Below are 126,455 nucleotides of genomic sequence, written 5' to 3'. Positions count from 1 at the left end.
CCCAGAGCCATGGTTCTCCAGCATCAGACTCGCCTGTAGGGCTGGGTGGAACTCAGACTGCTGGGCTCCACCACCAGAGTTTCTGATTCATGGGTCTGGGATGGGACATGAGAACCTGCATTTCTTCTAACAGGTGCCCAGGTGATGCTGACCCCACCACTAATCCTGGGACCACCAGTGGATCCTGAGCACCCCTGGCTTAGGCAACCACAGCCCCTCACCTCAGTGCTCACTCACCACGGGGACCTGGTTGGTTCTAATTTCATACAGTTTAGTAGGAAGGAACAGGTGAGAATTAGGAACACGTGACTCCTGCTCAGCCCTCCAGGGATCCCAGAGAGGGCAAGGGAGGGCAGAAGCGGGTCTCCGACTGATTATCCGTTCTGTCTCCATTTAAATAGTCCATCGACTCCATACTTATTGAAAGTCACTTCCCAAAAACATGTTTTGCAGCAGCAGCGGAGCACTAGGAATTTCCTGTGGCGAGGCAGCGCCAGCGCGGGGAGGGGAGAGGCCGTGCTGAGCGAGCGCCTTCCCTTGGCTCGGGCAGGGCCACGTGCCCCACCCCCTCGCTCGCACATGTCTGCGCCGCCACCGCCGCGGCAGCCGGGCTGTTTATGAGCGAGTTGTTGTGGTAGAAATGGAGCAGGCTGCACATGCCCGGGCCATGTGACCCCGGCAGCCCGCGTGAGCCTCGGGCCGGCACAGACACACTCGGCCCGGTCCTCCACCGACCGGAGAAGCAGGAGGAAAGATGGGGAAGAAGTGAAAAGGCATTGGGCTGCCTTCCCCCGTCTCCTGGCTCTTTACCCTGCTTGCGTCTCCTGCCTCTCGCTAGCCACCAGGGGAGAAAACACCCAGGAAAGCAACATGGTTTCCCCTGGGGCAGGTTCTCCTCCAAGGCAGCCCCTTGGCATTTACACAACCTAGAGCCCTAGGCCCCAAACGAACAAAAAGCCTCCCCAAGCCAAGAACACAGAATGCCAGCCTCAGCCCTCCAACTGATGTGCTAATGGCAGCCCAGAGCCAAGACTTGGTTTCCCTGCAGTCTGGGCTCCCCCAGTCAGGCTGCAGGGTCCCCTGTTTCTAGGAAGGAGGATGCCACCCAAAGATACAGTGAGTGCTCCGTCCAGGATTAGAACCTGGAGAGCTCAGGAATTTGTGGGGCTGGGGACTGGAAGCAAGGATTCTTTCTGCAGCAGTGATCTGCAGGGTGAGCAGACAGGAAAAGGAAAATCCCTCTGCCAACTGGGGATCGGGAGGAGCTGAGGGATGGGATGGGGGTGGGGGTGAGATCTGGAAGAACACTAACCCCATCCAGCTGGAGAACAAACTCTTCCTTGGGATGTGAGAGACAAGTTCAGCCTCCATCCCTCCATCCCTCCAGCCTCCCTTCTGCCCAGTCCTCCCAGCCCCATAGTATCCTGTCTCAGCACTCTAACCCCAGACCCCTGGTCCCAGCCCTGGGCTCTGGCCCCCACCCGTGACCCTGTTTCTGAACTGCAGTGCCTCTCGCTGGGATGTGAGACGATGCTGGAGTCAGGCGGACAGTAGGTTAGCAGGAACAAGCAAACGAACTGAGCACGACCCACATTTTCTCACCGCATCAAAACTTCGCAGATCCTGCATTGCAGAGCTAGCGCTTTTTTTTTTTTTTTTAATTCTCTGCTGGGCCCCTACACACGTCTGCATTTTTGCAACCAGCACAGATTTTTTTTTTCAGGGTGCAAACTGCGCATTCTAATGAGCCAAAGCTCCTTCCTGTGGCATTGAAAAATCTCTTTGGCAAATTGCTTCTTCCCACCCCGACCCCCAATTTAGAAAAAGGGGAGGGATCCCAAATTTGTGAAGTTGCATCCTCCCCCTCTCCTTCGCCTGCCCCCTCCCCCAAGATACTGCAGTCTTTCCAGACCAACTAACAGCTGCAAACCAGGGGAGAGAGATGGGAGGAGGGAAAACCAGCCTTGTTCCTTCTTTCCACTCAGATTGAGCTGGCTGTCCAGGGTTGCTTTTCTTCCCTGGGCTGCCCACTGCATCCCTCTTTCCCTCCTCATCCCAGCCAGTGTTTATGTAAGCCTCCCAGAAGCTACACTCAGCCCCTAATGCCTGCCCAGGCTGCAGCTCCTCCAAGGTCCATCCTGCTCACGAGGACTGTCATGAGCCTCTGGCCTCCCCCAGGCAGCTCTGAGGAGATCTGCAGAGACCCAAGGAATGAGGAGAGACGCTGGACACGGAGGTTTGAGACAGAGCTGGGGTAAACGATCGAAATAGGGGCAGGCACATGGGCATCCCCGCCCCCACCACTCCCCCTGCACATTCCCGTGTGTGTGCGTCCTACAGAGGCTCAAGGACAGCCAGTGGGCAGGTGCAGGAACCTGGAAGATGACACCAGCCCTGGGCTCCAGCAGAGCATACAAAGGTCGGACAGGATGGCCTTGGCATAGCCTGTGCTGGATGCCACCGCCCTTCAACCTGGCAGGGGGAACTCCATGCCCGAAGGAGGGCATTCAGGGGCTTAGTTTTCTACTGCCAAAGGCGGTCCATGTCACCTCTTTGATCCTGTGGTTTTGGTGGGATCCTGGGTTCAGAGAGGGGAATCCTCCATTGAATTCCCCAAATCATCTGCTGAAGAAGCACTGACCCAGGATGATGAGTGGCTCTCAGAGGACTGTTTTTAGAAGTACTCATCTCTTAAGCAGGTAAATGGGGAAGGAAGTTGTCGTTTCCTTATGGCATTTTATACAACTTCTGTCTGTCCTTGGTGGCCTTTCATACTCCTTTAACCAATCTATTCTTTTTTTTTTTTTTTTTAACTGAAGCTTATATTTGAACTGTTAGCAAGGAAAGAGAACTTTGTTTCACTGGAAAAGTCAATCAAACTCAGTGAATTATAAAGGTAACCAAATATGTAACAAGTCATTTCTGGCAATAGATCCATATCAATTGGTTTCTACCAAGGGATCCATGTAGATATGGTTACCACCAAAGGGTCTGCGTGTACAAGGCTCCTAAGGGAGGAGGGCATCCATGCAGTCTTCATTCATGGAGCCCCTGCCGAGGGTGCCTTCCAGCAAGATGGAGGTCATGCAACCCAAAAAATCCTTTTTTTGGGGGGGTGGCATCCCACACGTGGCTGGTGGGATCTTAATTTCCTGACCAGGAACCTGGTAGTGAAAGTGCCTAGTCCTAACCACTGGACCGCCAAACGATTCCCATTTCCCCCCTAACCAATCCATTCTTGATATACCCCTTAGAAGGAAGCAGGTTTCCTTGGTGGCTCAGATGGTAAAGAATCTGCCTGCAATGCAGGAGACCCAGGTTTGATCCCTGAGTCAGGAAGATCCCTGGGAGAAGGATGTGGCAACCCACTCTAGTATTCTTGCCTGGAGAATCTCATGGAAAGATGAGGCTGGCAGGCTACAGTCCATGGGGTCCCAAAGAGTCAGACACGACTGAGTGAGTAACAGTTTGGAAGGAAGTGCCATGGCCCTTTAAGGGGCCCAGACCTACATGTCAGTGTCCCTCTCCCCTCATCACCAACTAAAAAAGCTCAATGCCTGCTTCAGTTATCACCTCTGTAGCAGATAACATGGAACTCTGTCTTTTATTTATTTGGCTGCACCACATCTTAGTTGAGCTTTAGTTGTAGCACGTGGGAGGAAGTTCATCTTATTGTATGTTTGTTTGTTTGCACCTTATTCTTGCCCCCTTCTACCTCACCAGAAGAGGAGACTGGAGGAGGGAGGAAGGCAGGCGTTTAAGGGAAGAAGAAGAGTGGTTGGAGTGAGTGAGAGGTTCTAGATGGCTAAGGTACTTGTGGGGTCAGGAGCAAGGGGTGCTCAGGCTTCCCCTTCGTGGTGACACACCTCACTTGTAGCACCAGGATGAGCTTGCAGCTCAGACATTCCACTCGGTGTAATCCTTCTCTCCAGGATGGGCAGCTTGCTAGTGGAAAGAGTTTGATCCACAGGCTCGGGGTTGAATTTCCAACATCCCCATTTTCATTGTGTCTCTTGGTAGTTCCAAGAGACAGCTGGGGGAGTTTTAGCACCTCCAAAACCTCCATTAACTCCACTATTATTTTTTCCCACCATTATTTAACGTGACATCTCAGTTTTACACACTTCACTTCAAATACAGCTTCAAGGCAAATCGCCTAGTCTCTGAAGCATCCTGGGCAAGTGAATAAATATCTCTAGGTCTCAGACTGCCCACCTCTAAACTCAGAATGAGACCTACTGCACAGGGTAGTTGTGGATATTCAGTGAAATAATTTATGTAATACACTTAGCCAGTGCCTGGCATATAGTTGGTGTGCATGCTAAGTCGCTTCAGTTGTGTCCGACTCTTTGCGACTCCATGAACTGTAGCCCACCAGGCTCCTCTGTCCATGGGATTCTCCAGGCAAGAATATCGGAGTGGGTTGCCATGCTCTCCTTCAGGGGATCTTCCCGACCCAGGGATCGAACCCATGTCTCCAGGCCTTCTGCATTGGCAGGTGGATTCTTTACTACTAGCGCCACTGGGGAAGCCTACAGTTGGTACTCAGTACATATTTATTATTCCCTTTCCTTGGAAAAAGGAGTACTGAGGTAAAGATAGAATCTGAGGCAAAACACATCCATGTAACCCAGCTCTGGATCATACTTCACCCTCCTTTTTTCCATCTCCCTCAAAGAACAAATTAACTCAGACTTTAACCCTCCTACTTCATTCTCTTGAAATTCTCCCCAAGACATCAAAGCTCTGGGTGGGTTAGGGAAAGCTGGCTGGCCTTTCAGAGAGCAGGAAAAAAAGACCTAGGAGGGCTGGGAATGAGTATCTCCCAGCGCAGGGCTTGCTGCCTGAGTGTAGGGCATTCCCAGAGTTTCTGTCTTGGGGTTTGCATCACCTGGGCAGGTAGGTTATTTCCCAGGGGCAATGGTTCTCTCGGTGAGAGAGGGGCGGGGGAGGAAGACACTTACTGAAGCCTGACCTGGTTTCCAGCAAGGACCCACCCTCCTCAGTCAGTCAGTCAGTCAGTCAAGATTTAGGCCACCCAGGATTTGCACAAGGTGTTGTCCTGTTACCCACAGTGTCCTACTGATGAGAAGAAAAGGTCTTGGATCAAACACACACATCCATGCACACTCCTGCCATTCACGCTTATACACTCGGACATACGGTCTCTACGATCGCATACACACACACTCGGGCCAGAGCTTAGAGCTCTCACTCTTTTCCTTTCCTCTACCCTATCTCTGTTGTCTTCCCCATATCAAAGAAATCCAAGAGAATTTAAGACATAGTTGGAAACACACTCACATACAGGATCCCACCCTGTCCCTAAATGGTGAGGTCAGTCTGGAATCTCAGACTCTGAGGAATCTGTGCAGAAGTGTGGGCAATATGGAGCTAGATGTGCTTTGCTGTGCCAGGTCTTGGATTCTATCTGAGCACTATTTATTAAGGGTCCAAATTCTTGGGCTGAATTTGGCTATGGGAGATATGGTGCATGAGTGCACATGTGTATGTGTGTGTGTGTAAAAGAGAACTGGAATGTCCAGCTGGCAGGAGAGGGTCGGAGGCCATGTTGATATACACCTGTTGTCTTAGGTCAAGGCTGAAGTGAAAGAGAGGCCAAAGCTAGATTCTATTACAGGTCCCCAAAGGCCAGACAACCCAGCCTTTTCTCCCTCCCTTTGGTGGCTCTGAGTCCCATAGTCTCTGTCCTTTTCCCAGCAGCTGTTGACAGAGAGAGGAACAGGGTGGATAGATAGAAGCTTCTGGAACAAAGGGAGAATCCTGCCTCTTCATTATTCTGTATCCTTCTCTCCAGTTTTAGAAGGAAGATCCCAAAGTTACTTGTCAGGGAGAAAAGGAGGGGCCCTGTAAGAGGTTCAGAGGAAGGAGGACCCAGAAGGAACCCCCCTCCTTTGCCTCCTCCTTCCCAGCCTCCGCTTTCATACCTCACACAGACTGCAAAACAACCCAGCTTCTTGCCAAGAGTTAGGCTGACTGCATTTCAGCTCATGCAGTCTCTGCCTCCTCCTCCCTCTCACTGGCTGTAAACTCAGGGAGGGAATCTTGACCCCTGGCCCTCCCCCCATGGGAATAAACACCAGCAAGCAGAACAAGGGGTGGGCAGGGTCACCACAGCAGCAAACAGAGCTGTAGGTGCTAAACAGGGCAACTAAAGGGAGTGCAGAGGCTGGTGGGGAGCTAGAGGTCACGCCAAGGTCCCTGATTTTGAATCCAGCGGTGGCAGGTCCCTGGGCTTGGGTCCTGGCTCTGATGGAAACTCAGAAAGGGCACAGAGAGCGTGCAGTGCTGCATAAGGCAGATCACCTCCCAGGGTTCCCTCCAGAGCCCTGAAGGAGGAGGGAGAGGGGGTGGAGGCCAAGTTCAGAACCAAGTTTTCCTGAAAAGCCTCTTTCCTTGTTTGTCCTAGCCCCTCCCAGGCCCTCCCACGCTCTGCTGAAGATTCCCAGCTCTGGGCCAAGGGGCTCGGGCAGCCCAGGGAAGAGCCCACTGCCTTCTCTCTCCCACTGTTCTTGGGGGCAAGGGAACAAAGCTAAATCCCAGGCCGTTGTAGGGAGTCCATCTGTCTTCCCCAGGGAAGCAGAGGGTCAGTGAGTGGTCAGGCCAGCTGCCCAGCTGCCTCCCCTTCAGTCACCATCACAGTCCTCTCTGCTTACTCACTTCCTCACCACCCAGCCTACTCCTTCCCCGGGGTCCACACGCCTCCTTTTCTCTACCTCTTTGATGGCTGTGTCCAGGCATCCATCAATGCTGTCCCAGGAGTGGTCTGTGAACAAGTGGGGAAGGGCTTCCGTTGTGCAAAAAAACAAACAAAACCCTCCCTAGGAGCAGTGGGACTGAAGAGGGATTAGCAGGAAGCAGCAGGTGGCGCGGGTTCACTGGGCTGCTTCAAGAAGAGGTTCTCAGCTCTCCCCACACCCAAGTCCTCAAACAGAATAGACCCGGGAATTCCCTGGCAGTCCAGTTAGGACTGCGAGCTCTCTGCCAGGGATCTGGGCTCAATCCTTGGTCAGGGATCCCACAAGCTGCATGGTGAGGCCAAAAAAACCCAAAAACAAACAAACAAAAAAACCATGATAGACCTCCACTGGAGACCCGCTTTCACCAGTGGGGTAGAGTTGCTCCTCTGAAGGGAGATGCTGGCTGTTTTTAACCCCTGTTCAATGTTTCACTTTCATGTCAGCTCACTGCCTGATGGTAGGCAAATGAAACCAGCAATGGCTGTCTGACCTTGGGCCAGTCACTCCTTCTAAGCCTTTCTCATCAGTAAAGGATAGGGGTTAAGATGATCTCTGTGTTCCCATATGAAACCCATACTACCCTGAAGCACTGGGGGTGGAGCTGGGGGGGTGCCCCAAGCCCTGACTTACCTCTGGTCCTTTTATTTTAGGACCTCAAAACACTTTCACCACAGTTTCCTTCCCTTGTCCTTTTTATTTCCTAGACAAAGGGAAATGACTCACCCCCAAGTCACCTTGAGTGGGTGGGGTGGTGTCATATAAGCAAACAGGGAGTCCCCAGGGACATCCTCAACCCCTATGGCAACTCCTTTCCCAAAGGGGAGTAGAACGCAAAAGGGGTCACATTTCCTTTCCCTCTCAGGACTTGGCTCTGCAGGAGCTTAAGCTCCTGACGGTGGGGCTATCTCCCTCCCCTATCATCTCTCTCTCGTGTGGCCACTAACCTCAAGGCAGGGTCAGTCCCACAATCACGTGAAGCCCTCACGTTTGCAAGATTTGCAGAAAGGGGCTGTTAGCTTTGATCTCCCAGGGAGCCGCCAAGCTTGTCAGTCCCTCCCCAGGAATTCACATGCCTCTGCCATACAAGCTTTCCAAACACGCCACCCTGACTCTTCAACGCACTCCACCCCACAAGGCTCGCAGCTCCTCCCCGGTTCCAGCAAGAGCTTGTGCAAGGCAGAAATGGGGAAATAAACGCAGTCCGCCCACTTTGCCAACGGACTACATATCCCGACAGCCTCGGCTTTACGCAGGCGCACCGAGCTCAACGTGCCTGCTGCTGGAAAAGTGTGTCACTGGGGCACGAGGCGCTCCCTGGGATCACATGGTACCTGCTCCAGTGCCGCGTGCGGCCCGGGAACCCTGGGTTGCTGGCGCCTGCGCAGAGCCCTCTGTCCCAGGGAAAAAGGCTGGGGCAAAAGGCGGCTGAGATTGGCAGAGTGAAATATTGCTGCCGAGGGAACGTAGCAGGGCACACGTCTCGCTTCTTTGCGCCTGGGTGCCCTGTTTCTCCCCATCACCTACTTACTTCCTGACTGCAGCCTCTCTCCCTGTGGGACTTTTGCACAAGGAGCTCCAGATTCGATACCCTGCAGCGCTGCGGAGTCGTCAGGCAGTGGCACCCCGTGCACTGCAGAGACCCGACCCTCCTTGCTACCTTCTAGCCAGAAGTACTGCAGGCTGATTCCCTCCGCCCCCTTCCCCCACACTCTCTCTGCTCTTCCCATGCAAAACAGACCTCGGTGCCTCAGCGTTCTACCCTTCTTCAGGGCTGCAGTCCTGCCCCGCCAAGACCTTGCTGCAGAGTGCCTCGGATCCTGATCGTGAGCCGCGGGGATCCACTCCCCGCCCTCGGCCAGTGCCCAGGGGGCGACAGCTGCAACTGTAACCTCCAGTTGTGTCAAGGTCCAGTTTGAATGACCGCTGTCAGCCAGTGAAGACATGACGACCCTGGACTCTAACAACAACACAGGTACTAAGATTCCTTTGCTACCATCATTCTTTCTCTGTCACTGTCTCCTCTCCTCTACGTCTTGGAACAAGAGGAACTTTGAAAGGGACTGGGGACTCCCTTGGTCAGGGGATTTGCTAGTGATGGACATGGGGCTGGGATTTCCACAGCGGGTTGTTCGGCCTGGGAATGCGCCCGGAAACGCCCCACCGTCACCCTTCAGACTCCCAAAGCTCCCTTTAGCTAGAAGGACTCAGATCCCGGGGAAGGAAGGAATGGAGAGAGTGGGTACGTGTGGTGAGATGAACAGTTTAGAGTAACTAGGAGTTTTGGAGCAGTGCCCTGAAACGCCCCCATCTATCCTCCCGCTGCAGCTGTGGCATGCCTGGACTTTTCGGAAAGAGGACCCCCTCTTTACAATCTTCCTCTTCCCTTCTAGTCCGCAGGAACTTGAGAAGCAGAGGGGCGACCCGGGTTCCAGGCAGGAGGGACTGGGGAAATGGGTCGGATCTCATTGGGGAACCCTCAGTGACAGTAGGGAGTGGCACTTGAGGAGCCCCAAGAGTGGTGCTCTGCCCCAGGGAGGACACCCAGAGCGCCCAGGCAGCCGGGAGCGCTCACATGGCTGCAGAGCCGGGCCCACGTGCTGCGTTTGTTTTCATTCAGCAGAAGCCGTGGCCGCCACCCCATTGGTGGGTGCCTCCCGGCCCCGTTACATAATGAGCTCCGCCCCCCGGTTGCCCCGGCAACGCGTGATTTTTCCCCCCTCCGCCTCTTCTCCTCCCCTTGTAGTCCCGACCCAGCCGGTGTTAGAAGCTCAGCCCAAGACCCCGACCCGGGACTCCTAGGAGGGGCGGGACGGGGGCGGGGCTACTGCTCCCGATTGACGGAAGTGGAGAGGGCGGAGCCTCGGGTACTGGGGTTCCTCGTTGGGGAGCCACGTGCAAGAGTCACACGTGGAGCTGGGACGTGAGGCCGGCTGAGGGCCCGGCTCCCGCCCCGCCCCGCCGAGATCTGGGTGAAGCTGGGCTGACTCACCGCCCCCGCCTGCCTCCTTTTCCTGTCCGCTTGTCGGAGGGGGGCCCCCCTTCGCCATAACCGATGCAGAGTAAGACGGAGTCATCCCTGACCTCTCGTGGCTTCATGTTTACACTCTTCAAAGAGACCTCACATCTAGCTTTCTCCTCACTCCTTTTCAATTTATTGTCCTTGCACCTACTTCACCTTACCGCCTTTAGAGTCAGCTTCTCCACAATACAAATTCCTTCTGTTCCCCAGCATCTCTTCTCTTAGTCCTGCCAACACTCTTACCCCTTCCCCCACGAAACAAGAAGCAGCTTGCCTCCTAAGGACTTCCCTAGTCGGTAAAAAATCTCCCTGCAATGCAGGAGACCAGGGTTCAATCCCTGGGTGGTGAAGATACCCTGGAGAAGGAAATGGCAACTACTCCAGTATTCTTGCCTGGGAAATCCCATGGACAGAGGAGCGTGGTGGGGGACTTCAGTCCATGGGATCACACGACTTAGGGAATAAACCACCACCATGAAAACAACTAGATCTCAGAAACATAGCTGAAAGGATATAGTCTCTTTTCATCTTTCTTTTCTCTTCCCCACTGAAAGTAAAACTGGGGCTCTGAGAAGGGAGTTGATTTCCTCTAGATCACAAATCAAGTTGTTGGTGGTAGATCTAGATCTAAAACCAGACTCTTTTGAATGTGCCCCTCCTTCCAGGTTGGAAGTCTCTTTGGATGAAAGTCTTACTTCCTTTTGGGGGATGGCTGAACTAGGTCAGGTTCATTTACCACCAAATAAATATCCCATCCCCCCACCTCAACCCTGAAACTGTAGGAGCTGATCTGTTGTGCAACTGTTTTACAGGGAACTGGGTTCACCCTGACCAACCTTGAGCTATTTTAGGGCGGCCCTGCCCAACTTAGTGTGTGTCAGTGGGTGAGCAAGACATGCCTCTGTAGACACGGTGGCATGGCCTGTGTCGGCTCACCCGTGTCCTGGGATCCTCCCTTCTCCCACCCCACCGATGGCAAGCCAAGCGAGGTACTTGGCCAAAGGTGTGGCAGACAGGTCGCTTTTTTATCCTGCTAATGCAATGGGAACTCGGCCATCTGGTTGGCAATATAACTAGAGGGCCAAAGTCCCTGAATGGTTAGAGAGCCAAGGTCATTGTCACCAGGCGGAGAGATCTAGAAGGGGGAATTCCAAAGCTTTAGGCTGGACAGTTTGTTCTTCACTTCCACCTCCTGCAGCTCATACTGTTAAGCCCTTCCTGGATTCAGAGATAGAGCCTACTCTGACTCTTGATTTTGGAGGCCAGGGGAACAGTACCTTTGGAGATGATGTCTTTCAGTTTTGAGAGAATGTAATTGTTTTATTCTTCTAAGACCTCTGTTCTCACTGTTGGCTAGCTGCCCCTCCATGGTCTCATCCCTGGAATGGTGTTGGTATTAAAATCGGCAGCTGGGCTGTTTTTCTTGAAGCTTGTGCATTATGAATGGTTTTCAGCTGCTCTCCCATCCCCAGGTCAGCTGCTGACAATTAAGTCATTAGTTGCGTTTGATACTCTAAAGGAAGGCATCCAGGGCGGGGGTGGGGGGAGCGGTACATATGTGAGATGGCCACAGAGCATCACAGAGGTCATGCCTCTAGGGAGGTACCTCACACGCAAGGCAGATGCAGAATGTACCTGCCAAGAGTTGCAGGGGTTGGATGGCCATGTCTGGTTTATGTTGGGGAATTGCTTATTGTGGCTCTTCTGGGGACTCCAAGAGTAGGGGTGCCACATGGTTAACTTCTGAGTGCCCAACAGTTGACACCCCTTTCCCTTGTGTTCTCCTGCCAGGTGGCGTCATCACCTATATTGGCTCCAGTGGCTCCTCTCCAAACCGCACCAGCCCTGAATCCCTATACAGTGACAGCTCGAATGGCAGCTTCCAGTCCCTGACCCAAGGTTGCCCCACCTACTTCCCACCATCACCCACTGGCTCCCTCACCCAGGACCCAGCTCGCTCTTTTGGGAGCATTCCGCCCAGCTTGGGTGATGATGGTTCTCCTTCTTCTTCATCTTCCTCCTCGTCATCGTCGTCCTCTTCCTTCTATAATGGGAGCCCCCCAGGGGGTCTACAGGTGGCCCTGGAAGACAGTAACCGAGTGTCTCCCAGCAAGAGCACCAGCAACATCACCAGTGAGTCAGTTTCCAGCTGATTTGGGGGAAGGGAAGGTGTCCAGGTCTAGGTGGGGAGTTGATCTTCATGTGACAGTTATTCCAGGGCCTACTCAGGCCTCAGGGATTTCTCCTAGAGTTGCACCAGCTGCTGTTGGCCCCGTCTGGTCATCCAAATGCCCCCTAGATTCTGAAGTTCCTCCTCAGCTCTTCCCCCCACCCAGTCTCCAGCCCAGAAAACCTCCAGCTCTCTGGCCACTCAGAAACCCCCGTTTACCTGCCTCCCCTCTCTTCCATTCAGAGCTGAATGGCATGGTGTTGCTGTGTAAGGTGTGTGGGGACGTGGCTTCGGGCTTCCACTATGGCGTGCATGCCTGCGAGGGCTGCAAGGTGAGGCAAGGGGAGGGAAGGGCAGGGGCAGGTGACCCTCTCACACAGGACACATCTTGGCCTGGACCAAGATGCTCACTCGCTGCCCTGCTCCACAGGGCTTTTTCCGTCGGAGCATCCAGCAGAACATCCAGTACAAAAGGTGTCTGAAAAATGAGAACTGCTCCATCGTCCGCATCAATCGTAACCGCTGCCAGCAATGCCGCTTCAAGAAGTGTCTCTCCGTGGGCATGTCTCGAGATGGTGAGGCAGCACCATGGCCCCGCCAGCTTCCCCGCACCTTCCCCCTTTCTTCCACTCGAGGTTTCTGAATTAGTCCCTCCCTTAAAAAGTCCCAAGACTGTGCGTCTCGTTTGCGGAGGGGGTAGCCATATTTCATCAGGGCTTGGGTAAACACACACTTCTTTCCCAGTTAGTTTCTCTGGTCCCCTCCTACCACAAGCCCTACTTAGAAAACCCCCTCCATGGGTGTGGCCTTCTGGGTTTTAGTTTTGATATGGAACCCCAAGTCCTCGGGGGCTTGCCCTTTCAGGAGGAAGGAAGAGAAACATGTGAGTGCGCGTGAGAACTTCCTGACACTGCTCTCATCCTGTCACAGCTGTGCGTTTTGGGCGCATCCCCAAACGGGAGAAGCAGCGGATGCTGGCCGAGATGCAGAGTGCCATGAACCTGGCCAACAACCAGCTGAGCAGCCAGTGCCCACTGGAGACCCCACCCACCCAGCACCCCACCCCGGGCCCCATGGGCCCCTCACCGCCCCCAGCCCCTGCCCCCTCACCCCTGGTGGGCTTCTCCCAGTTCCCACAGCAGCTGACGCCTCCTCGATCCCCAAGTCCTGAGCCCACAGTGGAGGATGTGATATCCCAGGTAGCCCGGGCCCACCGCGAGATCTTCACCTACGCCCATGACAAACTGGGCACCTCACCTGGCAACTTCAATGCCAACCATGCCTCGGGCAACCGTCCGGCCACCACCCCACATCGCTGGGAAAGTCAGGGCTGCCCGCCTGCCAATGACAACATCATGGCCGCCCAGCGTCACAACGAGGCCCTGAACAGTTTACGCCAGGCTTCCTCCTCCTACCCTCCTCCTTGGCCCCCCGGCGCTGCCCACCACAGCTGCCACCAGCCCAACAGCAATGGGCACCGTCTGTGCCCCACCCACGTGTACCCAGCCCCCGAAGGCGAAGCCCCTGTCAACAGTCCGCGGCAGGGCAACTCCAAGAACGTTCTGCTGGTGAGGGCACTGGGGGTGAGGTGGGCAGGGGGCTGGGGAGAACGGATTGAGCACAGGGTCGCTGGGTGTGTATGGAGGCTAAGTGTAGAGAGGATGTTCAGTCCTGCAGGAGGGGCTCTGCCTGGGAAACCCTGATCTCCACCTGGCACTTGATTGCTGCTTTACCTGAAAGACCCATGCTCCAAGGCCACAAGGCTAACCCAGGCAGAATCTGGGGCCCAGCCCCGCTAGGGAAGCCCATCTGAGCTGGCCTGGCTCATACTCCCCTCCCCAAATCCTTCCCTTTTCCAGGCATGTCCCATGAACATGTACCCGCATGGACGCAGCGGGCGAACTGTGCAGGAGATCTGGGAGGACTTCTCCATGAGCTTCACACCCGCTGTGCGGGAGGTGGTAGAGTTTGCCAAGCACATCCCCGGTTTCCGTGATCTTTCTCAGCACGACCAGGTCACCCTGCTTAAGGCTGGCACCTTTGAGGTGAGTGACCATTTGGGCTCCCTGCTCTCAACCTTGGGAAGGATCCAGCAGAATGGGGGTCTGGGGTGGGCAGGGGCCACCTTACTCTTGAGTGATTAGGAAGGGGCAGAATCCCACCCAGTCCTGCCTGTGGATGGCCGGAACTTATGTCATCTCAAATGGGGTCTAATCACATCCTGCTACCGTAAAATAACACTTCAGAATACAGCGCTACCCCCCGTTCTAGGCATGAGCAGATTCACTTTGGCGAAGGGCCTTGCCCAGGGTCACAGGGAGTGACAAGACTGAGACTCAGATTCAGGCCCTCTGGATTCCAAAGCCAGTGGGATGTTCCCCATCCTTCCACCCGCTCCGCCTCACTGACCACTCAGAAACTAGCCCCGGTCTTGACTGAGAAATCCAAGGCAGCACCTGTAACCCCTTCAGAAAAGGGTAGGGGCGATTTGGCAAGTCTTCCGCCCCACCCAGGACGACTGTCCCCGCTTCAGGTGCTGATGGTGCGCTTTGCGTCGCTGTTCAACGTGAAGGACCAGACGGTGATGTTCCTGAGCCGCACCACCTATAGCCTGCAGGAGCTCGGCGCCATGGGCATGGGGGACCTGCTCAACGCCATGTTCGACTTCAGCGAGAAGCTCAACTCCCTGGCGCTTACCGAGGAGGAGCTGGGCCTCTTCACCGCGGTGGTGCTCGTCTCTGCAGGTAGGTCAGGCTCTCGCCTGAGCCTGACCGGGGAGGAGGCGGACGCAGTTCGATTCAACACACCTTTTATGGAGTACCTACTCTAGGCCAGGCCCTGCACCGGGCACTGGAGATACAGACATGATTCAGACACAGTCTAGCTCAGGAGACAGACTCATGCCCGACTAATTATAAAACAGTGAGATAAGTGTCACAGTAGAAGCATGAACCAAGGGCTTTGGGAGCACACACAACTATTTCTGCCTGGGGAGCTGGGGAAGGAGGTGACACTCGAGTGGGGCCTCAAAGGACAAGTAGAGATACTGCCAGGCAGAGGAGGGGGAAGGGCGTCCCAGGCAGAGGGAACCACAGAGCAGCGGGGGAGCCAGGGCCCTCTTGGGCCTGTTCAGGGGAGAGTGGCCAGGTGGGGCGGGAAGGGGGCCGGCCTTGCTGAGCCTGGGCTCCTGGTTTGCAGGCATCTCCTGCTTTCGGGTCAGGGCCTGGGAGAGGGCATTATGTTCCCCCTCCCGCCCCTTCCCCGTCGGCCCTCTGAGGGGCTTCAGGGGGAGGCTGCGTGGCCACCGCTGCATCCTCGCAGACCTCCGCGTCCTCCTCCTCCTCGTCAGAGTCGGAGGAGCTCAGGGAGTCTGCCTCACTGCTGTCGTCTTCCCCACAGACCGCTCGGGAATGGAGAATTCCGCTTCGGTGGAGCAGCTCCAGGAGACGCTGCTGCGGGCTCTTCGGGCTCTGGTGCTGAAGAACCGGCCCTCGGAGACTTCCCGCTTCACCAAGCTGCTGCTCAAGCTGCCGGACCTGCGGACCCTGAACAACATGCACTCCGAGAAGCTGCTGTCCTTCCGGGTGGACGCCCAGTGACCCGCCCGGCCGGCCTTCCGCCGCTGCCCCCTTGTACAGAATCGAACTCTGCACTTCTCTCTCCTTTACGAGACGAAAAGGAAAAGCAAACCAGAATCTTATTTATATTGTTATAAAATATTCCAAGATGAGCCTCTGGCCCCCCCGAGCCTTCTTGTAAATACCTGCCTCCCTCCCCCATCACTGCACCTCCCCAGCCTCCCCTATTTAAACCACTCTCCCCCAACCCCGCTCTTTCTCTCTAGCCCCCCGATCTGTTCTATTCCTGTCTCAAATCCAATAGTTCACAGCTGAGCTGGCTTCTGTGGTGTGTGCTCGTTCTGGGGGGAGGGGGAGGGGGTGGTGGAAATATGGCCAAGGCTGGGGGCACACCTCTCCATCTGGTCAGTTTGGGGGTGGGTACTCTGCCAGCAGATGGGAGGATACAGGGAAACAGCACGCAAGTCTAAGGGGGGGGGTGCCCAAGGGGGTTATTTTCATCATATATTTATTACATAAATATATAGTAAAATAGACGAGCAACAATTACCATAAAAATATCTTTCTTTAAAATCCTGACCCAAAACACAACGGGGTGAAAAATCGCACATAACAGACACACTGATTGTCAACGTGGGGCAGAAGTAGGAGCCCCCAGGTCACCCCTACTGGCCCCAACCCCTCCCTGGGGAAGGGACCTACCGCCTTCCCTGTTTCTGGCCACAGCCCCCCTCCCCCCACCCCAGCACCAGCTTCTCATACATTCAGTAGCGCCTGCAGGGAAGTGTCCCCCTCCTCCCACCCAGGAGCTCCCAGGGCAGGAGTTGCTGTCCCCCTTCTGGACGGTGTCTGTGTCACACGCCCCGCCCTCTCCCAGCCCTGTAGACCCGCCGCCAGGGGAAGGGGTAGGGGCTCCTCCACCCCCACCCTCCCCAGGTCTGAGCAGGGAGGAGGCTGGATGAGGTATGTGTGTTATGAGTGATGGGAGGGGGAATACTGAGATGGAGAGGCGGGTGGTGGGGGCGGGGTAGTGGTCATGGCTCTGGCACCCCCTTGTCCTGGCCTGGCCCCCTCCTCCTCGTCCCAGCAGCCCCTCCTCCCACCAATACTGCACCTGCTGCCCCCACTCTGCCTGCCCTAGCGCCCCGGGCCAATACTGGGGAAGGCAGGCTGAGCACCCACATCAAGGCCATCCCCCTCATTAGCACCAATGGCCCCCAGAAGAGGGCCCTGTCCCCCACTTCCAAAGCAGGGACTGGGACGGCTGGCTGCCCGTCTAGAGCAGGTGCGTGGCACTCCTGAGTCCCCCAGCTCCTCCCCCACCACGTGTACTTGCTCACACATTCACACAGAGAAAAACACACACACACACACCCCCCACCTCACTGAGAGTGGGGGGAGGGGTCAGGGGTTACGGGGAGGAGTGGGGGATCACAGCTCATATGACTGGGCAGGGGTGGGTGGGTAGGGAGGGTTTCCCAAGTGCCTGCAAGAGGCCAAGCCTCTTGGAGGCCTCTTCTCCACCATGTGCATGGCTGAGAACGGGAATGGAGACGTGGCGGTGGGGATGCAGGGAGCGGTGGGGATGCAGGGACGGGGAGACAGCAGACAGGTCAGGAATTCCACTGGGCCCCCAGGGGTGGGGGGGGGTATGAGAGGGCTTATCCATGGGACTGGAATAATACAGGAATCAGGACCCCAGAAGAGAGATGGGGACTGAGACAGACAAAGGCGGCACGGGCAGCCCAGGAGCCCGAGGGGGCGGGGCAGGCGCACGCACAGGTGACAGCACTGCTCTTCCAGGCCTCCACCCCCAGCGGAACACCTGAACGGGGAAAGGACATGGCCCGATGGGCAGCGTAGCATTGCCTTCCCGTGGGTGTGGGTGTGTGTGTGCGTGTGTGTGTCCACGCATGTGTGTGCATGTGTATAGGGGGCTGTGGCAGGCTGAGGGTCAGGGTGGGGTGGCAGGTTCCCCACTGCTTAAGACATTTTGCCCCAATAGTGCAAAGCGCAGGAAGCCCTGGCACCCCTCCCCCCGCCCCCTGCCCCATTCCCCATGGCTTCCGGGGGCATCTATGTCCACCCATCCATCCCTGCCGACATGCAGCCCTGAGCCCAGGGCCCTCCGGTCTGCTCTGTCCCTCCCCGCCCTCCCCTCCCCCACCCTCAGAGGGCTACCTCCTCCCTCCCTCTCTTCCCTGCGGAGTGGGCACTGGCAAAGAAGGGAGGAGGAGGGCAGCTCACCCAAGTGCAGACCAACAGAGCACTCCTCACCAGGAGGGTGGGAGGTGGCTCAAGCCAAAGTCCCTGAATTAGAGAAAAGAAGAGGGGGAAGGGGTCCCAGGGGCACAGGGGCGGCTGGCCTGAAGAGCTTCAAAGGAAAAAGGCGGAGCACCAACCGCCCTCTCCCCCAGGGCCTCGACTAAGTGCCACTGATCTAAGCACCCCATTCCGGGGCCCACCCGCCTGGAGTCTGGGGTAGTGCTAGTGGGAGCAGGAAAGAAGGAGGGCAGGGGTTAGAGAGAACCCAGCAGACGGATGGGAACAGGGGCCTGCGGGTGTGCAGGTTCTGGGAGAAGCTCACACACACCCCTTTCGCCTCCCTTATGCTGCCCCCCCACCCCCGTCCCAGGGCAGCAGCATCTGGATCGTAGCTAATACTGCAGGATGTGAGGAGGGCGGGAGCTTGAGCCACAGTTTTTCCTGTGTGGGTGCCAAGGTGCAGAAGAGGAGGGGGGTGACAGGGAGAGGCCCCCGGGGCTGGGCACTTGAAAGGGGAGCTGTGCGGGCAGCAGGGCAGGCTGGTGAGGGGCCAGCTGGCATCCAGAGTGAGAGGTAGATGGAACTCAGCGGGCACGAGTGGCAGAGAGCAGAGGGAGTATGGGGCGGGGGTGCCAAAGGGCACAGAGGGAGGGGCAAGGCAAGGGGGCGTGGCCAGGACCCTGCTGCATTAACTCACAGCTCTGATGGCAGCCCTACCCTTGGGGACCTGACGGTGGATGGGGGCAGTTCTCTCTGATTTGGGGGGAGGAGGGGCAGCTCTCAAAGTGCTCGGGGGTGGGAGGGGGGTCCTCCCCTCTGGCCAGCCTCAGTTAATAACTTAATATCATCTCTCTATCAGTCGCTCGCTCTTTTTTCCTCTGTCTAGTATTTCTTCATTTATCTTCTCCCCTTGCCTGGTTTCCAAAGTGCAGTTAGAATGACTGTAATTTTTAACCTCCAGGGGAGGAGCCAAGCCAAGCCTTTCTTTGCACCAGGCATCTGGGGAAGTAGAGAGGCCCTCAGCCTGGAGGGGGGACCTAGGCCAAGAGACTGGGCGAGGGGGCTCTCTCTTGTGTGTGTGTAGGGGGTGAGTGAGGGCCTTTGCCCCCACCCCACATTCCTCTATCCCCTACGGTCAAGATGGCTTGTCTGCACTTAGTTCTCCCTCCCTTCTCCTACCTTCTCCGAGGACAGGGTCCTGGGAACTGCAGGACACGGTCCCCCCGCCCCCCTCCCACACTGTCCTTTTCATGGCAAGTTCATTTGTTTGCCCTGTCCCAGGGCTGGAGGTTCTGAGGAGGGACAGGGCAGTGTGGGGGTGTGTGTGGGGAGCTGAATCTATCCAAGGATGAGACGGAGGAGAGAAGAGGTGTGGGGGTCTCCCTCAGCCCCCAGCTCTGCCCCTTCTCTCCAGGCTCCTCCCCACCAGCTCCGCACACCCTCTGGCCGCCTGAGGCTTTAGACTTCCTGATCCTCAAAGACCTCGAGGAAGAGTGGGGGGAAGAGTTCGGTGGGGCACTCGACTTTCATGTGGAGGAAGCGGCTGGCGTGGCAGGCCCCGATCATGCGGAGGTCAGTCACCTTCATCAGCAGCTTGGGCCAGAAGTGCGGAATGTTGTGTTTGCGGTGGTTGACGTAGTGCTCGAACGCCAGCAGGTACGCCTCCTGACTCTTCTCAATCTTGTCCACACACAGCAGGCCCGAGCGGTCTGCAGGGAAGGAGGGGCAGGAGGCTGAGAGGGTGGAGGGCGGGCAGAGGCCCAGAGGCTGGGGGAGAATGAAGAAAAACATGCATTCTGCGGGGGCGGGGGACAAGTGGGGGGCAAGTGTGGGGCAACCGCAGGGCAAAGCCGGTGGAGGGGCAGGTAAAGCAGACAGAGGAGTCAGAGGTGGGCCTGGGAAGAGAGGAGACTAGGAGACGAGGCAGGCCTAGGGGGTGGAGAGGTGGGTTGGGTGGAGGAGTAGGAGGAGGTTGGGGGCAGGGACGGGGGGTTCTGAGAACAGAGGAGGGAGGGGAAAAGAAGGTGGATGGGAACAGAGTCAGAAGTGGGGAACAAAGGAGACTATGAGAGACAGACAGCAGATGCGGGGCAGAGGTGAAAAATGAAACCAGGATAGGAGAAGAGGGCATGGGAAGCTAGAGATGGGCCTGGAGAGAAGAACAGAGGGGGATGGGTGACAGAGCAGGGGACAGTGGACAGAGGATGGGCCTGGGGACAGGGATAAGCTTGGGGGACAGAGAGGTGGGCTTGGGGAACAGAGAGACTGAGGGGTTAAAGAAGGACAAGCCTAGGGCCCAGTCAAGCTCTCAGTCCCTGGAAGCTCCAGAGCCCACCCAGCCAGGCTAGGTACCTGTTGACATTAGCAGCACAGCCTGCAGCAGAGCCACTTCCGTGTCATCCAGGTTAAAGGCAGAGAGTGACTTGCCCAGTTCAAAGATGGCGTCAGAGACGACACCCAGGCCGCCATTCTTGAGCTGCTCCCGCTTGACGGCCATCTCCCCGCTCAACGTCAGGGTGTCACTCTCGGGGTCATAGCGGACAGCCGCCCGCAGGGACATGATCTCCATGCAGCACCCCTTCAGGAGGATGATCTGGTCTTCGCAAGGCAGCTGCAGAGTCACAGGAACGCTCAGCATGACCCTCCCCATAAGTGTCCCCTGAAGGTGCCCCTGGGAACTTCGAGGCCACCACCAACCGGGAACGCGTGCTCTGGACAGCTACCCTTGCACTGGGTGGCAGACCTACCTTGCCTCACTAAGCCTCACAACTAGGTCTCTGAGTTAGGTCCTGTCATTACCTCCATGCCCACTGCAGATGAGCAAAGGGGGGTTTAGGGAGTTAGGCCACGTGGCCAAGGTCTCAAGCCAGTAGGGCAGCTGGTCCACAGAGTTAGTGCTCTTTAAAATAAGAATCTCCAGAGTCAGGATGGTCACGTAGACTTGCGGGGAGTTGGGCAGGGAGAGGCTGGGGGTGCAGGGCCGGGCCCAGAGAGCCTGTTAGTTCTTTAGGAACCAGCTCGCCCTGTGCATGCGTGTGTGCATGCATGTGTGTGTGTGTTGACCTATAGGAATTGCTCCCTGTCCAGAAAGCTTCAGATAAGGATGAGCTGGGACTGGGTGACCTGGGGACCAGCCCAAGGCTTCCCTCCAGTGTGACACCAGGTCTCTCCTCCCATCCATCACTCACCTCGGAGAACATGGGCAGTTTTTTGGCAAAGTCCACCACGCGGGTGATGGCCGGGGTGATGATCTTGGTAAACTCGCTGAAGGCCTCAAGGTCCACCTTGTCTCCGTCTGGCATGGAGACGATGGGTGACTGGCCGATGTCATCCGGCTAGAGGGAGAGATGGGGGTCAGTTGGGGCTGCAGACCCCTTTCAACTACTCACTGAGGCTCCCTGCCCACCAGGGGGAGCTCCAAGGCAGGTTGGGGAAGTGGGGCCACCGCACCTAGGGACTCTGTGTCCCAGGCCTAGGGCTTCTCCCACCTCGCGGCAGAGAACAGACTAGCACCAGAGCTTCGAGACGGCTAAGAAGAACAAGGATCGTAGCACCGGTAGCCGTAATGTCATGACAACAGAAGCTACATTTGACTAACACGTAGCTAGGAATTAGGCCGTGTGTTTTACACATATTATCTCATTTAATCCTCACCATGACTTATCACCATTAGTTGATGTTATGTTTATCACCATTTCACAGGTGAGGAAACTGAGACAGAGTGAAGCTAAGTAATAAGCCCAAGGTCGAGGGACTAGTAAGCGGTGGAAACAGGATTTGAACCCAGGCAGTTTGATCCCTGTTACACACACACACACACACACACACACACACACACACACACACACGTGCTTGGTTTCAGAGCTGGTGCTCCTTACAGAGTACTGTTTCACCCGCTGACGCACTCCATCCGTCAGGAGTTCTCTGCCTTCCCCCACCATACACAACCAACTGTCCATCTTCTCCCACGCTGACCATTTCCTTGGCATTCAGTTTTGCCAAGGCCCAAGACAACACGTGGCCCCCAGGAGGCTCCCCAAAATACTGTTCCATGACTGTGTCCGTGCCCCTGCCTCCCAGTCACTGTGGACAAGAAAAAGAGGAGAGATCCTCCCCCCTTCACTGGAAATCTGATGAGGCAAGGCCCTGCCCTCGTGGAACTCCCAATCAGATGGAAAAGGCAGTGACACACACACGGGTGTACAAATCAGAATGCCAAGTTGTGCAGACTAGCAGCTTTGGGGTGGACTAGTCCAAGAAGGCTTCCTGGAGGAGGCGAGACTCTGAATTCGCTCTCCTCTCCTGGCCACCAGGCTGCCACTCTCACTCATGCCCCTTCTCTCCTTACCAGGAATTTCCGCCTCTGCTTCCAATGGCTGCCCTGGGCATTCGTGCTGCGATGGGCCTCTGTGGCAACATGGATCAGGTCCCACTCTTCAGGAGTGGGCTCTGGTCGCTGCTGCAGTGATCGGATCATCTCCTCCTTCCGTCGCCGCTCTCGGTTCTGCTCAATCAGCTTGCGCTTGGCCACCCGCTTCGAATCATCTAGAACCACTGTCAACAACAGACACGATGCCCTTTGCATGGCACACTCTGTCACCTGCTCAGAAACTACTCTTCCCGGTGTTTAGGTTGGAGAAACTCAGGGGAAGGGCCAAGAGAGGCTAAAGGACTTCCCTAGCAGTCGGGTGGCACAACCTGGATCATGATAATCACTGGGACCACATCAACTCCGATTTCCGCTGACCCAGAGGATACAATGTTCTGGTCTAAGGGAGACAGTGGTTACTGGAAGACTGAGCCATCCAGTCCCTAGCTAACAAGATGCCCTCTCTCACCCCACAGAGAAGTGGAGTGCCTTCCTTGGTAGTCAGAGATACTGTGTAATGGTGGGGTACTCAGGACTTATTTCTACCCAACAACTCTCTGAAGACCCTTGACTGGTGAAAGGCAGGTAGGCACCAGGGCCCGTGCTCAGGGCCAATAGAGGAATCCTCTGTTTCCTTTTCTTCTGAGATGAGGGCAGCAGGGACTGCTGAATTCCCTGAAGATTCTGAATACTCATTCCATCACCAGCCTGACCCAGATGGTCACTCTGCCCTGTGGGTACCCTGGAAGGGAGCTGCCACATCGGAACACACCCCCACCTACAGCTGCCTGGCCCGGTTTCCCCCACCCATCCCCTTACAGTCCATGGCCATGCCCACAGCGATGCACTTCTTGAAACGGCACAGCTGGCACTGATTGCGGGTGATCTTGTCAATGACACAGCAGCTGTCATATTTGCACGAGTAGGTGGGATGCAGGTTCTTCTGGATTGTGCGGCGAAAGAAGCCCTGGGGTGGGGGCGTGGAGGGGAGAGACAGAGCATGGTGTGATCACGATCTTCTCTTCCTGAACCAACCATGCAGCTCTCTGGCAGGGGGTGGGGGGCTAGGGGAATTAGTGAGGGACCTGGCATCTTCTGGACAGAGCAAGCCCAGCATCACCTGGGCTCTGCCAGGACTTAGAAACACACATCTTCAGCCCCAACTGCCTACGGGGTACCTGGGGAGTGGTGGTGGTGGCAGAGGTAAGGATGGTGACCATGGAGAGGAGATTTGAGCCTGGGAGGGTGTGAAATATGACGAGGCCTGAAGGAACAGCCACTTTGGACATCCAATTAATACCTGATTTTCCATCTTGCTAAACAACTCTAAAAACAACAGTGGCCCCAAACCATTCTCATACACGCTGCCTGTTACCTGTGCAGGTGGGATTCATGAAATGGTGGAGGGCGGGGAGAATGTCAAAAAAATCAAGAAAAGACATTGGGTATGGACTTGTATTAGCTTGCAAATAAAATTTTCAATTTTATATACAGGGTTTAATCTTTGCTTTAAAGGAAAAAAACCTCAAGACTCAAGATGGCAGTAGTAATAAGAAGGGCTAATGTATGCTGCATACTTACTCTGAGCCAGGAGCTTCTAAACCTTTTCTTTCATGTATCATCACCTTTACTGCTGGTGTCAACCCCATGAGGTAGGAACTGTTACTATCTCCATGTTGCCGACTAAGAAACTGAAGCTTGGAGAGATTAAGCCATTTGCCCAAAGTTATATGGCTAAACGGTCAGAACTGGACCTGAGGTATGAGACGCAAGGTCTGAGCTCTCAGATTCTGGGGTGCAATTAAAATCCACCTAGAGTACCAATCAAAAATACGGATTCCTGGGCCTCACTCTAAACCTCTCCCATCGGACTCTCTAGGAGTGGGAAGACATCTCTGTCCTCTTGGGATGACCCACTGGGACTCAGAGGGCCTTGAGGGTGAGACCCCCTGTTCTGTGCTACACTGCTGGTGATGCTTCCAGGAACGCTGCCAGGGGACTCTCCATTCCTGGTGGTCTTGGCTTGACTGGCACCAAGAAAAGAGGATCTTGAAGCCTTGATGTATTCTTCATCTTTCTGTTTCTTGAAAGGTCTTATATTTTCAGGAGGTGATGACTTTAGACAAACCACGTAGGTTGAAATGCCCAAAGTGAGATCTAATTAAGTCTCCCCAAGTCTACGACCTTGTCCCCTCTGCCCAGGGAGACTCTGCCATCCTCTCCTCTGGGCTCCACCGTGCCCCTCCCAAGCAATGGTTCTCAACCTTTCGGGGGCAGCGGAAGCAACTGGGGAGCCTGTTGCAAGGCAGATGCCTGGCAGCCACCACAAAATGTTCTGGTAGAGTAGGGCTGGGATGAGGCCTGGGGACCTGCACTTAACAAGTACTATAGGCGGTCCAGGAACCAGATTTCAAAAACACTGATATTGCTTTCAGCTAACACCAGTCTTTCCCTGGTAGGCTGTGAGCAGCTTGAGGTCAAGGCAGATACTACACATCTGACACTTAATACACTGAGTGGATGGATGGAAGCAGACATTTGTTGAGTGCTTCTTTTCTGTTTGGCACTGTTTTAAATACTCGATGTGCATTATCTCATTCAATTCTCCCAACAATGCTATGTGGTAGGTATTATTATCCTAACCCATTTCACAGATGAAGAAACTGAGGCTCAGAGAGATGAGGCCTCTTGCCTAGGAGTGGGAGAGCAGGGATTATGAATGAACAAATGAATGAATGAATGAATACGGGAAATGACGATGAAACAGGTGGGCTTTAGGTTACACGTTTATAGAGCTGTCTATCGGGCCAAGTGCTGAAGGACTTACAGGGAATGAGACGGTAGGGGGGGGGGGGCCTCAGGTGGTGGGGGAGGGGCAGGAGCTGGCTGGTCCATACCTTGCAGCCCTCGCAAGTGATGCAGCGGTAGTGATAACCGGTTGCCTTGTCCCCACATACGACACACTGCTCGTCTTTGTCCAGGTAACTAGGGATATACCCTGGGAGGGAGGAAGGGAGGCAGGCAGGCAGGCATGGCTTGGGGCCCCAGCAGAGAGGCTTCGAGACTCTCTCCATCCCCCCACTTTTCCTTCCTTGCCCAGCCTCCCTGAAGGGTTCTCTGTCTCCAGACAGAGTCCTGGAGACATATCAGAGGTCATCTTGCTCATCCCCTTCCCTAAGAATATGGAGAATCCAGTTCTTCTGACTGACCCTTTAGGGCTTTTCTCTCTTGCTGCATCCCAGGGGCAGGGGGACACAGGAGAAGGAGAAGCAAATCTCGGCAGCAGCTCATCTCGGGGACCTCAGGTAAGGGCGTGATGGGAGAAGGGAGGGAAGAGGCCCTTTCTGACCTACTCCATCCTCAGTGGCTGGGGCATGCTCCACATCACACCTCTCACCCAGACAAGTCCATCCCAAGCTCTCCAGGAGGCTCTTCCCACAGGACACAGGAACTGCCGGTACAAGCCCAGGCCCCGGAAGAGCCCTTTGCTGGTTCGGTGGGGTTGAGGGTGGGGAGGAAGGGCACACGCAGCCAGGCTCACCTGACATGCTGGTTTTCAGGGAACATTGGCCGTTCTTTCTTTTTCGCTTTCCATCTGGTGACCTGGTACTGGACAGGGGCAAAGTGGGCAGAATCAGAGAGCAGACCTTGGGCAGCCCCTCTTTGCATCCAATAGGCTGATGTCATGCCTCAGGCCTGACTCCCTCCATCTACCTCCCACCTTCAGGTCAGCTGACAAAACTGAGAAGGGTCCAGCTATCTGAGCAAGAGATAAGGGGCTTGGCTGGGGCACAAGCATGTTCAAGGGTCCCAACACACACTGACACACACATTAGAGAACCGTAAACATCCATCGTCTATAAAACATCCACATATTTAAGCCTTCAGTACTTGACACATATGCAGAAGAATCTCAGGACATGAATCTTTAGGACATGCTTAAAACTATATAAGCTTTAGAATACACACAAATATATGCAGCATAAAACCAGCACATATGAACATATGAACAACTATGCTGCCTTCAGTATAAACCCAAGCATGGTATGTAAGCAGCAGTCTCTATTATCTATGTGGACATGACTTTCAGGGCTTTCTCAAATGTTATACGACCTCAAGGATATGCCCACGTGTTTCACAACCCTCTAGACAAGCACCTAATAATACCATGCCCCTCCCTGCAGCGAGCATGTCACTTGATTTTCAGCTCATGCACACACGCTAGATAACCACAGCGGACCACCAGAACCTAGACTCAAGGACATGAGAAAAGGATGGGACTCCCAAAGCCACCCTGTCCACGGCCCCCATTTAACAGAACAGCAAACTGAGGCCCCACCTGTGCCAGCCGACACAGTGGGCCGGGGTCAGAGCCAGAACAAAGACCCAGGGCCCCTCCACGTAAGGTATTATAGCAGCCCTCAGCCACTGCACACGCATGTGGCCAGCCTCTCCACATACGTGTTACATAACCTCGGCACACACAGGTTACATAAGCCTTCTACATGCATGCACGGATTGTATAACCTCTCACACACACCCCGTGTGTGGCATGTTGCAGAGCCTCCCTCCAGAGCCCGATGCAACTACCAACACACTGACACAGTGACCTTGGCCAGGGTCACAGTCACAGATAGCTGTGTCCCACACACCCTGGGGATTACCCCTGTCTAATTTCTAGAACGGTTCGAGGGTCAGATCTGCTTCCTGTCTCCGGAGGGGTGGGTATGGGAGAACGCCTAGCTACCGAGGCCCCAGCTGAGCTGGCGGTCTTCTGCAATTAATCAGACTTACAGCCTCTGGGTGCAGTACCAGGGCTAGCCACAAGGTGGCGCAAGGACATGGGGGAGGGGAGGCTACGGGGAGGGCCTGCAGTCCTGGGGGGACCAGGAACTGGCGTTCCCGCCTTTCTCTGCGTTAGGAGCAGACTCTCCCAGACCCACAGAAGAAGTCTGGGCAGCGAGGTACAGAGGCTGTAAGTGAAAGCTATGCAATGATAGGCTAAACCTTTTTCAGAGTTCCCGGGGGTGGGGACTGGGTAGGGGGATACCCCACTGCCCTTACCCAACCACCAGCCCCATCCACTTCCTCCACCCTTCCAGGGACCCAGTCTTGGGCCCCAGGGCTTTGCTGGGCCAGGACTCCAGCCTCCTGGCTCGGGATCTGGTCTCCTAGGCAACGGCCACACTGCTCCCCAGAGCACCCATCCCCCACCCTCTCCCTGGCCATAGGCACAGGCTGTACCCAGCTCCCAGGGCACCATGCCAACAGAGACGGAGCTCTGTGCTACTTGGAGCTGATGGGAGAGGCAGAGACCCTCTGGGCTCCTGAAAGGCACTGCAGATGGCAGGTAAGCCATCCCTAGCTGGGTGTGCAAGGCTGATGTCTGCTCCACGTGGGAGCAAAATCTTCATAGCTGGTATTCACTTCCACTTCCTGGGAGGAGCCCCATGGCAGTGCCCGCCCTTGCCCATGAACAAGGAAGAGCTTGTGAGGCTCCCAATAGGTTCCAAATATAAGCGTGAGCTGTGACCAACAGCTACTGGACCATGTGCCCTGAAATGTCATGTAACAGGCACCATGGCTTCTGGACCGCACACTGGCAGTCAGAAGTGAATGAGCTGGTAGGGAGAGGAGGAAAGGAGGCAAATGGCAAGGCTGTTTGGATTCCACAGATGCAGGTAAGGGTGGCCCAGGGGACCAGGGAGGGGGCAGGATTTGAGATGCCCAGCACCATCCAGGGAGGGGCCATGTGCCTGCCGCCTGTAATACTCTACATCACCTCCCCCTTTTAGAATGGGCATCTCTCCATCCAGGTGCCTAATTCCCTGCCACATGGGAACATGACCTCATCTCCTGGGCAAAGGTAGGCAGCAGGCTGGCTGGCCTCATGCCCCGACCCTGGCCCCCGCCACAGAGGTACTTAAAAGGCCCAAGCTCAGCTCTCTTGGGCCCAGCCAGGTGACCCTGCTTGCTGCCTAGGAGTTGGCACGACGTAGCTGCCGAACGCATTACCTGCTCTCCTCTGGGTCTGACCCACACTCCACCTTGCTTGGCTTCTGTTCCATTCACTTCAATTCCATCCAGGATGCCCTCCAGCACGCCGAGAGACTGGGGTGGGCACACTGGCCCCCCCGGCACACCCACAGGCCACCCACCCCCTGCCACCCAGGCCCTAGGGCACAGCACCCATGGTGCCCGCCTCAGCACTTGGCCTTTCACACCATGCCCTGAGCCCCAAGGGGGGCGGGCGGTGAAAGGGGCCAGGGAATGGCAGGTGGTAGGGCTGGGTGGGGGAGCAAGCCGGGTCTGTAAAGGGGTCCTGGGTGGGAAGAGTAACTTCTGAATCTTGTCCTGTCCAGAGGTCCCTGCAGAGAGAGGAGAGAGGCAGGGATAAGGCGGTGCCATGGTGGGGCTAGGCGAATAGGATTCCTTTGGTACCAACATTTTGGGGCTCATACTGAGATGATGGGGGGACTTCCCTGGTGCTCCAGTGGCTAAGACTCCACGCCCCCAATTCAGGGGGCCCAGGTTCAATACCTGGTCAGGGAGCTGGACCCCACAGGCTGCAATTAAGAGTTCACAAGCCACAACTGAAGTTCCTGCATACCGCAAGGAAGACCTGAGACCCAGTGTGCCACCACTAAGAGCTGGAGCACGCCAAATAAATAAATACTGTGAAAAAGAAAATAATGAGATAGTGGTAGTCATAGAGGGCAGGCACAGGAAGAGGACCAGGATAACCATTCAAATCAACAGAGAGCAGGCAAAAAAATAAATAACCACCACACAGCAGGCAAGACTGGAGATCCATAGACATGGAGATCATGCCTGATCTCCAGACATGAACAAGGATGAAGGGAAAGAATGAGGTCATCCATGTACCTTGTCTCAATCCTCACAATCAAGTGAGGCCCTTGTGTGTGTGTTAAGTCCTTGCAGTCGTGTCTGACCCTTTGCGACCCCATGGACTGTAGCCCGCCAGGCTCGTCTGTCCATGGGATTCTCCAGGCAAGAATCCCGGAGTGGGTTGCCATTTCCCTCTCCAGGGGAATCTTCCTGATCCAGAGATTGAACTTGCCTCTCTTGTGTCTCCTGCATTGGCGAGTTCTTTACCACTAGCACCACCTGGGAAGTGGTGCCCTTAATATGCATCTATTAAACATCAGCTGCTATTACCAACCCCCTCACCAAGTTTTCCTAAAACTCATCAGTACTGTAGGGCAAGACGCCACCAGAGACGGGCAGCTTTGAGCCCAGGCACAGGGCAGCAGGGGGCGGGGTGTACTGGGGAAGGAAGTGTGGTTTGTAGAGGTGGCATGCAGGAATCCTGAACACCCACCTGAGTGCCTCAATAAAGAAGGACGCTGAAAACAGTAGGGAGCTGCCCCCTCCCCCAGCTGCTGGCCCAGTTATGACTCCCCAACCCTGGCCCCACAAGGAGATTCCCATACAAGGTCCCACATCACACTTCCCAGTCTGAGGACCAGGCTTCCCCTTCCCCATTGGTTTAGCTGAGCTGCCACCCACCAGGAAGGCAAGGGAACAGGGAATGGAAAATAACCCCTGTTAATGGCACAGAGAGTATGTGCCCTCTGGTATCAGAACTTCGCAGGTGAGTAAACGAAGCCTCAGAAAGCTTGAACATTCACTCAAGTGGGCGCAGCTAGTCAGCAGCCTGCCTCCAACGCTGGCCTTGTTCTGCTACCAGGGGTCTAGGGCAGTGCCGACCTGGGCCAACCATTCCCTCCACGCCACATTGCTGACCCCAGGCTGCAGACCTGACGCTCCGTGTCTACCCAGACAGGCAGGTGTGGGCACGTGAAAGGGGACAAAAGGTGCAGCTCCCCGCACACACCCCTTCATCCCTCCACAGTACGACTGTTGCACCAGAGGCTTTGCCCCTCGGCCCCACCTCCAAGAACTGATAAGGAGTCAGGGTGGGAGGGGAAGGGAGAGATAAGTCAGGCCATTGGGCAGGGCAGGGCCGGCCATGGGACAGGGCACTGGGGTGAGTCCCCATCCTGGGGAGCAGGGCAGGAGGACAGAAGGGTGGCCCATTCTGTCTTTGATACCCCCACAGACCAGAACTGGGCACTGGGGGCTGGACAGGAGACACTGGGGAGGGGGGGACGGGTGAGAGCGGGGAGCCTTAGCTCAGGGAGCCATCAAGAAAGTAGGTCAAGTTTTTCTTGGCTTGCGGAGAAATTCCTGTTATAAATTTATAATGGCGTAGCCAGCCCTAAGGGGTGGAGGTGGGGGAGAAAAGGAGTGGGTGGGGTTGCCCAGAGCCTGGGCACAGGGGCCTGCCGCTCCAGCCAGAGCGCTGAGGGGTAGGGGGGCCAGGGTAGTCGTGGGGGTGGGGCTGACAATAGCGGGCTATTTTCTGTCGCCTCTGTTTCCACCTCTCTCTGCCCAGTGTAGCTTCCTCTGGTCTGTCTGTCTGTCTGCATCAGAATGTCTCTCTCTCTCTCTCTCCCCCCCGGGGGCGGGGTGTCTCCCTGTCTCCCCCTCCCCCCAAGTCTGTGCCTCGGTGCTTGGCACACCCTGGCTGCGGTGCTGCCCCCGCCTGTCTCCTGCCCACCTGGCATGCTGCCACCACTTGTTTACAGAAGCTGGAAAAATCCACTCGCCAGCCTGAGGCCTGGGCGCCCCCGGGGAGGGGAGGAGGCAGGCACAGGAGTGGGCACAGGGAGAGAGGGGCAGCCCCGGGGAGCAGGCCCTGGGGGCAGGTGAAGGCAGCCAGGGTGTGCAGGAATGGGTACCGACAGCTGTGGGCCAGGCAAGATGGGGAATCCTGGTGGCAGCGCGTGGCGTGGGCAGCTCCCTCCCAGGCCATAGAGCTGGAGGAACCCCCTCCCCGCTCACTCCTGCCCCAGCCCCTACAGGGCACACCTGGGGCAGCGCCAACCTAAGCCACCATGTTTATCTTCCCTTCCCCCTCCCAGGCCCAGTCTTAACTCCAAATGTGTCTGGGCACTGCCAAGGGCTTGCACGTGCCTGCTGGGAGGGGCGTTGAGCAGACCAGTGCCTGCTGCCTGTCGGTACCACCCAGGCTCCCCGGAGCCCCTGGCAGCGGGCAGCGGAGCAAGGTCCTGCCCTCGCCGCTCAGGGCACCCTCGCCTGGCACTTAGCTAGAGGCTGGAGCCCCTGAGGGCTCCTTGTCATCTCTCTGGGGACATACCTGGGCCTCTGAGGCGACAGAGTGGGCAGAGAGCCCAGCATGCAGGGAGGCACACGGCACGTGGGCCAGGCCTGCGTTGGCCGTGGGTAGATGAAAGTCCACAGGGAAGTGGGGCGGGGACACCCACCCTGAAGGGCAGCCTCTCGCCCCTCCTCCTGGAATCCTGTCAGTTCCCCAAGTGCCTGACGGGCACAGACCTGCAGAGGAAGAGGCTCAGGCCCCCAGAGGTGGAGGGGCTGGAGCCATGCTGCAGAGGAGGCTGGACAGCTGGGAGGCAAGGCCCACCTGTCGGAGGGCCTGGCCACCCTCTTCCTCTTTGTCAGATAAGAGCTGCCTGGTGGCAGTGTGGGCAAGGCGCCCGTGGAGGGGGAAACATTTCATTAAGCTTAAGTGCTTCTGGGATGGGGGGACAGAGACAAGAGGCCAATGCAGCATCCACAGGCACCATGCCAGGTCCCCGCTGCAGGGACTGTCCCACTCTGCAGTCCTGTGGACCCAAGGGACTCCCTGGAAGGATGCCTAGGGCTGCCAGAGGGGGGACTCTCTGCCCCCAGATCCAGCCCCCAGGTCTCCACGTCAGTCTCCTCTGGGTCTACTCTTGGCTTTGGCCCCACCTGTCAGGGCCCCTGAACTTTGTCCTTAATGCACTAAGGGAAGCCCAGCCCTCCTCCTTGCCAAGCAGAGGGAAGGACATAGAGAGAGGGGGGCTGAGAAAAGGGGAGAAAGAGGAGGAGGAGAAGGGTGAAAGGGATGAAGGGGGAGAGGAGAGGGAAGATGAGGAGGGGCAAAGACAAAGAGATGGGCCGAGACTGGGGTAGAGGCAGGGTTGACAATGAAGTAGATGGAGAAGAAGAAAGGCAGCAGGGAGGTGGGGGTGGGGAGAGAAGGGTGGGAGAGACAGAAGGACAGAGGAGGGGAGGAGACACAGAGAGAAAGGTAACAAAGGAAGATGGGTGGGGGGTGCTCGGTGCCCCGCCCGAGTTCCACCTCACGAAGGCTGGGGGGAGGGCAGAGCAGAAATGGTTTCCACGGTGACAGCTGGTTCTTGGTGGCCTGGCATGTGGGCTATTAATAGTGCTGTGGGGAGGTTCGCACCTCCCTCTCCCCTTCCCCTTTGCCTGCTGCTAGGGTGGGGGGTAGATTCTTCACCCCCACTCCCAATTATCTGGCACTGATGCCCTGACTGCACACCATGGGGGCTAACAAGGGCGATGCTAAGAGGCCCAGCTGGCCACTGCAGCCCACACACACACACACACACACCAGACACACGCGCGGGCATGCACAGGCAAACACAGGCATCTGTGTGCAGACATGACCGCCTGTGCCAACGTGGGCTCCCATGGGCAGCCACAGACACCAACAGCCCCCGGGGGTTCTGGTGACGGCGGAGGTTGCAGCAGCAACACCAGCCCCCAGGTTGAGGGCTGGGTGCCTCTCAGGGCTGGGATCTTTATCTCCTTTCCCAGATCCCCCTCTCTGCTACTCTCAGGTATGGACTTGGGGGGGGGCGGGGCTGCCCCACCCAACTCCCAGTTATCCCAGTGCTGGGAGGGAGAGGAGGGGTGAAGGCGGGAAGGGAGGTGCTATTTGGCAGGTGTGTGATGGCAGAGGAGTACACAGATGAAGACAGCAGCTTGGCAAGCAGGAGGGGCCAGGGGAAGGCAGCAGCCTTCGGTGGGCTCTCACAGGGCCCCCATGAGAAGGGATTCTGGAGCTCAAGGGCAGTGACCCCTGACGTCTGATCTCCTGAGCCACTCTAGGGCCTTGGAGGCTTAATGGGAGATGGGGGTGGGGGATATAAGGGGGAGATTGGTTACTTAAACAAAAGGATCCTCTCCCCCAAAAGAATATAACAGGAAATTCCCCCCTGCAGGTCAGAGACAGAAAGACATAAACAGTAGCCTTGACTTGGGCCAGATGCCCAGTAGGAACATCAAAGACTGTTGGGCTTCCGCCCACCCCCACCATAACCTCACCCACCTGCTGCTCTCCTGCCCCTCCTCCCACCCCCAGGCCAGCTCCCATCAGGCAGCAAGGTGGGCACCCAGGTGTGGGGCTCATCTCCACACCCCCCGCCACGCCTACTGACGATGGTGGGGCCCACAGCTCCTGCTCAAGAGCTCAGCCCCTTCCCTGCCAACCCACAGATCTCCATACCACCCCCACTCCCCACAAGGAATGGAGAGGGAGATCCAAATAGCCAAGAAGGCAGAGTTAGGAGCACCCCCAGGCTGAGCACACTCTCCCTGCCCCCACCCCCCCAGCAGCCAGTGGGTAATTGGAGCTGGGAGCTGGGGCAGCTGAAGGCTGGAGGCATGAATGTCACGGGGCCAAGGCGCTCACTGCAGATGGCATCATGGGCACAGGGCTGGGGTCCTCCTTTCCCCACTCCCCTCTTCCAGGGAGGAGGTGGCACAGAGGAGCCTGCGAGCCCTGGAGAGCTCTACCCAGGAGGGAAGGGAATGATCAAGGGGAAACGCAAAGCGGGGATGTTCTCCCAGGCACCCCCAGAGAGGCAGAGATAGCCCCCAGCCAAGCGGAACAGGCACAGGCAGGGTTGGTGGGGGAGGGACTGAGAGGGAAGCGGGGAGAGAGGAGCTGGGAGACGAGGGAGGGAATGAGGAAAGGGAGGAGAGATTGAAAATTGTGTGTGTGTGAGAGCGGGAGAGAGGGAAAGGGAGAGAGGGGGAGAGGGAGAGGGGAGGGAGAGAGAGAGAGCAGGAGAGAGCGAGCAAGTAAATGCAGCCGAGTCTGCCCGCACACACACGGACACGTGCAGACACACACACTCACCCCGCATGCGCAGAGCCGCGGGCTCCGGTACCCCATTCCAGCGGATAGTCAGAGCCCTCCCCGGCCCACACATGCACAAAATGCGCGCACATGGATGCGCGCACAACACACCCACTCACTGATGTGTACCAAGACGCCTGATAGCCACCAAAGCCTGGGTCCGCGCACTCCCCTTCCCTCGCCCACGCCCCTCGCGCCTGGGTAAAAGAGAAAATGAAACAGGCGGCTCTGGGAGCCAAGAGCTCATCTCCTCCTTACAAGAGGAAGCCAGGAGGAAGAAGAGGCTTGGGGGCTGGGTCCAGTCCCGCTGCTCTGGGCCAGTGCTAGAGGCGTGCTCTTGGCCCTAACCTTTAACCCCAGTCCCCGTGCCCAGACTGGGTGCCCGCCTCCAAAGCAGGGGAGCAAAGACAGCATTTTCTGGGCACCGGTGAGTTCCATCTTGCTCCCCTTGTCTGCCCAGAGAACTCCTGACACCTCCCTGTGGACCACCTCACAGCCTGGCATGCTACAGGGTGGCCCCCCTTTGGTGCCCCAGCCGTGGCCTGCCAGAGAGGAGGGCAAGCAACACCACATGCCTGAGAACCACGCAGTCTTCTCTCCACCAGCCCCAGCCGTCTCTGTGAGAGCCTGAGAACGGTCTCTGGTTCCAAGCGGCCTCTGTGTCCCCACCCACCCTGCAGCATCCCAGACCCTGGGAAGAGACGAGAATCCACAGGCCTTGTTGGCGGTGACAGCTCGCAACAGGGGCTGACTACAGGTGTCATCTCACGTTATGTTATTTGCCCTCACTCCGCACAAGGTGGGCATCCCTGTCTCCAGATTACGAAAACCTAAACCCAAAGTCAGCAACTGGCAAGTGGTGAAAACCCAGCCTCCAACTCCCAGGCAGTGGTCTTCCCACCACAGTCATGCATGCCTCCCTTCCCCATGAGGCAAAAAGTCCCCCAAGCACCTTTGCAGCCATGAGAACTAGGGTTGAGATTGGTGCCCCCACTCCGGAGGCTCCCCAGTGGCCCACCACAGGACATATCACTCCCATTGTCCTTGGGGAGCTGCATAAAAGGGATGGAGGGCGGAGAGAAGAGTTTTATCACCAGATTCACAGAGGATTAGAGGCAACCCAGGATACACCCTGGACCCCCAGGTGCTGCACCCAACACCCTTCTTATGCACTGCCCCCACCCCCCACACTAATGTCCCCTCTGTGCAGGGGCGGGGAATCTGTCAGCCAAGGGTGGGTCCTGAATGATAGATCAACGGTAGGTAGCTGAGATTTTGGGTCCCCAGGAGAGAGGAAGGGTGACTTACTCCACACATAAGAAGTGAGAGGGGTTGTGGAGAGGAGCCTGCTTTCCTTGTTTTTCCTCTCCCACACTCCCAGTGCTCAGACTTGTCCCAACAGAGATGCAGTGATGCCCAAACATTCGTGCATTTGTCCCTAACCGGGGAGGTGTGTCCCAGGCTGTGATACCAAGGGCTCCTTTAAGAAGCAGCTAAATAAGGTGAGGATCAGAGGAAAGCACAGTGGTGGCAGAGGGGCTCCAGGCTGCCCAAACTCCAGGCGGGAGAGAGAGAAGTGTCATGGAGAGGTGACAAGGAGGCTGGAGATTGGGGACCCACTATCCCTACCAACGCCACCTCATGCCTGTAATGTCCAGGAGATCCAAGTCTCCACCAAGCTTTTCCAAGAAATCCAGGGGCCCCAGACCCACAGATTTCCTTGCTGTAACAGCTAACACATACAGTGCTTGTGCACCAGGCAGTTTTTAAAAGCATTTTATATATTCTGACGGCTGTAATCCTCAAAAAACCAAATGAGGTCGGTATTACCATCCTCAATTTACAGATAAGGCAAGGGAGAGGTTAAATTGCTTGCCCAGGATTACACAACTGCCAGGGACAGAGCTGGGATTCAAACCCCGGCACTCTAGCTCCTACATATATATCCACACGTGTGTCTATGTATACGTATATATATGCACATGTATATCCCTGTTTTTAACCACTACAGCATGCCACCTTGTTCTTTCATCCAGCTATGTGTTCCCTGTGACCCAGCCTCAGTTTCCCTTTTTGTAGCAGCCATGGACTCTCCAGGGTGGAATCCGTGCCAGTACCTCCTCATCCATTGTCCAGACCACAGTTAGAGGGGAGCATGGCCAGAAATGGTAAGTGCCCCCTGCTCAGATTTCCTCTCTGGAAGAACTACCCGCCCTGCCAGCCCAAAGTGAAGGGCCAGCCCATGGGAGAGGGCCTCACACAGCCCCACACAAAGTCTGGGCAGCTGTACCCTCAGAACCAGGCTCAGAGGCTGGGCAAAGCAGACACAGCTGTTGGGCATCTCTGAGGTGGGTCTCAGCTGCCAGGGATGTGGAGAAAGGCCATTGTGAGTCCCGCTCAGCTGGGTCCTGCCAACTCCCGCCACGGCCCCTGGGCGGGGAGGGGGGTTGGCGATTATTTTCCAGTGGGTCATTGTGGAAGGAGCTTCCGATAACCATCCATGGCTTGCCCACCCAGACCTTCCACCCAGGCTGAACCCACCAGCCTGAGAAGTCAGCGTGGGCAGCGGTTGACCCCTTCTCTTCTCCCCCTGTGCTCAGCCCCCCAAACTTGCTGGCCGCAGCTGCAGGGCTGAGGAAGTGCAGGATGTCCTGAGCAGCCAGCTGAGCCCCCCGCCCCCCACCCCAACCTCTCGCTGACCCCAGAGGCAGGGCAGGCAGGCCGAGGGGCGGGGTCTGAGTACTAGCAACTGGAGAAGAATGGAGAACATCACCGCCGGTTCCCAGCTCCAAGCATGGAGGCTGTGGCAGAAACGGACACCAGAACAGGGGTCAACGAGGGGGGTGGATAGGGACAGGGTGAGAGGGAGTTACAGACTGGTGGAGAAACAGGGGGAGAGAGAAGAGACACAAGCGAGACAGAGCACTGGAGACCGTGGTGGAGCAAAATTCCAAGTCAAAAATACACAGCACTCACCCAGACACTCACCAGCTTACGGCCTCCTAAGGGAGGCTTCCAAGTTTAGACAGGAGGGCAGAGCTGAGAAAAGGGGCCAGACTCCGGGTGGGAGGCAGGAACTCGGTGGGAGTTAGTGGGGGGAAGGCCGGTGAGCATCCCCAGTAATGGCCCAGACCAACGAGCCCAGCAGGGGCACTGAGGTTATCTGCTTTTGGGGTGGGGATGGGGGCTGCTCCCTAGGAGGCAGGTCTCCCCAAGACTCCCTCCCCGCCAGCAGCCAGGGTCATCCCAGCTCCTGAAGTCACCTAACATTGCTTCACGTGCGTGACTCGGCCCTCTAGAACCCCCTCCCCCTCACCCTTTGCTCTGATTTTCCTGTCCCTCAAAAAAAAAAAAAAAGAGCCTGGAAAAAGAAGGCAGGAGGAAGCTTGAGGGGAAAAGTCTACGACTGCGTGTACATCTAGGGGTGTGCCTGGCCGCACAGCTACAGTGCGTGCATCCAGGGGTGTAGACCTGTGACTGTGTGGTCCTGAACCTTCTGAGTGCCTCCTGCACCTGAGCCCCTGGGACTGTGTGCAGATGCCTGCACCTGTGTGCAGGGTTCCCACAGTCAATCAATTACAAAGGATTACGGAGCACTTCATATGCTTGGCTCTGGGTGGGATCCAGAGCAATTCCAGTGATTCTCCTGGGTCTCAAGGAGCTCACCATCTAGGGGGTGGGATGACAAGGGAAAGAGACAGAGAATGTTATCTATAGTGACTGCGTGCCTTCCACCATTATGGGAGCAGGGTCTTTTTTGTGTGGTACACAGCACCTCAGAAAGCCACATGAAGAGTCCAGGAAAATACTTGTTGCTGAGTTGTGTATATGTGTGTTGATGTGCAACTGCATTTGCGTTTGACCGAGTGACAGCGACTGTCACGGCAAGGCGATGATGCCTGTGTGACTGGGCTCATGCGAGCACGTGTGTGCCTGTGAGTGACAGGGTCTTTTGTAATGTGTGGCTGTGTGCAATTGCTCTGCATTCATGCATGCAGGCGATAGTGACTTTTTCTGTGTGGGTGACAGCGACTCCTCCTTGTTGTGTATGAGAGCATCTCCCCGTGACCCTATGCCTGTGCAAGGGTTGGTCTCCCATGGGTGTGTCCCACCCTTCTGAGCTCCCCTGTGCAGTGGTAGCGTGCCTCTTCCCTTGTCCCCATGTGGGTGTGTCCAGCAGTTCCTGTCCTTGAGTCCGCCTGGGTGTCCCTGGGTGTGCATGTGTGTGTGGGCATATCTCTGTGTCTGCATGGCACATTTGCTTCCCCCTCATCTTGGACCACAGCCCCCTATATCCCTCCCCTTCCTGGGGCCTGAGCCAGCATTGAGGGGTGGGCTCCCATCCCACTGGTTTTCCTTCTGCGACCTCCAGACCTCCACCCCCGCCAAGCCCCCCTCCCCCGGAAAACGGGAGGCTCTCTCCATTGCCTCTATAACCCCCACCCCGCAGGCTTTACCTGCACACTGGACAAGGGAGGGCCCCAGGCAGAGAAGGGGCACCAGAGACACGTTGCAAGGGGAGGGAAGCGGGTGGCACACAACACGGGCCCATTCCTCCCTCTCTTCCCCAACCACCCTAGCTTGCAACTCCCCTAATTATCCAGGGACCCTCAGATATACCCCCCAACACACACACATACACACACACACCCCCAGCCGCGTTTTTGCAATTAGTTGTGTTGCAACCAGAGAGCCATGTTCAATTGGGGAGGCGAGTGAAGTGCGGGGGGGAGACTTTCTTCTCCTGGGGCCCGGGCAAGCCCACCTCCCACCCCACTCCTACCGCCCTCCGCTGCTGGAGGTAGCCTTGCAAACGCCACTCGGCCTCGGCCTGGGAGGCTGGGGGTGGGAGCTGGGGGGGCAGGCCTCCGGCGCACCGTAAACAAACCGCGGCGCGGCGGGCGGGGGAGCTCCGGCGGCCGGCAGTGGGGCCGGGCCCGGGAATGCGCAGCGGACGGGCCGGACAGAGGCCGGGCGGGTCCTCGAGGGGGAGGCCCGGACGCCATCTCCGCCGGCGAACCCCGGGGCCCACCGACCTCCCAGCAACGCCTCCCTTCCCCAGGGCGTTGAAGCTGCAAGCTCCCGGCCAGTGACAGGGTCACTGGGGCGCCCGGGAAGGCTGAGGCTGGCCGCGGGTACCCCCCGGACGCCCCCAGCCCGCCTGGGAGCCGGCCAGAGAGCCCCGCGGCTTTGCATAATCAATCGCGAGGCATTTGCATATTAATGCCCCCTCGCTCCCTCCCCCTTACCTCGGCGTGGCGCGCTGGACCGGGCTGGGCAGCGACGCGGGGGTCTCAGCGCCCCGTGCCGGGGGCGTCCATGGGGGGCCGGTGGGGCCCGGGCCGCCCGCCTCCTGCGCCCGGGTGTGAGTGCGAGTGAGCGCGGGGGGGCGGGGGGCGAGTGTGGCGGCCCCGCGGCTCCTCCGGCAGAGGCGGCGGCCGCTCTTGGCTCCTCCCTCCCCCGCCCCGCTCTGGCAGGGGCTCGGGCTCGGCGCGCCCAGCCGGCTCGCGGCTGCTCCCTGCAGGCCGCCTCGCCGCCGCCGGCCCCCGCCCCCCGCCCCCCGCCGCGCCCCGGGACCCCTGCCAGCCGCCCGGCCGCCCCTCGGCCGCCTCTGCCCCTTCCCGACCCGCATTCGCCCGCCCCACTCCAGGCGGCTCCGGCAGGAGTGGTGCTTGGTGACATATTTTGGAAGAGATGTCATTTAAAACATAGCCTTCGCTTGCTGCAAGAATTGGGGGGTTGGGGGGTGGCACCACGAGGATGGAGAAGGGCACATCGGCGAGCCGAGCCGCCTGCACTTTAGAAGTCCGGGAGAAAGTCTAAACACCAAACCGCAGACGGTTTAGAGTTTGTTTTGAGTTCGGGTCCCTTTTCTGCCAGTAACTCACTGTATGACCTTGAGCAAATCACCACCTCTCTAGGTAACAAGCTTCCTCAACCTTACAATTCGAGGATTGAGCACGTGACCCCTGGGGTCCTCTTAAATTAAACCATCCTGTGTTTTTAATCCTTTTGGGGGTATGCTTCCCCATTATCTCCCTTGCAGGCTCATTTTTAACATTACCTGCCTGATCCACTGCCTCCCCTTTCAAATGTCACCCTCCTCCAATGTAGGCTTTTTCTATTCACTGCCACCAGTCATTTCCTCGACAATCTGGTGCTCTTTCTGAGCTGGGGAGGGGGCGAGGCTTGCCCTACCCCCCTTAACTCTCAGCTTCAGGACAGTGGGTTTTCCTTCCACTTTTGCCCCTCCCCATCCAAATGTACAGGGCCAGTCCAGAGAGAAGGGTGGGCTGCGAAAAAATAGATCCCCTTCCCCAAAGGAGAGGTCTCCATCATGCCAGCCCCACCTCTCATGCGCACGCACGCACACACACACACACACACACACACCTGCATTCGTGGACATAAAACCAACCCGGTGACGCCAGAGCCCCTTTCATCTCGAGATCTCCCAGCAGCAGGCAGGACTCTAATTACCCCAGCACCCCCTCTGGCCCCGCCGGTTCCCCCGCTGTCATTAGCCCAGTTTTACCAGCGGGGGCCCTAGCCTTCCCACGGCTCCCAGGGCGGGGCCCTGTCTCCACCGTCTGCTCTTGGATAGGTGTGTGTGTGTGTGTGTGTGTGTGTGGAGAGCTGGTGTGTGTGTGTGTGTGTGTGTGTGTGTGTGTGTGAAGGAGAACTATTCTACCAAGAGCCCAGTTTGTACTAGGCAGAATCACTTGCCAAATGTGGGGTTCTGACCAACAGCCTATGGGAGTTGGGCTGCCCTCGCTTTTCTTAGTCTCAGCCACCTGCATCCTGGCTCTGTTGCAGCCACTTCTTTTACAGGGGGTCTTGGCATTTGCAATGCATGGATGAGGGGAGGATAATTCTCTTGGGACCTCCCTGGAATCACAGGGATGAGAAGGGCAGTTAGGGAGAAACCCTTGGGATGCAGAGTGGAGTGCTGGTGATGAGGGGTTTGCAGATGGGGGAAGGGAAATGGCAGCGGGGAGCTAGAGCTGCAGCCTGCAGAGTCAGCATGCAGTCAGTGAACCTGTGGGTTCTGCCTGGGCTCATGGTGGACATGCAACAGCTGCAGTGTGGGGCAGGAAGCTGATCGTTCAGGGTCAAGGCAGCGTGCAGTGGGAGGAGCACCGAGGGTGGCTGTCTGCCAATCGATGCCACCTCAGTGATGGGATTTGGCTGATATGGTGGGGCAGGGGGCAGGGCTGTGCTGTGCAGTGCCCAGGGTGCAGGCTGTGCCATGTGTGGAAACAGCCCTTTGGGACTGGGTTGCCCAGGGAGCTGGGAGATAATCTCAGTGCATAAGACACATTTATGAGATGAGCTACTGTATCTTCTGCCTCCATCAGCCAGAACCAGAGGCGGTGAAGAGGTCTAACGACAGTCAGGATTAGGGCAGGGTGATGGAGTCCAGAGCGGGAAGGTGCAAGCACTATGGTTTTCCTCTTCCCTCCATTCTGGCTTCCCCACCACATCTCTCTAATGAAAGGTCCTAAAGTTATTGGATGAGGGAGACTTTATGAAATCCTAAACCCAGAGCCATAGATAATGAAGTGCCTCCTGATCTATCTGTTTTTCCCCAGGGCCTGAGCAGGCACTTTGAATTCAAAGAGGAAAGTCTACCCGTCCTACCTTCTCCTTACCTCTCTCACTTTCCTTCACTCCCGACATGGGCTGGTAACAGACCTGGACAAGGGCAAAGTGAAGGGCACACTGCCTCCAAAGCAGGCATCCTGCCAGATGCCAGGATCCAGCCCTAGTCTAGGCTCACAGACCCTGGCCCTGGGTCGCGTCATTCCCCTTCCCACCCCTCACCCCGCCTACCCCCATTTCTCAAGGCTTCTAGCTCATCTCAGAGTCATTTCGTCCCCAGCGCGTTCCCTCCTTGTCACAAAATCCTTATCCAGGCTGCTCCTCCCATCCCTGCCACCTCTTCAGGGCTGAGTCCAAGGGGAGAGCAGAAGGGTGGGGCTCAAGTGAGGATGGATAGAGACCCTGCAGGGATGTGTCTGACGGCCCCCTCCCTCTTAGGCTTTGGTTGCCAAGGAGGCAGCAAGAACAGCCTGTTCTCTGGGCTCCCATTGGAACAGCTATGCCCAGGCCTCTCCCTCTCTTTCTTCCATTCCTTCTCTCCCTCCCAGACTGTTGCTAGGAAGCACCCCAGGACTGATCAAGGGTCTCACCCCTAGAAACCTGGGGATCCAGATAGCTTTCTAAAGAGCTTCTCCCAAATCCTGGAAGCCAAGACCCCACCCAGCATTCTCCACTCCTTCCAAGAATCCACAAACAGTTTGGGGGAACGGGGACAAGGCCCCCGTCAGCCTGCCCTGGAATGAACGAGCCCCTCAGTGGCCTGGGCATAAGTAATTCCCCTTCCCATCTCCCTTTGACCTCCTGGGCCCTGGGTGATGTCAGCAAGTGATGAGGTGTCCAATAGACACCCCCTGACTCCGCAGATACAGCCCCACTTATTGGGGAGTTCTGGAAAGAATAAACTGAGGTATCACCAACTAAGAGAACATAAAACCTAGGTATTTCTTTCTCTTACTGATTTTTTAATCAAGAAAAGATAGTGGAAAAGGAGGAGACAAAAGGAGGTCAGTTTATGCGATTTGGGGATCGGCGGCTGGCAGAGATGAGAGACTGAGAAATTAGCAAACAGTTGCCCAACTAAGAGTAAAGTGACCACTTATTGCTCCCTATCAATCACCTTTGTCCCATCAGATGCCCTGTTTATGGGTCACAAAAAAGAGAGCCAGGGAGGGGACTCGGGCCTGGCTGAGCCTTGCTTTGGGATCTGAGGGTAAAAGTAGAAAAAGAAGCTGACACCTTCTCCAGGTTATCTTTCAGAGCTGCTTCTACTTTTGTTCATTCATTTGACACTTTCTTTTTGAACGTTTAATACCTGTCAGGTATCAGATCCCCTAAACGTTTCCAGCTTCTGGTCTCAGAAGGTTCCCACCTGGAACCCCTTCATCCTGCTTTGCCAGGAGAAGAGGTGGGGGGCAGTCTCCTTTACCTGCCACACCACAGCCCTCCCCCTCCAGTTAAAGGAGAGATGGCACAGGCAGCTGTGGAGGTCAAGAGGACAGAGTGGCTCTCAGAGCCAGAAGGGAGGAGCAGTGGCCTGTCCAGGGTTCAGGATCATGGCACTCTCTTCTCCTCCTTGCTGGAGGGTGTGGAGAGAGAAGGCATCCTTCAGGTGTTAGAGAGGAAACCATTCTGAGATTCAGAGTTGTTCAGATTCAGAGTGGTTCAAAGGTTCAGATTCTGCCTTTCGCTGTCCTGGCTGGCCTCTTTCTGGACCTCTCCTGGGGCCAGTGGGAAGATAGAGGCGGAACTGGGGGGGATCCAGGAGCTGTCCCTGAGGGGGGGACCACCTTGCAGTCTTCTCCATCCTCCCCTTCCCCAGATAGACAGAGAGTGGAGAGCTGAACGTGGGGACGGGTAAGGGGAGGGAACTGGTTTGGAGCCAGCTGTGTACAGAGTGTGGAGTGTGTGGGAACGACTTGCTTTCTTTCCCATCCACCTGCTGCCAATTAACTCCCCATAGTGGGGGGACCCAGGCAAGCGTCCAAAGGAAAATGTTCTTCCCTATAGAGAGAAGGGATGATGACACCCTTTGTGCCTTGCGTGCTTACCAAGTATTTCAGTTTCTCGGTTTAGACTTGCCACTTTTCTCTACACTTCTTTCCAGCCTAGATGAGGAGTGTTCCCATCCCCTTGGGTACCCAAACCCCGATTCCTCATAGCATTTTACACCACCGAAAGTCCCCACTCCAACCTAGTTCCTTTTCAGCTACTCCTTCAGTGTTGCCATGTCACTCTGCCTGGCTGGCTTTATTTGTTTGTTTTTATTCATTTTTAATTTGAGGTGCCGGGTCTTAGTTTCAGCACATGGATCTTTACTTGCAGCGTGTGGGATCTTTAGCTGGGGCATGCAAACTCTTAGTTGTGGCATGTGGGATCTAGTTTCCTGATTAGGGGTCAAATCCAGGCTCCCTGCATTGGGAGCACAGAGTCTTAGCCACTGGACCACCAGGGAAGTTCTACCTAGCTGGCTGGCTTTTACCTGCCCCTCTTCTCCAGCCAGTCCCCTTCCCCAGCCAGCAAAATGAAGAGCTTGGACCTTGGGGCTAAGAGGGTGGAAGTGAGAGCTCAGCTTCTATCAGTGCTGAGAGAGAAGAAACAGACAGCCCAGGAAAGTGGAGTAAGGAAGAGGGATATTTGAGAGGGATTGTGTGTGGGGAGGGTTTCCTTCTCCCAAAGAGGATGCTGGCATCTCTTCTCTCACCCACTGGAGGATTATCACGGAATCCCAGTCTTGTGGAGGGCAAGTCAGAGAGCCTGCAGGGCCCTAGAAGCTCTTCTGATTTGGAGGAAAGAGGTGGGGTATGGAAAGGCAGTCTCTGAAACTGACACACTAGAGAGGACAAAGTAGCAAAACTGCAAATAGCCCTTACCCAGAACTAAGGGAATTCTTGTAGTAAATTCTTTGGCAGTCCAGTGGTTAGGACTCCATGTTTTCATTGCTGAGGGCCTAGGTTCAATCCCTGGTCAAGGAATTAAGATCTTGCAAACTGTGCGGCACAGCCAAAATAAAAAAAATTAAAAAATAAAAGGGTGTCCTTTTAAATCCTTAGAAGTCCAGTCCTTGGGGAAACCCTGCCAAACCAAGAGAAAGAGCTGCTGGTGAGAGGTGGGGGACAGGGAAGGCAGATGGTCTCATGACAAAAGCCGCCTCTCTGCCACTGTAAAGTGGGGGAGGAGGCACCCCTCCCCAGAGGTCTGCTAGCTTCCTCCCAGAAGGGGATGGTCTGAGTTCAGAATGCCACTCTCCTCAGGGCCCAAACATTCTCCACTCCCATGGGGCCCAAGTCAGAAGCAGTCACAAGGTTGACAGCTTTTCTCTGAGAGGACAGTTTGGGCTCTGTGGGATGGGAGTGGAGCTGCAGGATGCATGGATGTGTCTAGGTGGGAAGCCCTAAGCTGCAGTGACAGCAAAGGAATAAGAGGAGGGAGGCGGGCGAAGGTAGAGTTGGGGGCCTGGGAGAAGCAGGGAAGCCAGGTACATGAGAGACTGCTGAGAAACAAGGTCTGTAGCCGGCTTCAATGTGTGTGGCTGAGGGGATTTTGGAGGTCAAGTGTGAGAAGTCTGGGTTCTCCCTCCTTCCTGCTTTGGAAGCTTTGGCTACACATATTTGGCAGCTGTTTTGTATAAACATTATTCCCCAGTGGTGTCGCTTGGGCAGGCACTAAAGGGAGCAGAATGGAGGGGGTTGTGGGTGGGTTATGGGGAAGGAAGAAGCTGAAGGCAGTCATGACCTTAGAGGGATGTGATCTGGGTCTCCTCCAGCTGCACTCTCCTCTTCAGAACAGGAGTTCTGGTCTCCCTGTTTAGACTATGCTCCAGACACCCACGATTCTGTCATTCTTTGCCCCAAGAGCTGCAGGTTTGCTTCCAGAGCCTGAGGGGTCTGCTCTTCCAGATTCATTCCTCTGAGAACTGAGTCTGACACTTAAAGGGTGACCAAAGAATGGTGATTGGGAAATATGGATGGAGCTTGGATTCATGGATGGGGATCTGAGGCTCCTTGTGATATGGGATGCAGGGCTGAAAATAGGGCTGGCAGGACACTGTCTTGTTCTGGTTGTAAATGTAGTTCTGGTTGTAAATGTTAGTGGCGATCTGTCCACAGGGCAGGACAGGGATGAGGGCTGTGTGTGGAGAGGCCCAGCTGTTGGAGTCAGAGGTGGGTAGCATTTACTTTTGGCTTCTCACTGGGGAAGGGGGGCGGGGTTGGAGAAAGGCTAATACTCCAAACACTGGACATAATTATTTATAATGTGGTTCAATAGGTTAAAGCAAGACATCATGTTTTTAAAGTAATTAATTAATGTTTGGCTGTGCTGGGTCTTGGTTTCTGAGCATAGGCGTTCTCTAGTTCAGATGACTGGAGGGTTGCTCTCTAGTTGTGGTCTGTGGGCTTCTCACTTCGGTGGCTTCTCTTGTTGCGGAGTGTGGGCTCTAGGGCCTTCAGGCTTCAGTGGTTGTGGCTCTTGGTCTCTAGAGCCTGGGCTCAGCATTTGTGACCCATGGGCTTAGTTGCTCCTCGGCGGGTGGAATCTTCCCAGATCAGGGCTAGAACCGTGCCCTCTGCATTGGCAGGCAGATTCTTAACCACTGGACCACCAGGGAAGTCTAATCATACTGCTTTTAATAAACATTTTTTAAAAAAGAATTTTAGTTTTAGATTTATAGGAAAAAAATTGAAGATAGAGAGGATTCCTATATACCTCACTGTCAATCCCTACCCCTTTAACCTTTTACTTAGTATGGTAGGTGTTACAATTAATGACTGCTATGCTATGCTAAGTCACTTCAGTCGTTTCCGACTCTGTGCGACGCCATAGACGGCAGCCCACCAGGCTCCCCCGTCCCTGGGATTCTCCAGGCAAGAACACTGGAGTGGGCTGCCATTTCCTTCTCCAATGCATGAAAGTGAAAAGTGAAAGTGAAGTTGCTCAGTCGTGTCCGACTCTTAGCTACCCCATGGATTGAAGCCTAACAGGCTCCTCCATCCATGGGATTTTCCAAGCAAGAGGTACTGGAGTGGGATGCCATTGCCTTCTCCGAATTAATAACTGACATTGATACATTATTATTAACTGACATTGATACATTATTATTAGCTGAAGTCCGTGCTTTATTCAGATTGTTTAGTTTTCATCTAAGGTTCTTCTGTTTAAGGATCACATCCAGGATAACAAGTTACATTTAGTCATCATGTCTCCTTAGGCCCTCTTGATTGTGACAGGTTCCTAGACTTTTCTTATCTTCGATTTCCTAAACCTCAGTTTCCTCCTTACGTCTACCTTAGTCAAGCAGTTGGTTGGGCCAGGAGATTCCCAGAGAACTGCCAGATTTTAGGGTGAAGGGCTGGGTGAGGTGTGTTCAACTGACAGAGACTCAGTGTCGCTTTGGAATATAGTTGTGGAAAGGAGAAGAACTCTGGGAAATCCGGGGGTTTCGGAGGGGAAAAAAAAGCCAGGAAAGAGAAAACCTATGGATGAACGTATGCCACACCCGAGTTGTGCCTACTAACTAGCGGGCAATGAAAGGGTGTCAGAATTTGATTTAAATGCTAGGTCCACAGTGATGTCACTGGAAGAAACTTAATTGCGGTAGGCCTTTTGAGAGCCTTTCCCCCTAAGCTTCCCGAGTCTCCGAGATCCTCAGCTCCTACTCGGCTTTCCCTCAAGGAAAGAAACAATGCGGGCTGACTAGCTTCTCGTAGCTTCCGAGCTAGCTGAGTCCAAGGAACTGCAATTCCCAGAAGACATAGTGGTGTGACCGGTGTCTCGCTGCCTTCCTATTGGTTCATGTTTGTTATTGTCAGCCAATAGAAAGCTAGCTCTTTTATAAGTGCCAAAATGGCGACACCTAGGATCTAGAACTAGATTGTCCGGTAGGCTTAAATTTGGGGAGGTGATGGATGGAAAGGAAATAGGGAATTATAGTTTCAGGGTTGGGGAGGGTGGAGGAAGTGGGGGGAGAAATTTGGATTTGGGGTAGTAGTGGCTGAGGGACGCAGCCAGAGCTAAGGGCATATTTAGGCAACCGGAACTGGCTTAACCCCTTACTGCCCATTTATTCTTTGTATTAAGCACCTTTGACACTCTCTTCTTACTGCGCTTGTTTAAAGAAGAATGGTTCAGGTGGGAATAACCTAATAGGATCCCTGTTTGCCCCTTTCCCCTTTTTTTCCTTTCTAGTTATACTTTCCTTGAATCTTCCTATATCGACTCCATTCCATCTAAGTCTGCGCTCCATCCCCCATCGCCCCGCCCGATTCTTTTCCTCAGAATCCCTTTCCCTTTCTCTAGCTTGATTTCTCCAACCTCAAGGCTGACTGCTACCGGCCCGGTCTCCTCAGAGTGAAATCATGAAGGTGGTGAACCTGAAGCAAGCCATTTTGCAAGCTTGGAAGGAGCGATGGAGTGACTACCAGTGGGCAGTCAACATGAAGAAATTCTTTCCCAAAGGAGCCACCTGGGACATTCTCAACCTAGCAGGTCTTAAGTGAAGTAGGAAGGAAGGATGGGAGGGCTAAACCCAGAAATGTTGTAACACTGAGTCTTCCTTTGTTATTCTCCTTGCAGAAGCACTACTGGAGCAGGCCATGATTGGACCTTCCCCCAATCCTCTCATCCTGTCTTACCTGAAGTATGCCATTAGTTCCCAGGTAAACTCTTCTATCTATTCCAGACAGGGTTTGAAGGTGAAAGGCTTGGAATACAGTTGTCAGCTCAAATTTTTAGGTGAATTTGTTTGAACACATCATTTCCCTGAGCCTCAGTTTTCTTGTGAAAATAATAATACTCCAGTGGTTATGATGAATATTACATTAATTTGCTCTATCAATAAATACTCACATATGCCCTGGGGATTTAGCTATGAACAAGGTCTAATTCCAGCGCACAGGTATTTTGTGAGTAATATAGGTATGTGAATAAGCAGTCAATCATAAGATGGGATTATGATATAGGACAGAGTACTATGGGAGTACATGGGAGGGATACCTAATCCCAGGTTGAGCAACCAGGGAGGAAGTGATGTTTAAACCAAGACTTGAGTGTTGAGTGGGAATTAACCAAGGAGATTGATGAGAGTGTACAAAGCAGAGAGAAAAGAATATGCAACGGTTGGGAGACAAACATCACATGATATTTAGGAATTGAAAATAACGTGATATGGCTAGAGTAGGGTAGGGCTTCCCTGGTGGCTCAGTGGTAAATAATCTGCCTGCCAAAGCAAGAGACACCGGTTTGATCCCTGGGTCAGGAAGATCCTCTGGAGAAGGAAATGGCAACCCAGTCCAACATTGTTGCCTGGGAAATCCCATGGACAGAGGAGCCTGGCGGGCTACCGTCTATGGGGTCCCAAAAGAGTTGGAACACCACTTAGCAACTAAACAATAACAATGGCTAAAGTAGCGGTTTTGGCCTTAGACCATTTTATACTCTTGAAAATTGAGACTCCTGCAGAGCTTTTGTTTATATGTATTATACCTATTTGTATTTACCACTTTAGAAATTAAAAAATTAAAAAAATACTTATGTATTTAAAAGTAACAAGTAAACCCATTGTATGTTAATATACATAAAGTTTTAATGAAAAAGTAACCATATTTTCCAAAACAAAAATGAGTGAGGAAAGTGGCATTGTTTTACATGTTTGCAGATCTCTTTAATTCTAGCTTAATAGATTACAGCTGAATTCTCATAGCTGCTTCTGCATTCAGTTGTTACAGTAGGCTGTTTCAGCTGAAGAAAATCTGGCCTTGCACATCAGATATTTAGCTTGAAAAAGGAAGAATATTTTAATAAGCCTTTCAGATAAATGTGGATATTCTGAAAGGTTTATTAAAATATTCTTCCCTTTTAATTAACCTTGAGTTTTAGTAACTGTGTATACCTGTGTCACTAACATCCAAAATAAGATAGACCATTTCCATTCTCCCAGAAAGTTTCCTTGTGCCCTTTCTAGTCCATCTTCCTATAACCACTAAATGTTTTCTATTCAGTTCAGTTTAGTTCAGTCACTCAGTCGTGTCCGACTCTTTCTGACCCCATGGACTGCAGCACGCCAGGCCTCCCTGTCCAGCATCAACTCCCCAAGTTTACTCAAACTCATGTCCATTGAGTTGGTGATGCCATCCAACCATCTCATCCTGTGTTGTCCCCTTCTTCTCTCACCTTCAATCTTCCCCAGCATCAGGGTCTTTTCAGATGAGTCAGTTCTTCGCATCAGGTGGCCAAAGTATTGGAGTTTCAGCTTCAGCACCTTTCTCTATGCCCATAGATTAATATTGCCTGTATTTGGATTTCATAGAAATGAACTCATATTTAGTATTAACTCTTAATGCTCTGTCTTCTTTTAACATAAATGTTGTTGAGCTTTATGTTATTGTATATGTCAGTAGTTCATCCTTTTTTAAATTTGCTGAGTAGTATTCCTCAGTTGGCACGTAGTTCTTATGCTTCCTCTTTCCTCTTGGCATCAAGTCTCATTTCCACGTTAGCACATATTCATCTACTTTGTTTTTTTTTGGCTGCGCTGGGTCTTCATTGTGGCACGCTTACTTTCTCTAGTTTTGGCTCTCAGGCTTCTCTAATTGCAGAGCACAGGCTCTCGAGCACCGTGACTCAGCAGTTGCAGGCTCTCTAGTTGTGGTTCACAGGCTTAGTTGCCCCTTGGCATATGGGATCTTAGTTCCCCAGCCGGGGATCAAACCTGTGTCTCCTTCACAGACTCTTGACCACTGGACCACCACGGAAGTCCCTACCTTGTTTTTTTTTTTCCTACCTTGGTCTTTTTAACTGCTGTGTACTGTTCCATATATACTTAATTTCTTCAGTTCAGTCACTCAGTCATGTCCGACTCTTTGCAGCCCCATGAATCGCAGCACGCCAGGCCTCCCTGTCCATCACCAACTCCCGGAGTTCACTCAAACTCACGTCCATTGAGTCAGTGATGCCATCCAGCCATCTCATCCTCTGTCATCCCCTTTTCCTCCTGCCCCCAATCCCTCCCAGCATCAGGGTCTTTTCCAGTGAGTCAGCTCTTCACATGAGGTGGCCAAAGTATTGGAGTTTCAGCTTTAGCATAAGTCCTTCCAATGAACACCCAGGACTGATCTCCTTTAGGGTGGACTGGTTGGATCTCCTTGCAGTCCAAGGGACTCTCAAGAGTCTTCTCCAACACCACAGTTCAAACATCACTTCTTCCACGCTCAGCTTTCTTCACAGTCCAACTCTCACATCCATACATGACCACTGGAAAAACCACAGCCTTGACTAGATGGACCTTTGTTGGCAAAGTAATGTCTCTTCTTTTGAATATGCTGTCTAGGTTGGTCATAACTTTCCTTCCAAGGAGTAAGCATCTTTTAATTTCATGGCTGCAGTCACCATCTGCAGTGATTTTGGAGCCCCAAAAATAAAGTCTGACACTGTTTCCACTGTTTCCCCATCTATTTCCCATGAAGTGATGGGACCAGATGCCATGATCTTTGTTTTCTGAAATGTTGAGCTTCAAGCCAACTTTTTCACTCTCCTCTTTCACTTTCATCAAGAGGCTTTTTAGTTGCTCTTCACTTTCTGCCATAAGGGTGGTGTCATCTGTATATCTGAGGTCATTGATAATTCTCCCGGCAGTCTTGATTCCAGCTTGTGCTTCTTCCAGCCCAACATTTCTCATGATGTACTCTGCATATAAGTTAAATAAGCAGGGTGACAATATACAGCCTTGATGTACTCCTTTTCCTATTTGGAACCACTCTGTTGTTCCATGTCCACTTCTAACTGTTGCTTCCTGACCTGCATATAGGTTTCCCAAGAGGCAGGTCAGGTGGTGGTGGTTTTAAATTTTTTACCATTGTAATCAGTGTTTCATTGAATGTTCTTATACTTAACCTCTCTGCGTATCTGGCACTGTTTTCCTAGAATAGATAAACAGAAATGGAGTTGCTGGTTTGAAGAGTCGCATGTTTTAAATTATAATAGATCCTGCAAATTGCCCTCAAAAGATGATTCTCTCAGTTTACACCTGCTCCCTAGTGCTTGAGAGTATTTCTCCACACCTTTTCCAGGGTTGTATCTTTTAACATTTTTTTTTCCAGAGAGACAAAAAATTACAACATATTATAAGATGTATTTCCACGATTGTGATGATGAGTGTATTTTTTCAAATGCTTATTGGCTCTTTGTATATATTCTGTGAATTACTTATGAATTTCGTTTGCCCAGTTTTTTATCATTAGTTTGTTTTCTTTATCTTTTAAGTAACAATTTTGTGTGTGTACGTAAGTGGTAAGTCGCTTTAGTCATATTTGACTCTTTACAACCCCATGAACTGTAGCCCACCAGGCTCCTCGGTCCATGGGATTTCACGGGCAAGAATACTAGAGTGGGTTGCCATTTCCTTCTCCAGGGAACCTTCCTGACCTAGGGTTCAAACCTGCATCTCCTGCTTGGCAGGCAAATTCTTTACCACTGAGAAACCTGGGAAGCCCATAAATCACATACCATACATTTTATGCATTTAAAGTGTACAGTTCACTGATTTTTAGTGTATTTAGAATTGTGCAACCATTACTACAATCAACTCAGACCATTTTATCACCCGAAGAAGAATTCTTACTTACTGATTTTTGTGTCTTGTAATGTGTTGTATTTTGTAATTATTGTCTGTTATTTATGTTTTAAATTTTCTATCGGTTTTTAAACTTGTTTTCTTTTCTTAGCATGCAGAATTTTATTTATATTTTTTGCGGGAGTGCAGTGCCACGTGGCTTGCAGGATCTTAGTTCCCCAAACAGGAGTTAAACCCAGGCCCTTGGCAGTGAAAGTGGAGAGTCCTAACCACTGGACCACCAGGGAGTTCCCTAGAATTTTAAAAATGTATTTGTTTTCAGATTTAATTGCCTTTTTCCCTCTATATGACTTTTGTCTTTCATAAGGGCTTCCCTACTCCAAGGATCAAAATATAATCTTTAATTTCTGCCATGACTTCACTTTGTTTAACCCATTTAGAATTTATTCTGATATGAGAAAGAGATCCAAATTTATTTATTTTTCTGAATAGATAGACAATTAGCTTAACTGCCTTAATTGAATAACCCATTCTTTTTTATATCTTAAATTCTCTGATAGACGAGAGTCTATCTCTTGACATTCTAGTATATTTCATTAACATATTTGTCTTTTCTTGGACTGTTGCTTTACTATTTTAATTACTATACCTTTGAAGCATTTTTGATGCTTGTTAAGCAAGTGTTCCCTTAGTTGTTTTATTTTTCAAAAATTTCTTGGCTGTTTTCAGGCATTTTTCTTTTCCAGTCAGATTTTAGAATCAAGTTAAATTCTTAAAAAAGCCTATTGCATTTTGATTGGAGTTTCCTCAACTTTGTGAATTTGGGGAATTCGTAGGTTAATTTTGGAAAGATCACTCCAGTTGTAGTTTGAAGAATGAGTTGGAGGGAGGTAAGACAGAAGGCAGCGAGACAGTTTAGTGTGGCTTTTTTTTTTTTTTCTGTAAAGGACCAGATAGTAAATACGTTCAGCTTAGCTGGCCGTATGGTCTCTGTTACCACTGTTCTATCCTTATTGCTCAGAAGCACATACTGGTGACATATAAATAAATGGATGAGGCTGTGCCCTGACATAACTTTATTTACCAAAAAAAGGTGATGAACCGGATTTAGCTTGCAAGCTGTCATTTTCTAGCCCCTGATTTCTGCTGTTGCAGTGATTTAGGTAAAAGATGATACTGGCTTAAACTTGAGAAGTGGCAGCAGAAAAAAAAAAACAGATGAATTCAGGAACACTTTAGGAAATGGTACTAAGAGGATTTGGTGATTAATTGGATGAAGGGTGTGCAGGAGAGGAAGAAGTGAAGGTTAGTGTCTCAGTTTCTGATTCGGATATGAGATGGCTGATGGGATCTCAGAAGACAGTGGGAGAAGAGCAGGACCGTTGTCAGGGTTTGGTTGCCGGTGAGGGTGGAGATGCCTTATTTGATTCTGGCCTCATTTCATGGAAGGTGCCTGTGTGGGTTGTCCAAGAGTAGACACTCATTGAACGTCAATGTTGGAGACGCAAAAGGAGAGGTGGCTGCTGGAGTGGCAGTTTAGGAGTTGTCAGCCACAGGTGACAGTGGAAGCTGTGGGCATGGATGAGATTTACCCAGAAAGAGCATGCAGAGGGAACAAAGAAGTGACCCAAGCCATATTTCTAAGGAACTAGTCACATTTCAGGAACATACATAGGAAAATAATTCCTCATAGGAATCTGCAAAGAAGGGACCAGTGAGGAAAGAAGGAAAGCAAGAAGGTGTGATATTAAGAAAAGCCCAGGAGGACTTCCCAGGTGGTCCAGTGGTTAAGATTCTGAGCTTCCATTTCAGGGGGCGCAGGTTCGATCCCTAGTCGGGGAACTGAGATCCCACATGCTGTGTAGCGTGGCCAAGGAAAAAGAGAAAAAGAAAAGCCCAGGGAGGGGAGGGCGGAAGGATGAGGAGGTGTTTCCTGGTGTGAGATGCTGCTGAGAGGTCAGTGAGATCAGAACTGAGAAGTATCTATGGGGTTTGACAACAAGTTTGTTGATGAGCTTAATGAGAGATTCACGCAGTGGTGGTGAGGACAGAAGTGATTGGAGTGGGTCACATTGAGAACGGAAGCTGGGGAGGTGAAGGGTAGAGAACCCTTATAACTGAAGAGAGCGTGGTGGTTAATTGGAAGTATATGGTCTGCAGGAGGTTCTTGTAAAAATAGAAGAATCTTGAGATATGTAAACTGATGGGAAAGGCAAGAGAGGGTGGAGGCTGAAGTGCCAGTGAGCGAGAAATAAATATATTTGAAAGACCTCCCTGACTTACAAAGTGCAGTGCAAAATTAGTAATTTTTCTCCCCTCAGAGTCAAGAGGCTCTTTGGTCCAGTGCTATCTATGCATGTAGAGGGCACTTAGGAGCAGTTGAGGGCGTTGAATATGAAGAAGAGAGAGGGGATTAGAGAGCAGCTGCAGGGTCCCTCTGGGCTGGCCAGGTGTGCTCTGGGCCTTGTAGATGGGCTCCAGCCTCGGGGGCTGGTGGTAGGTTAGAGCTTCTGTGTTGATAGATATATTAGGACTGGGATAGGTTATAAGTCCTGCTGTGAAAAACAGTTCACCATGTGGAAAGTATTTTTAGGTCTCTGAAGTAGCAGGGCTGTCTTGATACTGTTAGCAGAAATTGACCAAACAGAATTCTCAATTTGGAGACCATAAATTCATAGTAACTGATGGCATCCCTTAAACGTACAGATTTGGGAGTTTCCTCTTGTAGTTTGGGGTCAGTTTCCAGTGGGAATGTCCAGCTCCCCCTTCAGGTCGGTATCCAGCAAGGTTCAGCTCACTGCCAAGCTCTTGCTATGGGGACATCAGTTATAAATAAACACACGCTCGCCTGGAACGTTACAGTCATCCTGCCCAGGCAGGCTCCCAACTCTCTGGCCACCGTCAGACACCAACTGTGCTTCACGGCATGACCCGCTGAGAGTGGCACTAAACACCGATTTGTGTGCTAAAGTCTTCTGTGTGTTTTGCTCCTCTTTATCCAAGAACACTGGTTAAAAAATGTCTGAACAGGGAGCAGCCTGTTCACGTGATGGAGAAATTATACATGCAAGGCATTGCCAAGCATGTAAAATTCACCATACTGAGTCACTGAGGGTGACTTAGCTTTCTTTTAAATCTTTGGAAATTTCTCTTCTTCTATGAGGCAGGTGATTAGCCTGACAGTTTCTATCATTGTATTCTGCTTTTTATTTTGATATATTTTGCCACTGATTTTGAGTGTAGAGTTGGAACTATTTTCTGTAGTCTTATTCATATTTGATCAGCATGCTATAATTATTTTTTTAAAAATACGACAACTTAAAAGCTATCGGTAAAGTTTGGTTTCATTCAGGCCAGATTATTTCTTTTGAACTATGTCTCCGATCTTATAATGGTGATAAATAGGTTTTACTAATAGAAAATTGTGTTAAGGTGAAAGTTTTTTTAGAATGCTAGTTACTAGAATTCATCAATCAAAAGCAATAAAAACTTCCTGAGGACCTACTATGTGATAGTCCTTGGGCTAAGTTCCGGCGAAACATAAATTTAACACTGTTTCTATTCTCAGGGAGCTCACTGTTCAGGTGGCATTTTGCAAAACAAGCCTTGCAGTTATGTTAAATGAGATTCCTTGGTCAAATAAGTTGGAAAAGTATTGCTTGCCTCACCTCCAGTGATCTTAGAGATTTTCATTGTGTACAAGTTACACTAATGGGTAAGAGGAGTCCTAAAGAAAGCTCTTTACTGAAAGAACCCTTTACTTTATTTAAAGATAGCTCTTTGTGTGTTTATTTCAGAGTTTCTCAAACTCATATTACACACAAGCTCTGTGTATGTGTGTACATGTATAAAATTTCTTAACATCTTGAGGACCCTTTGGAGCAACATCTCCCAGTAGAACTTTCTACAATGATAAAAATATTCTACCGAGTGCAGCCAAATAAATAAATAAAAATACTAAAAAAAATGTTCTATATCTGCACTGTTCAGTACAGTAGCCACTAGCCCCTTGTGGCTGATGAGCACCTGAAATGAGGCTAGTATGACTAAGGAATTGCATCTGTAATGTTATTTAACTAATTTAAACAGCCATGTGTGGCTGGCTGGTAGCTCCCCTATTGGACAGTGCAGCTTTGGAAGCTACTTTGGGAAATATTGCTCTGAGAGTGTATTTTTACGTATTCATTCTGCAGACATTGTAGAATGAAGACATGTAGACTGTCTTCAAGGAGCTTCTAGTTTGGCGGGGCAGCAGGTGTCCACGGTGTCATGACGGGTCTAAGGGGATTGCTTAGAGCACTGGAGGGAGGGTTTCAGCTTTGGGTGATGTCCCAGAGGCATCCTAGAGAATGAGTGTGTATAATGAAGTTCACTACGAGTTTCAAAGTGTAAATGCTACCTGTTCATTGAGGGAACAGTTTGTATGTCTCCAGTTCTTGTCCAAATAAAATCACTCTTGGTAGGAGTTATAGCAGTATCATGACCTCACGTGTTTCCATTCTTCTGCCCACCAGCAATCAGACCTTGAACTGTGTGGTGAACAGTGAGTGGCAGGTGGGCATGAAACACGGCCCCTTTGAATCCCCCAAACGATCCCCCCATTTATGCTGGTGCTGTCAGTCACAGTGAGTTTGACAGAAGCAGGGATGGGCAGTGCCTGGTGTTACTGCCTGTCTTTGGGGCTTGTGGAAGGCCTCTTGAAGGGGTTGAGATTTTCAGATAGCTGCAGCAACTTTAAGTGTCAATGTTTTTTCCTCTCGATTGCACACACCAGTTGTTTGAACTTTATCTTTCTTCTTTCCCTCCAGATGGTGTCCTACTCCTCCGTTCTCACAGCTATCAGCAAGGTACGACCACAGCCACTCACAGCCTGGGTGGGGGCAGGGGTCAGAGAGACGGTGGTGGCATACGGGGCCTCACCTCCTTGGCTGCTCTGATCACGTGACCTCTGGGCCTGGACCGTGAGCACACGTACCTCTGGCTGGCATAGCCGCCTCCCATTAGAGAGTGGGGGATCATGGCAAGTGGGGGCTGGCAACTAGGAGCCAATTTCCAACACTGAAAGGATGTCGAGTGTAAATCTTGGGGTTGGAGGAAAGATGAGCAGGGCTCCTGAAGGTGCCAGCTGCCTCATGTGGGAGACAGGGAGGTGGGGTGACCGGGACACTCTATCACATTGCCTCTGTTCTCTCCACAGTTCGATGACTTTTCCCGAGACCTGTGTGTCCAGGCTTTGTTGGATATCATGGACATGTTTTGTGACCGACTGAGGTAACAGCAGGAGTGAGGGGCTTGCAACCTTCCAGCATTATCTGAGTGTAAAGGAGAAGCTCCTGGCATGCAGGCTCAAACCATCTCTGTGGGTTCCCACACTTGTCCCCCGCTTGTTCTTCTGCACCCACCCATCCCCATCTTTTTCTACTTACTCTCAGGGCTAATGCCTCTGCTCTATTTGGAGTAGCTCATTTGAAATCTTATCCAGTGGCAGGGCAGTCTTCCCCAGGACTTTGCTAGCTTCCCAAGTCTCTTCCCTAGTAAGGGAGGGCCAGGCACTCTGGGGAACATGGGTGTGGGTCGGATTTCAGCCTTTGGAGCGGAGACAGATTTTGCATCCTTTCCTGGTAGCTGTCACGGCAAAGCGGAGGAGTGCATCGGGCTGTGTCGGGCCCTGCTCAGCGCCCTCCACTGGCTGCTGCGCTGTACTGCAGCCTCTGCAGAGCGGCTCCGGGAGGGGCTGGAGGCTGGCACCCCAGCGGCCGGAGAGAAGCAGCTTGCTATGTGCCTGCAACGCTTGGAGAAGACTCTCAGCAGCACCAAGAACCGGGCCCTGCTCCATATCGCCAAACTGGAGGAGGCCTGTATGTCCCTGGTTCCTTGAGCCCCACCCACCATCACTCCCATAGCCGGGTCTTTAATTGAGAGGGGAGAGGCAGGATGCCATCCCACTTTTTTCCAGGAGGATCTGAAATCATCCCACTTCCTTTTTTTTCTCCCCATAAGCATTGCATACATCCCAGGGACTTGGGCAGGGTGGCACCCGAGCCAATCAACCAACAGGTATTTACTGAGCATTATTGTATGCCCAGCACTGTGCCAGGTGCTGGGGGTGGGGGGTGGGGGGCTACCAAAGGAGCATGTGGCAGGGTCCCTGCCCTCAACGAGCCTACCTGCTAGTGGGGAGCAAGGTTAGTGTCTAGTATACATGGGAAAAAATGAGCAGACAAGACAAGCACACCATCCATCCTTGTGTTTGTCTCCATGTGTTTGTACTCATCCTCTGAAAGCAAATGACGTTTGTGTTTGAGTGTTGCCAAAAAGATCCCTTTAAATGCAGTACCGGTCTGCTGTCGGGCCTGTTGTGCCATTTGCCTCTCAACTCAAGTGCAGATATTAAACCCTGGAACCCTCTAGAGCCTGGGGATCAGATAGATCACCTGGTGGGAGGGAAGACGGGTATTGCTGGACATGGGGCCCAGAGACCACAGTCTTGCTGATGAGGCTTGGGATCACGGAAGGAACTCTTGTTCTTTGTAATGAGAGTGCTGGAATGGGTTACACCCAGGTAGATCTTTAGGACCTGGTTGTAGAACTAGTTCTAGGATTCGTGTATTTATCACTTCTGAAAATACGGTTTATTGCCTGTGAGAAGTCCAGAAAGATGATCACTATGAAAAAATGGGCTCTGTGGACGGTTTCTTATCTATCTTGAGCACTTGATGAATGTTTACTGGCTGAAAAATGAATGAATTTTTGACTTAATTTTATTGGCTCTCAGGTCTTATCTTTTTCTTCTTTTTTTCCCCCGCTATGCTACATGGAGGTTAATGGGCTAGTTGGTGCCATTATTCATCATTTGACCTTCTGGAAGTGTTAACTAGGATAAATGACTTACAATTAAGTGCTAAACCATACAGTGTAGACCATGAGTTCAGGCATTTAGGAGTAGATCAGTGGGTTGGACCAGTTGGGTAAGTTGTTAAAGGAGCTGGGGCGAACAGTGACTTAAAGGATAGTGAGAGTGTGAGAGGCAGAGGTGAGTGGAGGGGCTTTTCGGAGGGGCCCAGCGAGAGCAAAGGCCCAGATAGGGAGCGGCTGAACACAGAGGCTGTTTAGGACTCCAGCTTGACTGGGGTGGAGAGCAGTAGCCACTTGCAAGGCTGGCCCGCTCTTGAAATGACTCAGGGTCACCTTCTTGTTCTGGCCACTGGACTCCAAGCCCACTGGGCCTCTCTCCGTCACTGCCTGTGTTCTGTCGTGCCTAGTCTCTGAAGTCAGCTGCGGGTGACCCCTAGAAGTCGGGCCTCTGGGAATCGTTTCTAGTGGTTTCATCATTAGTGCTCACCCCCCTTCTGGAAACAGTGCATGCTGCCCTCAGGTCCCCAGCCTCCATGCCATCCTTAGGGGAAGCCTCCCCATGTGGTTCTGTGGGCCCTGGGGTTTGGGGCCAGTCTCTCCCTCTCCTCAGCTTCCCATCCTCCTCCGCATTTCCTTCTTTCTGCCAGCCTCCTGGACGGCCATCGAGCATTGTCTTTTGAAGCTTGGAGAGATCCTGGCCAATCTCAGCAACCACCAGCTCCGGAGCCAGGCTGAGCAGTGTGGCACGCTCATTAGGAGGTACCCGTGCTTGAGGTGACCCTGGGGAAGGGAGGGAGGGAAGGCCTTTGGGGTGGGAGGGCAGACGTGGCCCCTGGCCCCCACCCCTCTGCCCTCACCGCCTTGCCCCCTGCACTCTGTCCCCTCAGCATCCCCACCATGCTGTCCGTGCACTCTGAGCAGCTGCACAAGACTGGCTTCCCCACAGTCCACGCGGTGGTCCTGCTCGAGGGCACCATGAACTTGACCGGCGAGACGCAGCCCCTGGTGGAGCAGCTGATGATGGTGAAACGCATGCAGGTGGGAGGCCGGGGTGGGTTCTCTGTCCCCACAGCGAGCTGGCCATGGCAGGCAGGAGGGAGGAGTCTTCTGGTCTTCCCTGGGAGATACAGGGTTTCTCCTGCTTTGTGGCAGATCATGGATCCCCATCGTGGTGGTTCTGTCCGGTGGAATGGCTCTACCATTTCACCTGCTGTCCCTGGCTCTCGCTCAGGAGTCAGGGAGGTGTCTATGCTGCCTGGCTCTGACCTGCCGGATCCCCAAGGGTCAGGAGACTGGAGTGGGATGGGCACCCTCTTCTTCCTCACCCTTGGGTCTTCCCACAGCATATCCCCACCCCGTTGTTCGTTCTGGAGATCTGGAAAGCCTGCTTTGTGGGGCTCATCGAGTCTCCTGAGGGCACAGGGGAGCTCAAGTGGACAGCTTTCACCTTCCTCAAGGTACCTGGGCTATGGGAGCCACAGAGAGCCAGTGTTGGGATGGTTCTCAGGAGGGTCGGCAACCCCCTGGACCTTTGCCCCAGGTTTCTCCCCTCCAGCTTCATCCCTAGTTTGCCAGGTCCCCATTATCCAAAAGCCCCAAGGCTCTTCTGCCCGCTTCGCAGGCCTCTTCTGTGTCTTGGCACACAGGTGCCATGAGAGCAGTCCTCAGCCAGGTTGGCGTGGGGCAGCTCTGGGAGCCCACTCTCACAAAGGGCACTTCCTCATTGAGCCATGGAAGCGAGGCTCCCAAGCTCTGAGGCTGAGCGCTGGCATGTCTGATCTGGCTCTTAGAATGCTGTCACTCCCAGGGCAGGAGCGGCCTTGTCTCCACCCAGAGCAGGGGGACTGAGGGAGTGTGCCTTTCGTTCTGGGTGAGAGAGAGAGGAGATTCAGCTTCCTGTTTTTCTCCCGCCTCACCCTCCAGATTCCACAGGTTTTGGTGAAGTTGAAGAAATACTCCCATGGGGACAAGGTGAGTTAAAGAAATGAGATGGTGGAACTTCCCTGGTTGTCCAGCAGGTGAGATTCCACACTTCCAATGCAGGGGGCCCGGGTTCAGTCCCCAGTCAGGGAACTAGATCCCATGTGCTGTAACTAAGAGTTTGCATGCACCACTAAAGATCCCATGTGCTGCATGTAAGACCTGGCGCAATCAAATAAAAAAGAAGAGATGGGGAGTGGGCATGGGAACAGGTGAATCCTTGGTTCTGCTCTGAGAAAAGGGCCAGGGAAGGGTCGCAGGGCCCGAGCTGGGCAGCAGTACGTTCTTGTGAGGAGGCGGGCTGGAGGCGGGGCCTTCCCTGAGCTTCTGTGCATCCACGCACAGAAGGCAGCCAGGCCGCGCTGGAGGCGAGGGTGCCCGAGATGCCCAGGGCCGGAGTCCCAGGGCCAGGGTGCAGGACACTGACGCCCCATACTATTCCCGTGCGGTCGCTGGAAGCCGTGGTGGCCACAGCCGACTTGTTGGCTACTGTACCCAGCAGTGTGTCCTTGTGAGCCTACAGTGCAGGCCGTGGGCGGAACGGAGGGCCTGGAAGCCAGGTGGCAATCTCTGGCTTTACTTGACTCTGGCAGGACTTCACTGAGGATGTCAATACAGCTTTCGAGTTCCTGCTGAAGCTCACACCGTTGCTGGACAAAGCCGACCAGCGCTGCAAGTACGAGGCCCCCGCTCGCCTGGCTCTACTGGAAGGAGTTCTGGCTCTCCCCCTGCCCTTTGTGCCCGTCAGTGCCAGGGGACCGTCTGCTTGTTCGCTCCCCTTGGCAGGGGCAGGAGGCAGCCACTCCATGGTTGCTGAGTGCCCGAGCCCCTCTGCCTTCCCTCAGGCGCTCACAGTGTTCTTCCTCCTAAACAAAGGAGGATGTCTGGCAGGGCCTCATTTCCCAGCCCCGCTGCCCAGTAATCCCTGCAGCATGCCCCAGGGATGTTGTATCCCATCCCCCATCGTTTTTTTCCCTCACAGCTGTGACTGTACAAATTTCCTACTGCAAGAATGTAGCAAGCAGGGCCTTCTGTCTGAGGCCAGTATGAACAACCTCATGGCCAAGCGGTAAGTGGGAACTCCCTGGGCTGGCCCAAGGGCCCCTTGACCACCCGCCTCGTGTCCAGCCTGGGCCGCTGGGTGCCTTTTCTCTCCGGTCTAGAGTTTGAGTGTGCGTGACAGGAACCATGCCAAGGGTTGCCAGGGACAAGAGACACTGATTTCTGCAGACCAGGGTTTTGCACTGTTAGGGTTTTAACTCTCATCCTCCTTTGCTTCTGGACTGGACTAGGGTATGTGTCAGGAATTCATCTCTGTTCCTCTTACCTTCTCCGGACCAACTGGTCCTGGCTACAGCAAAGCAGATCGGGAGCACGCCCCTCAGCTGAAGTCAGATGAAAATGCCAACATCCAGCCCAACCCCGGGCTGATCCTCCGCGCGGAGCCCACAGTCACCAACATCCTGAAAGTGAGCTCGCCCATCCCTGGCCACCAGGGTCAGCCCTTCCCTCTTTCCAGGTTCCCTCTACTGCCAGATGAGTAAGCAGGCCCCAGAGCTCTCTCTCTTCTATTTTCTTTGGAAGCTGAGAAAGGGGGAAGGTGAGGGAAGTGTCCTGGAAACGAGTGTGTGTTGAGCATCGCCAGTCAGCCTGGCGCTGTGGTGGCTGCTTTGCTTGCTTATGTGTAAACAGTGCCGAGTCTCCCAGCAGAGAGACCCCAGTCTGGCTCACACTGACCCCACTGCCCTCACCCCAGTCTAGTTGAGAAGGGTGGATCTGAGAGCAGAGGATTCAAGGAACAGATTTCCAGCTTGGAGTCGGTGGTAGGGTAAATTGCAGGTCGTGGTCTCCCATAGAATGGAGACAGGCAGAGAAAGAATCTGCGGCTAGGCTGCATCTGGGAAGTTCAGTGTTCTCCAGGACCAGTGTCCTGTCTCGTCCCCAGACGATGGATGCAGACCACTCCAAGTCCCCGGAGGGGCTGCTGGGTGTCCTGGGCCACATGCTTTCTGGGAAGAGCCTGGACTTGCTGCTGGCTGCTGCCGCTGCCACTGGAAAGCTGAAGTCTTTCGCCCGGAAATTCATCAAGTAAGGAAGGTCGAGCCCCTGACCAGGGTCTGGGAGGCATGTCCGAAGGAGGAGAGGGCAGAAGAAGGGCAAGGTCTCCCCAGAGATGCCAGGGCAGAGCATCCTAGCCGGAGACTGGGGAAGGGATGGTTTTCTGAAGTGAAGAGTGTTTTGCTTTTCAGCCAAGGCTGGTGCAGAGGAGGTGTTTCGTGAGGCGTTGAGGTGTTGAACAGTGATGGGGAGAGATTCCTTTCATACCCACTTAATAATAAGGAGCTCTCACATTCTGCTGACCTTTTGGATTGACCTGGAATTTGATGTATAGAACATGGCTCCATTCAGCAAGCAGTGCTCTAGGGCTTGGAATCTTTTAAAAATAGAAAGAGTTCTTGTCTCTGTAGCAGTGGTGTTCCTTTTAAGTTGAACCCACAATTCAGACTCCAGTGATCGCCTCTGAGTGGGCAGAGCCCCCGACCCTAGCCTCTCCTCAGCCCTCACCCTGGTTGATGCCACCTGTCTCCATTCCTTCCACAGTTTGAACGAATTCACGACACACCGCAGCGAAGAGAGCAGTAAGTCAGCTCTGCACACTGCAGACCCGGGGGCGCTGAAGAAGGGATGCAGGGGGAGAGAACAGGGGAGGAAGAGGATGCCTTTGCTCATCCTGGGGAGGCTGTGTGCTCCCCTGGGGATGACTGGAGCTTTTGGGGAGCCTCAAAAGAGGGTCATGCTGGGAAAAGCATTCTTCCCAGACCACCATCTATCTCTCTCCATCAGCATAATGATTTGGTCAGGTGTCGTGGGGGAAGGAGGGTTTAGGAGTCTTTGGTTCCAAGGAAGGGATGATGTTCCAATTGAAACTCAAGAAAAGGATTCTGAGCCTCAGAGCTTTGAAGGAGCCACTCGTTCCCTGACCTTCCTTGAAGTAGTTCCTGAGCCCCTGGCAACCCAGCCAAGGCCTTCGGGCCCGTGCCTGAGGCCGCGGGGTCAGCCTTCTCATCCTTCACAGCCAAGGCGGCCTCAGTTCGAGCCTTGCTCTTTGACATCTCCTTCCTCATGCTGTGCCACGTGGCCCAAACCTATGGCTCAGAGGTGAGTGAGGGGGAGTGGTCAGGATTGGGGCACCAAGTGGATACAAAGGAAACATAAACAACCAATAACTTTTCACACCTCACCCCTGCCCCCTGTCTGTGTCCCAGGCCAGTTAGTTCTGGTGGCAGAAAATCAGGTGCCAGCACCCCGAGTCAGTAGATGCTCCCTTGTCGTGTCCTGAGTGCCACACGCACCACCAGGTGGCAGCAGAGCCCCTGTCTTTCTCCCTTAGACCAGTTAGTCTCCAGTTCTTCAGGCTGGGAAGGGGAGACCAGTGGGCAGGACACAAGGTCCAGGCTGCTGCGCCCCCACCCCTTTCTCAGGTGATCCTGTCCGAGTCGAATACAGGAGGGGAGGTGTTCTTCTTTGAGACCTGGATGCAGACATGCATGCCCGAGGAGGGCAAAATCCTGAACCCCGATCACCCTTGCTTCCGGCCCGACTCCACCAAAGTGGAGTCCCTGGTGGCTCTGCTCAACAACTCCTCAGAGATAAAGCTCGTGTCAGTGGCTGGGCGCCTGCTCCCTGGGTGGTGGTGGGGGCAGGCTTGGACCCCTCCCTCAGCCCAGCCCACGCCCGCCCCCCGCCCTGTGGTGATGTTTTCTCCTGCCCCCACCCCCGTGTAGGCAGATGAAGTGGCACGAAGCCTGTCTCAACATTTCAGCGGCCATCCTGGAAATCCTCAACGCCTGGGAGAATGGGGTGCTGGCCTTTGAGTCCATCCAGGTAGCCCCCCTTTTCAGCAGCCTTCCCTCTTCCCTAAGGCACAGCCAGTCTTTAATAGTTTACATTTCATAAAAACAAAACGACCCTTCCTCCAGGAGCCCGTGTGTGTGGGCATTGGCCTCCCCTGTAGTCATAGTCGTAGCTACCCCCTCTCACCAGGTGACTTTAGGGAAATCAAAGTTGTGGTGAAAAGAGGCGTGGACGTGGCCCCAGACCCCACTGCTCTGCTGAGTTGCTCACGGAGGCTGGGGATGGCCTCAAGTGATGGCCAGGGACGGGGCGAGAGGCCCCAGTCACTCTTTTTCCCTCGCCCAGAAAATCACAGATAATATCAAGGGGAAGGTATGCAGTCTGGCCGTGTGCGCTGTGGCTTGGCTCGTGGCCCACGTGCGGATGCTGGGACTGGACGAGCGTGAGAAGTCGCTGCAGATGATCCGCCAGCTGGCAGGGCCGCTGTACAGCGAGAACACCCTGCAGTTCTACAATGAGAGGTCAGTGGCCCATGCCGTCCCTTCTTGAACTCTGCAGGTCTGTTGTGAGAAGTCAGCCCCTCCAGTAACCACTCTTCCTCCTCTTTTCTCTCCCTCTTTTGAAAAATCATTTCTTTATTGATTTAGGCTACACTAAATAAATTGGGTCTTCGTTGCGGCGCACGGGCTTTCTCTAGTGGCGGCGAGCAGGCACACTCTCTAGTTACGGTGTGAGGGCTTCTCACCGCGGTGGCGTCTCCTGTGGCACGCACGGGCTTAGCCGCTCACGACATGTGGAATCCCGTACACTAGGGATCAAACCCGTGTCCCCTGCGCTGGCAGGTGCATTCTTAACCACTGCACCACCAGGGAAGTTCCCCCTCTGCTCATACCTCCCCAAACATGCCGCTCGCCTGCTCACTCACGTTCTCAATCACATCTTCACTCACTGACTCAGCAGTGCTTGTGTGTGTCTTCGTGCCGGGCGTGTTTATAATCCAGCATCTGCTGTGTGTGTGCCGAAGTCCAAACCCCAAACGGCCAGGATTCCTGCCCTCAGAGAGCTTGAGTGCTGGGGGACTCGCTGGTGGGAACAGGGCTTGTCTTAGCTCTGTCCCTCTCTAGGAGCTGTAGAGCCCCTCTATAGTGTACAGGCTGTGGGCCTGTCCACCGCCTCCCTACCCTGCCCCCACCCCCATCTTCTGTGACTTTTTCTTCCCTGGACTTTTCAGAGACTTGAAAAACCTCCCTAGCAACTTCAGCTATGTTGAGTTCAGGGGGTGTGTGTTTGTGTACTCATCCAGTAAGCTTTTTTAAAACATTGTGGTAAAAAAAATACATAATCTAAAATTTACCACCTTAGCCATTTTTAAGATAACAGCTCATTTTTATTTTTTTGTGACTCTGCTGAGCCTTTTTTGCTGCACATGGGCTTTCTCTAGTTGTGGTGAGCTGGGACTACCCTTCATTGCAGTGCATGGGCTTCTCATCGTGGTGGCCGCTCGTTGCGGAGTGCGGGCTATGAAGGGCGCTTGGGCTCAGCAGTTGTGACTCTCAGGCCCTAGAGTCTGTAGGCTTCAGTAGCTGTGGCGCACAGGCTTTCTTACGCTGAGACATGTGGAATCTTCCAGCCCAAGGATCGAACCCATGTCCCCTGTACTGGTGGGTGGATTCTCCACTGTACCACCAGGTCCAGGGTACGGTTCAGTGGTGTGTTACGTATATTCACGTTGTTGAGAAGCATCTCTAGAAGCTTTCATCTTGTAACTCTGAGCCTGGACCAACACCACCCCTTCCTGTCCCTCCCCAGCCCCTGGACCCATTATACACCACCCCTTCCTGTCCTTCCCCAAGCACCTGGCAACCACCATCCTAGCTTCTGTTTCTGTGCATTTGACTACTTTAGATCCCCCGTATAAGTGGAATCATATCCTGTTTACCTTTTGGTGGTGGGCATATCTCACTTTGTGTAATGTTCCTCAAAGTTCAGCCACATCATGGCACGTGTCAGGACTTTCTTGCTTTTTTAAGGCTGGATGACATTCCATTGTATGTATATGTTGTATTTTGCTTGTCTGTTGCTCAGCTGATGGACACGTGGGTTTCTTCCACTTCTTGGCTGTTGTGACTAGTGCTGCTACGAATGTGGGCTTGCACCAAACCTTAAGTTATGAGTGATGACCCACAAGGTAGCCATCAGAATGTCTTTTAAGGGAAAAAATGGAAACACAGCTGACATGAGATCTGGAGGGTCTTTTCCCCTGCCTCCTTCTCTGTTCCTGCCCTCCTTCCTCATCCTCCTCCCACAAATCAGGGACTGTTTTCTTTGATATAATTAATTCTGAGCACCCTCACTGCTGTCTGGGAAATCTGTGGCTCCATCCTGCAGGTGGGAAAAGTGGCTACGAAAGTCATGGTGACTTTCCCAGAGCCACGCAGTGTTCCCTGAACGGTTAGCTCTCAGGCCCAGGCCTGCATTCACCATCAGGGACTCCTGTCATGAGGAAATTCCTGGATGTACTTATATTTGCCCAGCTACCAAGGGCCGGGAAGAGTTTTGTGGGGCAGCCCTTGGGCCCCTGTCCTGGAAGTAACAGTTTACTTTGGGAGGAAGCCAAGGCCGGGTGGGGAATCCCCCTCAGCCGAGGGAAGTGATTGTATTTATCAATATTGACGCCAGAGGATTGGCAGGCCCGGGCCTGGAAGATGGGGGAAATTGGAGGGAGAGACTGAGAGAGAAAAAGTATGAATGTGTTGCTGAAATGACCTGAGAGGGAAGTGCCCCACCGACCCTCCATAGGCTCGGTGCTGGCACAGGGCTGGCGGGGTCACGTCTGCTCGGGGTTTGCAACTTCCTCTTGTCCCCTCCCTCCCTCAGCACAGAATGGGGCTGACTCCGCGGTTCGTGGTTCCGTAACCCTAATCCTGGGAGGAGTGGGGCCTGGATGTTTCTGCCCCGACTCTCACCCTGGCCGCTGAACCTGCACCGCCGGCCCTCTCCCCCTCCGCCGCAGGGTGGTGATCATGAGCTCCATCCTGGAGCACATGTGTGCGGACGTGCTGCAGCAGACCGCCACGCAGATTAAGTTCCCGTCCACGGGCATGGACACCATGCCCTACTGGAACCTGCTGCCCCCCAAGCGGCCCATCAAGGAGGTGCTCACGGACATATTTGCTAAGGTGCTGGAGAAGGGATGGGTGGACAGCCGCTCCATCCACATCTTTGACACCCTGCTGCACATGGGTGGCGTCTACTGGTTCTGCAACAACCTGATTAAGGTACGGGAGTGCTGGGGGAGGGCCGTGGGAGCAGGCACCCTCAGACTGCCAGAGACAGGCCTGATGGGACTGAGCTAGGTCTGCTTGTCTGGCTCCCCACCCCCCAGCCTGGCGAATCCCGGCTCGAGAAGGTTCCTTGGGCTCCAGAGGCCAGTCCTCGCCTGGGGCGCTCCTGGGCTCTGAGGGAGCTGTGGGATGTCATTGCCCCGTGTTGCGGGTCCTCAGCTCCTGGGTCCCCCTCCCTGCCCCCCAGGAGCTGTTGAAGGAGACACGGAAGGAGTACACACTGCGGGCGGTGGAGCTGCTGTACTCCATCTTCTGTCTGGACATGCAGCAGGTGACCCTGGTCCTGCTGGGCCACATCCTGCCAGGCCTGCTCACTGACTCTTCCAAGTGGCACAGCCTCATGGACCCCCCTGGCACCGCTCTCGCCAAGTAGGGTTCCGTGCGGAGCCTCCAGTCCCCCAGCCTGGTGTTGGGCGCCCCGCCTGGGCCCCACCCTGGAAGCTGGACTGTGGGGAAGCCCTGTCGGGTGGGGCCTGGTCAGTGGGCACAGAAGCCCCCTTTGATTTTCCCCCCATCTCCTGGACCCCTTTGCCAGGCTGGCCGTCTGGTGTGCCCTGAGTTCGTACTCCTCCCACAAGGGGCAGGCATCCTCCCGCCAAAAGAAGAGACATCGGGAAGACATTGAGGTATGAGGGCACCCCTTCCCATTCCCTTGCCCACATACGTATGCTGAGCCTTTCTTTTAAGAGGCACCTTCCTGGGCACAGGCAGCCAGGCATGGCCCCTGCCCCTGGGCCACTGTGTTGGGTGACTGTGTGGGAGGGTCTCTCCCTAGGGTGGTGGGAGGGTGGCAAGAGGGAAGGTCCCCCCCCGGAGATACTGCCTGCGGCCTATGGGGACTTGACTCCTAGCTGAGTTCCAGCCACCTTCCTCATCCTGGGAGATGTCGGAGTGCAGAGGTGGTGACGTGACTCCTCTGCCCCCAGGATTACATCAGCCTCTTCCCCTTGGACGACATGCAGCCCTCGAAGCTGATGCGCCTGCTGAGCTCCAATGAGGAAGATGCAAATATCCTTTCGAGTCCCAGTGAGTGTGTGGACAGGGCCAGGTGGCCGCTTCCTTTCCGGGAGCTCACGCCTGCAGAGAGGCTCTCTGCTCTGGCCCCAGCATCCCTCTGGCTGGCCCAAGGGGGCGTGGTGGGCGTTTGCCCCACTCTGCCCCCTCCGGCTGCTCAGTTTCGCACCCTGGAGACGCTGGAGGCTGCTGTGATCTCTCCCTCAGGGTTGGCACTCTCCTACCCAGATCCCAGCCCAGCCCAGGGTGCACAGCTGACCCCTCCCCACCCCTCGCCCCAGTGAGTTCACTGCCTCAGGCACAGACTGTGCCCTTGACTCAGCCCTGACCTTCCTTCCCCTGAAATGGGCCCTGAGGCCTGGAGCAGCCTGGGCTGGGGCTGGACTGCTCCCCACTCTTCCTGTCAGGAGAACAGCCCTCCCCCACCTGCTTCCCTAGATGTCGTCATGCCTCCCTGCCAAGGGGTCTTCTGTGACATTTAGTTTTTCCTGTTTCCAGAGGTTTCTCCTGAGGCTGGGGGTTCTCTGGGGCCTTAAGGGATTAGGGGACCAGTGTGCTTAAGGAGAGGAAAGGTGAAGGGTCTGCCATGCACAGACCCCTTGGCTAGTTACTGGGCTAGTGACTCTTGGCTAGTTAATTAGCAAATCTTAGCCTCTGCTTCTTTGTAAAACGGAGATGTGAGGATTTATCGGTTTCACCTGTGTACAGCCTGCAGATTGGTGCCTGGTGGTGCTGACCTAACGTTAGTTCTTCTTTCTTATCTGCTTGTGCCGGTGTCTGTATTTGGGGCCCATGTAACTGGACCCAAGGACCTTCTCTGGGTGGGCCCTCCACTCCTGAGGGGTGAGAGCTTCGCCTGGGACAGTGGTTTTGATTACAAGAGGCCATTTCCTCTATGCTCCCTCATTTGTCCCCACAGCCGACCGGTCCATGAGCAGCTCCCTGTCAGCCTCCCAGCTCCACACAGTCAACATGAGAGATCCACTGAACCGAGTTCTGGGTGAGGCCTCCCACCCCGGTTCCCGAACCTCGTGTCCTCTGCCTCATTCCCTTCCTCGCCTCTGGCCCATCTTCCCTGAGCGCCAGCTCTCCTGTGCCCCAGCCCCATTGAGTCCTCTGGCTCGCCCTCAGCTTTCTTAAGTACTTTTTCTTTTTGATGTACCCGTTTTGGGGACACCCTTGGCACTTCTTTCTTCTTCCAGAATCTGGCCGCTTCCCAAGCCCTTCTCATGGGAGTCTTCTCCTTACCCCCTCTTTTCCACATAGCCAACCTGTTCCTGCTCATTTCCTCCATCCTGGGCTCTCGGACCGCCGGCCCCCACACACAGTTCGTGCAGTGGTTCATGGAAGAGTGTGTGGACTGCCTGGAGCAGGGCAGCCGAGGCAGCATCCTGCAGTTCATGCCCTTCACCACCGTGAGTGCCCCCCGCCCCCGGCCCAGCCGGCCCCTGTCCAGCTCAGAGCGGGTCAGCAAGTCTCAGGAGAGCTCAGGGTCCAGTGGCCAGTGGGAAGGGGCTTGTTCCCCCAGGCATCGCGCCCATCACCGCCCGGCTCAGCAGCTGTCTGTCTGACAGGTATCGGAACTGGTGAAGGTGTCGGCCATGTCCAGCCCCAAGGTAGTTCTGGCCATCACGGACCTCAGCCTGCCCTTGGGCCGCCAGGTGGCCGCCAAAGCCATCGCCGCCCTCTGAGGGGCTTGGCGTGGCCACGGGGGCTGGCAGGAGGGTTCCAGCCCTGTGCGCCTCGGAAGGGAACGTGCAGAATGATGAGCCATCGTTGCTCACATGCACATGACGTAACCTCCCCTGGTCAGTTTCCAGATCTTTCCCCTGCTCCTGACTTCTGACCTCTAAGACGGCTCCCAGTTTCTTTCATAATTTCCTGTCCCCACTGCCAGTACCTTCTGTGCATGAGCAGCCTGCTTCCTTCACTCAGAGCAGGCTCGCTTCAACACCCCCCACCTCACCCCCACCCGCCTGCTTGTCGCCTTCCAAGAGTGGATTTGCCTCCGAGGAGCTTTACGGGTGTGGGGGTGTGTGTGTGTGTGTATATATATGTATATATATTTTATTACATGAGGTGTGTTTGCCTCTTCTCAGTTGTAAATAAAGGCTTCATGGATCCCTTTATAGCCATTGGTGCCCGTGTCTGGCGTGGGTGGAGAGCACTGTCTTCTCCTTGGCCCCGTGCAGTCTGGTGGTAGAGGAGGCAGGCGAGGAGTTCATGGGAGGGCTGGGCTCAGCTTCCCGTGTTTGTCCACTCGGTAGGGGCAGGGCAGGGCACAGGAGCAGCTTCCCTTCCTCATACCTGGCAGCTGCCTCCCCCTGCTTGCAAAGTCTGATTGACTCTGCAAAGGGAGAGGTTTTGGCTGAGGCCCCTCTGGTGCTGGGGTAGGGTGTCTTGTTCGTTCTGATGTTTCCCAGCCCTTCCAAGCCCCACCCAGAGTCTCACTGGCCCGGAGTTTCCTCTCCGGAGGAGGACTGACTTGGGGGATGAGGGGTGAAGGGGGCTGAGGGACCCCGGGGGATGAGGGCAGGAGCTCTCTTTAACCCTTCCTTGCCTGTGTCACACATCTCCAAGCCCTGGCTTCTTCAGGACCAACCACGGGGGGAGGGCACCCTGAGCTGCACAGCTGGGGATTCTAGCCCTCTCAGCCCGACTCTGCTTCTGAGGACCCAGTGGGGAAGGGGAGTGGGAGGTGACTCGAGCCAAGGATGGGAATCTTGGGAGGGGACCCGGGGACTGGTTGGCTGTCTGGGTGTCCTGGGTCTGCTGGCAGCAGCCCAGAAGCACATGTGCGTCCTTGGCCAAGAGGTTTGCCTCGGACCTGTGCTGTGAAGCGGCCCCTCCATCCTCCCCAGATGTGAGTTCAGGCTGCGGGCTCCCCGCCAGGTCAGAAGCAGAGCTCAACGAGGGAGAGAAGTGCAGAGCCTGGAATTTGGGGTTGGATCCAAGCTGTCACCCTGACCTCAGCTCCCTGGTCTATAAAAGGCCCTTCATAATCCTATCTTTATGGGCAGCTGTGAGCACAGGAGGGTGAAAGTTTATGGAAGGTGGTAGACTGAAGCGAATACTAAATCTTCCCTTGCGTCAGGCCCACGTCCATCTGCGTCTGGACTGTTGAGTGCCCCCAGCTCACTCTCTCCTCTCCCGGTACCGCTGACCCATCTGCTTCCTATTCACCCGCTAGGCCGTGGCTCCATGAGGGCAGGGACCACGCCTGCCTCATTACCGCTGCGCCCCAGCACCCGGCCTGGCGTCTGTACCAAGTGGGTGCCAAGGAATGACCGCACCTCCTCTTCCCTCCCTTGGGCCTCGCCCGCCATTCAACTCCCCACCCGCAACCCCTGGCCAGGCACCAGCTGGACTCAAGAAGGAGGAAGGCCATTTACTGGAGACAAACACTTTATTATTGTGAAGTTTGGCTACAGGGAGAAAGTGGGGGCCGGGGTGGAAAGTGAACAGTTGAGTGCTCTCTCACACCCCGTCACACAAGCTCCCTCATCTTTCCTTTCCATTTCCCAGTCTCACCCAGCAAGGCAGAGACATACGACCATCTGCCCAGCCCAAAAGAGAGTCAGAATCCTGACCCTAACCCCGGTAGGGTGGAGCAAGGTCATGACCCTCATGGCGTCTCTAGTGCATCCAGAAAAACAAGAGGCGTCACTGATGCCTGGGCTCCCCACACGAGGAGTCAAAATGTGCTTGAAAAAAGTCTTGACGAAGTTTCCCCAGCAAATTTGTGGGACCCCAGAGTCAAGCATCCCACTCCAGCTGCCTCTGCTGGGCTTCATGCCTGAATGCAGGGCCGGAGCCAGGGGGCAAGGACCCAGTTGGGGAACACTGCTGTTTAAATATTAAACAGAGCTGTCTCATCTCCCACTTGGGAGACTTCCCGATGCTTCCAAGGGCCCCGAGGTGGGCATCCTCAGGGTAGGGGTTCACTGCAGCTCTCCGCAGAACCCACCGCGGAGCCAAGCCTGGAGCAGCCACAAGAAGTAATACTTGGTATTTACCAACTCCCTCCCAATCCCAGTATGCAAGACGGAGAGTTTTCCCCACATGGAGGTGAAAGGAAGGACCCAGGAGCCTGGGGCTCCTTTCTGTGCTTCCCTGTCTTTAAATATTAGGTTTAAATAAGCATAAATATTAAATACAGAGATAAATACATGAGAGGGGAAGCGCTGTGCTCAGGGCTCAGCAAGGTAGCGCAGGCCACGGTATGCCAGCTCCAGGAAACGATGCAGCTGGGAAGCAACCAGGACCCCTCCTGCTCTGCGTTGGAAGGCTGAAGTGAAGGTCGGCATGGCGCCCTGGGTGGGCTGCACAGCAGGGGCCGCCCCCAGGTCCTCCATCTGTGGGGGAGGATGAGGTCAGCAGTCAGGGCGTGTTGGCACAGGAAAGGAAGGCCAGGGGCTGATGGGCTGTGGAAGGTCCAGGGTTCACAGTGGAGCCAGGACAAGAACCAGGTCCAGGGACTTGGTTCAGCCCTAGAGAACTCCAGGGCCCCAGGCTTGCAGCACCACCTTGGGACCAGCTCAGTTCTGCCCTTAAAGCCTGCTGCTCCCAAGGAGACTCACCTGCAGCCAGATGTTCGTGGCAAAGTCAGTGACGTCCAGCTGCAGTGTGTCCAAGGTGGGGGCCAGCTCTGGGGAGATGCCCGCCAGGGCCTGCAGGAGGCCCTGGTAGAGAAAGAGGCCGCCGTGTAGTTGGTTCAGGCAGCTCGTCTGGGGGGTCAGGTGGGAGAGTCAGGGGACGCCACCTGGGGTGCTCCCCTTAGGGTCCCTGCGTGGAGCCTAGAGAACTGGGGAGCCTTCCAGGTCAGTCTGCCCTCCCGCCCCCTCATCTCCCTTCTCCCCTTGGGACACTCACCAGCTGCAGGGACTGGCTGGAGCAGCTGCTTAGGGGAGCCTGGGGGATGCCCAGAGAGTGCCTGAGCAGCATCAGCTCCTCCGGGTGGCACAGCTTGTGGGCGGCACACTGCGGTGGGAAGGATGCTGGGTGAGGGGCCAGCTCCTCCTCCTCCTCCTCCCCAAGCGCCCCCACCTCTCCACCTCCACATCTCTGCCTCCCCAGCCCTCCTGCCAGGCTTCTCAGCCCCCTTCTTCCATCCAAGCTCCCAGCCAACCCTTCCCAGCACTGTCACCTAGAGGCTCTTTCCCCAGTTCCTTGCCAGCCGCCCTCCGGGCTGGGCCTCTCCTGATTCTCCTTTTCCCCCAGTGTCTTCTCTCACCATGCGTTCCTTCCTGCTGCCCTTTCCCACGCTGCCTTCAGCCCCGCTCTCTTCCTCAGCGCCCCCGTGTGCCTCCTTCCCTCCCTGCCCTGCTGGAGCATCTGTCCCCTCCCCGTCCCCACGCTGGCCTCCCTCACTCACCAGCCTCTCCTGCAGCTCGGCGCCATCAGCCTGGATTTTCCTCACTTGCTCTAAGCACTTGAGCAGGAAGCTCTGGGGCAGGGATCGGGCAGGGCCAAGGGGGGTGGCTTCGTGCACCGTCCAGAGCGCACTGTGCCAGAGGAGCAGCTGCAGGACTGAGAGCACATGGGGGCTCAGGAGAAGTGCAGACCTTTCTGGAAGCCCAGGCACCCCTGCCCGCTGCTGCCGCAGCTCTCCCCTCCCAGGACCCAGACACTCACCCATCAGCTTCATGGGGCTCTGGGCAGAAGGCTCAGCCAAGGGTCTGGGTGGGGCTGTAGGTTCTGGGTTCTGTCAGGGACCAGCTCCTGGGGCCTTTATATTCAAGCCCATGGAGGTCTGGGAGGAAATTACCTGGTGCTGCGACTAACGCTTAGTAATAGCTTCCCAAGTTTTATGCAAATTTGTTGTCCAGGACAATGCAGGGGGGTTGGGACCAAAAAAAAAGTGTTTGCGAAAGTTTTGTGAAATTGTGGAATCTCTGATTCTTCTTTGACGTCTTGCCCCTCTCAAACTCCCTTCCTCCCCTCAGCCCCACCCAGGTCTGAATTGCCCCAGAGTGTTTGAACTGAACCTCTGAACCAAACTGAGCTAATGATAAAAGCCCGGGAGGCTGGAGTCTGGTTGAACCTCAAGGAAGAGGCAGGCCTGGGGCCCTCCTCCGTCCCTCCCTCCCCTGGCATATCTCCTGGGTCAGCCCCATTAAGCCGCTCTCTCTCGGGATCCTTAAGCCACCTGCTCCCCAGGCCCCCAATTTGGAGAAAGAAGAAACTAGTTGCTTCATTTCTATCCCCCCAAGTCTCAGGCGATAGAAATCGCCTCTCTGCCCTCTTGAGGGGCCAGAGGCCTGAGGTAGGGACGTTGGGATCTGGCCGCCTGTCCCCACCCCACACTCTGATGGGCATCCTCCTGGACTCCATCCTGAACTGATTAGCTGGGAACTCCCCAATCCCCCCATGACTCATCCCTTTGCCCCCGGAATCCTGGCAGTGACCAGAGGAAACCGGATGTCTGTCCCGGATGAAGCAAGACCCTTCGAGGCTCTTGGGCCCCCTGACCTTGTCCCTCCTCCTCCTCTTGCACTGACCGCCCCCCACCCTCACCCCCTGCTAGTGCCTCAGCGCTTTGGAGTTGAGGGTCTGGGACAGGTGGCTTCCCTGGCGGGGTTCACTGCCAGCGGGCGAGTGTGTGCTGCCCTGAGGGGAGAAGGGCTGGGGTGAGAAAGAAGAAACCACCTGGCCTCAAACCCAAGAACCACGCACTGTCCAGGCTGGGAGAACTTGGGCGTCTGTTCCAACATGGTGAACTGGGTCAGTGAGTGAAGAGGCTCGCCCAAGGTCATGGATAGCAGAGTCAGAGTTATAACCCAGACCTCTGCGTCGGGTCTGAGTGTTTTCCACAGGCCACGGGGCCTGCCTGGGGCAGTGTGGCCAACTGCATCTGAGACTATCACTTTCCCTCCCAGTTAACCCCCCCAGGTGCCAGAACAGTCTTGGGAAGAGGAGTGGGTGTGTCTGACTGGTCCAGGCCATCTCTGGGGTGGAGGTGCCCCCTGGTGGTCACAGCTGGCAGGGCCAACAACTATGAATCAATTCACGTCCTGCCTCTGGTCCTGGCCATGCTGGACAGCCCTGGCCCCGACTCTACCTTAGGCCAGGCAACTGATTAAGCCCAGTTCTATGCCCACCTTCATGGGAAGAGAGGGGTGAATTTAGCAGAACTGTTGAGAGGCAGGGCAAGAGTTCTCACAGTCATGCCTCCTCTCCCTCGCCTTAAGAACCTCCAGAGTACACAGCCCACCACAGATAATGTGTTGGGCAGTCCCCGTTGTTATTGTCGCTAAATCAGGTCAGACTCTTTGTAACCCCATGGACTGCTGCACAGCGGGCTTCCCTGTCCTCTGCAGTCTCCTGGAGTTTGCTTAAATTCTTGTGCATTGAGTCCATGATGCCATCCAACCATCTCATCCTCTGGCACCCTCTTCCCCTGCCCCCAGTGTTTTCAGCATCAGGGTCTTTTCCAGTAAGGCGGCTCTTTGCATCAGGTGGCCAAAGTATTGGAGCATCAGCATCAGTCCTTCCAATGAATATTCAGGGTTGATTTCCTTTAGGATTGACTGGTTTGATTTCTTTGCAGTCCAAGGAGCACTTCCTGCACATTGGCAAATGCACTGTTTTAATAAGCCTTATGACAAAGTTACCAGAAAGATCTCCCCCTTTACAGAAGATGAATCTGATCTTGAAGAGGTTAAATGACTTGCCCCCAAATAGCAGAGCCAAGGTCTGCCCTGTGCCCGAGTCTTCAGCTCTTAAGTATTGAATCTCTGCGTTTTGCCTTCCTCACCTGTGACCAGGCCAGCTCTGGACCCAAACTTTAATTTTCACTTACAATGCAGGTGTTTCAGATGTTGGGCTCAGAAAATGCTAATTCTAACAAGGGTGGCCAGAATGGTGAAAGGACTCAAGACGTTGATTTGAAAAAAAGCAGACTTTTCTTTAAAAAAAAAATGGTTTTTGGTGAAGGGGCTGTGCCATGCGGCACCTTAGTTCCCAGACCAGGGATTGAGCCTGAAACACAGTCTTGACCACCGGCCCACCAGGAATGTCCGCAAACTGGCAGTTTTGTCTGGCAAAGAGGAGAGGGTTGCTGCATGGTTTCAGGGACCAGAAGTGGGATAGGGAGTGGAAGCCACGGCCAGTCAATTTTCAGCTCAAGAGGAGAGTGTTCTAACTACCGGAGGTGTTGAAGGATAGGGTGGGCTGCTTCCAGAGAAAGTGGGACTGTCTGGCCAGGGAGGTGTTCTGGCCTCCATCCCACACAGAGAGAATCTGGGTGAATGCTGGCTGACAGTTACAGGACACCTCTTACATGCCAGGCATCTTCCATGACACGTTCGTCTTTCATCCTGTCAACCGAGTGTGCATAATCTCCATTATAGACAACGGTTGGCTTCAGAGAAGGGAAAGGCCCAAGATCACAGAACAAATCAGGGGCAGGATTTGTGGCCACCCTTCCTGAGCCCCTGTCATTCTTACTGCACTGCCTTCCTATTCAGAGAGATGTACTTTTTGGATGACAGCTCAGTCCAGGTTTCAGCCCCACCCGTGAGAGAGTAAAGACCAGGCAGAGAGATAGTTACTGGTTCTGATACATGTGGGCTGAGCCAGACTGAAACGATCTCTCAAAGGGCCTGGCCCCAGAGACCCCCAGCTGTTATTCACTCTTCCAGCTTCCTCAGGGCTTTCCCAGTTATTTCTCAATAGCCAGAGCGGGTGGATAGCTTCCACTCACACTTCCTGTTTTCATCTGGAACTGGGCTTGGAGCACTTCCCACCCACCCACCCCCCTTTATTTTTGGCTACAACACGCACCACATGGGGATCTTAGTTCCCCAACTAGGGATCAAACCTGTGCCCCAGTGGATGCACTGAGTCCTAACCACGGGACTGCCAGGGAAGCCCCAGAGAGTCTTTATACAGGCTCTGGAGTAATGCCTTTGCTGCAGACTTGGCCTGTGGGCTGAGATATGTACACCCCAAGTTGAGAATGAGTGTTACATTTTTTTAAATGGCTGGAAAAAAATCAAAAGAATATTTTATCACATGTAAAAATCACGAAAAGCCAGTGTTCATAAATAATTTGTTCAGGACTTCCCTGGTAGCCCAGTGATTAAGAATCTGCTTGCCAATGCAGGGAACACGGATTCAATCACTGGCCTGGGAAGATCCCACAGGTCGCAGGGCGACTAAGCCCGGGTGCCACGACTACTGAGTCTGTGCTCTAGAGCCCACAGGCCACAACTGCTGAGCCCACACACTGCAAGTACTGCAGCCTATACACCCAGGGCTTGCAGTCCAAGGCCAGAGTAGCCACTGCAGCAAGAAGCCTCTGCACTGCACCTGGAGAGCAGCCCCTGCTCGCTGCAACCAGAGAAAGCCCCCTCACAGCAGTGAAGACCCAGCACAGCCCAAAATAAATAATTTGTTTACATATTGTTTACATAGGTCCCCTTTCAAGAAGGGCAGAAGCGAATAGTTGTGACCGCGGATATGGCTCATAAGGCTAAAAAACGTACTGTCAGACCCTTTAAGAAGAGTTTGCAAGCTGTGTACACAGGACACATGTACAAAGGGACACATAGAAATGTGCTCTGGAATGTTGTTTGCAACAGGAAGCCAGTGGCCACCAGTAAATTAATGAATTGTGGCCCATTCACACCACGTGTGCCTCCCCACCCTTCCAGAATAAAAACCCACGAGGAAAGGAGTTGGTTTTAGTCAATTGTATTCTTAGTCCTTGGAACGGTGCTGGGTGTGGGTTTAAACATGATTAGACTTCAAAACCCATATTGAGTGAAAGGAACTTCCTTTCAGGTGATACATCATTTGCAACGATTTAAAAACTCAAGACAATACCGTATGTTGTAGTAAAAGTAGAAAAGTGTAAACCGGAAGGCTACCCATTGAATTTAGCAGAGTGGCTGTCTTGAGGGAAAGACGGGCTTTAAACTTATCTCTAAAGATGGGCTTCAAACTTATGTCATGTTATTTTTTGTACTTCTCTGTAGTTTTCTAACTAAAAAACAAAACTGGGAGGTAGAGAACACAGTGAACTCTCCAAGCATAAAAATAACACTGAATTTCTCCAGGAAAAGAAAGCCAAGCCAATGAGGATGAATTACAAGAAACTTCCAGATACTGAGCAGACAGAAAAATGGCCCATAGACTCAAGGTTGGTGAGAACCAGGAAATCATGACAAATAACCCCAACTCTGTGAACAGGATTGATACACTCTGATGCATTATCAACCAGGAAAGGGTCTGGGGCACTTTGGGCTGGTGGTGACTTCAAGACTGGTCATTTTGAATAATAACAATTACAACTAATTATCACACACTTTTGGCTGTGCTGCATCTTCGTTGCTGTGTGGGCTTTTCTCTAGTTGTGGTGAGCTGCGGCTACTCTCTAGCTGCGTCGCAAGCGCTTATTGTGGTGGCTTCTCTTGTGAAGCTTGGGCTCCAGGGCGCGTGGGCTTCAGTAGTTGGGGCTCTGAGCCCTGGGCAAAGCCTCAATAGTTGTGACATATGGGCTTAGTTGCTCTGCAACATGTGGGATCTTTCCAGGTGAGGGACAGAACCCGTGTCTCCTGCATTGGTAGGCAGATTCTTTACCACTGAGCCACCAGGGAAGCCCCAGAAAGTCATTTTAAAGGTCAGACAAAGTGGTCAAGGGCCAGAAGGACAGCAATGGGAGGACAAAAACCAACCAACCAGCAAGAAAGCAGAGCCGCAGGCTGAGACTGGAAGGCTGCACACACCCCACAGAACGGGACCCTCACTTGGCGTCACACAGGCCAGGGTTCACAGCCCACCTAAGCCTGTCCTCACACCCTGGAAGGGCGTGGGGGCGATGCTCAGTTAGTCCTCATCCTTCCTGGAAGGGAACTAAAGATCTATTAGATTTTTAATTGGCCTATAAAATGGGGAAGAGATTGAATCCTTAGAAAATAAAGTTTGGATGCAAGGAACGAAAGCAAGGCCAGTCTAAAACATGCCTCTGATGGGATTAGGGCTATCCACAGATGAAAATGCAGTGCGTGCATGCCAAGTTGCTTCAGTCACGTCCCACTCTCTGCAACCCTATTGTATGGACTGTAGCCCGCCAGGTTCCTCTGTCCAGGCAAGAATACTGGAGTGGGTTGCCATGCCCTTCTCCAGGGGATCTTTCTGACCTAGGGCTTGAACCTGCATTTCTTTTGTCTCCTGCATTGGCCGACAGGTTCTTTACCACTACCGCCACCTGGGAATATACAGCGGACCTCGCCTAACAAACAAGACTTTGTTCAACTCGGTGTGCTAAGCACTGGGCAGTCCTGGAGGCACAGATATGCCTCAAGTTCTCTAAGAGTCTGCAATCTAGTTGGAAAGATAAGGCTTTCATACAAACGACCTCCTAAGAGAAGAATTCCATTACCAGTAAGTGAGTGGTTCAGAAGCTGGGAAGTTGAATCACTAAGAGGCAGGATGTCTGGAAGACGTGTAGAAATCAGCAAGGTGGAGGGACTTCCTCGGTGGTCCAGTGGCTAAGACTTCCCACTCCCAGTACAGGGGGCCTGGCTTCAATCTCTGGTCAGGGAACTAGATCCCACATGCCGCCACTAAGAGTTGGCATGCTGAGACTAAAGATCCCGTGTGTTGCAACTAAAAAGACAGATCCTACAGCTGCAGTGAAGATCGAAGATCCCGTGTGCAGCAACTGAGACCCGTGCCGTGGTAAGTTGCTTCAGTCGTGTCTGACTCTGTGCGACCCCATGAACTGTATGTGGCCTGCCAGGTTCCTCTGTCCATGGGATTCTCCAGGCAAGAATACCGGAGCAGATTGCCATTCCCTTCTCCAGATCTTCCAGACCCAGGGATTGAACTGGTGTGTCTTATGTCTAACCTGCATTAGCAGATGGGTTCTTTACCCCTAGCGCCACCTGGGAAGCCCAGTACAGCCAAATAAATATATATAAAAAAAGAAAATTAAAGAAATCAGCAAGCTGGAGAGCAAGAGAGGGATTGCAGCTGAGAGGGAGAAACCCATGAGGCATCGTTCAGATAACAGAGCTGGCAGGAAGGTATGGCACAAGTACGCCCCAGGTGCCAGCCCAAGAACACGAATATCGCAAATGACCCAACGAGGGGAGCGCCACTGGCAGTGGCTGAAGACTTGGAGAGCCGGGTAGGCCCACTGTCTCACCATATGCTGCTGGAGCAGGTGGGCTGGGGGCCAGAGAGCCCCCTCATGCCCGACCACTCCTCCCTGCTCTCAGGGAGGAGCCCATCCTCCCCCCTCAAGGGCCAGCTGGGCAGGACCCTGCTCCCAACATGGTGCAGCCTTGCTGGAGACCCTTCTCTCCTCACTGAATCTCATCTGAGGGCCAGACTCTCACATTTTGTTTGATCCATTGGAAGCCTAGATTCCTAATTTTAGAGCCAGGAGATCACTGAGTATAATCATTTATTTGACAGATCTGGCAAAGGGGCCTGAGAGGTTTAGAGAGTTGCCCAATTATTTGAGAGCCAGTTAGATGCGAAAGAGTAAACCCAGGCCCTTCTGACCCCAGATCAGAGTCTCTTCACCCAGCCCCCTGGCTGCCTCCTCATCTACAGCAGCATCAGGTCCTCATATCATGCCTGGGGCTGGCACTCCCAGGTCAGGAGAAAAATCTGGGCCTGTTAACACTGTACCTGTGAGGGCAAAATAGAGTAACTGGAGATACACAAGGAGCTTTGGAGAAATTTTTATTGTTTAAAAATCATAATCGAGGCTTCAAAAAACATACAACCTAACACATGTCCCAGTTCTGGTGCCCCACTCCCTGGAGGAGAGCGCTCCCCCATCGTGCTGCCCACACCACTAGCCAGGACCCTGCCCTGGGAGGCTGCCCGCCCGCCCGCCTGCCCCCGTGTGCTAAGTCACCGGCTGAGGAGGGGCCCTGGGATGAGGTGGGGTGACCGGCTCCCTGCACCCCTCACCCCCTGCACATAGCAGTCTGTGTGCCCCATGTCGGAAGAGGAGCCAGTTCCCTGGGCAGGGGACCCCCGTGGGGGAAAGACAGAGCCAGTCCCCACTCACCCCACCCCTCCCCAGCCCCCCAGCTCAAGGGAAGCTGTCATCGTCGTCTTCTGCCATCTCCTTGGCAAACTCCAAGTCCTGCTGTTCCCGCTCTCGCCGCTCCTGGGGAAGAGGGCAGGGGGGCGGGGGCTGAGGACCAGCCGGGGGCTCGTGGTCTGCACCCAGCCCGACCCACCCAGGCTTTCCAGAAACTTCCCCTTCCACCCAAAGCAGAAAGCAGCTTACCTCTGCAGACTCCAAGTCCTTGTTGTAGGATTTGGGAGGAAACCTCATGGCCTGAAGCACAATGGAGAGAGGAGTGAATGAAGAGGAGGCGGGCACCTGGGTGCCAGGCAATGTACCAGACAGGTGATACTCCCCAGTTTAGTTTGCTGGGGGAGCTAGGCATGGTGACTAACGACCTGTGACACCACGTGATAAACACTAAAAAAGAAAATCCAGAGGGATAGACGACCGACCCTCCCAGTCAGGCAGGGAGGCGAACTGGCAGTGAGAAGGAGGAAGAACAGATGGCCTACGGGAGTGGAAGGAAGGGCATTCTAGGCAGAGCCATTCAAGGTGTGAGAGGTTAGGCTGGAGCTCAGTGGGGCCAGCTGGGAGAAGGGGGGGAGGGGCTGATGGGAGCGGTCCTGGGGAGTGAGGCTAGAGACACAGGGGGCCAGTCACAAAGGGCCTTTCATGCACAGCATTGGCCTGATTTCAGACACAGTGATATCCCTGGTCTCCTGGGGGGAGAGACCAGGAAAAACGGTGGCCGACAGTACCAGCACCTGACCCACAGGGGCTTAGGAGCCTTTTGCGGACCAAGATGGTGATCCTACCCTTTACACAATTCAGACTGCTAAGTGCCCCAAGACAGAGATTTCATCCAATCTCTACAACTCTGTGAAGCAGGCAGGGCAGGTAATACCTCACTATCAATCTCGCAGATGGAGACATAGAGACTCAGAGAAGGTAAATGACTCAAATTTGGCACCAAATCCAGAACCGTGCACTCTAAACCCCAGTCTGATCCTTCCTGGCAACCAGGCCCTTTAAGTCCACAGAGGCGTTGTGGTCCCACAAGCCAAGTCCTTTGCCCCTTCTGGCCCCCCAGTGTTTTAGAGACTGGGAGCTGGGCCCCAAACCAAGCCAGTCTTCTCTAGGAGCCTGCAGGTGTGGCAGCGTGCTGCTGCCCGGCTGGCTCTGCAGCTCAGGGCCCCTCACCTTGACAGACATGTTGTGAATATCCAGGCAGAAGGAGATGCGCTGGTGGAAGGCTAACTGGGGCTCACGGGTGGAATAGATGTCAATCATCTCCTTGGACTGGACGTAGCCCTTCTCGTGGTTGATGCTGGCCTCAATGACGCCATCTCGAATGGCCTGCAGGCCCCAAAGCAAGGAGAAGTCACCAGAAAGTCCATCTTCTAAGTCTGAGAACGTCCCATCTCATCTCTTTGTCCTCCCTGATCTCTCCTACATCCATCTGTGTACACACAGACACTCCCTCTGGCAGCTTCCTGGCTTCACTGTAAGCTGGGCATGCCGCCGCTTTAGCTGTCAACCCCCTCCCGCCCCGTGCCAGAAACACCCCGTCTGTGGCCCCCGAACCAGGCCCACCTTGGCGACAATGAACTCTGCATCCTCTGGGCTATCAAGCTGCAGCTTCTGGGCGATGTCCGCCAAGGAGATGCGGGAATAGGAGAGGCTGATCATGCGCACACCTGGGAGGAGGGCCGCGGGGAGGAGAGGCTGGGCACAGACCCTTCACCCGCCCAGGGCCACAGCGCTGTCCCAGCCCCAGAGAAGCCGAGTCCCAGCCCTGCTTCCAGGGCTCCCTCAGACCCTGATCCACACTTGTCTTTTTTTTTTTAAGTGATCAGGTTACCTTTTCTTTTTTCTAGTTTGGCTGCACTGGGTCTTCGTTACGGCGCAAGGGCTTCTCACTGTGGCATGTGGGCTTAGCTGCCCCGCAGCACGTGGGACCTTTGTTCCCTGACCAGGAACTGAACCCGCGTCCCCTACCCTGGAAGGTAGATCCTGAAGCCCGACCCACACCTGTCTTGATGACGTTGTGCCGCAGTCGGATGATGAGGGTGTAGGTCCCATCTGCTTGGAACTTCTCCCCAAACTGATCCAGGACCTGGTTGAACTTGGCTAGGTTTCCTGTCCTGACAGCTGCGGTGGGGAGAGGAGTGGGTCAGATGCTGCCCGTGGCACACACACCAGAGGGGACACAGTGCCAGGGGACAGCACGCCCTGGGAGGGGACCGGCCTTACCCTGGGTCAGAAGGAAGTAGGGCATGAGTGAGCGCTTGAGGGATGGTTGACGGAACTGCAGCCGGTCTGGGATCTCCCCCAGCAGCAACTCCACCACAATCAGAAGCTTGTGCACCTGGAAGGCAGAGGGCAGGGAGCCCCACAGGGTGGGAGGAGAGAGCCAAGGGGGGCTTCAACTCAGCCAGACACACTGGACAAGAAGGGACAGCGGCACTGGACTGGGCCCACGGAGAGGGGAAAACCCTCAAGCTGTGCTGCATGTGGAACCGAAGCTCTGCCTTGGGGTCTGACCCTTTGAGTACAGCGGGCCCGCAGCTTCATTTCACTTGGCCAGTCAGTGCACAAGGCTCCAAAACGGCAAACCAAATTACAGGCTGGACGGGCAGGCTCTATGGTTCAGAACCCGCAAGGAGGCAGGTCCAGAGGCCTCGGCGATGGGTGCAAGTCAGCCTAAGGTGCTGGCTACGGAGGTGAACCACATGTAAACTATCATCTGGGTAGAGGAAGAAGCACAGGAAAGGGCCTGCAGAGCCCTGGTGAATGAGCTGGGTATGAAGGACAGGGTTGCCTGGGAAACCGGGTCCCTCCTCCTGATGCAGCACCCTGCAAGGGAGACTGGGAGGAGGGGACAACTTCCCCCACAAGCAGGAGGGACAGGAGCACAGAGAGCTAAACCGTGGGCAAGCCAGCGTCACAAAGGAGGCCAGGGGTTAAAAACGGGGTGGGTGATGGTGCCCACACCTGGGCAAGGAGGGTCCTGCCTTCCGGGGTGGTCCCCGCGCTCACCACTACCCTGTCCCTCTGCGTACTCCATGAGTGAGGGGAAAGCCATGGTGATGGCAGAAATTAACATGAGCTCTGAGGATTCTTTTAAGCAATGGCAGACAGGTACTTTTTTGGCCACACCTTACAGCATGCAGGATCTTAATTCCCTGACCATGGACAGAACCTGTGCCCCCTGCACTGGGAGCACGGAGTCTTAACCACTGGATCATGAGAGAAGTCCCAAGCCTTGAGGATTCTGATGAAGCAGAAAAAGGAGGGAGAATGCCTCAGCTAAGGGGACAGGTTGGAGAAGAGGCCAGTGTACTTGAGGGGGTGGGAGGGCTGTCAGGTGAGATGCCTGGGGCACGACTCGGGACGCCCAGTTCTGAGTGCCAGGCTGAGTTCTGAGCTCGGAGACAGAATGCCAGTCTTTACTTGCTAGCTAGAAACGTCGAGTCTCTGGATTCCTCCTCCCTAGAACGGGTGTAATAACAGTACTACCACCTGAACTACCTGATCCACAAGACCCACAGTACTTTACTGGGTAGGAAATGGGAAAATGTGAGCTTCCTGGACCAGGCAGACCGGCCAGGACCCCCACTGAGTCAGGCAGGGGAAGTTGGGCCGGCGGAGGGGAGGATGGTGGCCGGCAGCGCTGGTGGCTCGAACAAGGGCACGGGCAACGTCAGAGAGGAGAGGACCGCCAAAGCGGCAGGGAGTCAACAGACGGCTCGGCGATGGGGAGGTGGGCACGGGCCCAAGATGACCCAAGGCTTCTATGCAGGTCAGGAGAGCAAGAAGGACCGTAAAGGGCACACAAGCGGGTCTGGACAAGGTGAGTGTGAGCAGCCAGCAAGTACCTTAATGGAGATGTTTGATGAGAAGTGGAATTTGCAGGTCTGGGTTCGTGAGAGGGCTCAAAACTTGTATTATGAGCTGAACTGTGAACCCCCGATTTTTATGGTGAAACCCTAACCCCTGACTACCCCAGATTGTGACTGGATTTGGAGCTAGAATCTTTCAAGAGATTTATGAAGGGAATATGAAGTCATGTGAGTGGGCCCTAATCCAATTATGACTGGGGTCCTTACAAAAAGAATTAGAGATACAGATATGCACAGAAGGAAGACCATTTGGAGACAGCAGAAGATGGACAACTCCAAGCAAAAGAGAAGCCCCCAGAACAACTCAGCCACACTAACATCCTGAATTTGGACTTCTCACCTCCAGAAATAGAACAAAATAAATTGCTGCTGCTTAAGCCAGCCAGTCTTGCTACAGCAACCAGGCAGATTAAGACAGATTAATGGACTCTGGTGACGCATTGTGGAGGTGAGAGCTAAGCTGTGAAAGCAAATGAGATCCCCCAAGGCGAGAACGTGGAACAGTTATGGACGGCACACCTACCTGCTCTGCTTTAGATGCCACGTTAAAGTCCATGTCTGTCTCTACCCATTCTCACGCTCCCCGTTTTTACTTAAAGCCGGCTCTCCACTGGGGCTCTCTAGCCCATCCCTCCTACCTCTCCCCAGGCCTTGGCTCGTCACCCATCTGCTTCAGCCTCTCTGGGTGGGAAGTTCCCCCACCTCTGCTTCTTCACCTCTCGAGCAGCCCTTCCACCTCTTTCCTGGCCCCTTCACCAACAGTCCACGGGCAAGACCTCACTCCAGCTCCCTCTGCTCCTTCTTGCAACCTGGGTCTACCACAGAAAACTCGAAACCTTATCCATCCACAGCTAAATCTGGTTTGAAAACACCGCTTTACCCCATGACACCTCTCCCTGGTGTGTGACACAGCCTGTATGTCAATTACATGCATCTTTACTGATTTTTAGAAGGTTTAGTGTGTGTCCTACATTGTAAGCAATCTCACATCCTGCAATGTACCTTATGTGTCTGAAAAACCACCCCTTTCTATGAAAATTCAACCCATCTTTCAAAAACCAGATCAAATATAACTGTTTAAAGATTTCTTTATTTTACCACAACTGAATTCACCTTTCTCTGAACTGCTGAAACGAAACAAACCAGAGCTCCTACCACATTGAGCTCGTCGGTGTACATGCTCATCCTGCTCTCTTTCAAGGGCTAGGAGGTGTCTGTGTGTGTGTGGGAGCAGTCATCTGTGGCTGGGAAAGCTGGGTCCTAATTCTGGCTGCTAGGCTCTGTGATTTTACACAGCCTTCAAGCCATTCTGCTTCAAGTGTTCTGCATCCATCTCTCTGAGTGCAAATACCATTTCTAATCCTTCTTTTCTATCCCTCACAGTGCCCAGTATCAAGGTCAGCACTCAAGAAATATACTTGGGGACTGACAGCTCTGACATGGCCAAGGTTTACCTCCACCTGAGTCGGCCACCTTAAGGAGGGCCCCGGGTTCCCTGGCCACAGACACCACTGCTCCCAAAGGGACACCTGAGGGACTAGATAAAGAGTCCAGAGCTTATCAACACAAACAAGACCCTTGCGTGAAAAGACTACAGGATCTTCTGGGGAGTCAGGAATATTCTAAACCCACCTACCAGGGAGAAGACTGGGGATATACACTGCCAGAGGTGCAGGCAGTGTCTGCCTAAGGTGCCCTGAACAACGTTATGTGGAAACAGACACGTGATGCCACCTTTAGGGCACAAAGACAAAGTAAGGATGCCTTCCTGGCTCCTCAGATGGGGAAACAGCACTAACGTGGTATCAGATGAGTACGGGGGTCAAAGGGGAGAGAGAGCTGCTGCTCACCGTCTGTTTGAAGCCGACCGCTGTGTGCTGAGGGGCCTTCCGAAGGGCGTTGGTCATTGTTCTTCGGGCCTCTGAGTACTCCAGCTGGATGGCTTTGATGCGCCCTGGGTGTGAGAAGAGGAGAGTTGATCAAGACAAGAGCATTATCCAAACCTTGGTCCCCCACAAACCAGAGCACCTCTTAGGCATCACGGGTACCACATTCTTAGCAAATTTGTGCCGAGTGAGCCTGAGACACCTCCCGGCTGGCGCGGGCCCTGCTCACCTGTGTAGTAGAGGTACCTTGCCCACTCGTTGTTGTTGGCCTGCTCAGGGAACACGGACTTGGACACCAACTTCTCGGCCTGGTCGTACAGGCTGTAGTGCAGGTAGTTCCGCAGCAGGAGGTTCAGCAGCGTGGCCTGCCCGTCCGTGTCGTGCCGCAGGGTGGCAGTCCGGAGCCGAGCGTGCAAGAAGCTGCAAGAAGGAGAGAAATGAGGTCAAGGCCTCAAATAACAACTCTGAATAGTCAACTAGTAGAGCACCAGTCTGGGCGCACAGAGGATGGAGCTCTGCTTAGAGAACCTGCACTCAGAAGGGGGAGACAGACAACTCTCGTGATGAATAAGCGTACTGTGAGGATGACAAAGGGTGGGGGTGGGGGGTGACGCAGAAATCAGGGTAAGTGCGACAGGGGCGAGCAGGACAGGAGGGAGTTGTGCTTTCAACAGCCCGGTCAGGGCAGGACTCACTGAGAAGGCTAGAGTTAAGCACAGGCTTGAAGGACGCAGGGAGGAGGGCAATCTCGGGCGAGGGAGCTGTGCGCCCGGGGAAGAGCGAGGCGTCGGGGAGTGGGGGCCCAGACCCTAGGAGGCCTCAAAAGCTTTCATCAGGAGGGCTCTGGCTTTTCCCCAAGGGGAATGGGGAGCCACCACGGGTTCCAGGCAGAGGAGTGAAAGGCTTTCTAGCCTGTCCTTGTACTTTTTAAAAACAACCTTTTATTTACTTTATATTGGAGCACAACCAATTAACAACGCTGTGGTAGTTTCAGGCGCAAAACAAAGGGCCTCGGCCACACCGCCCTCGTACCTCGGACCCGCTGAAGAGTCTACCATCCTCGTACCTCGGACCCACTGAACAGTCCTCCCCGACGTGCGGTGAGAGGAGGAACCTGGGGGACAGGACTTAGCGGGCCAGTGGTCATCTCTGTCTCAGCCTCTCGAGCCCTCCCCCAGCTCAGGGCGTATTAACGGTCACCCCTACTTCCTGCTGGGCCCTTGACATCCCCCAGGCCCCAGCCCTCTGCAAGTCCACAGCTTTGACCGTGTTGCTGACCCCGAGGGCCACAAGCGAGACCCTTGGCCACTGGTACCTGCGCACCACATCCAGCTTATCCAGGAACTCATAGACCCGGGCGTGATAATAGTAACACTTGGCAGCCACAAGGTCCAAGGCCCGGCGGTTCTGAGTGCTGATCTTCTGCATCAGATCATCAGAAATCTTCTGTGCCTGGGGAGGCAGCCAAAAGAGAGTCAAGCGGCAGTGCTTCAAAATTTAAACACGGAGATACCACATGGCCAGCAAGTCCCCTCCTAGGCAGAGGTCCACGAGAACTGGAAACACATGTTCACAGGAAAGCTTGCACACCAATGTTTGTATCAGCAGTTTTCACAATAACCAGTAAGGGGAACTGGCCCAAGTGCTTATCATCTAATCAATGGTTAAACAAAATGTGGTATATCCATGTGATGAAATATTACTCCTCCATAAAAAGGAACAGAGTACAGATACATGCTACACTGTGGATAAACCTAGAAAACACTAAGCTACGGAAAGAAGTCAGACACAAAAGGCACATAGTATCCATGGGACACAAAGTATCAAGAGATTACTGGGCTGGGGGGAGGGGAGAACAAGGTGTGATTACTAACAGGTAAGGTGTTTTTCTTTGTGGGGGGCCGTGAGGGTTGGTGGGGTAGTGATTAAGCTTGTCTGGAATTAGACAGGAGGGCAGTTGTACAACCTTGTGAATATACAAAAAAACCCAATCAAGTGGGTGAATTATAGCTAAAGAGCAACCGATCAAACAAAAACCAACCAGTGGCAAAGCGAGGAAAAAATAAAACAGCAGACTGAGGCCTAAGACCTGTCACCTCCTGGGTGTGCCCCTGGAAGAGAAGCTGAGCCTGCCAGGGCAGCTGCCTCAGCTGGAGGCCGTGCTGGAAGAGTCGTATCCACAATGGAGCCTTTCAGATCCACAGTAAGAGCTGCCATTTATTAACACGTCGGGAATGCTGACTTTCTGCAGGTCACAAAAATACTTTGTGCCAAGTATTTTTTAAATGTATTATTTTTTTAATACTAATGATAAACTTGTGAGAATGGCAGTTCGTCTTATTTTACACACAGCTGGGAGAAATCAATTTGCCTAAGGTACAAATGGGATTTGACGCCAGGTCTTTCTGCCTCCAAATCTACTCTTTCCAAAGCATCCACTATCCGGGGACTGCACCACAGAGAGGTACAGAGTGACCATGGCAGGCCTTTCCCAGGGCTGGAGCAGGAGTTGAGGGGTCTTCCTCAGATGTGGGGCTGGGCGCATTCTCACGTTGGGGAAGAGTCTGGGGGGCAGTGAATGACCCAATGATGATCTATTTCTTCACAAGAGGCCATCTCCCCCACTGACCCCATGCACACTGCCTGGGGCGTGTTAGTCACACGCTCTGGTCTTGGATACCTCTTTGTAGCGCTTGCTGTTCATCAGGAAGATGACCATGAGAAGCTGGAGGTAGGCTTCCACTTCAGGCAGGAGGGGAGCCGACGCAGCTTTTCCTGTTCGGGGACGGAACTGTAAATCGGCTTCTGTGTCCATGGGCTAGAAGAGGACGTGAGTTATCATGGAAGAGCTCAGTCAGATCAATCAACCAGGAATTTCTTAGGCACTCACTATTATTTCAAGAGATTTACTAAGTGCCCACTGTGTGCCAAGATTTTTCTGGGTGCTGGGGATACAAAAATACTGAAGGGAGTCAAAAAGGCTGGCGATAAAATCAATACAGAAAAGGGTTGCAGAAGTATAACATCCTTATAGAATAGAACGGGGACAGAAAGGACAATGTAAGGACCCCTCAGAGAGCCTACAACCTAACTAGAGGTTAAACCACCATACTTGGAACCACTGCAAATCCTGTTTAATAAAGTGATATAATTCTAGAGATGAGATCACGAATAATGAGACCGGGAGTGCCCTGGTGGTCTAGTGGCTGGGATTCTTGGTTTCACTGCTGTGGCCTGGGTTTACTGCCTGGTCGGGGAATTGAGTTACGCAAGCTGTGTGGCTTGGCCAAAAAAGAATAAGGAGACAAAAAAAATTTTTTTTGGTGGTAATAAAGAAATTTGGGGGGAAATGGACACATATATAGTATTTATTTTCAGATCTAGTCACTAAAACTGGAATAATGTGTAACAGATCAAAAAACAATCGTGGTGGGAGACTTCAGAGATGTACAGGTTAAAAAATATTCCAGGCAGGGCTGGGGGAGGGTGCTTTTCCCCCTTCCCAGACAGTAAAGTCTTACTGTCCACTCTGGGGATTTCCTGAGTTTTTCATCTATGAAACAGATTGTAAGCATATAGAATTTTAGGGAGATGAAGGTAGCTGAAGGGCCAATGAAGTTTAAGAAGGGGCAGGACTTGAACTGTACCATGGATGATAAGAGAAGTTATACAGTCAGCAAGGAAAAGGAGAGGTTTCTCCTGGCACGGAGACAACTACCACCAGCAAGCTAACGTCATCGACGTGCACTCTGTGCCGCACACGGTTCTAAGAGCCTCCCTGTCCTCAGCAACTGCCCCACAACGTGCCCCCGAGCTGTTCATCACATACATCAAATCAAGTCTCCCACCACGATTGTTTTTTGATCTGTTACACATTATTCCAGTTTTAATGACTAGATCTGAAAATAAATACTATATATATGTCAATTTCCCCCCAAATTTCTTTATTACCACCAAAAAAAATTTTTTTTCTCATTATTCTTTTTTGGCCAAGCCACACAGCTTGCGTAACTCAATTCCCTGACCAGGCATTAAACCCAGGCCACAGCAGTGAAACCTAGAATCCCCCTAGAGCACAGGGAAGTTAGGTTCAACACCAAATGGTAAAGCTGGGGTTAAAAACTCAACCTTCCCCCAAACCTGGGCTCTTAACCACTGTTCTCTTTTGGGTGGGGCCACACTGCAGGGCATGTGGAATCTCAGTCCCCCGTCCAAGGATCCAACTACAACCCCTGCTGTGGAAGCGAGGAGTCTTAACCACTGGGCCACGGGGAAGTCCCTTAACCACTGTTCTCTACATCCTCCATGGTGAAGCTTCAGAGGCAAAGAGATGGTAGAACCTTCTCCTAGGCCCTGTGTTGGGAGTGGTGGGAAATGAATGTAGTTGGAAGGGTCCTGATTCTCAGATCCTTTTCCTGACTCAGAAATACTGACCCTACTGGGCAGAAGGATGGTCCCCCTGTTAGAGGGCAGATGAGGGGGCTGCTTTGCTTCGTGTCTCTGCTGTGGCAGGTAATAAGACAGGTCTCCAGGATGGCACACAGCTACCCAGGGTGGAATGTGTGTCCCTGTGTGTCTCAAGCCAAGCCCACACTCCTGTGCTGGCCTGACTCCACTCACCTCTTCCAGGAAGGGTAGCAAGAAGTCTCGAGTGGCATTGTTGGAAGTGAAGAAGCCGTGCACGGCCTTGTACAGAACGTAGTGGTTGAGGCGGCGGGACGTGGAAGGCAGCATCCGTAGGGCCCGCAGCACAAACCGAGGCTCCTTGCCCGACACTGCCTTCTCCAGCTGTTTCACATGCTCCTTGATGTCTGTGGAGGACCAGGGGAGGAAAAACATGAACTGCAACTCCTCCTACCCCTCCACCACTCCAGCCAAGCAGTCTTAGGAAGCCGCTTACAAATGTCAGGATGTGGCCAGTCCCCTCTTTTACTCTAACAGGACTAAGTAATACTTATGGATGCCATATGCTAATTTTAAGACAAAACCAAGAGACACAGAAAAATAAAGCTGGGTTGGAGAAGAAGTAGAGGGTGACATAAAAAGGAAAAAAACAAAACAAAACAATGAAAAACAAAAACACGTGGGGATTTAGCAGATCTTCAAATAGGAAAACACTTTCCAAATGCAAACAATAGGAGAAATCACGCACATACACACACAAAAGACTTAAAGAGCTTCATAGAAAAAGAAACAAACAAAATCCTTCTAATAACTGTAGCAAAAGAAAAATATCTGCAACAAATGTGGCCAGAGATGCATATTCAATAAAGAGCTTGCATAAAGGATTAAATACAAATGAGTATGAATGGTCAATATGAAAGAGGAATGACAAATAGACACGAAAAATGTTTCATTAGTATTCAAATAACCACAAATGAAAACATTTTTCAATAACCATTCTAACAGTATTTGAAAAATGATAACATACAGAGTACAGGGGTGACCAGGACATTTCTGTTTGCATAATGTAAATCAGTACAGTTTTCCTGGACATATCTACCAAAGACCTTACCAATATTTACCCTCTCAACTCAGGGATCTATACTGAATAAGTAATTATAGAAATAGATCAAATACGTGGGCAGAGATGATGGCTGCAAAGCTATTTATAATGGAGGAAAATGGAAACAAATGTCCAGAAATAAGGGAGCACCATCAATTGGTAGCTTCTCAGTTTCCCTTGTATTCATATTCCTTTGTATTAGAATAGGAGCTGATGCAGTCAACACTATCACATCCTCAAACCACCACCTAGGAGCGTAACTTTGCTTATTTCAATGTTTTTGAGCTAGTATCTCACGCAGTTACGCAGAGAGAAAATCCAATAAATAGTCCTCTCCTACTTGACCCACAAGTGGGCAGTAGCACCAGGGTCACAGTGGGGAGTCTTCACTCTACCCACTCCAAATATGGACAGGATGCTCTAGGTTGGAAAAGTGAAATATAAACTTGGAGAAACAAGAGGAGGTGGAAACTGAGAACAGGCACCAAGGAGAAGAGAAATGGGGGAATTGGTATATAGTTTAGGTGGGAGGTGAGTATCAGGAACTCAAACAAATGACAACTAAAAAGTTGAAAGTGTATCATGTGTTTAAACTCTTTAGAAACAGAGCAGGAATAAGGGTTTGAAGGGAGAGAAAAACGAGATAGGATCGTTTGGGCAGTTCAATTAGAGCAACGAGGAAGCAAGATACTAAGCAGAAAGGGCTCTCTTAGCGGAGTTTGCTAAAGGTAGTGAAGACAACAGCAATCATTCTTAAAACACAGGGGTCAGTATTCTGTATTATCCTTATCCCCCTTCAAAGATAAATACAGACACTGGTTTTTGTAGAGATCAGTCATGCATTGGGGTCACTAGAATCAGTCTGATGAGATATAAGTGGAATAATAAGGTAAGAGGAGAGAACTTAGAAGAGGGAGTCTATGGGCCCGGTGAGACCTAGTTCTAGACGCAATTCCCCGTGGAGGGAGGGTGTGTGAGAAGGGAGGAGGCCAGAGTCTAGAGAGACAGTTCAGTTATTCGGGCCACGGTCGGGAGTGTCAGGGTAGCGGGAGCAGGCACTGGGGGTGATCCCAAGGAACCCACAAGTCACGGTGGTGGAGGCTACGCTGGGGTCCCAAGGAGAGGCTACACCATCAGGTGCTGTCACCCGTGATCAGGGCACGTCCCCGGCCCAAGCTCTCGTACCCTCCAAGGTGACGGTGTCCAGCTCTCGCTGGGAGTGCTCAGCCGCCGCAGCCGCCGTCTTGCCAGCGGTCTCCCCGGTTGATCCGCCACCCGCCGCCGCCTCCTCTTTCATCTCCACATCCTGGGGGGCCGGGGGCGGCGGTGGTTCTTGTTCCCCTCCGCCGGGCGGCGGCTTCGCCTTGTCCGCGCCGCGGCGCCGCGCCGAGCCCTCCTGCTTCATGGCGCCCGGGGTCGCGGCCTAGTCCGGGGACCGAGGCCGGGGCCTCGCGTAAACCCTCGCACCGTAGACCAGGAACCGAGCCGGGCCTGCACACGAGCGCGGGCTCGCGTCGGGCCGCACGATGACGGAGCAGCTGCAAACCCCTTCCCGGCGCTGGGCCTTCTGGGAAACGACAGGCCGGGCTGGTCGATGGCCGAGTCATCAAAGGGGGAAAAAGTCAACCACCGAGACGCATGATGGAGGCGGATCTCCACGGAAGGAGCGGGGAGGAGCTTTGCGTCTGTAAGGCTTGTTTTGCCGTGCTGCACTGTGTTGATTTTCTTGCTTGCTTCTCTCGATTGCACTTCCGTGAATGTCCACGAGAGGTCCACAAGCGGTCACCTCAGGCTCCAACTGGGTTACTACGGAGCACCCCACCCCGCGAGGAGTGCGTAGGACCTACCGGAACGCAGGGCGTTTTGACGCCAAGAGTTGTTGGGCGGGTTTCATGCTTAAACTCGCTCAGTTTGCCCCGGGCGGGATTCACTTTCGAGATCCACGAGGCTGGTCCTCAACCGTAGCCCGGTGCATCGGGCACGAGAGAAGAAAAGAATCTGAGGAGGGTTGTGGAGCTAGGCTGTTGTTCAGTCGCTCGGTCGTGTCCACTTCTTTGCGACCGCATGAACTGCAGCAAGCCAGGCTTCCCTGTTAATCGCTGTCTCCTGAAGTTTGCCTGGCGTACTGCTATCCATGGGGTCGAAAAAAGACTCGGACACGACTGAGCAACTGAGCAACAACAAATGTTCATTGAGTCGGTGATGACACCCAAACATCTTATCCTCTGTCGCCTCCTTATCGTGCCCTCAATCTTTCCCAGCATCAGGGTCTTTTCGTGTTATTCGGCTCCTGGCATCAGGTGGCCAAAGTATTGGAGCTTCAGCTTCAGCAGCAGCCCTTCCAATGAATATTCAGGGTTGATTTCCTTTAGAATTGACTGGTTTGATTTCCTTGCTGTACAAGGGACTCTCAAGAGTCTCCTCCAGGACCACAATTGGAAAGTATCAGTTCTGTTGGATTTGAAATAAAACCGAACTGGAGACGACAGAGAACCCTATGGGATTCAGACTTTGTCCGAGTTTGAAAAGTAAAAGTGAAAGTCACTGGATTGGGTAGTCTTTCCCTTCTCCAGGGGATCTTCCCAACCCAGGGATCGAATCCAGGTCTCCCGCATTGCAGGCGGATTCTTTACCAGCTGAGCCACAAGGCAAGCCCATCTGTGTTTAGCTAGGGCTGAAAATAAAGCATAAAATCCGCAGCGGAGGAATGCGGATAGGGGAGAGTGTCGATCAGTTCAGTCGCTCAGTCGTTTCCGACTTCTTGCGACCGCATGGACTGCAGCACACCAGGCTTCCCTGTCCATCACCAACTCCCGGAATTTACTCAAACTCATGTCCATTGAGTTAGTGATGTCATCCAACCATCTCATCCTCTGTCGCGTCCCCTTCTCCCGCCTTCAATCTTTCCCAACATTAGGGTCTTTTCAAATGTCACTTCTTCACATCAGGGGCCAAAGTATTGGAGTTTCCAATGAATATTCAGGACTGATTTGCTTTAGGATGGACTGGTTGGATCTCCTTGCAGTCCAAGGGACTCTCAAGAGTCTTCTCCAACACCACAGTTCAAAAGCATCAATTCTTCCGCGCTCAGCTTTCTTTATAGTCCAACTCTCACATTCATACATGACTACTGGAAAAACCATAGCTTTGACTAGACAGACCTTTGCTGGCAAAGTAATGTCTCTGATTTTTAATATGCTGTCCAGGTTGGTCATAACTTTTCTTCCAAGGAGCAAGCGTCTTTTAATTTCATGGCTGCAGTCACCATCTGCAGTGGTTTTGGAGCCCCCCAAAATAAAGTCTCTCACTGTTTCCATTGCGTCCCCATCTATTTGCCATAAAGTGATGGGACCAGATGCCATGATCTTAGTTTTCTGAATGTTTAGTTTTAAGCCAACTTTTTCACTCTCCTCTTTCACTTTCATCAAGAGGCTCTTTAGTTCTTCTTCATTTTCTGCCATAAGGGTGGTGTCATCCGCATATCTGAGGTTATTGATATTTCTCCCAGCAATCTTGATTCCAGCTTGTGCTTCCTCCAGCCCAGCGTTTCTCATGGTGTACTCTGCATATAAATTAAATAAGCAGGGTGACAATATACAGCCTTGACATACTCCTTTCCTGATTTAGAACCAGTCTGTTGTTCCATGTCCAGTTTTAACTGTTGCTTCTTGACCTGCATATAGGTTTCTCAGGAGGCAGGTCACATGGTCTGGTATTCCCATCTCTTTAAGAATTTTCCACAGTTTGTTGCGATCCACACAGTCAAAGGCTTTGGTGTAGTCAATAAAGCAGAAGTAGATGTTTTTCTGGACCTCTCTTGATTTTTTGATGATCCAGTGGATGTTGGCTATTTGATCTCTGGTTCCTCTACCTTTTCTAAATCCAGCTTGACCATCTGGAAATTCAAGGTACACGTACTATTGAAGCCTGGCTTGGAGAATTTTGAGCATTACTTTGTTAGCATGTGAGATGAGTGCAATTGTGTAGTAGTTTGAGCATTCTTTGGCATTGCTCTTCTTTGGGATTAGAATAAAAACTGACCTTTTCCAGTCCTGTGGCCACTGGTGAGTTTTCCAAATTTTCCGGCATATTGAATGCAGCACTTTTTTTTTTTTTTGAATGCAGCACTTTCACAGCATCATCTTTTAGGATTTGAAATAGCTCAACTGGAATTCCATCACCTCCACTAGCTTTGTTTGTAGTGATGCTTCCTAAGCCCCACTTGACTTCACATTCCAGGATGTCTGGCTTGACAAGAGTGGTGAGTGATCACACCATCATGATTATCTGGGTTGTGAAGATCTCTTTTGTATAGTTCTGTGTATTCTTGCCACTTCTTCTTAATATCTTCTGTTTCTGTTAGGTCCATACCATTTCTGTCCTTTATTGTGCCCATCTTTGCATAAAGTGTTCCCTTGGTATCTCTAATTTTCTTGAAGAGAACTCTAGTCTTTCCCATTCTATTGTTTTCCTCTATTTCTTTGCATTGATCACTGAGGAAGACTTTCTTATCTCTCCTTGTTATTTTTTGGAACTCTGCATTCAAATGGGTATATCTTTCCTTTTCTCCTTTGCCTTTTGCTCCTCTTCTTTTCACAGCTATTTGTAAGGTCTCCTCAGACAACCATTTTGCCTTTTTGCATTTCTTTTTCTTGGGGATGGCCTTGGTCACTGCCTCCTGTACAATGTCATGAACATTCATCCATAGTTCTTTAGGCACTCTGCCTATCAGATCTAATCCCTTGAATCTATTTCTCACTTCTACTGTATAATTTTAAGGGATTTGATTTAGGTCATACATGAGTGGTCTAGTGGTTTTCCCTACTTTTTTAAATTTAAGTCTGAATTTGGCAATAAGGGGTTCATGATCTGAGCCACAGTCAGCTCCCAGTCTTGTTTTTGCTGACTGTAGTCGTCTAGTGGTTTTCCCTACTTTTTAAAATTTAAGTCTGAATTTGGCAATAAGAAGTTCATGATCTGAGCCACAGTCAACTCCCAGTCTTGTTTTTGCTGACTGTATAGAGCTTCTCCATCTTTGGCTGCAAAGAATATAATCAATCTGATTTCGGTGTTGACCATCCGATGACGTCCATGTGTAGAGTCTTCTCTTGTGTTGTTGGAAGAGGGTGTTTGCTATGACCAGTTTGTTCTCTTGGCAAAACTCTATTAGCCTTTGCCCTGTTTCATTCTGTACTCCAAGGCCAAATTTGCCTGTTACTCCAGGTATTTCTTCACTTCCTACTTTTGCATTCCATTCCCCTATAATGGAAAGGACATCTTTTTGGGTGTTAGTTCTAGAAGGTCTTGTAGGTCTTCGTAGAACTGTTCAACTTCAGCTTCTCAGCATTACTGGTCAGGGCATAGACTTGGATTACTGTGATATTGAATGGTTTGCCTTGGAAATGAACAGAGATCATTCTGTCATTTTTGAGATTGCATCCAAGTACTGCATTTCATCTCGGACTTTTTTTCGGGGAGAGTGTATTTGGGTGTAATTACTTCAATGTAATAAAATTTAGGAGTCTGGTCTCTATGAGACCCAGGGATAGCATATTTAGGGGGCGGGGTGGTAAAAAAAAATCAGCTTCAATGTGGCATGCTGGAAGCTCTGCTCTGGGCTGTGGTGTATTGTGAGGCTGGAGGAAACAGAGAGGCTTCAGGGGTCCTTTGGGGAGATGATATGCATCCAGACAGACACTGTAGTGAAATGGGGAACAGAATACTAGTGCACTTAAGGAGCACCTAAGAGTCCTCCAGGGAAAAGAAACTGGATCTGAAACCCCATCCACTCTTTCAAAGGACTCCTCCGGTGATTCTGCAGGAGTATACAGATTCCAATTTCCTAAGACACAAAAAGCAAAAAACTCCTTTCCTATCTTGGAACTTTTATCTCTTCTGTAAATGGAAGCTTTGCGTTTAGACCAGGTCAGACCCTGCAAGGCAACCTAGCCCTGCTGTAAGGTCCTAGAGGGCAGAGAATGTTTTGACCATATTCTCCTTTATATTTTTACAAAGAGAGGATATTCTTTGTATCCCTCCTTTTATACTATTGGAGTGAATAGCTAGCTCCTTGTACTAAGTAGTGATTTCCTAAATGGAAAATTGTGTTCTCCAGTTTTAGTGAAAAATGATCAATTCTTCCCGAACTGCTCTAGGGCTGGGAGATTGGATAACAGGACTTTTGAATCATCATTGGAGTAAACCCATTAAAATGTGTTCTTCTTCTTTTTTTTTTTTTTTAATATCTATTTATTTGGCCATGCTGGGTCTTAGTTGAAGCATGCTGGATCTAGTTCCCTGACCAGGGCTGAAACCGGGGCCCCCAGCATTGGGAGCTTGGAGTGCTAGCCATTGGACCACCAGGGAAGTCCCTAAAGCGTGTTCTTTATAACACCATATCTGTAACTGTAGGTAGATGAGAATGGCAAAGGAAGAATACAGATGGGCTTTGCTGTTCGTCTTTATGAGGTTACCTTTCTGGATAGTTAGAGTGTTAGCTCACTTCATTATTAAGTTTACATCACAAGGGAAAAACAATCAAGTCAGCAGATAACTGCCTAGTATGTCCTTGAGCAAGGCCTTGGAGACGCCCCAGCATGGGGGAGGATGGCTTAACACAAACTTTTTGGCAGTTGGTCTTGAATTCTTGGTGAGTGAGGGAACCAGCCTGGAGAAGGGTGGCTAAGAAAGAGAAGAGTCTGACTCCTGGGGCCAAAAACCTTGGAGAAATTATTCCACCCATAAAACTATGTTAAAAGAGATCAGTGAAAGATGTTAAAACCCAGCTTTAGGCAGAGGAGGCTGGTATAAACCTAGCAGTTTTACGAGACTGAATGTGTATGTTAACCCGTCCACATGCCAGTTCTACCCACCTCACTTCCTCCTGCAACCACCCTAATTGAGGGCAGAAGAAGGAAAGGTGGAATGAGAAGATAATATTATATTTTCTTTTTTAAAATTTTGGATCAGTCTTATTCTTGTGTATGCTCCATCCTGTCTGACTCTTTGCGGCCCCATGGACTGTACCCCACCAGGCTCCTCTGCCTGTGGTATTTTCCAGGCAAGACTACTGGGGTGGAGTGCTATTTCCTACTCCAGGGGATCTTCCTGACCCAGGGATGAAACCCAAGTCTCTTGCATCTCCTGCATTAGCAGGTGGATTCTTTACCACTAGTACCATCTGGGAAGCCACCCAGTATTCTTGGGGTACCATTTATTTTTGACTTATCTGAATAAAAAAATATATAAATATTTATATATATAAATATAAATATATATATATATATATATTTTTTTTTTTTGGCTGCATGGATTGTGGTATCTTAGTTCCCAGACTGAGGATAAACCCTGGCCCCCTGGCATTGGAAACTTAAGAGTCCTAACAACTGGAGAGCCAGGGAATTCCCCTGCATTTTCTATTCAATAAACTTGGAAGTTGTCTTACTCTTGTGTTTGTACCACATATTAGGTATTCACCTTTTCCAGTCCCTCAACCCAAGTCCAGAGAACCTCAAATCTCCTCTTGGAAGACAAATTGCTTTGATGATCTTCTAATTCTAGAGTCTAGAGTCCAAATTCTACACCTTCATAGTTCTCTGAGCATTTTCTAGCTGGTCTGAGGACATCATAATAGTATTCATGTACATATAATCTGTATAGAGTATGATAATGTCTTTGTTTTTTTCTGGCACAAATTAAGAATTTCCTTAGGATAGATTCTTTAAGGAAAAACACCAAAAGACGTTTCACTCAAAGTGAAATAATGTTTTTTTCATCAATTCTAGTAAAGTTTGATTTGGGGAATCATAAGTGGGAGGGGTTGGGATAGGAAATTAATTAATTAATTTGGGATTTGCTGAAATGGTTCATAGTTTTTCAACTTTGAGTGTTTACACTATTAGAGAATTTAAGCATCTGTGGATGGGCTGTGGAGCAATAGGGATGGGGGATGTACAGAGTTGGACAAGTGGGAATTGAGTGATCAGCTACAGTTTCCGTTATCCTTAGCCTGGTGGTTCTGAAATGCCCTTGGGTGTTCGCACAGGGTGCAGTGAGGTAGGGAAGGCATTAAGGAAGCAGGAGTTGAATGGAAAAGGCAAGTTAGGAGGCCTTGGTCAGTAGCTGCAGGAGGGAGAGGCCAGCGTACAGGGCGCAGAGGCGGGGGAGGGTGTCTGGGTCCCACGTGTACTGGGGGCCGGATCTCTGCACTTCCAGGCCACTCAGCCCCACTAGGGCCTCTGTGAGGGTCAGTTCCTCTTCCCCAAGGGAGGAAAGCAGCTCAGGTCGCAGGGGGAATACACCCTCTTTATCCTGGAGGAAATTCTGTTCCATTGTGCTCTCCACCTGGAAGGAAGCAAAGTAGTATGAAAAGAAAGAACTGGAAACCTCTATTCCTTTCTCCCATCTCAAAAAATCCACAAAGAGGGCTAACTTTCTCTCACTATAACCCCTTAGGTTACATTACATGACAACTCTGCCTGGGCTTTTTAACAGCCTTGTAGGATGGGCAGCACATTTATTTTTAGGCCCCTTTTACAGAGGAGTGAATTGAGACTCAGAGACATTAAGATTGACTCACATCAGTTGGCTAGGAATAAACCAAACTAGAGTTTTCTGTCTCTTCTCCCAGGACCAGACTGAAAAACACAGACAGTTGCCCAGAAATGCACTCCCCTACCTCTAGTTGCCAAATAGCAAATAGGAAGAAACATGGAGAGAAATGAGAAGTAGGCGTGATCTCCTAGGATAAGACGGAGGCCCTGTAGGAGGGTTCTGTCATTAGGTTAGATTGTATCTTTCCACTAGTTATAGCTGACTCCCTTCCAAAGTCTCCCTAACAGCTGCCATTTTTTTCTTACCAGCTTTAGCTGCACTGGTAGGATCTTTTTCTCCATGGATTTTACCAGCAGCTTCTGTTGGGCTTCACTTAGCTCTGGAGAAAAAAAGCAGAGGAAGAGATGTGTGTTGGTACAAAGGGAACTACAAGTTCCAATGGGTGTACTTCCAGAATTTCAGCACTCACTGATTTATATGTTCACCCACGGTGGAATGCCTGTTCTGGGCCAGGCACCTTTGCTGGCCCAGAAAAAATCATGCTCACTCAAGGAACTTCTCCGCATTCTAGCAGAGAAGACAAAATAACGTGCAATTACAATGTAGGCTGTAACAGGAGCCATAGCTGAGGATCTACTTTGGTCTTGGTATTTGAGGGCAGGCATCTTCTTTTTTAAAAATTAATTAATTAATCTGTCTGTGCTGGATCTTAGTTGAGGCATGTGGAATCTAGTTCTCTGACCAGGGATCAAACCTGGACCTCCTGAATTGGGAGCATGGGGTCTTAGCCACCATCAGGGAAGCTCCTAGGGCAGCCTTCTTGAAGCAACAAACATCTCAGCTTACATGTGAAGGATCAGAGTGTTTTTAAAGTGGGACACTATTTCTTGCAGAGGGAAAAAGAATTCAGGGGTGGGTAAGATCAGAAGATGTTATCCTCAGATTAAAGCTATCAGATATTGAAATTAAAGTGATGAGCTTAGCGATATGCAAAAGTTTTAAATATATGGCTGATAAAACTAGGATTATTTCCCAACCTCTGTTAGCAAGACTAGGGTATGGTGACCACGTGAATCCTAAGGAATGAAACCAGTTTTTTTAGAATGTAGATATAAACTACTTAACTGCAGTACAATTTGCCTGGCATTTATTTACTCATTCATTCATTCAAGAATTCATTTAGTGACTCATTCCTACTACTGAATAGGTGTATAAATGAAGACCTCACTCCCCACTTACCTGCTAGGGCTCCAAGGAAATAGAGGATGGCGTCCATAGCCCCCTTTGATAGCAGGACATTCTTTGGGAGTGCCTCCAGGGTCTCTTCATGTCCTTTGCCTAGGGCTTCTTCAAGCTGTGGGGAAAGCTGGGTGACTATTTAGGAGAACATGGGTAGAGCTCCCAGTGCCTGGCGTATGACAGTCCCTTGAGGTGTGTTAACTCTCTCCATTTCCTTATTTCTTTTTCAAGATATCAAGTCCTGAAAAGTATTAGACTCTTGGGTTCCTTGGTCCCTGAGTCTTGGACTCTGGAAAGGAAAGGTCAAGCCCCCTTCCAAAAGAAGGTTCTGCTGGCCTGCTGCCCACCCTCTGTCGATCAGGGGGAAGCCTGGAAATCTGCACTGTTTGCCCATCTCCAAAGGGACACAGGGCGCAGTGGCGACCCTGGCAGCCTGGGAGGGGGGCACTTGACCAGCCTTGGAGAAGGCTTCCACTGCCGGCCCCTCTGGCCACTGGCCATCTTCTGCCAGGTCTGTGGGATCCCCCACCAGCTCCCCCACCTCCATGTTCCCCTGCATCTCCTGCCATTCCCTTGGGTTCTCACCGTCAGCTCCAGGTCTTGTAGCTCCTTTTTCTTCCCTAGGAGTTTGCTGAGGGAGCTGAGCAGGGAGCTCTTCCCTTCCGGGCTCAGTTTCTCCACTTCCTGGGTCTCCCTTTGAACCTCTTCTTTTAGGGTCCTGAAGTCCTCGTGTACCGCCCCTGTGGCAACAGCAGATGTGGCATCCTCTTCAGCAGTTCAGTATGTGCGCTCCTGGCAGATCTCCTTCACTCAGCCCTGCTTAGGCCCCTAGGCTCTGCTGCCCCTGAGCTCTGCTCGCAGCTAGAGCCTGGCTTCTTTTTTTGCTTGACCACGGTACGCAGTTATAAAGTTATTCCCCAGACTTGACTTAAGGTGTTGAGTGGGGAGATGGGGAATCGAGGGGTGGGCCAGGACCCACAGTATCATCTAAACCAGGCGTTCATTCCCCCTGAGATTCTAGGCTCCATCCCAGATCAGTAGACAACTGACTTCCCTTTCTCTAGGACCACCCGCTAAGAGTTGAGAAGGAAGGTCTATTTTCCCTTCTTAAGAGTCAGTTGACAAAGTGATTTTGGTGACTGGGTGAAGACCGGGAGGGGACTGCTCAGAAGTGTGTGCGTGCTTCATGCCAAGTCACTTCAGCCATGTCCAACTCTTTGTGACCCTATGGACTGTAGCCCGCCAGGCTCCTCTGTCCATGGATTCTCCAGGCAAGAATACCGGAGTGGGTTACCATGCCCTCCTCCAGGGGATCTTCCCAACCCAGGGATTGGACTTGCGTGTCTTATGTGTCCTACACTGGCAAGCAGATTCTTTAGCACTAGCAGCACCTGGGAAGCCCCAAGAGTAGTGGGTCTAAATCCAGGAACATGGGTCAGCTAGGGATAGCTCCAACCTTGGCCTGCCCCTCTAGGGGCCTGGCATCCTAGGAACATCCAGCCTGCTTTGGAAAGAGTGGGCTTCCTGGAAGTGGCTCCAAGCCCCACCACCAGGGACTCAGCACTTGTCTTCCTCTCCCTTCACCCCAAGGTTACTTCCACTGCCTTCCTGCCAACATGTAGGGAGAAACACAAATTTCCTTACCAACATCAGATGCCTGGATAACTGAAGGAAAAAAAAATTCCAATTAGAAGGCAATCCTCCCAAACAGTAGGCATACCCAGGGAGTGGGACATGAATGGAGGTTAGGAAATACATCCTGTCTCCTGGAATGTCCCAGCTGACTTAAAGATACTCTTGTTCCATTTGTGGGAGGCAGAAATGGGGCAGCAGAGAAGCTAAGGGATTATGAAAAGGGGCACTTGGATTGAGTTGGCATCACTGTGACTCAGTGGCTCCTGCCCCAGGCTCTGGGCAGCAGAGACGCAGATGCGCATGTGACAGGTCATTATTACTAAGGCCTTGAGGACAGAGGTCAGAGGCATCTGACCACCTGGGAGTCTTGTCCAAAGACTTTCCCCCTTCCACTGCTTTTTCCTAAGCTATTGGAATTCCTGCCATGTTTCAGAGACAATAGTCTTTCTGAGATCTGCTCTGCCATATTCCTTTTCAGTCCCAGAGAGAAGGGAAGAAAAACATTAGACTTTTAAAATCCTATCAAGAAAGTTGCAGTGAAATGACAGGAAACACTTACGGGTGAACTTCTCGTCTTCTGGCTTTTTTGAAGACAGAAACAACACACATATGTCAGCATAAAACCTCTTTGTGCCTTTTTATCTAGAGCAGTTGTCAAGGCAGCTTTATCAGTGATCATTATAAAAACAGAGCTCATCCGCCTCTGCAATTTTGGGAACACACACTGTCTCCAGTATTGCTGCTTCTGATGGTGCCTTCCGGTCTCTTTCTGTTTCTCTGTCTCTCTTGGGCACATTTCTATGCCTCTATCTGCCTTTCCTAAAGCTGAAGATGGATATTTTTAGAGCCTTGGGAAACGAAACCAGGGGGCTCCTTGGGGGCTTCTGGTATACCCTATTAGAGGGTGCAGGATGTCAGCAGATAATGTCAGGGGTAGGGATGAACACATGGGGAGCCAGGAAACAATTTTTGCTTACCTCCGGGAGGGAAGGTGTGCATGTTATCATTGTAGATATGTGGGATATCTGTAAGGAACAAGAGCAGGGAGGGCAGAAGGACTTTTAACAGCTGCCCCAACCTTCTTTTTCTGGCCTCAAGCCTATGGACTCTGCTAAAGGCTAAGAACCTGTCTTTGAATACCTCAACATTACCCCTGATCTGTCTCTATGGCTGGAGGTAATCTTTTCTTCCCCTGTAAATCTTTCCCTATGATATCACTATCTTCTACTTTGCATTCTAGTACTGGTATCTGTGTCTGTTTCCTCCATCAGCACCAGACTTCTATTTTTTTGGCCACGTGGCATGCCAGATCCTGGTTCCCTGTCCAGGGATCGAACCCAAGGCCCCTGCAGTGGAGGTACGGAGAGTTAACCGCTGGACCACCAGGAAACTCCTGGCCCCAGAATTCTTGAGAGCAGAGGCTGTGCTTGTTCATCTCTGTACTCCCTTCTCCCTGCTAACAAAGGTGCCTAGCTAGCACTCAGGAGATGCTCAGAATCCAGGGTTCCTCACTCCCAGAGAAGGCCCTACAGTTCTGTCTGTGGAGGTTGGACCACAACACAATATACTCCTTTACTGCTTCCCCAGTGTTGCCACAAGAGGGGAGCAGGATGCCTTAGGAGTGTGTGGGTAACTCTTGTCTGCAGGGGAAAACATGCTCACCCCACTCATCTTTGCCTTTGACCATCAGCTGTCTCACTCGAAATGCCAGGACGCAGCCCTTGGGGATGGTGACAGCCTCCTTGTGGTTTACGGATCCCTAGGAGTAGACAATGAAGATTTGTGAGTCTGCAGAGATCCTACATGTGAGATGTTGGGAGTGAAGGGGTAAAGGGCAAGTGGAAGGCCAGGCCCAAAAGGCTTTGGGGAGATAAGAAGTTAGGAACTCTTCAGTGGTGTCCCTGATCACCTTTCCATCCAGTGTGGAATGAGCTTCAGAGCTCTTCTGCTCATTTCTTCTCATCACCCCTTTAATGACCTCTTTCTGTCTTCCAGGTTCAGACACATGAAGGAACTGGGCAGACCTGTTCATCACCTGCCTGTGCATCCCTGTCCCACTTTAGAGCGTCCATCCAGGCCCTGGTTCCTTCTTCCTCTTGGCCATCTGTCCCATGATCACCTCCTTCGGGAAGCCTTCCATGATTAATCCTTACTCCTGGTTCCAACTCAGCCCTTGAATATTTATACAGTATGTTGTTGTTCAGTTGCTAAATCATGACTGTCTCTTTGTGACCCCATGGACTGCAACATGCCAGGCTCTTCTCTCCTCTACTGTCTCCCAGAATTCGCTCAAATTCATGTCCATTGAGTCAGTGATGCTATCTAACCATCTCATCCTCTACCACCTCCTTCAAAAGCCTTCAATCTTTCCCAGCATCAGAGTCTTTTCCAGTGAGTCAGCTCTTTGTATCAGGTGGCCAAAGTATTGGAGCTTCAGCTTTAGCATCAGTCCTTCCAATGAATACTCAGGGTTGATTTACTTTAGGAGTGACTGGTTTCATCTCCTTGCTTTTTTTTGGATCTATACTTACACAGCATAGATATACGTAAGTAAAGACTACTTATTTACATTGAATTTTCCAAGCCTGTATTCTCTGGCCTTTCACCTCTGTGTCTCCTTCATGAGACTGAGACCTTTCTGGCATCAAGGACGTCTTTCTTAAGACTGGGAGCACTGTAAGGGAAAACTGGTGACTGTGAGTTTGCCCTTCCCTCGTAGCTACCTGTGGCAGCTGGCACAGGAATCTACCCAACTGGGCACCTTAACCATAGAGATGATTGGTTCCTGGCCAACTGGTGTCTGGAAGTTGAAGAGCAAGGGGAGGGAGTGGGTCCTTTTCAGTATCCTGGGGTGGGGGGTACTGATTGGGCAAAGCAATGCAGCCTCTGGGGGTAAACTCAGTGTAAGTGTGTGTGCATGAAGCAAACCTGTAACCCCAACGGGGCAAAGAATGGGAGGGAGAAGCAGCCTTCGGCCCTGCCAGCTCTCTCCAGGGTCACCTCCTGCACGGCCTCCACTACTTCCATCACCACGTACAGGTTCTCTCCTCGCCTTCGCATCTCCTCCAGGAACGGGTGCTCTGCCATCAGCTTCCTGTGACAGGAGAAACGGAAGGGACCTGTCCAGAGCTTTTCCCCATCGGGGCCCTGCCCTTCTCTTTTCCTCTGTCATTCCCAGCAGTGAGGCACGGGGGTGTCGGGAAGCGTGAGGACTCTGGAGCAAGACAGGCTGGAACCCGGCTCTCCCGCCTCCTGGCAGGGCAGCTGCTCTGAGTCCGGGTTGCCTCATCTATAAAACGAGGATGATGACACCTACGTCCGGGGAGAGAGAGGGGGGCGGAGAGAGAGAGAGAGAGAGAGAGAGAGAGAGACTCGGGAATCCTCGGCCACAGCGCCTGGCCAAGAATGGGGTCTCGTGGTTGTTTCTTTCTCCCTTGGATTCCCCTCCTTTTCCTCCCTGTTCTTAGTTGTGTGCATCTCTCCTTGGGGGTCCTTTCTTTCTCTCCACTTTTATTTTTTGGCTTGTGGAATCTTAGCTCCCTGACCAGGGATTGAACCTAGGTTCCCTCCAATGAAAGCTCGGAGTCCTGACCACTGGACCACCAGGGAATTCCCTGCAATATAGAAGTATTAACACGGCCAGGCGGCACATTAGACCTCTCCCAGGTGCACTTTGACAAAATCCTCTCCCTCACCCTGCCAAGTCCATCCACTCTGTTGTCCTCAAGACTTTGCGTCCATTCAGCCCTTTTCTTTCTGTCTGCTCCTCTGTACTGAGTTTATCTCTCTGATGGGCAGTGGAACAGAGTCTGGCCTGGTCTGCCTGCCTTCCCTGTTCTTTATCCTCTGACACACTTCCTCCGTCTGGCCAGATTAATCATGGCACATCAGAGCATCGTCAAGTCTCCCTGTACATGGTACAGCATAGATGTGTCCTTGACCTGGGTCCTCCATGGTCTTGGCTCTCCCGACATTTCTACCTTGTTTTACTCTTATCTGCTTCTGCCAAACTGGCTATTCATGGCCCCTATAGGTTAAAACAATTTTTTTTTATGGATGGATTGCATTTATTTATTTATTTTGGCCACGCTGTGTAGCATGTGGGATCTTAGTTCCCTGACTATGGATGGAACCCCCTGCATTGGAAGCTTGGAGTCTTAACCACTGGACTATCAGGGAAGTCCTGTCGCTACAGGTTTTGAGATTTCTCACCTGTGTGCTTTTGTAATGGCATTCTCCCAGCCCTGCAAGTCCAATTTCTGCTAATCTTTCAAGGCCTTCCCTAGGGCTTCCCTGCTGGCTCAGATGGTAAAGAATCCACCTGCAATGCAGGAGACCCGGGTTCCATCCCTGAGTTGGGAAAATCCCTTGGAGAAGGGAATGGAGAAGGGAATGGCTACCCACTCCAGTATTTTTGCCTGGAGAATTCCATGGAAGAAGAGCCTGGTGTCCGGACACGATTGAGTGACTAACACTTTCACACTTTCAAGGCCTAGGTTGTGGGCTGCCTCCGCCGCGAAGTCTGTTCCCATTTCCCCAGCACACAAAACTCAGGCAAAGCCCTCCTCTGGCACTTACGTTTCTAGCCTTGGATTAGAGTTACTGTTGTACATGTCCCCCCACTCTGAAATCACAAGGCAAAGGTGTTCTCGTGCAGTCCAGCACCTAACAGAGTGCTTTGTACTCAGGCAGGCTGAATTTACTGCATGATTCCCCAAGCACCTCAGCCCTTTCTTCTTGCCTCCCCAGCACTCACCTCCTTTCAACCACCACTTAACTACTTAAAAAGTCAGTTCCCTTGTCAAGTCAAACATCTGAGGAAACCCGCAGACAGGGCAACTGCCACACCCCTTATGCTGCTGGGGCAGTGTTCCTGAGCGCTGCTCCCTTCGTGTTGGGGCTGGGTGGGGGGCTTTGTTTACGCAAGGAGAATGCTGTGCTCAAGTCGCAGTAGGGAGTATTTAAGGTTTCTTCCCTTTTTAGTGTATTTTCATAGAGTCTTATGGTAGGGAAAAAAACCCTAGAGTTCATCGAACACTTATCATTTTTCAGGAGAGAAAGCTGAAGCGAAGTGACTTTTCCAAGGCCACACAATTCATTAGTGTGAAAACACTCATCCTTGGGTGTTCGTGAGAGTGGGGAGGTGGTGGAAGGATGGGGGTGGGGTTGAGGGGAGTGGTTAGGAAATGGCCTGGAAGCACCCACAGGCTGAAGGGTCATCTTCAAGAGCTCCTCTGGGGTGACCATGGATGAAAGTTCAGTGTGAGGGCCCTGCCCTTGGACTCAAGGCCCAGAGCACCCTTCCACCGCACAGCTTTGCCCCGAGTCTCACCGTTCCTGGTGCAAGGTCTCCAGGGCCTTGGGCGCCACACTGAGGGTCTGGACCTCCAGCGTGCTGTTCCGGGACAGGCCGGCCGTCCCCTTCACCTTGACCGTCTTTGGCACGTCCACCTCTCCCTCCACTCGGGCGTCCAGCATATTCTTAAAGCCAAAGTTCCCCGAATCTGTTGGGTCTGCAGAAGGGAGAAGATGAAGGGGGCTGGGCTGAGAGGCGCTTCCTCCTCCCTGCCTCCTTCGAGAACTTTCTGGCTAGAGGATTCCCACCCCTGTCCCCTGGGCAGAGACAGCTTCAGGTCCTCCTGGTTGGCCGGCTCCAGCCCCTCCCTTGGTCCCCAAGTCCGTGGCCAAGGCTGACCTGAAGGAGAGCTGCCAGGTTCGAGAATGTCCAGGAAGGTGTAGTCGGTGCGGACATACCGGGCACCCCAGAAGAGGGTGCTCTTCCGCTTCCTTAGGACCAGGCAGAAGGGATGGAAGCGCTTGAAGTCTATGAGGCTGTCCAGGGGTGTCAGGTCCCCTCGAGGGTTTAGTTGTCTGGTCAGGGCCCGGGTGACATTTTCAAACATGGTCATTGTCTCTGTACGGGGAGGGAAAGTGACAAGTTGGAAGGAAGGGTGACATCTTCCACCAAGACAGGTCCATGGGCTCTGGAGTAGGGTATACCCTTAAAGACGCCTGAATCCTCAGGATGTCAGAGCTGAAAGGGACCAGAGGAGTCTTTGTTTTATGGTGAGGAAATGAGGTCCTGAGAGCTGAAACAACTTGCTTGGCTGCAAGGCTGGCTAGCGGAGGCAGCCCTCCCCTCTCATTGTGAAGGGCTCTTTGCTCAGTCCCTGCTCACTGTCTTCATGGACCTGGAGCCTGACTGGCACATCTCATTAATGTGGAAGTAAAGCTCCTTTCACTCAGCCACGCCCACCTTGTCTCCCCACCAGTGAACCATGAAAACCACCACCTGGGGAACCTGGGGGAGGGACGCAGCCACCACTGGTAGGAGGACCCAGGGGACAATGCTGCTCACCCCGTTGCTCTTTCTTTGGGTGGGTGTCACTTCCCTGTATCTTAATGTCGCCCCGCTCCTGGCTCACAGCTGTGGGTAGACCCATTTCCCTCCTGGCACCACTCAACAGATCCAGACATCTTGCTGCTCTTTGCTTTTGTCCCATCTACTTGTAATACCTCCTCTTCCATCTGGAATCCCTGTTCGTCCTTTAAGACTCACTTTGGGTTACTTTGGGTCACTTCTCTGTGACCCCTTCCTTCCCTGCTTCCAGCAGCCAGTGACTCTGTCCCATGTCCCCAAAGCACTGTGTACATGCACTTCTGAAACACCTGCCACCTCATGTGGCTGTGATCTGTTTACTTGACTCTCACCTATTTGACTGTGACCTCCCCGAGGCCAGGAAGTGGGTCTTAGTCATCTCTGTGGCTTCAGCTCCAAGCACAGTGCCCAGTGCTGACACGGAGCTTGACAAATGTGTGTGGAAAGAATGAATGAAGAAATGCAGCCCTGTGGCTCAGATGGTAAAGAATCTGCCTGCAATGCAGGAGACATGGGTTTGATCCCTGGGTCGGGAAGATCCTCTGGAGGAGGGCCTGGCAACCCACTGCAGGATTCTTGCTGGGAAAATCCCGTGGACAGAGGAGCCTGGTGGGCTACAGTCCAAAGAGTTGCGGAGTCAGACATGACTGAAGCAACTAATGCTGGGAGACATAAGCTAGGATCAGAGGGCCCTGGAGAGTGCGGGGCCTGCATTAGGTTCATGGCCTCCAGAGGTTCATGGCCTCTGGTCTCTGCCTTTGAGGTTTAAGTCCGGGTGTTTTAGCTGGTCAGCCAGCTGGCCCAGCTGAATTATCCCCAGGGGTGGAAGAGGACATACCAGCTGGCTGGAAACCACCTCATACCCGCTGTGGGCACCTCACAGAGTTAGGGAGGCCAGGGGCACACTCACAGGTACACAAGCCCATTCTGCCAACCATACAACCATACTCCAACGCACTTTTTTAATTCCTCATTCCTTGGAAGGCTTAGGTGGGACAGGCAACCTGGCCAGCCAGGAAAGTCTTGGGTGACTGCTGTCTCCTCCTCACCAGAGAAGTGCTCACGGGGCCACCTCTCCCTTCCTTCCCCAAGGCCAGTCAAGATTCCTACCCCACGGGCTTCCCTGGTGGTCCAGTGGCTAAGACTCCATGCTCCCAATGCAGGGGGCCCCATGTTCGACCCCTGGTCAGGGAACTAGATCCCACATGCTGCAACTAAAAGATGTAGCAAGCCCCAGTGCAGCCAAATAAATAAATAAATACTAAAAAAAAACACAAAAAACATTTCTACCCCAGTGGGCCCTATGGGACTCCTAAGCCCTTCCTGTCCCACCCCTAGAACCACCCCCTGCCCCCTACCCCTGGTGTCATCAAGTTCTTACCAGGGAGCAGTGCTGGGTCCTGTCTGGCAGCTGGGTCTTGGGTAAAGGTCAGGAGCCCTCTGGGTCTGTGGGCTGAGAGAATGACAGTCCCTCACCAGGTCAGGCTGTGGCTTTATGCCTCTGTGGAGGCAAGGATGTAGGCTTCCAGGGACCCCGCCTGCCCCAGTGACCCCACCCTGCAGCTGCTCCACTTCCAGGAGAACAGCATCAACCTGTTCCACGTGCACCCTGCCCTGGGCCCTGGCCTCCTGAGGGCTGAGGGGGTGGGTGAGGTGCTGCCAGGCAGGTGCCGGCGTGGGTGGGGGAGAGGTGGCGACTGAAGTTTGGCTTGACAGGCTGAGAAGAGAGGAAGGAAGGCACCTTGGAGAGGGCTGCAGAGAGAGGCAGTGGGGACAGGCAGGGGGGTGTGTGTGTGTGTGTGTGTTTGTGTTCACATGCATGTGTGTGATGTGGGACAGGCATGTCTATTTTATCATCATGGTCATCAGGAAGCATCTAGGATTCATGATGAGGCCTTGTGGGTGTGATGAGGGGATAAGAAATCCTGTGTGTCTTCAGATTCCAACAACAAGCAGAGCAGCTAGAAAAACTGTCCTCTGCCTTGTTTGTCACACAGGGACCTAACTATGGCACTGCTAGAAGCTTATGTCTGTGTAGGGGGAGACGGAGATACACCAAATGTTCCTCTGCGTTGCTTCCTGCTCAGCATCTCTGTACCTCACGTGGTATTGTACATACACATATGCAGAGGCAGAGGCCCAGTGGAGTTAACGGAAGAGCCCACAGTGTGTATTTGCCATGGGAATTCAGACTCCTCACCATTGGTGACTCAGGTCTTGCTCTCATCTTCTTTTAAGTGGAGTGTAGTTTTTGAAAATGTTATTGTGTAGTTGATTGACAATGCTGTGCTGGTTTCAGGTATACAGCAAAGTGACTCAGTTATACATATATGCACATATTCTTTTTCGTATTCTTTCCCATTATAGTGTACTGTAGGATCCTGAATATAGCTCCCTGTGCTGTACAGTAGGACCTTGTTTGTCTGTTTTATATGTAGTAGTTTGCATCTGCTAACCCCAAACTCCCAATTTATCCCTCCCCATCAAAGTCTTGCTCTTATCTTAAATCTCTGCCTGGAAGGAATTGTGAAGGAGACTTTACACACATGACAGGTCCCTAGATGACAAATCAAGACACTCACAAGCAAAGCTCCTATGTTGTTGGGATCTGTGACTGTCCATCCGCACGTAAATCTGAACACCACTGAGCCTTCATGCTCTCACCTCTTGGCTCTCCTCAATATCACCCACCAAAACTGAAATGTGACCTTGAAGGCCATGAAGAGTAAGTTAGGTCTTTACTGGAGGTTTCCTTGAGGGCTTGGTGGTGAATGGGAGAGATGAGATCACATCACCCTCAGCCAAGGTTTTAAAAACTTAACTACTTCACCTTTATCCCGAGAGTCTCAGTTAGTATGTCAGCTGCTCCCAAATCTCTCTCCTCTGGGTCCTGAAACAAGACAAGACCTTGCCGTTGCTGGGCCTCTGGTTCCTGCCTCCTATCTTTCTTTTTTAAATTGATTTTTGTGTATTGACTTAGTATGAATACAACTTCGTTTTTTTTTTTTTTATTATTTAAAAATTTTGGGCTGTACGGGGTCTTTGCTGCTGCATGCAGGCTTTCTCAAGTTGTGATGCATGGGCCTCTCATGGCGGTGGTTTCTCTTGTTGCAGTGCGCCAGCTCTCGGGGATGTGGGGCTCAGGAGTTGCTGCGCACAGGCTTAGTTGCCCCCCAACATGAGGGGTCTTTCTGGCCCAGGGATCTAACCTGTGTCCCCTGTTTTTGCAGGTGGATTCTTAACCACTGGACCACAAAGGAAGCTCCCAACCTTGTTTTTAAAAAACTTTTTGGCTGCAACCTACAGCACGTGGGAATCTTAGTTCCCTGACCAGGGATCCAACCCACACTCCCTGTGTTGGAGGGTGTGTCTTAACCACTGGACCATCAGGGATGTCCCCTGCCTCTGTCTTTTGGTTCACCTCTTTTTCTACCTACCCACTCTCATTTTGTGTAGCTATCTAATACCTCCTCCTTCAACAGCTCTAACCATCACCTTAAGCAAACATCCCTTTCCTTAGGAGAAGAAAAGGTGGGAGCTGGAGTGTGTGGGAGGGCTGTCATTAGTCATGCAGTTCCCATCATGAGTGCATGTGTATGCAGAAATGTGTGTCTGTGTAATATCCTCTCCACGTTTCGTTTCCTGGTTCTTCCTGGATTTTCATCTTTTCCTCTCTATAGCTCTTATTCAGCACATGGATGTGATTCTATAGCAACCAGCATGTGGTCCTGGGCTGTGCAGTCTCCCATCCCTTAATAAGTTTCAGAGTAGGTGGCCCCCCTCTCCACCTTCTCAGCCCACCACTGTCTTGGCCAGACTTTGGGGAGTTTCTTCCTGGTGTCTATCTTCCTCCCACTGACTGCAAGTCAAGGTTTCCAGTTCAGCTCGTTCTCCAGAGATTTGGAGAATAGTGGTTTCAAGAAGTCATGCCTGGGGACTTCCGTGGAGATCCAATGGTCAAGAATCTCACACGTCTACTGCAGGGGGCACAGGTTCAATTCCTGGTTGGGGAACTAAGATCCCACATGCTGTGCAGTGTGGCCAAAAAAAAAAAAGTCACACCTGTATCTGCTCTTCCTGAGGACCCCCAAAATCCATCTAGCCAGCTTTCTCTCCTCGGGCCTAGCAGTATTGCTCCTTTGTTTCTCATGCCATCCTTCTTTCATTCTGAACTCTACCAGGCTTGCTCCCACCGACCTCCATCCTATCGCTCCATTCCCCACACTGCCTGATGGTGTTGCAAGCAGGAGTCTTTGAGGGTTCAAGGCACAGAGAAGAAATAAGGGTTTGTGAGGCTAACCAGTTGAATGTCTTGTGCTTTTGGCATAAAAATATCTCTGTCAGCTCGTCCCTCTGCTGCTCCTTCCATCCACCCAAGATATCCGGTCTTTCTGTCAACCTCCCCCTCTACCCCGCCCCCATCACTACCAATTCCTCAAGAAAACCTCTGGTAAAAGCATTAGGAAGAGACCATAGCATTCCTCTGGGGCTTCTCAGGTGGCGCAGTGGTAAGGAATCAGCCTGCCAATGCAGGAGATGTGACGCAAGAGACCTGGGTTCCATTCCTGGGTCAGGAAGATCTCCTGCAGAAGGAAATGGCAATCTACTCCAGTATTCTTGCCTGGAAAATTCCATGGACAGAGAAGCCTGGTGGAGCATGAGCTGCAAAAAGTACAACACACACACACACACACACGGAATCCCTTTAGGGTTCAGAGACTTCTTTTCCTTAGAGTCCTTGTTTATGTTCAGGGGAATCTGGGACACAATTGTACTGGAGGAAACTTAAACTGTACTAATGTGTAAGAACGCTTTAGGTCAATTAATAGAGATTTGTTGAAACAGGAGCCAGGGTGGGGCAGCTGTGCTGATGCAAGAAACAGGCTTTGCTCTCCCTCTGGTGGTAAATTAGGGAAGGTAATGGGTGATAATCACCCCTGAGCTTTGCGCCAAGCTTGTGATTTGTGTGTCGCTGCTAGGAGATGGGGGATCAGCCAAGGGGATCAGGAAAGGGAATCCACTTAGGGGAGGAAGCCCCAGCCACCTATTCTCTGAAAACCCGAGCCACAGAGTGCACGGCAAACCCTGCAGACAGATACAGACATTGGCACAGGGCATTACTTCCTTATCCACTTTCTTCATTTATGCAATGTGTGTAGGTGACCAGATGACTTCCCAGGTGGCACTAGTGGTAAAGAATACATCTGCCAATGCAGGAGATAGGAGACACAAGTTCCTGGGAAGATCCCCTGGAGGAAGAAATGGCAACCCATTACAGTATTCTTGCGTGGAGAATTCCATGGACAGAGGAGCCTGGGGGGCTACAGTCCATAGGGTTGCAAAGAGTTGGACATAACTGAAGCCACTTAGCACACGTATGTAGGCCAGATCCCGTGGATTGTGTAGCTTGCCAGGATCCTCTGTCCTCCATTATTCCCAGAGTCTGCTCAAATTCATATCCATTAAGTCTGTGATGCTATCTAACCATCTTATCCTCTGCTACCCCCTTCTCCAAATTGAAGGCAAAAGGAGGAGGATTTGGGAAGGTTGGAGCATTTAGGGGAAGTGACCCCCTGCCCAGACATGCTTCTAGACCTTTGCTGAGTAAAAGGAGGTGGACTAGCTAGGGATGAAGACAGGCCAGAGTGATGGAGGAGCAGAAAAAATGTGCCCCTAAGGCATCGTGTTTTATATTTCTCCTGGGAGGTTGGAAGTTTCGGGGTGCAGATTTCAGATTGTGAGATGAATGAAATAAAACCCCAGACTCTTTTATTATCCCTTAAAAACCTTTAAGTTTTCTTCCCAAATTCCCAAATCAGCTTTGGAGCCCAAAACATCTCCCAAATTCTGGCTGAGCAGACATTGGTCAATGGCCTGTGATACTTACTCAAATCAAAGTTATGCTGAAGAACTGAAGAAATGCATCAAACTCAATGTCCAACTTTAAGGTGCCAGCCCTCGCTGCCCCCAGCCCTCTGCTGCCAGGTTCCCTAACTGTCAGGCTGAAGATGCAGCTGCATCAAGGGCTGGAACTCCATCCATTCCCTGGCTGATGAAAGAGAAGCTTTCCTCCTCAGTTGTGATTCCTAGGCTCTCCAGACGGGACAGAGTCTCCAGAGCCTGGTTAAAGAGACTGAGTCCCAGGTGGAGCCTTTGAAACTCTGCTTCCAGGAAAACTTGGAGACGAAGCTCCTCTCCATTTCTTCAGCTTCCTCAGGTCTGTGCCAAGCCCTACTCTGTTTTCCCCTGTTCCAACTGGGAAAAGCCAGGTTGGCCACACCTGAAAGATAGCAAGGGTGGCACGGAGGACACAGAGTGGTGACGAGGCCCTGGGCTCCTGGGTATAGTGGGGTCCATCCCTTTGTATGTCAAGGTTGCAGAGCTCAACCAGGGCTGGGTGACCTTCAGCTCCTCACCCTAAAAGCCCCTGGGCAGCTTGAAGTGAAGACAGAAGAGCACTGCCTCCCACTGGAAGAATTTGTTCCAGCATGGTCACCACCTGCATGGTAGAGAATAAACATCCCAAGGGGCTTTGCATTTGGGGACCTACCAACTTCAGAGATGGTCTGCAGTAAAATTTTAAATTTCAGTCCCTGCCCCTTCCTTGACCCCTTCTACCCCTTTGTGAGAAGAAATGGGCATGTGTTAAGAATCTGGAGATCTGCGATCTGTAGAGAGCTCTGCCCAGGGCCTGCTGTGTGGCCTGGGAGAAGTACCCTCTGCTCTCTGGCCCAGAGTGTTCATCATGAGAGAGGGAGTGGAACTGGGTGCGCTCCCACATCCTTTCTAGTGTTCAAGTTTACCTTTGTTGTCATCCCTGACATCCACTGTGCAATCCTCAGATCCTCACCAACTCTGCCTGTTGGAGAAGGAAGACTTTCTCCATGGACATGGCCAGCAGCTGCTGCTGCTCCTGGTTCAGCTCTGCAGAGGGTACAGGAGTGGTGATGGCATGAGGGACAGGGGCATGCTCTCTCCCTCTCTGGTGGGCAGGGGATTGTAAGGCAGCTCTGAGAGTTGGGGCTTGCATGTGTGTGTGTGTGATGTGTGTGTTTGTTTGTTGGGGGTGCCGCAGATTCACTCCCCTCCAGGAGAGGATAAGAGGAGATTCTTAAAAGAATATATTCCCCTCTCCATTGGGAAAAATGAGTGGGAGTGGGGGGTGGGGTAGGAAGACTTGCACCTCTTATTTTTCTTTGGAGGGGACAACTGGAGCTTGGACCCTGAGTCATTCTGCTTTGTTGCTTGGTACCACAGCTGGCTTGATTGTGTTAAACTCTGCTTAGTTAGACTCTTGCTTAGTTAAACTCTGCTGTTGTTAAGTTAGGGCTTCCCTGTTGGCTCCACAGTAAAGAATCTGCCTGCCAATGCAGGAAACATGGCTTTGATCCCTGAGCTGGGGAGATCCCCTGGAGAAGGAAATGACAACTCATTCCAGTATTCTTGCCTGGGAAGTCCCATGGACAGAAGAGCCTGGTGGGCTACAGTCCATGGGGTCCCAAAGAGTTGATACGACTTAGTGACTAAAAGGACAACAGTTGTCATCTTAAATAATAACCCAATAAATTTTTAACATATTTCTCATTTTGCACTGGGACTCGTAAATTATGTTTCAGGTCCTCCTGCTTGGTACCACTGGGCCGAGTCCAGTAGGACCGTCAACCTCAGCAGTTAACTCACCCCACTCCCACTCCCGACGCTTACAGCCCAGACCCTACACAGGGAGAGGATGTATTCAGCCAGTATGGGGCTGAGTTTGCCAGAAGTCTCCTACAGTCATTTGAGGACTGAGTCCCCGGGCCTGCCACTCGGACTCCCAGAACTTCTGGCTTGTTAAGATCCAGGCCCCCTCACCCATATGGTAGAGAGGTGAGAACTGGTCAGCTAGATATTCCCGTAGTTACGAGAGACAGGGAGTTCTGTGAGGGAGAAACAGGTCTCCCCACTGAGAGGGAGGGCTCCCTCGGGGCAGGAGTCTAATCTCCACCTTTGCATAAAGAAGCCTCCCTTAAATTGGATGTGCTTGCCGAGATCTCCCAGAGGAGGCCAGTTCCGCCCAATCCGACCTGCGTCTGGCCCCTGCCGTCCCTAGCCCCAACCCAGGCCGTCCACACCCGCCTCAAGCTGCGTTAAGCCCCGCCCTCATTCCGTTGCCCCGCCCCCACCACCTGGCCCCGCCCTCAGCACCGAAGGTCTAGCCATCACCAGCACCCCAACTCCGCCCTCAGAGATCCAAACCTGGCCCCCAGCCGTTTTAAGCCCCGCCGTCCTGCAGTTACCACTGCAACGTGCTCCGGAACTCCCGTGTCGCCCCACACCCTACTACTACTACTAAGTCGCTTCAGTCGTGTCCGACTCTGTGCGACCCCATAGACGGAAGCCCGCCAGGCTCCGCCATCCCTGGGATTCTCCAGGCAAGAACACTGGAGTGGGTTACCATTTCCTTCTCCAATGCATGAAAGTGAAAAGTGAAAGTGAAGTCGCTCAGTCGTGTCCGACTCTTAGCGACCCCATGGACTGCAGCCCACCAGGCTCCTCAGTCCATGGGATTTTCCCGGCAAGTGTACTGGAGTGGGGTGCCATCGCCTTCTCCGCGCCCCACCCCCAGCCTCCTGCAATCCTGCCCACTCCGCCTCGGCTCCGCCCCCGCGAGCCCCGGCCCCGCCCCCGAGAGCCCGGGCCCTGCCCCCGGGCGCCTCGGCCCCGCCCCCGCGAGGCCCAGGGCTCCGGCAGCCTGTGCACCTGGCCCAGCGGCACCAGCAGCAACTCCTTAACCTCAGCCTGTGGCTCCCGAAACCCCGTGGGCCCTCCGGGAAACGGCTCAGGCCCAGACAGAGCTTTGAGTACAGGACAGCAGTGACCAGAACCCTACCCTGTGTCTACTTCCATGTAACTTCACCCGAAAGGCCTGCCACTCACAGGCACTTGAGCGTGGGGTTTGGTGTCCCGGTGCTCCCTCAACAAGCCCTCCCCAGGGAAAGAGGATCACATCAGGGCCTGTTGTGGGGTGATGGAGGAGCTCAACTCCTTACAGTATTTTTCGATGGGTGTTGAGGATCCTGCCCAGGGGAAAGGAACATTACAGGCAACTGCAACAGAAGCAGAAGGACTGAGAGCCCTAAGGGTAGAAGCGTCCTCCTGCCCCGAGGTGCAACCCAGCCTCATCCTGCCTGGCGGAGTGGTGGTGGAGGCTGGGCGCAGGGAGAGGATGCACTTAAAGGCCCAAGAAACCCGTGGCTGGGATTCCTGACTTGACTACATCCTGTCAAAGTCTGCGGGACCCCTCTGCATCCCAGCCACCATCACCCCAAGGGACTCTGGGAATGAGGTCTTCACTTGAGCAGTTTCTTTCCTTTGCTGCAAAAGGGGGGTCTTTGTGTCCCTCTCGCCTTCTAAGACTTTGTCCACCTTTTCCCAGCCTCCATCATATTATGGGGTGGGAGGGAAGAAAAGTCCTTCAATTTCTCTCACCTTCAGAGGGGAACAATGTCAGGTTCTGGTCCTTGTCTGTAGGGGTCAGAAATGGGGCACTGACTCCCTGCCTCCATCTTCTCTGTCCCGCTCTCCTCACCACATATACCCACATAGTGTGGTCTCGGAGAGGGGAGGAGTGGTGTGAGGTGTATGCTTTAGGGAGCTGCACAGAAAGGGTTGGAAGGGGCTGAGAAGGGGGTCTAGGGTCATCAGTTAGTTTGGGGAGCTCTTTTGTATTGATGGCTGTGGTGCATGGGCTTCTCATTGTGGTGGCTTCTCTTACGCAGAGCATGGGCTCTAGAGTTTGCAGGCTTCAGCAGTCACAGCATGCAGGCTCCGTAGTGGTGGCACATGGGCTAGTTGCTCTGTGGCATGAGGAATCTTCCCAGATCAGGGATGGAACCCATGTCCCTTGCATTGGCAGGTGAATTCTTAACCACTGGACCAATAAGGAAGTCCTACTGAAAGTATTTTTAAGAACTCAAAAAGCAACGCAGTAGGGCCCTGTAGTGTCATCTTTTCTTAAAAAAAATATTGAAGTATAGTTGATTTACAATGTTATGTTAGCTTCTGGTGTACATCAGTGATTCATATATATATATACAATATATACACACGTATATATATGTGTAGGCGTATATATATTCTTTTTCATATCCTTTTCCATTATGATTTATTACAGGATGTTGAATATAGTTCTTGTACTATACAGTAAGACCTTGCTATTTATCTGTTTTATATATAATAGTTTGCACCTGCTAATCCCAAATTCCCAATCCATCTCTCCCCTACTCTCCTCTTCCTTGGCAACCACAAGTCTGATCTCTGTGTCTCTGAGTCTGTTTTTGTTTCATAGATAAGTTCGTTTGTGTCACATTTTAGATTCCATGCATAAGTGATATCATATGGTGTTTCTTTTCCTTTCTGATTTTATTTAGTATGATAATCTCTAGGTCCACCAATGTTTCTGCAAATGGCATTATTTCATTTAGTTCTTTTTTTATGGCCGAGTAGTATGCCATTGCATCTATGTACCACATCTTCTTTATCCATTCTTCTGTCGATGGACTTTGAAGTTTCTATGTCTTGCCGATTGTAAATAGCGCTGCAATAAGCATTGGGGTGCAAATTACTTTTTTTCCAGATATATTCCCAGGAATGGGATTGCAGAATCATATGGCAACTCTATTTTTAGTTTTCTGAAGAACCTCTGTACTGTTCTCCATAGTGACTGCATCAATTTACATGTGAAGAAAGAAAATGAAAGTGAAAGTCACTCAGTCATGTCCAACTCTTTGCAACCCCATGAACTAGACAGCCCATGGCATTCTGCAGGCCAGAATACTGGAGTGGGTAGCCTTTCCCTTCTCCAGGGGATCTTCCTAACCCAGGGATCGAACCGGCGTCTCCTTCATTGCAGGCAGATTCTTTACCAGCTGAGCTACCAGGGAAACCCAACCATTTCCTTCTCCAATACTTTACATGTAGTGTCTTCTAAATGGCCCTGTGTGGACAAAAGCTTCTTCCCACCTCAAAATGGCAAAAATGTGTAATATCAATCTCCTTGACTTTGAGTTACTTGCAAAAAAGGTCAAATCTTGGAGCGTTCTCTCTCAGGGATAGGGAACAGATGATGCATTTGAGAAAGTTTCCCTCCCATCGGGGCAGAAGTATTAATGAAATGAAGATCTCTGCCCGCTCTGATAGCCTGCACTGCTTGGCGCAAGGGCATGTCCCTTGGTGCCAAGCTCTTTGGCTGGCCTGTTATCTCAACTTGCCTCCCCACCTCACTCTGCAAACTCATCCCTTCTTAGGTTTTCCAGATCATTCTTAATGCTGAGGTTTTGGGTGTCGAGGGAATTTTGACATTTGTTGCTGCCTGTGACAGAGGTATTCACCGGGAGCCCTACAACTGCAGCTTTGTTGATCTCGGAGTCTTTTCTTGATTCTCCAAGACATACACTATGCCCCTGTGATTTCCCCCACACATTCTTTGAGAGAACTTTTCCTGATGGCTTGACTTTGCATGATAGGGGTCCTTAACCCCTAAAATGAATGAATAAAATGAATGAAAATTGAGGACTGACCTCTGACATTAGTTTTAGTATGGGGACTTGAGTTGCTGTTTTTAACATTCTAAAAGAGGAAGATAGTGTTCGTCATAAGTGCAGAAGAGAGTATTGAGACCGGCAGGAGATAAACTGGATTCCAGGGAACTGAAGCAGGTGCGTTAGTGTGATGTTGACCATGGGACATTAAACGGGGCAGAGAAGGATCATGATGTTCTGACTCAGGTGCTGGAGAGGCATCTTCATTCACCTGAAGAGCTGTTCCAGGAGTGACTGGGCTCTCTGCACAGCCCCAGGGCAGGTCTTGGTCCCTTGGGAGGACGGTATGAGGATACAGCACTGGTAGAACGAGCATTTTCCAATAGTCATTCTGCTTTATTTATTATAGACAGAGCCCAGGCAAGCAACAAAGACCCAGTGCAGCCATAAATAAATTAATTAAAAATAATACTTCAGTAATGTCTCTCCCTGCTGTCAGGCTGTTGATTTTCCCTGCTGTTGTTCTATCTGTGATGAACTTTTTTCCTATTTCAAATAGGAATGTTTGTATGCAGGAACCTATTGTATGCAGGAAGCCATAGTTGCATATTAGAACTCTATGTAAAAAAAGATTTTCAAAAATAGGCAAAATAAATGGGTTCTCTGTGAGTGCTCCTGTGAACAAAGTGCCTGAGCCAGAGTGAGTATTTGCTTTAGATGTCCCTTCTGGGCTCACATGACCCCTGTTCATGCCTCTGTCATCACTAAGGGAAGGGAAAGTCGCTCAGTCATATCCGACTCTTTGCAACCCCACGGACTGTACAGTCCATGGAATTCTCCAGGCCAGAACACTGAAGTGGGTAGCCTTTCTGTTCTAAAGGTGATCTTCCCAATCCAGGGATTGAATACCGCATTGCAGTCGGATTCTTTACCAGCTGAGCCACAAGGGAAGCCCCCTTGTCATCACTAACTGATATGCTAATTGTCATCACTGATACATAGTCAGGTCCCCATGGACGGGCACCACGACTCCCTTCTCTTTGTACCTGCATCAATAAATGTTTATGAAATGAGCAAATGGACTTGTGGCATTGTCTGTGGCAGCTCAGATACTTTGCACTGTCTGCGTGATTTTCTGCCTTCCTGGTTTGCGAAATCATTCCTCACAGGATGCTGAGGTTGCTGATAACAGCCTCAGAGAGATGAGGGGAAACCGTTTCTAAGTTGGAACTCCCCTTAGTCTAATGGGGGAGGGACTTGGAAGAAGGTGCCTGGTTCTCCCTCCTGGTTTTGATGCCGACACTCTCTCATCACCTGGCTTCTCAGCTGGCGCTAGAGTGCTAAAAAAACATGTTTGCCAATGCAGGAGACATAAGAGATGTGGGTTTAATCCCTGGTTAGGGAAGATCCCCTGGAGGAGGGCATGGCAACCCACTCCAGTATTTTTGCCTGGAGAATCCCATGGACAGAGGAACTTGGCAGGCTACGGTCCATAGTGCTGCAAAGAGTTGGACACAACTGAGCGACTTAGCAGCAGCAGCAGCTGCTCATTCAGGGTTGCACTTGGTAGGTCTGCACGGGAGGCCAGGACAGGAAGGGTGGGGCTGTGCCCCACCTGCTGCTTCTTAACTGTCTCCCTCAGTTCCCGTGAACTCAGTTTGTTCTCTCTCCACTTCCTTTGGTAGCTAACCAGGCGCTGCATGGGCTTCGTCTGGGGGATGTCTCGGCCTCACCAGCATCAAAGCTCTGCGAAGAGAAAGGACCCTATTTCTTCCATTAGCCTAGGGATTCCCTGAGAGTTAGGGTCATAGCTTTCCTCCTCAGATGGGGACTCCCTGAGGGTAGCGTCTGCTTTCTCTGCCGCTCCAGGTTTTGCTCCGTAGGCAGGAAGAAGCTGGTGATGGAAAGGCTGAGTGAGGGACTCTCCTGTGCTCCCATCCCCACCCACTGCCTGCAGGCTCCAGGGTGCTGATTGTGGATGACAAGCCAGGACCCGCCTTCCTGGGTTCTCGCATCAAAGCTGGGCTAGGCATGTGGCTGGGCTCTCTCAGTACCTGGCAGTTTTATTCCTGGCTCCAGCACCCCTTGGAGGAGAGATGGGTTTCAACAGAGCATGTCTCCCTTACCTCTGTACCAGGCAGAAGGGCCAGAAGCAGGGAACAAAAGTCCGGCTGCCATGCCAGGGCCCCTGTGGCATTTTGGAACTCTGGCTCTATGACCTCTGGTCCCTGGTAGAGGTAAGGATGCGGGTGAAACCAGGTGTGCCACCACTTCTTGCCTGCTCAGAGGATACCCAGAGGCCAGGTGCTGAGGGAAGAGCTTAGGGATTCAGCGACTGTTGTCCCAGCGGGTGTTCCTCTCAGTCTGTGGGTGCCCAACTTTGTTCAGTCTCCTGTCATGGGTTGAGTCGAAGCTACAGTGTTTCAAAAATTATTCACTTATTTATTAGTTTTTGGTTTCGCTGGGTCTTCACTGCTGTGTCTGGGCTTTCTCCAGTCACCGTGTGCAGGCTTCTCGGTGCAGTGATTCCTCAACTTGTGGACCACCGGCTCTAGGACGTGGGCTCAGTGGCTGTGGTGCATGGGTTTAGTTGCCCCACAGGATATGGAATCTTCCCAGACCAGGGATCAAACCCATGTCCCCTGCATTGGCAGGCAGATTCTTTTTTGGCTGCGCTGGGTCTTAGTTCGTTGCAGCATGAGAAATCTCTTAGTTGTGGCATGCAGGATCTAGTTCCTCAACCAGGGATCGAACCCGGGGCCCCTGCATTAGGAGCTCGTAGACTCAGCCACTGGACAACCAGGGAAGTCCAAAGTTACAGCATTTGATGTTCCCCTTGCACCAAGTTCTGCCTCAGAGACCCTAACTGGTCTGAGTGACGGGGTCGCTCTCTGGGGAGGAGAGCCACAGCAGCCCCCCACCTCCTCATCCCTGCCACCTCCCCAGCCTGCCCCCATCTTCTGCCTGACTTGTCCTCCCTCTCCCTTCCCTCCTGTCCTAGTTCCAGAGGGAATGGAATTTGAGCCAAAGGGGAGCCATGGCGATAACTGGTGGGATGTTTACTATCCAGGGCTCCAGGACGGCTCCTGATCTGGGCTTCCCTCCTTGGATCCTTTCCCATCCTGAGCTTATCTCTGAGAGCTGGAGTTAGGGGTCAGGGTAGGGGAACACACTCTCTGAAGACCTTAAACATGCTGTCTCTGCTGCTCAGGACAACAGGGATTTGAATGAACCAGAAATAGGCAACAATGACAGGGACCCGGGGCCCCACCCGTTCCCTACCCTCCCACTCCCACAGGTCTCCACACTGTATTTCCCAGAACCCAGTGGGATGAGTCCCAGCTGATTCTGGAAGGGAACGGGTGAGCAGAGAGGGGGCAGATTCTGAGAGTGGTAGGGGAGGGACTGACGGAGGGTTTGGTAGGGATGGGGCAGGAT

The 126,455-nt window shown here is 52.6% G+C and overlaps 6 protein-coding genes and 1 non-coding gene across 16 annotated transcripts; 3 read left to right on the top strand and 4 right to left on the bottom strand.

Annotated features, from left to right (window-relative positions):
• Positions 1 to 8,072: 8,072 nt before the first annotated feature.
• NR1D1 (nuclear receptor subfamily 1 group D member 1) lies at positions 8,073 to 15,843 on the top strand. Of its 2 annotated transcripts, none has more exons than XM_061391690.1 (8): positions 8,073 to 8,733; positions 11,572 to 11,913; positions 12,194 to 12,282; positions 12,381 to 12,525; positions 12,881 to 13,518; positions 13,810 to 13,995; positions 14,484 to 14,694; positions 15,350 to 15,843. In XM_061391690.1, the coding sequence occupies exons 1-8, from the start codon at positions 8,703 to 8,705 to the stop codon at positions 15,547 to 15,549; spliced, it is 1,842 nt and encodes a 613-aa protein (XP_061247674.1). In that variant the 5' UTR covers positions 8,073 to 8,702; the 3' UTR covers positions 15,550 to 15,843. The 2 variants fall into 2 exon arrangements, with proteins under 2 accessions (XP_061247674.1, XP_061247675.1); XM_061391691.1 differs by lacking the exon at positions 8,073 to 8,733 and adding an exon at positions 8,788 to 9,820.
• On the bottom strand, positions 14,743 to 39,789 carry THRA (thyroid hormone receptor alpha). Of its 2 annotated transcripts, none has more exons than XM_061391692.1 (8): positions 39,392 to 39,789; positions 25,704 to 25,771; positions 25,060 to 25,160; positions 22,982 to 23,129; positions 22,142 to 22,347; positions 20,982 to 21,128; positions 20,146 to 20,404; positions 14,743 to 19,502 (listed from the first exon to the last, which is right to left on the bottom strand). In XM_061391692.1, exons 1-8 carry the CDS (start codon positions 39,772 to 39,774, stop codon positions 19,252 to 19,254), a joined length of 1,563 nt encoding a protein of 520 aa, XP_061247676.1. In that variant the 5' UTR covers positions 39,775 to 39,789; the 3' UTR covers positions 14,743 to 19,251. The 2 variants fall into 2 exon arrangements, with proteins under 2 accessions (XP_061247676.1, XP_061247679.1); XM_061391695.1 differs by lacking the exon at positions 39,392 to 39,789 and adding an exon at positions 28,178 to 28,530.
• MED24 (mediator complex subunit 24) lies at positions 27,350 to 71,487 on the top strand. 6 transcript variants are annotated; one of them, XM_061391684.1, is made up of 27 exons: positions 27,350 to 27,843; positions 48,039 to 48,227; positions 48,315 to 48,397; positions 57,117 to 57,155; positions 57,506 to 57,579; positions 57,934 to 58,166; positions 58,309 to 58,365; positions 59,811 to 59,922; positions 60,051 to 60,201; positions 60,507 to 60,620; positions 61,087 to 61,134; positions 61,737 to 61,819; positions 62,126 to 62,212; positions 62,501 to 62,612; positions 63,089 to 63,231; positions 63,745 to 63,782; positions 64,220 to 64,302; positions 64,626 to 64,804; positions 64,929 to 65,028; positions 65,344 to 65,519; positions 68,012 to 68,276; positions 68,530 to 68,711; positions 68,878 to 68,968; positions 69,269 to 69,368; positions 70,276 to 70,356; positions 70,623 to 70,771; positions 70,931 to 71,487. In XM_061391684.1, exons 2-27 carry the CDS (start codon positions 48,098 to 48,100, stop codon positions 71,045 to 71,047), a joined length of 3,027 nt encoding a protein of 1,008 aa, XP_061247668.1. In that variant the 5' UTR covers positions 27,350 to 27,843; positions 48,039 to 48,097; the 3' UTR covers positions 71,048 to 71,487. The 6 variants fall into 6 exon arrangements, with proteins under 6 accessions (XP_061247668.1, XP_061247670.1, XP_061247666.1 ...); XM_061391686.1 differs by lacking the exon at positions 27,350 to 27,843 and adding an exon at positions 36,215 to 36,310; XM_061391682.1 differs by lacking the exon at positions 27,350 to 27,843 and adding an exon at positions 47,542 to 47,620.
• On the top strand, positions 64,037 to 64,140 carry LOC133233168 (small nucleolar RNA SNORD124). The gene has a single exon (XR_009731643.1). It is a non-coding gene; the product is annotated as a small nucleolar RNA SNORD124 (small nucleolar RNA).
• A 1,256-nt stretch (positions 71,488 to 72,743) lies between the features above and the next one.
• On the bottom strand, positions 72,744 to 75,854 carry CSF3 (colony stimulating factor 3). 2 transcript variants are annotated; one of them, XM_061391698.1, is made up of 5 exons: positions 74,991 to 75,854; positions 74,731 to 74,885; positions 74,229 to 74,336; positions 73,937 to 74,038; positions 72,744 to 73,711 (listed from the first exon to the last, which is right to left on the bottom strand). In XM_061391698.1, exons 1-5 carry the CDS (start codon positions 75,001 to 75,003, stop codon positions 73,547 to 73,549), a joined length of 543 nt encoding a protein of 180 aa, XP_061247682.1. In that variant the 5' UTR covers positions 75,004 to 75,854; the 3' UTR covers positions 72,744 to 73,546. The 2 variants fall into 2 exon arrangements, with proteins under 2 accessions (XP_061247682.1, XP_061247681.1); XM_061391697.1 differs by having other exon boundaries at positions 73,937 to 74,083; positions 74,991 to 75,514.
• A 6,188-nt stretch (positions 75,855 to 82,042) lies between these two features.
• On the bottom strand, positions 82,043 to 95,292 carry PSMD3 (proteasome 26S subunit, non-ATPase 3). Its single transcript, XM_061391696.1, has 12 exons — positions 94,875 to 95,292; positions 92,804 to 92,994; positions 90,864 to 91,001; positions 89,499 to 89,635; positions 88,413 to 88,603; positions 88,148 to 88,251; positions 84,649 to 84,763; positions 84,427 to 84,546; positions 83,989 to 84,092; positions 83,596 to 83,751; positions 82,615 to 82,665; positions 82,043 to 82,491 (listed from the first exon to the last, which is right to left on the bottom strand). The coding sequence occupies exons 1-12, from the start codon at positions 95,092 to 95,094 to the stop codon at positions 82,414 to 82,416; spliced, it is 1,605 nt and encodes a 534-aa protein (XP_061247680.1). The 5' UTR covers positions 95,095 to 95,292; the 3' UTR covers positions 82,043 to 82,413.
• Positions 95,293 to 101,438: 6,146 nt separating this feature from the next.
• Positions 101,439 to 113,432, bottom strand: GSDMA (gasdermin A). Of its 2 annotated transcripts, XM_061391680.1 has the most exons (12): positions 112,877 to 113,428; positions 110,812 to 111,030; positions 110,449 to 110,629; positions 108,045 to 108,210; positions 106,779 to 106,875; positions 106,094 to 106,141; positions 105,676 to 105,702; positions 105,126 to 105,146; positions 104,067 to 104,221; positions 103,482 to 103,596; positions 102,548 to 102,621; positions 101,439 to 102,032 (listed from the first exon to the last, which is right to left on the bottom strand). In XM_061391680.1, the coding sequence occupies exons 2-12, from the start codon at positions 111,023 to 111,025 to the stop codon at positions 101,790 to 101,792; spliced, it is 1,341 nt and encodes a 446-aa protein (XP_061247664.1). In that variant the 5' UTR covers positions 111,026 to 111,030; positions 112,877 to 113,428; the 3' UTR covers positions 101,439 to 101,789. The 2 variants fall into 2 exon arrangements, with proteins under 2 accessions (XP_061247664.1, XP_061247665.1); XM_061391681.1 differs by lacking the exon at positions 105,126 to 105,146 and having other exon boundaries at positions 112,877 to 113,432.
• Between the last annotated feature and the right edge of the window lie 13,023 nt (positions 113,433 to 126,455).

Source organism: Bos javanicus, chromosome 19, assembly GCF_032452875.1.
Source record: "Bos javanicus breed banteng chromosome 19, ARS-OSU_banteng_1.0, whole genome shotgun sequence".
NCBI classification, from domain to species: Eukaryota; Metazoa; Chordata; class Mammalia; order Artiodactyla; family Bovidae; genus Bos; species Bos javanicus.
Note: the sequence above shows the minus strand (reverse complement) of the source record. Positions and strands in the feature narration are given on the sequence as shown.

Excerpts from the sequence above, each read along its gene's own strand:
- GSDMA (XM_061391680.1), bottom strand. The coding sequence starts at position 111,025 with ATGACCATGTTTGAAAATGTCACCCGGGCCCTGACCAGACAACTAAAC. Across the intron at positions 108,211-110,448 it reads GAGACCTTGCACCAGGAACG|GAAGCTGATGGCAGAGCACC; the intron begins GTGAGACTCGGG and ends CTCCTGTCACAG. Across the intron at positions 104,222-105,125 it reads TATCCAGGCATCTGATGTTG|GGGCGGTACACGAGGACTTC; the intron begins GTAAGGAAATTT and ends CTGTTGCCACAG.
- NR1D1 (XM_061391690.1), top strand. The coding sequence starts at position 8,703 with ATGACGACCCTGGACTCTAACAACAACACAG. Across the intron at positions 12,283-12,380 it reads ATGCCTGCGAGGGCTGCAAG|GGCTTTTTCCGTCGGAGCAT; the intron begins GTGAGGCAAGGG and ends CCTGCTCCACAG. Across the intron at positions 12,526-12,880 it reads CGTGGGCATGTCTCGAGATG|CTGTGCGTTTTGGGCGCATC; the intron begins GTGAGGCAGCAC and ends ATCCTGTCACAG.
- THRA (XM_061391692.1), bottom strand. The coding sequence starts at position 39,774 with ATGCGGGTCGGGAAGGGGCAGAGGCGGCCGAGGGGCGGCCGGGCGGCT. Across the intron at positions 21,129-22,141 it reads AGCAGAGGCGGAAATTCCTG|CCGGATGACATCGGCCAGTC; the intron begins GTAAGGAGAGAA and ends CTCTCCCTCTAG. Across the intron at positions 20,405-20,981 it reads AACTGCCCATGTTCTCCGAG|CTGCCTTGCGAAGACCAGAT; the intron begins GTGAGTGATGGA and ends GTGACTCTGCAG.
- MED24 (XM_061391684.1), top strand. The coding sequence starts at position 48,098 with ATGAAGGTGGTGAACCTGAAGCAAGCCATTTTGCAAGCTTGGAAGGAG. Across the intron at positions 61,820-62,125 it reads AAAGCCGACCAGCGCTGCAA|CTGTGACTGTACAAATTTCC; the intron begins GTACGAGGCCCC and ends TTTCCCTCACAG. Across the intron at positions 63,232-63,744 it reads TTCGCCCGGAAATTCATCAA|TTTGAACGAATTCACGACAC; the intron begins GTAAGGAAGGTC and ends TTCCTTCCACAG.
- PSMD3 (XM_061391696.1), bottom strand. The coding sequence starts at position 95,094 with ATGAAGCAGGAGGGCTCGGCGCGGCGCCGCGGCGCGGACAAGGCGAAG. Across the intron at positions 89,636-90,863 it reads ACAGCAAGCGCTACAAAGAG|GCACAGAAGATTTCTGATGA; the intron begins GTATCCAAGACC and ends CTGCCTCCCCAG. Across the intron at positions 82,666-83,595 it reads TTCACAACATGTCTGTCAAG|GCCATGAGGTTTCCTCCCAA; the intron begins GTGAGGGGCCCT and ends ATTGTGCTTCAG.
- CSF3 (XM_061391697.1), bottom strand. Across the intron at positions 74,337-74,730 it reads CCGAGCTGCAGGAGAGGCTG|TGTGCCGCCCACAAGCTGTG; the intron begins GTGAGTGAGGGA and ends TTCCCACCGCAG. Across the intron at positions 74,084-74,228 it reads CCAGCCAGTCCCTGCAGCTG|ACGAGCTGCCTGAACCAACT; the intron begins GTGAGTGTCCCA and ends CTGACCCCCCAG.